A 137,879-nucleotide genomic window follows, 5' to 3' on the forward strand; every position below is an offset into this window, starting at 1 on the left:
CGAGAAATGTAAGTGGTGTGCCATACTATTTATGGATTTTCTCTTTTATTTATTGGTGTATTATGTTAAAATATTTTGTGCCTGTATATTACTGTTAAAATTAATGTAGTGTGTTTTGTCTTCGTAGTTGTCTCACATACTAACGTTTCCTATACTCTCGACTGACACCTGTCACAGGTCATTGATCTTTGTGAATCGATTTTGACATACTTTGTTGTCACAGATGAGGGGGCGCGGTGGCTCAGTGGTAGAGCGTTCACCTCTGGTGCTTGGGGTCCCGGGTTCGATGCCAGCTCCCGCCAAGTGAACTTTGTGGTGGACAAACACCGTGCTCGTGGGTTTTCTCGGGGTACTCCCGTTTCCTCCCACTTTCTTCATTCCACCATTTCACTCATCTCTCATCATCACCGTCTCCTTTAGCCTAACCGGCATAACCGTGGGACGTAAAAACTCAAAGATTTTGTCACAGATGCGTTACCTTTCGTGCTAGAGCTTTTCTGAACTATTGTTAGGCGCTACGCCGTCATCTCTGTAGTTTAACAGGCATGCAGGATTTTATGCAGTTTTGCCATCCCAAGAGAGTTAGTTTTATAGCTATCAGGAATGGTTCAAGATATCGATTCCACACAAACGCCATTGATTACTGAGCTATAGGAAGACTGCTGTTCACATATTCGCCTTGTCACATGGGACTTCTTTTTACTGCTACTCTAACATGTACCCATATTTGGGTGAATCATGTATCAAGCCCGTTAGTCATTGGATGCTGTGCTAGTGCTCTCAAACGGGTCGGGTCAGGTCAGCTCGGGTCGGGTTGTCGGGTCGGGTCAGTCGGGTCAGCTCGGGTCTGGTTATCGTTTCGGGTCACTCGGGTCGGGTTGTCGGGTCGGGTCAGTCGGGTCAGCTCGGGTCGGGTTATCGGGTCGGGTCACTCGGGTCGGGTCAGTCGGGTCAGCTCGGGTCGGGTTGTCGGGTCGGGTTATTCGGGTCGGGTCAATCGGGTCGGGTCAATCGGGTCAGGTCGGGTCGGGTTGTCGGGTCGGGTTATTCGGGTCAGTTCACTTTGGTCAACTAAGTTTAGGTTGAGCTTAAACTCGGCTGGAGTCGAAAACTGCTGTTTTACACTACCTGCGTAATTAAAAATAGCAATTTTCAATTGATTTTATAGAAGCCATAAATGTATTTTGAACACTTGCAGCTAGTGTTTTTATGGTAAATGCTTATTTTTGTAGTTGTATGTAATTTAATTTTTAAATGTGGAAGATTGATTTTACCAATCGACTGTAATATTAATATCTACGCCAATATGGAGTCTGGATTTAGAACAAAACTAGAAGTTGTTTAAGCAAGGTCAAAAGAAAGATTGGATATGGACGACCAAGCCCAAGCAGGGCCGCGGTAGCTCAGTGGTAGAGAATTCATCTCTGGTGCATGGTGTCCATGGTTCGATCCCAGCTTGTGTTAAGTAGGCTTTGTAGTGGAGAAACGCCGTGTAGTGGGTTTTCTCGGGGTTCTCCTGTTTCCTCCCACTTTCTTCATTCCACCATTTCATTCATTTCTCATGGTCACCATATCCCTTAGCCTCGAAGCAGAATCGAGGGACCTTAAACTCAGGGGTGTAGCTAAGGGGGGGGCATCGGGTCCAGGCCCCCCAAATGGTTTCCTGCCCCCCCCCAAATGACCAGCTTTCAAAACATCATAGTAAAATTATCTCGCTTCCTTCATTTAAAAGTAACAAAGTTATTGACAATTAATAATATACGGTAAAATAGTATGGAGAAATATTGTTTTTCCATACCGATCGAAAAATAGGATACATTTTTGTGGCAGCAGATTACACAATTTACTGCGATTTATATTTGACAGTTTAAAGACAAACATTTTAACAAGATATTATAAATACAGCCATAAAACAAAGGTACTATACTGATTTGTAAGTACATTATATTTTTATATGTTTTAACAAGTATTTTAAAAGACAGAGAATGGAAAATTTGGTGAGAAACAATGTTTTTATTCAGTTTGGATTTCATTCGCTCTCTTTTATTTCTACTCAGTGTAATAAAATAATTGTTTTTTTTTTTTAGTCACGAATAATAAATAAATATTTTTGTCAGGAAACTATAAAGAAATTAAGTGAAATTTAAAGAAAATCAATCTTGTGTACATAGGTTCTGTATACAAGGTCTTAAATTTAAATAAAAAGGTAACCAAGAAAAGTTTTGTTGCTTTTTCACCCACCACCTTCGAACATCGATACGTCACCTAACCTGGAAGATCAAAAATAGTCCCCATCAACATCGACGACCTTCTGAAAACGTTCCTGAAGGCCATGGAATTCATCGCGGTAGAAGTTGGTGGGCCGTGAAACGAAGAAGGTATCAGGTGCATTTTGGACTTTTACTAGGGATTTGAATTGGCGGCCTCTAAGGTGATTGTCCAAAGAATGGAACAGGTAATAATCGGACGGTGCAATACCCGGGGAATATAGTGGTTGCAATATTGTTTCCCATCCAAGGCGGAGAATGGTGTCCTGAGTCATCCTAGCCACGTGGGACTTAGCGTTGTCCCGTAAACGAGGACCCATTTGCAATTCAGAAGTGATGGCTCCAGAGTTTTGAGTTTTTGTTGAGCACAGCTCAACTGGTGACACTACACAGTTGCATTGATACTCTGACCAGCTGGTAGCAGTTCCCGATGCACGATGCAACAAACACACAGAAGGACCTTCTTCTGGTACAGTGCTGGTTTCGGCTGTTTTGAAATCGGTTCATGGGATGCTAACCAATGATGACGGCGCCGTGGAGCTTCGTATAGGACCCACTTTTTATCACATGTCAACGCCCTGTCCAGAAATGGCTCCGAAACAGTAAATAAACGTTTCGGACTGCCGCGTTGCCTTCTGCCCCGGAGTCAAAACATGTGAGACCCAACTTGTAGTGCTTCCCAACTTGATGGATGTGCTGCCGAATGGTTTCTCCACACACTTAATTGTAGTCCCAGTTCCTCTTTGTACGTACATGTGGTCTTCTGGCATGTGGTGTTTTCGGGTGTTTGGTCATCGTTCTTAAACTGGTTAAACCATCGCTGCACTGTCCGCGTCGTCACGACACCCTCAACAAAGGCCTGGCATATTTTCTGTCCCGCTACAGCGGCGTTTGACCTCCATTTGAACTCGTTCAGCATACATGCTCTTATGACGCTCTGTGGATGTCCCATGTTCCCTCTGTCTTTACGCAAGTTCACTGTGTATCTGAATTGCCACAACCAGGTAGTATGTTGGATATACCCACACCAACAACTGACGTTCGCCTTATCTCCACTCGCATTCAACTCACGGTGTGAGGTCCAATTGAACACAGACCTCCACGAAAAGGGACAGAACTTTCTGGTTATTTTTATAGTTATGCACAAAAGTATAGCGTTTGGTCCCGGGCAGTAGTTCTTGATTAAGCATAATAAAAACTATCTTGAATATAATTTATGGATAATAATAATAATAATAATAATAATAATAATAATAATAATAATAATAATAATAATAATAATAATAATAATAATAATAATAATAATAATAAATAAGATAAAATAGTGTTTTTAGTTTTCCAGAAGGAAACCAAAATTTTCCTTTCTTTTAGGCCTGAAAAACACTAGCAGCAACACATTTTTTGCTTTGTACATTGTAGCCGCCCCCCCCCCTCAAAAACGACGGGCCCTTCCTACACGAACCTGCTGGCTACACCCCTGCTTAAAGTGAATATTTCATTTTATTTCACCAAGCCCAAGGACATCGATACAAGAACAAGATAAAGATTGGATATGCAAGACGAATTGCATAGTAATCTTGCTCTTGGCCTTGTTTTGGTGATCACCAAGTAGCGATGAGCGTATTTTCTAGCTTTCCGTATAGTATGAAATACCATAATCAAAATCACACTTGGTCTTCATTTGTACCGATGAGGTGAGCATTCTTGGCTCTTGTATAGCATGAAAGATCACCAAGACTACGAAATGCAGGACCAAGACTTGACTGCAAGACAAAGAATAAGACGCAGTATTGATGACCAAGACCTAGGGAGCGAATTGTATGAATTTCATTTGTTGGGCTGAAAGTGATGAAATAAAATTACTGCTTTATAATTAAATATCAACCTGTATTTTTAAATTCATATTATGTATCTTCTTACGTGCAACTATATATACTGTAAAATACGTTTTAATTACCGAGAAAGAAAAATCAAAGTGGTACGGGTCCCTTAATCATAAGAACCTATTTTGGAATGAAAGTTGAAGGGTTGGAGAAAACCACAGGTGTTCTCCTGTTTCCTCAACCCTTATCATTGTAGTTAAATGATTTCCTTTTGTCTCCGCCAAGAGACTCTTGCTACTGCCTTCCGAGAAGACGCCCTGCCGTCCCAGCAGGTGAGAACACTGACCTTGAAGAAAAATTTCGTCACATAGAACTAAAGAAAAAAAATAAAATAAAAATAAATAAATAAAATAAAAATAAAAATAAATTTCTCCCACGTCGGACATTGGTATCAGTTATAAAAAGAAATAACCAAACCTCAAAAGTGCCAAATATTCATTAAGATGCATATACAAATCCCCGCTTGATCTAGCTAGTGGTTAACGTGTAAGACTTCGGTACACGTGGTCCGGGTTCAATTCCCAATGGGAGTGCATTTTGGTGTTCACCCAGTGTTGTGACCATAGTGCTCTCAAATGGATCGGGTTGACCCGACCCGACCCGTGACCCGACCCGACCCGACTCGGATCGGGTCAGCTCGGGTCGGGTTACGGGTCGGGTCGGGTCAGGTCAACTCGGGTCGGGTTGTCGGATCGGGTCAGTCGGGTCAGCTCGGGTCGGGTTATCGGGTCGGGTCAGTCGGGTCAGGTCGGGTCGCGTTGTCGGGTCGGGTTATTCGGGTCGGGTCAATCGGGTCAGCTCGGGTCGGGTTGTCGGGTCGGGTTATTCGGGTCGGGTTATCGGGTCGGGTCAATCGGGTCAACTCGGGTCGGGTTATCGGGTCGGGTCACTCGGGTCGGGTTATCGGGTCGGGTCAGTCGGGTCAGATCGGGTCGGGTTGTCGGGTCGGGTCAATCAGGTCGGATCACGGTTCGGGTCAGTCGGGTCGGGTCGGGTCATCGGGTCGGGTCAGTCAATTCGGGTCACGGGTCGGGTCGGGTCGGTCTTCAACCCGACCCGACCCGACCCGTTGAGAGCACTATGCTGTGCATGCTGTAGTTTATTCCCTACTGTACATTTCTTCCTTCAGTAGTCTTATTGTTTTGTAGTTTGTTCGTTACTTTGTACGGATCCCATAACTTCTCAAATTTAGAGCCTCATATCTCCCTTATTTGGCAATACTGATAACCCATCTTTTGCTTATTTTCTGTCACATTTTATGCCGGTTGTTTTAATGCCATAAAATAGTACACTTTCTGCTTGGAAAACTATGAGTTTGTGTTGGGATGGCAACGCTGCTTGTGTGATATTACTGCCGTGTTCTTGATCACGTGCCCTTCCCGTAGGTATCAGGTTCTCTGCACACGTTTTTCATTTTCTTCCTTTTTCCGCCGTTTTTGGGGTATAACTCGGCACTCGGGTCATTGTTTGGAACATGTATTATTCATAGCGGGTAAACAAGGCATATCCGCACCGAATGACTATCACCAAGATGACTAGCGATCCACAACTAGACTGGTACAAATTTTCATAAATGTATAGCTGTCACGGTTCGCATACGTCCCTTGTAAGATACTTGATGCAAGACATCTGTCTAAGTTCATTTAAGGTGCCTGTGTTAACGAATCGTTAAAGCTCTCGTTTTCGGTGCGAGCGGTCCCGGGTTCGATTCCAGGTGGAGTCACCTGGTCGAAAAAGTGTTAAAAGCTTTTTCAGTCCAGCCATCCTGAATGAGATTTTCCTGGGTTTTCCTCATTCATACCAGGCAAATGCCGGGGTGGTGCCTAAGTTATAGGTCCCAGACTGCTTCCTTCCTTCCCCAATCCTTTCTTCCTTTCCTTTCATGGAATGGTGTGCTCGCCGAGGGACGGTATCCCTCACACGTGACAGGCTAACTGGACATGGATGCCGAAATCCTAGAAATCTAAAATCCTAATAATCTAAAATCTAAAAGTCTATATTTCGGTTTCTAAACATAATTGTTCTAAAGACCAGGAGATTTTGTTTCCTTTGCTGAATAATATTACATTGATGTGTTCTTAAGTATAAACGCCATATGTTTAGTGCTTTCTTCTCTAATGTGTAATAAAGAAAAGATTATGAATGTTTAAATGCTGAAACAAATTTTGGAATCACGGTTTCTTCGTAGAGCTATTTAGTACCATTTAGGGTTATTGATTAGAATTGGAGTACTGATGCACAAGGTTCTATGTCTCATATTTGGAAGAATGTATGGGAACCAAAGTTCTATGTCCGGGACATACAATCGTTGTGCTCGAAGAAAATTATTTCGGAGGACATGGGACAGTATGTCATTCTTTATTTCATGTAAACAATAACGATTTCGTATGCTTTCTTATCTCCATGTGAAAGACCACATCTATGCGTTTAAAAAGCTCAATTTCGAAAAAAATTGGACTTAGAACCTTAGGCTCTAAAGACTCGATATAAATATGCGTATAAAAATAATGCACTTAAAATAATAAATCCATGCCAATCCTTATTTTGAAATTTTGATTTTTTAGGATGTTCCGGTATCTTGTTTGTGTAACTTGAATGTTAGTTATATTTAAAAGTTTTTCAAATCATGATTTGATTTTTCTGTTCTGTCGTTTCCATCTTTATCGTTCTGCTAAGATCTAATCTTTCGTCTGAAGGATCTGGATAGCAGCATTTTAATTAAACAAGAAATGAACTTCTGTGGCTACCTAATATTAATTTTTGCCTTGCCTGTCAGTGGTCTTTAATAGCCATATGTCAGGTATGATGCAAACAATAGAATGCACATATTAAATTATCTTCCAACCATCATAGCATGTGGACTAATCACTGAGATGTGATGCAGACCTCGTGCAAATGTGAATCGCCGTTATGGTGTAGAAAGAAGGAAGCAGAGCAAGGATACTGTTTCATTTGCGTCAATACGTGACGAGCATGATATACCGTTTAACTGTCAGAGTTCTCAAAATCACTACCAAAGGTGACCTAAAATCATACACTATGGTTCCCCACCCTATGATGCCAGGAGTAAACAATGTATAATCTTCCTTTGGCGCACGATACTTGCAGACGATGGTCATCCGAAGTGGTACAGAACCAACATTAATGGTTGAAAATGTGATGTCACTGATTAGCAATTCATCCTTCCCGGGTATGACGCCACTCCAAACGCAACTCTATACGTTATGATGTTAATGGTTGCCTATGAATGAGATGGTGATTCAGTATTCCGGCTGCTGGTAGTTTCTAACCAATGTTGCGGGATACTACGGATTACTTGTGCCCAGGGGGTCTCTGGAATCTTGACGACACGTTTTCCCTCACCTTCCCATTCTGTCCAACACCGAGTCACTGTCACATCTGAATGCCCCACATGTCTGAATATTGCACAGTTCGACCAGCTGGAACCATCCATAATAAGTAGAGCAACCCAAATGCATGGAAAACATAATAGCTATTTACACATATGGTTGGTACCTTGAACATGGTTGTAGTTGCCTAAAGGTCCAGAAGAAACTAATTTTAAAAGCATAATAAAGTATAATTTTACAAAATAAAGCATAAAGCATAATTTAAAAGATATAGCACAATTCTTTAAAAAAATCTCTTTAACTACAAGTTTAACATACTGTATTAATATTTTTTTTTAAAACCAATATTTACAATGCAAAAATGAAAAGCTTATTTTTATTTCTGTAAACATTTGGGTCTAATCTTTTGACGTGGAGAAAAGAAAAAAGGAGAAGAAGAAGAAAACTTTCGCCAACAATGAATAGTACATAAGAACTTCACACTATATTGTTATGTATACCTCTTGAACTTGAGCACTTTCTGTACTTTTTGGTGGCATCTTTTACTCTCCCTTTCTGTACATATGCACATCTAAGGCGCACACAAGTGATTAAAAAAACTGACTCGAGTAAAGCATCTCTTTACAGTACATTAGGTAGAAAGTTCATTAAATATGAAAGAAACTGGTTGCATAAAATATTAATAAATAGATCAAGATATTTAGATATTTAATGTATAGTAAATATTATACATTATACACGATTAATGTAAAACAATGATTGAAATTAATAATAATGCATAATAAAGCATAACTTGGAAAAAATAAAGCATAATTAAACAAAAAATATAGTATAATGTGAGTTGCTCTATGAATACAGTGTCTGATTCAAAGCATTAGAGATTTGTCAAGATTTTCAGTTCAGAACGTGATGATATAGCGTGATAGATACTATTTCGTACGTCTATATTTCCTGTACTAGACATCATATGTGAATGGTCTTCATTAATTTTGAAAGATGAGGCACTGCCACTTGAGAACTGTCATGGCATACTGCCGTACAGCAGTACTACTATGAAGCAAAATTACTACTGAACCAACAAGATTTGTTTTCATTCATGATTCCAATGTAAATGCTCTTCCTCTTTGGAAGTTGAATGTTAAAACTCAGCTATATAGCACTCATCGACACAGTTCCAATGAACTCACTAGTAAATGAAGAAATCTTTTACTAGTAGTCATTTTGTTTTGAAGTGACACTGACGTACAGCCACACTACGTGAGTGCTCTAGTGTTTGTGGTATTTGAAACTTTAAACTTCTTTCAAATGCTATGTAGACTAGTCACATATAAAGTGTGGTTCAGGAAATATAAACATTGAGTACAAAGTTGAGTCATTTTTCTGAATAAAACTATATTGCCAGACAAGTGGGAAAACTTCCTGGAGAAAGCTACTACAATGTAAAGAATACAATGATAATTTAAAAAAAAATAGAACTGTTGTGAGTTTATTCAATTTTTATAAGAATTATGGTGTTTGTGTGTTTCTTAATTAACTAACGAATTCATTCAACACTGATCGCCATCGTGCATAGATATTACACACGTAGACCATTACAATGTTTAAATTACTAACTGAAAATCAGTTGATATCCCATAATTTATTCTCTTTATATTGACAGGAAATAACGTAACACCTTTGTGCACACCAAAGGATGTATCGTGTGTATACAGAGTTAAAGGTATGTATAGTACTGAATAAATTTTATTAAAATTATTTTTCTTAAATTTCTTTAGTATCCCTAACATTATACACCTATTTATTTTAAACCTGAGTTTCAATTATCTGAAATCGGTGCACCTTAATCCTGAGAAGTGGTTAGTGACATAGTGATTTTTGTCTTAGATGGATGGATGATTGAGATTTCTATTTTAGTGCCATTAATCTTAAGCTTCCATTAATTATACAAACTAGAGAACAACTCCCTTACATTCAAAGTAAAGGGTTATGTTCAGATGAAGGGATCAGAAGTACGTAAATAATAGAATATGTACGGGAGAAATGAGTTGAAGTAAAGAAAACGTACTTGATTTGCGTGTCATTTAAGAATGTTGTAGAAGTGAAATGAAAAAAATTAAACCTTTAAGTTTTACGTCCCAAGATTATTCCGCCGAGGCTAAATGAGACGGTGATGATGAGAAATGAATGAAATGATTGAATGAAGAAAGTAGAAGGAACCGGGAGAACCCCGAGAAAACACATTCACACAGTGTTTGTCTACCATAATATCCATTAGACACGAAATAGGATCGAACCAAGGACCCCATGCACCAGAGCTGAACGCTCTATCACTTCTTTTTTATTTTCCAGGGAACAAGTTACATGACAAACTATTTAGCACAGTACACTGAATCTTGGTGGACCTGATGTTGTAACTGAACAATGCTAATTAACGAAGAAACAGAATGGTGCAAACACAAGTACAAAGAAAATTGTCAAGTGTCAAATAATGCCTGTAAAAAGAGAGCGAAGGGTTGTTGTTCTTGAGGTTGAGTAAAAGCCTTGTTTCTTACCCTGTTGTAATATTCTACATATAGACGGGGATCACAATAAGGTCTGCATTGGTCTATAAAAAGAACTACTGTCGTAGTATCAATTAACCAAACTACTGCCTGGAGATACCATTGAAAGTAAAGGAAGAATAGAATAATAGATGTAAAAGCGGACGCTGGACATGAGCAAATTAGTTCGAGAAAGCCGCATAGCCGCTGCCACACATGCTGAGTGTAAATACAAGAAGCATACCGATGCTAGAGAGTATCTATGTGCGAACACAAGTCAAAGTTAAGATGTAATGCGGCCTATTTTAGCAAGTCGTGCGTTGGTAACTACTAGATTATTCACAATGCCATACCAAACGTCCGTGGCTCTCCCTATGAGGCCGGGTGCATGATTTTTTTTTTTTCAAATAATCGTCCACTTACGATTTGGTGTTCATCGCTGACATAAGGGTATGACACTTCGAAGAGTCGAAGTAAGTAACACAGCATATAGTAGTTTTAGGGTCCAATGTTCCTGCATATCCTCAAAAGGGACTGTGTACCATGCGAGCGTTAACTGTAGTGTACGAAGGCATACATTTATGAAGAGCACATTTGCGGGGTTATAGTTAGGCAAGGGGGAGGCACCCAACATTAAAGCCACTGCGCTGTCTGTGGTGTCAATAATTCATTGTCTATATGCATCTTGGCTGTGGCCATATATAATGCGACGTATTTCTGACGGACACTAAAAAGACGGAAACCTCCTTGATTACGTTGAAGATAGAGTACCTGCCTTTCACACAAAACATGTAAGTTTTCCAAATGAACCATCCATAGAGCGAATCAATTTGGTGAGCATATATTTCTTTCAGTGGAAAAAATATGGCAGTGAACTGTAAGTTAGAGCTGACATACACATTAAATATTGAATTTTGTGAGCACGTGTAAGAGAGCGCAGGCGAGTAGGCCTACCTGCCAGTTGCATACGCAAAGTTCGAAGTAATGGGCTAAAAACGTGATCGTAGGAATGGGTCGGCTCAGCAGTGAAGGACACCTAAAATAGTCTTATTGGTCGTATGAACAAATGCTTGTGACAGGTGGTCTGGTAATAAAGTATGAAAATTATTTACCGAAATGATCGTTGTTTTCCACATATCGAGGTGAAGGCCGCTTGCACGAGAGAACAAGTCTGATGAGGGCTCGAGCAAGAAATACTCAGAAGATCCATAAAGACAGTGGTCGTTAACTGTCGAAAGAGATGAGTGTGCCCTCATTAGTTGTTAGCAACCGATGGAGTAAAGGCTAGAAGGCAAGACAAAATAGAAGACCTGAAAGCGAACATTCTTGATGAACTCCTTGGTGGTTTCAAAGGTGGAAGAAGATGAGCATTTATTTATAATTGCGAAGTCGCTCCTGCGTTTAGGTGACGTATTACCGATATAATTTGGACAGGAAAATTGTACCCTTGCATAAATAGTTGTGTGACACAGTGTCAAAAGCTTTATGAAAATCGCAAGCTAACAAACCTACAGAGAGTCTTTTAAATTTGAAATGGGCAAGAATATTTCGAATGATTGCAAGAGCTGTATGTATGTTCCGTTCAATATGAAACGTCGTTTGAGCTGAACTGATGTACGGTTGGACGATCTTGATACGTTGAGTCATAGTAGCAATGAAGATTTCATAGTCTGTATTGAGCAGACTGATAGGTCGATAATCTGCAACACCAGTATTGTTTCCCCCTTTGGGTAGTAAAATAATAATCCCTTCATGCTGATAAATTGGACCACCTTACAATAAAAAGTTTTATATATGTTGCATAGAATCAGACCCAGTAAAGGAAAAAAAAGTCACATAAAGCTGTTAGATCAGACCATCTTTCCCAGGGACCGTGCGATGCTTGATCGAGCAGAAAATGTCCTGTGTTTCTTGAAGCGTTACAGGCATGATTAGTTGTTGTTCTTCATTTCAAATGCTGTGTGGAATGCTGGCAACAAAGAGAGGTGATAACGAAGCATCGCATAGCTGAAGTGAGTAAAGCTGAGTATAAAATTCCTGAAAATGAGTGTAGAGACCATCAGCTGTTGTAAAGGTTGTTCCGGTCGTAGAAGTCACCTCTGTGATACATTGTGAGTTTTGGCGTCGTAACCCCTGTATGTAGTGGTATAAGGAGACAGGTTTCCAAACCATTCTACTTGCTGTCCCTTCATTAACGCGTACACTAAACGAATATTTTCATTGAGCTGTTTCAAGTTATGTTTCACTCGCAAGATGACGACCATATTTGAAGTATTACTTGGTTGTTTCCAGAAATCACATAAGGTAGCATATAGAAATTCAGAAGTTTCTCTATATCTCTGACGTTTTTGTTTGCCCATTCCTTGAAAGGACAAACAAATTTGGGATTTAACAAAATAACACTACCACATATTTATGTTCGGATAAATTGTCTGTGCACGTGTCCAATGTTCCCATCTATCGCTGGTGGAATTATCAAAATGGGTAAAGGACAGTTTGTCCGGTGCGTGTTCAAGAAATTATTTATATAATGCACCAGTTTTAATTGCATTTAGATTCTATTGTCCTCATTGTGCAATTGAAAGGCTTGAATATCCTGAAATATATTCTCAAAATGTGTACATAACCAGGAAATGTGTACATATACATCGGCTGGCGAAGGTCGTTTACTGCGCGTGGTTTTGTCAAATACAAATTTGACTGATTTTTTTCCTATGTTCGTGCTTTGCCCGTCGGAACTTGATCAAAGTACTTCTCAAACTAAAGCACTGAACTAGAGCACACACTAAGTGTAGAAAAGCAAATACACTTTCTTAAACAAACTTTGTAACACAGGTAGTCAGAGCTGAATTTCCACACGTCCACTCCATTCAACCGCCTACCATCACTGAGCCACGGCAGCTCAGTTGTTTCTCCGATAGATATTAGAAATGAGAAATGCTGTAGAGATTATATGTACTTATGAATGCAATGTTGCAAGTAATTAGCCCTATCATAACATAACCTAAACTAAACTAATATTAACAGAAATTAGCGAAATTTTAACTTTTTGATTAAAAAATAAGGCTGGTCTCCTACAACTAAACATAGACCAAAGTAAATGTTGATTGTTTTTACTTTGCTCACGCTGGAACAGTATCACACGCTAAAGTAAAACATCATTTGCCTTTTGGCATAGATATTCTTATGCGACTTTCATATACACGGAGATGTGAAAGTACTCTTAAAATTCATAAGTACAAAACTGTATTGATCTCACATATATTCGTCCTAAAGTTCAGAATTCCTTAAAATTAACTAATTGCACAAGTTCTAAACTGTACGAGTCCCCAAATGTAGAAGTCTAAAATCATCTATTTACCCAAGTTCTAAGGTTAAAAAGGTTACATTCTTTCACGACACAAGTTATATGCAGGGTGAATATTTTTCCTTCAAAACAGTTTCCGGCTTTTATATTAAGAAAACAATTTCAGGCATTCCTAGTTAAAATTGATGACTTCTATGCCGAGACAAAGACGTTATCTGCGGATATTAACGCATAGAGGATTCGTAATTTACGCCAAGTAACTTATCAATGACAGCTGAATATAATAATTGTGCTAGTGAAAGCTGTGAATTTTCTACATGTCTAAATGTAAGAATTTATATGAATTTATGTCTTATTATAATTTGCAATCATTAAATAATGTGACGAACGAAAATGTCGTACATTAGATCTGGTTCTGTCTAATACAACGAATATAGAAGTCAGTAGGGAATATTGTCCACTAATTCCAAAAGATGTACACCATCCATCCTTAGTAATAAACGTGATGCAGCAGAGGACCGCGAAGATTAAAAAGAAAACTAATATATCAGGATATAATTTTAGGAAAGCTAATTTCTTAGAGTTGTATCTTGAATTCTCATCTATTGACTGGAACTGCCTAAAGAAATATGAAAACGCCAATGACCTAGTTGATAATCTCTATTATATTATTTATAGTGTATTTGACAAGTGCGTGCCACTTAAAAACAACTCAAGAACAGCTTATCCGTGCTGGTTTACAAATGAAATTATCAAAAAAATGAAAACTAAAGCAAGGTATCATAAAAAATACAAATGTAATAAAGAAGTAAATTATCTCAATAAATTCAATGAATTGCGTAGGGAAATAAAGAAAGAAATTAAGCTAGCATACAGAGCGTTCATACAAGATTCTGAAAATAACATTAATAACAATGCTAATGAATTGTGGAATTTTATAAAAAATAAGACTAAGCATCTTCTTGGGGGGAAATTAAATTATGAGGGACGCAAACTTTATCATAATGATGAAATAGCCAATGCTTTTGCACAGTATTTCTCGTCAGTGCCAGATACAGGTTTCACTGACATCCCTACGAACAATTTATTAACTTATGTAAGTAACAAACTAGAGTCACTTATCATTGAGGAAATCACTCAATCTGAAGTAGAAATGGCAATCAAAAAATTAAAGCCCAGAACTGCTGTTGGCCCTGATGCAATACCTCCATATATCGTAAAGGGTTGTATAGATGCGTTTACATATCCGCTAAGGATTGCATTCAATCTCGCTTTAAAAACATGCGTTTTTCCGGATAAATGGAATCATCTATAGTTTGCCCAATACCAAAAACCAATGATAAACATGAAATAAATAACTACCGGCCTATATCAATTTTACCTACTTTTGCAAAGATATTTGAACAAATTCTATACCGACGGATAATTGACCACATCCAACCCGAAATCTCACCATATCAACATGGCTTTATCCCACACAAATCAACAACAACAAACCTTGCACTTATCACAGACTTTATAGCAAATTCGTTAGATGTAGGATGTCAGGTTGATGTAATATATATAGATTTTGAAAAGGCATTTGACAGAGTCAATCACAAGGTACTATTACATAAGCTAGGCGAATATAATTTCTCTTCTCCCTTGATCAAGTTCTTTTCATCATATTTAAATAATCGAAAACAAACTTTATCTACACGGAATATAAATCATCTGATTATATTGCATATTCTGGAATTCCCCAGGGCTCTAATCTAGGTCCATTATTGTTCCTTTTATTCATTAAATATCTCCATGATCATATATTATTAAGTAACAAATTGCTTTTTGCTGATGACCTCAAAATATACGGTAGGATAAAGACCATCCATGACTGTCTCGATTTATAACGTGAGATGGAAAAAATTTTGCTAATTGGTGTTTTCTTAACAAACTTAATGTAAACATAAACAAATGTAACATTTTATCGTTTACCAGAAACAAAAGTCAAATAGAGTTTGATTACTCAATGAATCAGATCTTACTAAATAGATTAAATTCAGTCAAAGATCTTGGAGTTATATTTGATACGAAACTGACATTTAATAAGCATATAGAGAACATAGTTAACGAATCTTTCAAGATGTTAGGGTTCATAATTAAAATTAGAAAGGAATTTAACAATAGTACTACACTAACAAAAATGTATTATGCCTATGTGCGATCAAAACTGGAGTATGCTGCTGTGATTTGGAACCCATCACAACAGCAAAACAGACACCAACTGGAAAAGGTCAAATCTAAATTTATCAAATACTTGACGTACAAGACAACTGGAATCTATCCATATTATGAAAATTATCTAACATTAATAGACAACTTCTGTATCCCTACACTTGAACAAAGGCGAAATGTGACGGATTTGATTTTTCTCCATAAAATAGTACAAAACGAATTTAATTGTACAGATCTCATATCAACATTAAATTTTCATCTCCCGACACTTAAAACTCGTGCTGATAACTCTGGTCTGTTTTATTGCAAAAAAGCAAGGACCAACGTATTATTGAAATCACCAATTTGGAGAATGTGTTCTACTTATAACAAAATATGTATCAAACACAGAGAAATTGACATCTGCAATATGAACTCTAAGAAAACTATTGTAAATGTATTATGTAATACACCAACACTATAATTGGGCTTATGCCTGTTGTGTTGATGGCAAATAAATAAATAAATAAATAAATATTTGTGCGGACAGATAGATTGTAAAGTAGTTTTGTTGTTTGCACGTGACGTCAGACATATAGCAGTGTTGCCAGAAGTACTGTTTTTTTTACATGAAATTTCTTCTATTTGCATTAGTCTTTTTTTCAGAAGTATAAAATAGAACAAGTTGAACTTTATCAAATGTATGTAAGAGCAAATGTGTCATTAAATCGTCTTGAGTTGAAAATATGGAGTTATTTAGCATTAAACCTTCAATTAGTGACTGTTAACGTAATTGTCCTATATGAAAATATTTTTAAACATTAAATATTTTTTAAAAAAAGATTAATGTTAATAGTTTACACCAGGGGTATTCAAACTCTTTGCGGTTGAGGCTTCCCTCAACCACGAAGATCTCAACGCGCTTCCCCTGTCAGAAATTAAATGTATCTACAACACAAATACATGTGTCCCTAAAAGAAAGACTATCACTATAATAAATTATGTTTCATTTATTAATCACTATTAGAAATATCTCATTAACACAGATGATGTACACTGTACATACTGACTACACCTTTTAATGTTGTTAATATTGTGGTAAGTCAGATACTTATGTTCAAATTGAAAAATACGAGCGGAAAGAGAATTTAAATAATAAAACCAGCTAATTTAAATGTTGAGCAAAGTCATTGGGATATATGATCTTGTTTTGAGTCATATATTTATTAAATCTTGGCACATATTTTGAAATGACAAGACGCATCTCTTTCTGGAGATTTATTATTTATTTATTTATTTATTTACTTATATTTGGATTTGATCACGCCATGGCTGAAAATCCGTTTTCGCAGAAATAGGAAGTTTCAAAAGGAAGGAGTACTCGTAAGGTCTTCTTGCTTAATTCCGGATACTCATTCTTCACTGAGTTTCAAAATTCAAGCAACGATGCAGAGAGAAGCTTGGTCTTCAATGTGCTCTCTGAAGAAAATCCCATACATATTCCCATACAGTTTCTCCAGTTCAGTTTGTTTTCTTCCATGAACTTTATCCACAATTTCGAACAACTCTTTTACTGTTGTTCCAAATGCGATATTCTCACAAAACAAAAGATCTAAGAATTTATGATTTTCGACTATGAATCTCATTTGCCAGATCAAGTTCGCATCGCTGTTACTATCAGTTGCCTCTTTGATTTGAATCGCGAATTCCTCCCCCCTCCCCCTCCCCTCCCCCTCCCCTCCCCTCCCCATCCCCCTTAGTTCCTGGATTAATTGTTAATTTAATCATCGGCAAAGTCACTTATTAGACGACGTAATTGTGCTGTCAGACAAAGGTACACTTTTCAGTTGCTTAGCAGCAAATTTGCCAACATAATCGAGACCATATCAATTGCTGCCGGCAAAATCAGTTCCTAAGTGTGGGATTTCTTGTATCGTACCACGTACGATAGGCTACTTTGTACGATGCTCGAAGAGCTTTCCCGGGCACAAATATTTGTTAAGAAAATACACGTTTATATTTTTTTTTTCACTTCAGTTGCTTTACGGGGGAAATATTCCCGGTCCTTACCTTGTAAATTGGTGTGCACGGTTTCTAAATGTCGGTTCAACTTATTGGGTACCATCCTATCTGCAGCCAACACTTTCAAACAAATTACGCACTGAGGCCTTTCTTCATTACTAACAGTATTACTGATAAAACTGAAGTCCAAATAACGTTCAGCATGTTTTCAATACCGGTACTTCATTTTTGGTTTCTATGAGACACTGAGTTCTACAGTACCCAATTCACGTTTCTTACTCGTCTTCATTATAAACTTATCCATTGCGAATCAATCCATGATCAATCAATCCACAATCAATCAATCCTATTACGCTTAATGTAATTAAAACAAAAAACTGTAGCACTGTAGTTACTTTTTTTTGTTCACTGTCAAAACAACATAAATCTTGATGTATCTTTCTTCTCAGAGTACAAAATACAAATAGCAAAGATAAGGTATGGCAACGAAAGAAGGAAGAGCCAAGTCGAACTGAAACATCTGTAAAATGTCTTCGATCAATGAAAATAAAACAGATAAGACTATTTGTGAATGGCGGTAGTGCTTTAGAAAAGATTAAAACTGAAGAATCGTTCCAAAAATAATAACAGAAATTTAAGAGAAAGAAAATTCCTGCTAACATGGCGTCAAGCGGAATTTCAAAGGCATTTAAGAAGAAATACATACTATTCTACAGAGATAAAGTAGATCATCGTTAGTGGCCATCTAATAAGCATTATACACGTTTAAGCCAAAGGTAAAAGGTTCATCCCTGAGCGTATGTGGAACAGATGTGATGCAAAGGCTTAGTCCACTATGTATTAGTAAAGAAGAAAGGTGCAGACTTAAGTATGCGTGTTGCATTATAAATATGTTCTCTTGTAGGATCTCTTTTTGAAAGTCCTCACGCCTCCGCTCTCAACCTTCGGCGCCTTCTCAGGGAGACACGCCACACAGTTTGAAAACCCCGGGTTTACACTATGGCTTCTCAAACTGACGTATGCGAGCCTGGTAGTACGGTAGTACGCGACTGGTAGTACGTGAACCGCTGCTGTGTGGTACGTACGATTTTTGGTGGTATTGTCAGTGGATAAAGTTGAGAATACCTGGTCTACAGTATGGGGTTTTCCTTCTCTACAGAATTTTAATATATATTTTTCCATTAATGGACGGAATTTCTTTGTGTGGTAATTTTCTGGTCTTTTTCTTTTGAAACCACAATATTACGTCCCAAATCGTACACAATAACAAACACAATGATAAATTCACTGACTTTTATGACTCTTATATTCCTTCAACCCTGTAAAGATAATTCAGAAAACCACTCATGTATCTCCTCCCAACAAGCTCTTCACCCAATAGCATGATGTAAACATAACAGCAGTGACTGTATAAAACAAAAGTAGTAATTCATCAGGTACGATTTATTTATATCGGTGCAATACTTCTTTATTTGTATTCACCAGCTCACAAAACATGTTTTTCTCCCATTAATATCACAAATGTATGTAATAGTAATAATAATAACAATATAATAAGAATAAGAATATTAATAATAAGAAGAATAGATTTTTCTAAGGACAATAAAGGGAATAATGCAAAACTTACATTATGGGATAAGACAGTACCTAATAAAGTACCCATTAAGATATTAACAGATTGACTCCATTGACGCATTCGGTCAAGATGATCACTTTAGCTATCTTCAGAATCTGCAAAAAAACAGAATTTAAAAATATTCACTTACACGTATGAGATACGGAATATACATAAACACCGTTAGAATCGCCGTTACGTATTAAAATGCTAATAGATTGGCTTCATTAATGTATTTGGCCGAGATAATCGCTCTAGCTAGCTCTGAAGAAAGAAAATTCAAAAATACGTTTTCACTCAAGAGTTATGCGGAGTAACGCGGACGTACTAAGAGTATGATAATTCGCATTGCGTGTTCCTAATAATAATAATAATAAAATTATATGTTTTCAGAGGCTCTTCAAGAAACTTCATCTCCTGTTGGTCTGGATACAGAAATGAATTACGATTCTGAAGAATCGAGTGCTTACAGTTCCTGCAACTGTTTTCCTGCCTGTGTGGAGATTAGCTATGATTTAGAGCTATCTCTATCGACATACAACTGGATGAAATACAAAGGACAACCAAAGCGAAGATACACACCGTAAGTGTTACATATCAAGCCATGATTATCTTGTTTTGGGATCAAAATACTGTATTAACCAGAGGCAAACACGTACGTAGTAATTTGTTTGGCGAAGGGTCGAAATTCAATATGAGGATAAAGTATGTTAAAATTTGTAAAATTATCTGTAAAATTAGACTAAACTTGCAGAAAAGTCGGGATTTGGGACGGGGTTTGGATCCCAGGACTCACCTCCTGCGTGGTCCTTGACCAGAACCAGTTTTCTATGACTCGCAATTTGAAAAAAAAAATCTAAAATAAAATTCAGCAAATCAGACTTCAAACTGTGACTTTTCATTAAGAAAATAAAACAAAATTCAGTTAGTTTTTACTCTTAATGCATTCTTATATTTATAAAAATGGATGTGTTCATTTGTTTCCAACGAAATATATTAAATTTGAGTTCTTACAAAATCAACACAAATTAGGAGAAAGGCAGACTTTACTCCACGATGTTTAGAAATTCTTCCAAATTGGCAAACTCAAACTTATCAAATTCTCACACTAGTTTACCTGAAGATGATTCATTAAAAAAAAAAAAAAAAAAAAAAGTTGAGTATGTTCCAAGAGCATTGCCAGAACGAACTTAAAAAGAATGGGGAGAGGGAGTGGGAAGGATAACTGTGATTGTTCTTACATGTAAAAGTAAATGTTTTTATTCGCACCTTCTGCTTTTCACAAAAAATCGCAAAATATCATTTCTCTACGACTTGGCCCCTTAAATCTCCCGAAATTCGAATTTTTTGGCCAATATCTGGGAAACGTTGGCCAGTTGGCCAGTAACCAGTTGATCAGTGGCCATCGGTTACTCTTTGGTATCAAAATGTTCACCATCCTCTTAAGTATTGATCAACACAAATATCATCTGTCTATAGCTTATGGTTCCGGAGATATGGCTCCTTAAATATCTGGAAATCGGCCATTTTTGGCCAAGATCCAAGCACGGTAAGTCATAGAGTGATGATATTGGTGTTAATCAATACCTAAGAGGATGGTAAACATTTTGATACCGATATTAATTGGTGGCCACTTGCAAACTGGCCACTAGCAAACCAGTGGCCAGTTGGACAGTGGCCACTGGTTAATATTTGCTACCAAAGTATTTACCATCCTCTTAGTTATTGATCCCTCCCCGATAAACACCACCTTTACGAAGACACTTATGTGTCGGGTGGGGAGGATTGCGTGCTACAGTGAAATTTAGAGCTGTGTCGGTGGTAGTTCACTACCAGAAGGGCCACCCCTACCGAATTGGTCTAAATGGAGTAGCCAGACGAAGAGTGTTGTGGGAGAAGGCAGCAGTTCTCCAGTAGCCAAGTTGGTGGAAATCATAGTGATTGGAACGGCAACTTGGACATTAGTCCCAGGCGTGGTCAGAGTGACTTTAACGGCTGGGATACTGCGGGGTGGAAGGCAACGGGAAACCACCACTCTATTTTCCCTAGTTTGCTGGCAGCAAAAAGAGAACATATGAACAATGGTAATTCGCAGGTCAAAATGTAGTTCCGGAGGTAAAATATCCCCCCATTCGGATCTCCGGGAGGGGGATGGCTTGGGAAGGACTATTGGACGAGAAAGTAATAATGGGGGGAAGACAAACAGAGAAAGAAAGACAGGAAGAGCAAAAGATTTAGGATAGGGACATGGAACGTACGTACTATGTTACAGGGAGGAAAATTAGAAAATCTTAAAGAAGAAATGAAACAAAATAATTTAGATTTGGTAGGAGTTTGTGAAGTTAGATGGGAAGGTAATGAGGTATTGAACAGCGAAGGATATAGAATGTTTTACTCAGGTAATGAAAAGGGCGGTCATAATGGCGTAGGAATAATTCTTGGAAAGCGCTTAAATGAGAAGGTAGTGAAAGTAGAATTTATTGATGATAGAGTTATGATGTTAAGACTTAAAGGGAAAACGAGGGATCTAGTGGTGATACAGACATATGCACCGACGACTTCGCATGCAAATGAAGAAGTAGAGGAAAATTATGAGAAAATAGAAGAAATTATAGATAGGGAGAAGAAGGGTGCATGCATAATTCTAATGGGAGATTTCAATGCAGTTGTGGGAGAAAAACAGGAAGGTAGTATCGTAGGCAAATATGGTTTAGGCGAAAGAAATGAAAGGGGAGAGGGACTGGTGAATTTCTGTAGACAGAATTCACTAGTGATTGGGAACACTTGGTTCAATTAGCACAAGAGAAGAAGATATACATGGAAATCACCAATAGACGGCGGAAGATATCAGATAGACTATGTTATTATTCAGGACAGGTATCGGAATAGCTTAAAGAACGCGAAGACCCTTCCCGGGGCTGATATTTTCTCTGATCATAATCTTGTGCTGGCCGAAGTAGATATTCAACTGAAAAATGTAGGCAGAAGAAAAGTAGGTAACAAAGTGTTGAATGCTGAAAAGTTGAAAAACGAGGAAATAAGAAATCTTTTCGCTGAAAAATTCGAAGAAAAATGTTCAAACGAGGAAAGAATAGGCGCAGGTAGTAACGCACGGTGGGAACATATTAAACGTTGCTTACAGCAGGCTGCAGAAGAAGCAGTAGGTTAGAGCGAACACAAAACTGCTAAGAAACCATGGGTTACACAGCAGATGTTGCAGAAAATGAGGGAGAGGAAGATGTGGAAACAGGTTGATACAGAAGAGGGCAGAAAGATGTACAGAAAGCTAAATAATGAATTACGAAGAGAAACAGACAGAACGAGGGAAGAGTTTTACAAAAGAAAATGCGAGGACATAGAAGAATTAGAAAGAGTTGGAAAATATGAGGAAATGTACAAGGAGGTGAAATCTATGGAATTTCGGAGGAAACAAGAGAGTATTATGATGGCAGTAGAAAATAAGAATGGGAAGGTAGTCAGCGAGAGAAATGAGGTCATAGGAAGGTGGAAAGAATACCTTTAAGACTTATATGAGAGTAGGGATAGACCGTGTAGCCTAAATGTTGAAGTGGAAAATGAAGTAGGCGAGGATGATAAAGGATTTAGTATTCTTCGGGATGAGTTTGAAAAGGCTATATCCGAGATTACGAATGGAAAGGCAACAGGAATAGATAACATTCCAATTGAATTCATTAAAAATATAGGAGACAAGGGAAAGAAAGAATTGTGGCGACTATGCAGTGAAATATATGAAACAGGAGAATGGCCAAGAGATTTTCTGAAAACGATCATGATACCGATGGCTAAGAAATCGAACCCAAAGAGATGTGAAGATTATAGAACTATTAGTCTCATATCTCATGCAGCTAAAATTCTGCTCCGAATACTGAACAGAAGGTTATATGGAAGAACAAATAAAGATGTTGAGGAAGAGCAGTTCGGGTTCAGAAGAGGCAAGGGCACAAGAGATGCTATTGGATTATTAAGGGTGATCGGTGAAAAGTTTATAGAAAAAGGGAAAGAGGTGTATGTTGTATTTATTGATCTAGAAAAGGTTTTTGACCGCGTGAATTGGGAATTGTTGTTGGGAGTTCTAACAAAGATAGGGTTGGAATGGAAAGATAGAAGACTCATAAGAAACTTATACATGAACCAACAAGTAAGTGTTAGGATAGGGGAAGAACTGACGGAAGAGAGTGCAATTGGAAGGGGAGTTCGACAAGGATGCTGCCTCTCGCCAACACTATTTAATGTCTATCTAGAAGAAATAGTGAAAAAGAGCCTACATGATGATGATGGCATTTCGGTAGGAGGTAGAATGATTAGATGTATAAGATTTGCAGACGATATGGCGCTTGTTGCAGAATCTGAAAAGAAAATCAATAAAATGCTAGAAAAAATGAGAAAGGGCTTTGAGGAATATGGGATGAAAATAAATGTTAGAAAGACAAAAGCCATGGTGATTGGAACGAAGGGGTCTGTGTCAAATATAAAAGTAGGAGGGAAGAAAATAGAACAAGTGAATAGTTTTCGATACCTGGGTAGTGTTCTTAGTAATGACATGAAATGCGAACGTGAAATAAAAGCAAGGATAGGAATGGCGAAAGAAGCCTTTAAAAGAAAGAAAAGTCTGTTTTGTGGGACCTTGGACAAAGAGTTGAGAAAAAGATTCACAAAATGCTTCGTATGGAGTGTTGTACTGTATGGGGCGGAAACGTGGGCATTACGTAAAGGTGATGAAAATCGACTGGAAGCCTTCGAAATGTGGGTGTGGAGAAGAATCGAAAGAATTAGTTGGGTCGAGCGGAAAACGAATGAGAGAGTGGTAGAAATGGTGGGTGAGAAAAGAACACTTTTAGATATTATTAGGAAGAGGAAGAGAAACTGGTTGGGACATTGCCTAAGAAGAGATTGTATCATGAGGGACGTCCTAGAGGGTATGGTGGCGGGCCGAAAGAGACTACAATTAATGGATGATATTAAAACAGAAAGATCATACGCGAAGACGAAAAGGTTAGCGGAGGACCGTGGAGCATGGAAGCTTCTCAGCTGCAGCAAGTGACCTGCCAATAAAGGCAGAATACCTATGATGATGATGATGATGATGATAGGTATTGATCAACACCAATATAATCTCTCTGTGATTTACGGTTCCCAAGATATGGCTCCTTAAATCTCTGAAAATCGGCCATTTTTAGGCAAATGTCTTGGGAACGGTAGGAGTGATACGAAAAAATTAATCACTTTCTTAGATAGTTTTTGAAGCTCTATCGAATGCAGGGTTCAAAATTGAAAAAAAAATCTCAAATAGCAGACAGACGGACAGACATACAGACATAGAGAATTCAGTAACGAATTTTTTAAATTTGTTGATTAAAAAAAAAGCTAATATCGCATTATTAAAGTTTTATTACAAGCCTGCATTTATTACATAGATCTGTGAGACTTTACTGACAACTCTGTATCGTCATTTCTACGTCTTAACGCTTTTCTGCTATGCATATCGCAAAGGTAATTGTCAACTATTTCTGTAGGAGTATTGTATACTCTTACGCTGTAAAAGTTCAGAAGATAAGTAAGCTGAGTTTGAGGCATTCGAACCAAAGAAGGCAACTGAACTGAAGTTAGTAGATTCGGTAGATGTGCTCTTTAGGGATGATCTATATCCATTGCTTTTTCGTATGTCTTGAAGATACTAGACAATGGAATTATTACAATGTCTTTAGGCATTATAAATAAAGGTGACCCTTCGCACCTCTCTTGAACATGAACGAGGAAGTTATTCTCCCAAGTAGGCCTATATGGCTTTAACATCTAGTCAGCATACTACTGAATCTTCTTAAGACTCTGGTCATGCCATCAAAAAGCAGATTTTTGCTGTTCATGCCTCCAAACTTCATTAATCCATGAAACCAATTTGCATTACACTTGTTTAACTACTCTTTCCAGATGACTTGGCTAGATTATGTATATTAATTTAATTTGTAAAATTGAAATACTTATATTTTTCTCAATGCATACATAGTCTGCCTTGATTGAAATTCACTCTCAGCAAGCACTTTAGCACTTACATCATTTTTTTGTGTATCACACAATGCCATTATAATTTCTGTTTAAACTAGCATCTTAAATTATAGTTGCCTATCTACCAGTGACAGGTTGCAAGAAAAATCAATAGTGTAAAAGATCACTTTGATATTCAGTGTTTCTTTTAGCAAATCGCCCTTGGAATTAGACTGTAAGTTTAAGAACGGCTTTGATTTATTTTTAAAACTATTATCTATAATAATTAATTTATGTTATTTCACTATTTGAGTTTCTTTTGTTTTCTAGAAATGATATCAACTTGTACATTTCGTTAATCGTAAACATATTAGGAAAATCGTTTTTGAAATTAGAGTCTTAAATGATCGTTTGTTCATCCCTATTCACAATTAGAGTATGTCCCGGATACTTATATAATTGTTATGATTTATAAAGTTGAAGTACCAGCATCTTTCCTCGTATTCTGATCAACCTAATAGCGATACACTTTGAATTCATATCATTATAAAACCATGAAGCAATCTTTGTGTAGCTTATCGCAAACCGTACTCGAATCATTCTGTTCTTATCGAAGCTATTGTCAATTCAATGATACACTGTGTTCAACCTTTAACTGAAGCAGACGTTTATAGAGCAATGTTTTATTTGGTAGAATCTTAAATAACAGACTCGGGATCTAAAGGTAACATAGAATGCTTTACTTAAATTTTGTTTTACATGACACAACCATCCACTGAATTTAAGATTCCTTTCCCACTCCTCTGTGTATTTTTCATCATAAGGTTCCCACCTTTGATTTGAATCTCCACGCATTTTCTCCTCTTATCTGAGTACCGTCATACGTCTTCTGTTTCTGTGCGTCACTTATTGTTTGATATTATTGATTGACTTATTATATGATTAAATATCAAAGGCACGAATTACGAAATTAAGAATAAGCATAAGTACTCTCGACAACAAAACGAAAACTAGATATTAAAATCATAAACACAATATCGCGCACACAAATCTCTTTTTAGCACTAAACAAACACAAAGTTTGAGATTAAAGATAAACTTAAATTTAGTTGACCAGCCCAAGCCCATTCTGGAGTTGGAAGAGCGTCCAGCAACTTTGTTATTTTGTTCAGTGTGATGGCCTTTTCTTTGTTTCTTTCGTTTTTGTTTATTTGTTAATTGACGAAATGATGATACAGTCTTGTTCTGCAATGACTGATGAAAGGAGTTCTAGTTATGCATACGATGATTGGTTGTATGAGAGGTCTAGGCGATGGGTCTTCTACAAAGAGATGTTTCTCCTCGCCTTCTGCATTTCTGGATGTAGTGATTGCGCTGTGGTCTTGTCGATGTGAGTGGTGATTTTTTTTTTTTTTTTGGGTTTGTGTGTGTGTGTGTGTGTGTGTGTGTGTGTGTGTGTGTGTGTGTGTGCTATGGATAGTGTTTGTGTAAGTTCATTTGCTTTGATGAACTAATTTTGCTATTGTATGTACCTGATGTTGATCTTTGTCTATGTTTTTATTTCTGTGTGGGATGATGTTTGCTTGTCTTTCTTTATCTCTAGTTGCGTAGTGGACCATGTTCTTTTTTATTGGGTTTTATAACTTTCGAATGGGATATGTAGATGTTTCTGCGAGTGGAGGTAAGATGTACTTGAGTCGCGCATTTTTTTGAATGAGTGTCTTTTATTTTGCGGGATCGGTGGCCATAGTGAGAATTGTTACCACTCATTTCATAGTGAAGTGAGTGATCTCTTCTACTGCTTTACTAATTTTGTTATCTATGAGTGTTGCTGGATCTTATGTAGCTTCTGGTTAGGCAAGAGTTTGCGAGGTCGTCAAAAACGCGGAGTCTTGGATTATGGTTCCTCTTGTTTGGGTTATGATATATAGTAATTTGATGTAGGTATTGGGCTTCTTGGATTGGAGAGAGTAGCTGATGTTTCGTGTTCTAGGTAGTGCAGAAGTTTCTATCAAACTATTCAGTCTTTTTTTTTTTTTTTACATGGGATTTAGTGGATGTTCCCAGAACTGCAAAACACACACACTTGGTCACAGAGATACGTCAAGTAGTCGTTGCAGGAAATCGGCCTCGAGGTTAGTTTTTTTTTAAAAATACTTCCTTGAAGTTTGTAAAGTTTGTAAAATAGCTGCAATCCCTTTACGATGATTTCGTTAATTTATTCTGGATCCCGTAGAAACAAGTCTAATCAGTGAGAGGAGTCCGTTGCGAAGTATGTTACATTAGTTTATTTCGTGCTTTTGTATTTCATCACTGATGGCCATAAGTTTGGAGTGTGGGTCGACTGCCTTTACCCCACATGTGAAGGTTAGCAGATAGTTGAAAGGACTATTCTTTGTCATACTACATATTGCAACACTGTGTATTACAGATCCTGGCGACTAATTAGTAAACTCCTTCAACGCGACGTATCTGAGTTCGTTTCTCACTTAGAGCTCATACGATTTCTTAACCTTCTAATAGAGCAGGGAAGGGGCGGATCCAGGGGGGGCGATCGCCCGCACAAGGGGAAACTTTCTTATATATATATATATATATAAACCTATAAACCTATGCCAGAGTTTGGAGCTCTTAAAAGTAGCTCTAAGTAGCAGTATTACAAACCACCGTCCCCCCCCCAGAAGTCCGTCCTGGATCCACCCGTGGAGGAGGGTGCAAAATTTCAAAGTCAGACGCACTCGCCAGTCAGAAACTGATGGTAGCAAGTATCTCTCATGTACAAATTTGAGAGGTCCCCCACGGGGTTTGGTTTGACAAAAAAAAAAAAAAAAAAGATTACATCAGTGCATAAAATTTCAAAACCAGACGCTCCGGGATGCAAACTATTTCGATTGAGGGTGGGAAAAGAGGGGTAAATTACAACGTTGTGAAGACTTCACTTTCCATGTCCATTGTGAAGACTTCACATTCCATGTTTTCTCTTACTCAGTGACGATTATTTTCGTGCGAAACAGAAATTGCGCAGCCCTGTGAGTTTAGGCAGAATCCATTCCTACTGAGCATTGGTCCTCAGCTCTAAATTTCTAGTCGCCAATGGCGACCTGGCGACTGGAAGTTTTGCGACCTGTAATACAGAATAAGTTGTTATAAATCAAAAATTGCAGTGAGCCCATATCTGTGTTTGGTTTCATGTAAATCAAAGAGCATAATCTGACTTCTTTCAAACATGAAACAGTGGCAGATCTAGCCCAGGCCGGGAAGCTTCTTGAGTTACAAAAATAATGTAATGTATTATTTCTATATGTTTTCAAAGTTTATAGTAAAATCATGATATACCTATCATAGTCTGGGGTCTACGTGCCTCCCCCCCCCCTTCCAGTTTTTACCTTCTAATCCGCCTCTGACATGAAATTAAAAGCAGCTAAACACTCAGTATTTAACACTCATCTAAAATTTCAGAATAATCAGTAACTTAATGACATAAAAAATCGCTAATCTAACTGTAAGATGTTTACTCTGACATGAGAATTTAGACCAACTAAACTCTATCATAAATGAATTCAACATTAATTGCAACGGTGTGTGTATTAAAGCTCTCTCGTACTTATTTGGTTTACAACATGAGAAATCCAGGTTTGATTTTCAAACTTATGTAGTTCGAATCTTACATTAAGCTGTAGTCTTCAAGTACTGAAAGTCATTATTTGACGTCATAATACAATAATGGATACTATCATCGAACCAAACATATGCCTTACTCTAAGAATATCTAACCCGAAACATAAGAGATTTACAATCAGTCATTAACTCTAATAACTCAAAACTTAATTTAAAAGTGGGGATGTCATAGCATTATTCATTATTTAAATAAAACCAAACGCTTCGACAGAAATGTTACAAAATCAAAATTACCTACGTAAATATGAACTAGATAAAGGATGAGGCTACAGAGTAAGTGGGTTAAGGAATGCTTTGACACCTGACATTGAGGTTTGTACGACTCAGTATTCTCCCGTGATTGATACGTATTGGAGTTCTGGCTATCTGACTTCAATCAAAGTCCATGGGCTCCAAGCTTTTGAACTCAAAGCAAGGGTCTTCTTCTGGTCCCTTTCAAAGATTTTGCGAATGAGAAGCCAGCACTAACTCTGGCCACTGGCGCAAATCCCGGGGGGACTGTCCCCCCCAATAATCTGACTTAGAAAGTGCTTTTTATGATAAGTGTGACGATTTGTGTCCGACTGCCACAAAGAAATGTAAGATGAAATTGATTTTTTTTTTAAAGAATCGTATTCTGCAGTATTTCAAACTGAACTTCGTGCTATAGTGCGTTTAGTAGTCTCTCTAATATGTATTAGTGCCACTTCCGCTACTTGGGCACAAATTTGCAATAAATGCCAGAGGAGGATATGACCCTCTCCTCGTGCTGGAAAGTTGTCTCAGCTGTAGGTACGGGCACAAATTCCAGGGAAATGGGGAGACATGTTCCCCCCAACATTGGAACTGGAAGCTCTCCCAATAATCCTATTTGAAAAGTGGTTTTTGCAGATAAGTGTGATGATTTGAGTCCGACTGCCACAAAGCAAAGTGAGATGAAATTGGTCTCTCTTGGCTTTTCCATTTTTAATGAAAATGAAGGCGTGCGACTGTGCGTGACGTAACCTGATGTGAAATCTTATCTCCTCCTCTCCCCTAGGCCCTAGCACACGAAGAGTATATAAACTATCCAATGTCAGTAGAACCCATCTTTTCAGTAAATGCGCATTTCATCTATTTGTAGTATCAGCCTAGGCATCTACTCATGATCGTAAGCTAACTAACTCTATAGCATATGGAACCCTGAGGTTCAATGCCGCGTCCTTAGCCAACTGGATCCATACAGACAAACCGGTATGATTATCGTTTTATATATTTTAAGCTTCAAATTCCTCGACAGAATTCGCGACGACAAGAGATTTTGAACTGCATAATAACACGAATTCCCTGTTTTTAGTCGACATTTAATTTCTTCGTGAATATGATTTTCGTCTGTTAATATTGATCTTAAATATTTGAAAGTATCCACTTTATCAAAAGTATTATATAATATTTTAACGCATTCATAATTTGCCGTATTACGGTTCCGACACACTTCCATGTATTTAGTTTTCTCTGCATTTACTTCTAAACCCATGTCCCTGCAAGCGTTTAATAAGACCTCTGCATTTCTTTCTGCTGTTCTCCTATTATCCCCTATTAAATTTACATCATCAGCGTATGCATAACCTGGTGAACACTGTTCAAATCTAGGCCCTGGTTGCTATCTTTTATTTTCCTTATAGCGTATTCCAGGACAAAGTTGAATAATAATGGCGACAACGCATCTCCTTGTTTCAGGCCATTCTCAACGTGAAAGCTCGTGGCCAAAAATTTTCCTACCGGGACTTTACTTTGGGATTCATTTAAACATGCCTTAATTAATCTAATTAGCTTTTTCGGTATTCCAAATTCTGTAAGAATGTTGTACAATGCTTCTCTCCTGAGTCATAAGCCTTTCCAAAATCAATAAATAGTTGATGTACCGGGCTACTGTATTCCTACTTCTTTTCGAGTAGTTGGCGAATGTTAAATATTTGGTCGGTAGTTGATCGATTTCGTTTAAATCCGCACTGATAATCGGCAATAATTTCATCTCCGTATGGGGTCAATCTTGCTAATATAATATTTGAAAGGATTTTATAGAATGTTGACAGAAGAGAGATACCTCAATAATTATTACAGTCAGTTTTGTCGCCTCTCTTGTGGATTGGAACAATAATTGATTCTTTCCGCTCTTGTGGCAATTCTTCCTTGTTGTAGATTAGGAGAATGAGTTTGTGTATCTTGTTCCACAATTTTTCACCTACAGCTAAAATTAACTCAGCCGGAATTTCGTTTACACCCGGAGATTTGTGTTTCTTTAATTTCTTTATAGCGATTTCTACTTCTATTCGGTTGTTCTGGAATATACGGTTCTGTGGTGTGTATCTCCCTTTCTCCACGCACATTAGTTTTTGGTTGCATGTTAAGGAAATCGTTAAAAAAAATCTTCCCATCTATTTAAAATGCTATCTGTATCAGTGAGAACTGTTCCATCAGTTTTCTTTAATATAAGCACGAGATTGATAGCCTTTCTTAACTTCGTTGATCCCTTTGTACATGTCCCGAATATTTACATTTTTACTATTATTTTCAAGTTCCTTAATTTTAGCTTTCAAACAATCGCGTTTCTTTGTTCTAAAAGTTTTGGAAGTTTCCCGCCTGCTGTCTATGAAATTTTTTGCAGTTATTTCATTCGGATTTTGTAGCCAACGTAATTTTGCCTGTTTTCTCTTCTCTGCTGGTTCGAAACATGGTTTGTTCCTACGTATTTCCGTGTGTCCCACTTTTTCTTTTGAGAGAGAATGCTTCGTAAGCAAAGAAAAGAATTCAATTGCTGGAATATTTTTCTCCATAATCTTAAGGTTACATCTGTTAACTGAAGAGTATATGACATGCACCAGATTTCTGTAACGATTCCTGTAATGTTATTGAGATTATCATCATTTTGCTCAAAGAGTATTGTTGCGTCATACATAATTGATATTCTTTCTTCATAGTTTTGGGGAAGTCATTATTTATGTTATTATATTACTGTATTATAAAACAATTTTAACGTTGATCTTTGTGGATGCCTAATTAGAAACATACCAATTATAAATATGCATGTATTCAGATTTCAAAATGTGTTCACGACAGTGATTTGTAATACTGATATGCACTATTACTTCATCTACATCGCCTAATATATAATATACTCTACAACAGGTTCACCTTAGAAATCAGATTCATCTATCGTAAGATGAGTTTCATCTCTCTTCTCTAGAATAAGCCTCAAATCTGCCCACCTCAAAATGTTGAAGACAACCAATGGCGTATTTAGGATTTTGTTTAGAGGGGCTATGCTCAACACAAGGAAGGAAGTGGGCAGTTGTCCACCTGAGATTGAGAATTAAATATATTTTAATTTATGCATAAACTAGCAGCGTTCACCCCGCTTCGCTGCGGTCACCCCGGAACGCAATAAACTTTGTTACTTAGATAATTTTTACTTTTTCGCTTTCAAGTGATATGATAAAAACCATAGAAGATTGCAGTAAATCTTAACATTATATCGCCTGTCATTTATGTTAACCCGCCCCGCTTCGCTGCGGTCATCCCGGTGCTGGCATATTGTAAAAGTGTCTGTAAAAATAAGCAAATCAATTAAAAAATTTTAAACAGAAGATTCAAGCTATTTTCCGCTGTATATCGCCTGTCATTTATGTTAACCCGCCGAGTTAACGGTCATGCGGGTTGCATATAAATACGTTTATTTTTACCTATGATGAACTAATAACAAAGGATTTGTGGACACCTGAATGGTCAATTATCTCAAGACACTGGTAATTAAAAATTAAAGTGATATGATAAAAACCATCTAGGGTCCAAATCCTAACAACCCCCCAAAAATGAAAGAAATTGGTTCAGCCGTATTAGCGTGATGAGCGGACAAAAAATTGTACGTTCTCTTTTATATATATAGATTGAAGTTATAATGGCAAGAATTGCAAACCGATAAATCCTGTATGATATACAAAAATTTAGGGGTGAATCTAACCCTTTATTCTATTCATACAAGAAAAAGGAAGCATCTTCTTGGCCTTCCTAATTTCCCGGTCTAATTATCCCCCGTTTTGATTTTCTTTAATTCAAACATTTCCTTCTTTTAAAAATAACTAAACGATATAAATTTTCCTTTGTTATAATAACTAAAGTCCTGTCATGTTGATATCCGCGCAAGTTGGTGAGGAACACAGTTTCGCTTATCAACTCCTCTTAGTTTTGGTGTTACTGACAACCCACTTGAATCACAACTGACAACGGTCGATAAAGTATAAAAGGCGAAATGAAAGAACGTAACATCAAGAAAAGAAACAGAAAAGTAGAAAGGACGAAAGAAAGAACAAAAGGACGCAGTTCTTACATGGAATGAAATTTGACAAATACAGTATTAGTCCAGGCAATTTACAGTTGGACCTGGGCAAAATTGCAATAGAAGCTTTTTAAACAGTTTTTGATTCAGGAATCATTACTGAATAACATATTCAAAATCCGACAAAATCGGATCACGGGAACACCCCCAAAAACAGTTTTCAAAATGGCGGACCATGGTTAAAGAATCTTGCGTCTATCTTGCAATTTTCTTCTGTATCTCGGGTTCATCTCATCCGATTTTCACGGTTTTGTTGATGATGACGTTTAAAGATGGTTCCTACAGTTCAACGTGGGACCTGAACCACATGACCCCACCGGGAATCGAAGCCGGGACCTCTTCACCACAAGGTGACGAGCGTAACCACTCATCCATCGGAGACATTATATAACTACATAAGGTTTCCTAAATCATAACGGGGAAAAAATTATAACCCTCCCAAAAATAGTATAAATTTATTCCAAATGTTCTAATATACACGGTGGCCCAAAAGTAGGTATACAGTTCCGAACTTATCTCCTCCTGTATTTCACGCCATTTCTTATTGTTATCACCTAGCTTCTTTATTATTTGCTCTTAATGTATTTTTACTTATACCTTAAGCCCGGAACAGCCGAAGCAAATTAACCCATAAGCTAGAATGTTATACTTGATCAATGGAGGGGTGTATACCTCCGTTTGGGCCACCCTGTATTTCTAAATAATGTTAAATTTGTGTGTTAGTTGCCTGTTTTCTTAATTTGTTTTTATTATTAATTTTTGTTTTTACGGCTTTAATATTTTAAAAAGCAACTATTTATAATTTGTTTTTTTTTCTGTTTTGTTTTCAGATTAAATTACACATTTAATAATGGAGATGGCAATATTGTGTGATATGTAAGGAAAAATTGGACAGTAAGCAAGAGATAGTTAAAATTAAACAGAAAGGAGCAGATGGCATAAATGAAGCAAGTCACAGGCGCAGAAGTGAAGTTGCTGTTCCTGGTATTAGTGTCCATGTTTCTTGTCGGAAACGATTTACAGATTAAAAGGATATTGGTGTCAAGAAACGGCAGACTAGTGATGAAACAAAACCAAGAAAAAGTGCACGTTTAAATGAAGACCCAATTCGTAGTGCCATTCGTTGCTTGTTTTGCGATACATTTGTGGATTTTTCTTCGGAGCATAAACCGTCATCAGAGAATGTAAAAGTACGTAGGTCAGAATTTGTTGAAAGTGTTAAAAATGCTGTGAAAATCGTTGTGATGAATGGTCATTTAAGGTACGAGGACGTTTAGAGTACTATCTTGGTGACCTTCATGCAGCGGACTGCGTCTATCATAACACTTGTAGTGTCAATTTTCGAACTGGTAGGAACATTCCCCGTGAATACTCTTCCTCCAATAAGTACATAAAGAAAGGTCGGCCAAGTAATGAAGAACAGTACCTTGCATTTCTTCAGACTTGTTCGTACTTGGAAAATAATGATGAAGAACAACTGCTGATGGAAGATCTATTTTCTAAAAATGGAAGAATATCTTGAAGGGAGTCGAAGCTGTGCTTATGATCGGAGACATATGAAGAGGAAACTTTTGGAGTATTATGGAGAGAAAATTATTATTTCTGGTGGAAGTGGAAAGGCAGATGTAGTCACTTTACTTGATACAGCCACTGAAATTCTTCAAAATTATCACCAAAAGTCAAAAGAATGTGATATTGAATTACAGAAGTTATACTTAATAGAAGCAGCAACCAAAATAATCAGAAGTGAGGTAAAATTCCTCAACATTTCTAATGTGGATGTATGCCCATCTCCAAGTGACCTTACTGAAGAAAGTTCTTTGCAATACGTACCTAAGAGTTTGAAATTACTGTTGTCAAAACTATTTGTGGGAAAGAATCCGTCTATAAAAATTGGTTCAATTGGTCAGAGTATTATGCAAGGTATACGTCCTAGAATATTACTATGTCCATTGCAGATTGGTTTAGCTATCCAGCTGCATCACAACTTTAGATCAAGGTACCTTGTTGATTTGCTTCACAGTCTTGGTTATTGTTCATCATATTCCGAAGTAATTAGATTTGAAAGAAATGCTGCAGTATCAGGTAGCCATATCTCGTTAAATACTGCCAACAACACTGCAGTTCTTCTAGCAGCTGATAATGTTGACCACAATGTTTGTACTTTGGATGGAAAGAACACCTTTCATGGGATGGGTATGATTGCAGCTACAACCCCAAAGAACAAGATCCATCCAATTATTCAACGCTGTAAGATTGCTGAAAGTGACATTAAGAATGTTGCAGCAGTTGATATTGTGGAATACAGACATTCAAGAAGCATGCTCAGGGAGATTTCATTCAGCAAACTTCCAATATTGTCCATTGCCTCTATAAGTAGGTTAAATCTTCTGTGGCAAATATGTGCAGCCGAAAGATCAGGTCCAAGTTGGTCAGGAGCTATGCAAACAATTCATTCTGGAACAAATGTTTCACATCCTGGTGTGGCATCCATCACATTTCTTCCTATCATTGATATGGCAGCTAGTGACATGACATGTATACTCTCAACATTGCAATACCTGAACAAGTTAGCACATGATTAACATATCCCTTGTATCATTACTTTTGATCAGCCTTTGTTTTGGAAAGCTTCCCAAATTATCCATGAGCAACAAGATCTCCAAGATATTGTTTTAATGATGGGAACATTTCATACTCTGATCAACCTTTTGGGTTCAATTAGCACTTTGATGAATGGTTCAGGATTATGTGAAGTACTTGAAGAAATCTATGGATCAAATGCTGTGCTACATATGATGTCTGGAAAAGCTGTTTCTCGAGCAATGCGAGGGCATATGATAGTAGATGTAGCTCTTTGTACCTTATTGGTTTCAGATGTTTTCCCTCGCAATGAAGATGGATCCCCTCATCATCTAGTTAAAGAAGCTTGTATCTTACTTGATAACGTCATAAATGGCAAACAACATGTTGAGGACGTGGAGCTGTCTAGGGCATTATCTCAAATCAGTACTGCTTTGGAGGAGAAGAAAACTCACCTTCAATCTTTCTCAAGAACAAGTAAACTTTGGCTAAAGTATACGCAAATGATCAACGTTGCACGTAACTTCATAACAGCAGATAGGACTGGCTCATGGGATTTACATTTGCAATCAATGATGGAGATTCTCTCAATAGTTGCAGCAACTGGACATCACAATTACCCCAAGTCATTATATTTATATTTGCAGAAAATGTTCAGTTTGGAATCTGAAAATCGAGTTGTTTACAAAATGTTCCAGGAAGGCAAGTTTGTGATAAGAAGAAGTGATAGGGTATGGGCCGCATTAGGTTCAGATCTGGTGATAGAGCAAGTATTAATGCGTTTTCTGAAAAGTAGAGGAGGTCTGACACGAGGAAGTGGATTTACAGAGATTCAAAGAGCAACATGGCTACTTTCTATGCCCGTGTCTTCAACTTATAACTTAGTAATGCAAGAATACACTAAAAGTTTGTTAGAAAGCAGTGAACAACACAAAGAAATGAGGGAAAGTAGACAAACTAGGGACAGTAATGATATTAAAAAAGTTGTTGATCGACTAGAATTAATATCACCATTCAATTCTGGTCCAGATCTTTCTAACATTGTCACAGGTATAATAGCTGATCCTGGAGTAAATTTTGATGAACTGAATTCCATTGGTACAGACATCGTTCAAAAAATGATGGGGAATGATGTATTCAAATATTCTGGGAAAAGATCCGACCAAGCGAACACTCTAGGATCTGATGCTGCTGTTGTGAGTCGAATTAATGATGATATACAAATAGATGCAGCACTTCTCTTTCAGAGAATGATGACTGTTGCTGCTGGTAGGGATATGAATCTTGAAGATGTGATGTGTTATGAACTTTGTTCTTATCCTCCTGCGTTATTTGAATCTCAGAGTGTGATGAGGAAAGCTGACAAGTCCCAGTTAGCTCATGCGATACTAAAATACACACAAAAAAGTACACATGGAAGAACCCATAATAATATTTTAATTTATTGAGCTTTATCAAATGATTAAATAAATAAATAAAAAATACGTTGATTGTAAATTAATAGTTTTTTTACACGAAACGGTGTAAGATAGGAGAAAAGTGTCGTTATTAAAAACTTTAGCATTTATACGTAGCTCTTATTTAAAAAATGTTTCATGTAAATCCGATTGCAGATACCCGAGGTACAGACAATTATTTAAGGTGTAAATGTAAGAAATTATGATTTTTAAAATTAAATGTCGTTTTTCACAAGAAACTGTACGAGATAGGACATCAGTGCTCCTAATAAAAAATATAGTACGTAAAATGACCTTTGATTTAAAAAAACAATCGTCAAAATCGGATTACAGGAAACCGAGATACAGAAAAAAAATTGCAAGATAGACGCAAGGTTTTTAAATCATGGTCCGCCATTTTGGAAACCGTTTTTGGGAGTGTTCCCGTGGTCCGATTTTGTCGGATTTTGAATATGTTATTCAGTAATGATTCCTGAATAAAAAACTGTTTTAAAAGCTTCTATTGCAATTTTGCCCAGGTTAAGGGTATAATTGCTCTAGATTTCCTGGACTATATTATTTCTGAACAAAGAGCATAAGAAAATGGAAAGTCAATGACATTCTTAGAAATGGTAAGAAGGATTAAAACTAACAAATATATTTCGGGGGGGTTGAGCCCGATAGCCCCCTAAATAAACCACTGAAGACAATTCTGTTCCCCTGATCCTTCACAGCATTGTTTTTCAACTTGATAAATATTTTGAACATCGCTTATATCTATATCTATCTATCTATCTATCTATCTATCTATCTATCTATCTATCTATCTATCTATCTATCTATCTATCTATCTATCTATCTATCTATATATATATATATATATATATATATATATATATATAGTGGCGGATCCAAGGGAGGGGATATAGGAGCTATACCTCTCCCCCTTGACGCTCAGGTATACACTGGATAAAATGGGCTTCAATCCTGCTTTACACTGGATAAAACGGCAAAATATGGTTTAGCCCCTCCCTTGATCATATCCTGGATCCGCCCTGTATATATATATATATATATATATATATATATATATATATATATATATATATATGGGAACGGTCTTACCCCCCCCCCCCCCAATGTTGAAGACAAATTTGCGCCGATGACTCTGGCCCCAAAGTAAGTAATCTATTCCTTCATCTCGTTGTCCTAAGTCTTTATAAGGCGACCAAACGCTTCGTATACATGGTTCTTCCTGGTGCCTGGTTGTAGCATACTCCAAAAGCCGACATGATATCCACGAAGATTACCACGTCACACAGACACGATCTACACAACACGACGACTAGAGAGTGAGTTCGCTAGCCCGAAAAAGACCAGCGATTACGCTCTCTTCGAGCAACAACATGAACGCCTCCTAGCAACTCACAAAAGTAAAGCAGGCCTACATATTTCCAGCAGTGAATTTAAACCTATTTACAGGCAATAATTCCATCTATCAATTATACCTATAAAAAAACAACTAATATAAAATATATTACAAATATATATCAAGTCATCTACATGGTTGCCAACTTTACTCCTCCAAATTTTTCTTTTTTTTGTGACAATTCAATTTTTTTCCTTCTTTCTTCTGAAATAAATTCTTAAAAAAAAAATGGAATGTTACAATATCAAGTGCAGAGCTAAGAGAGTTTAGGTCTGTTCTATACGAAAAGCAAGCGAAGTGGTAGTAGAAGTTAAGGGAAGTGTTTCTGCCGTATTGCAGTCTGTTTACACACAAGAAAAACATGAATTTGTGTCTTCCAATGATGCCATGTTATCCGTAAACAGACGGCTATTGTCCTCTTCTGGTCTTCCTGGTGTAATGACATAGGTCCTGTCGATGATGGTCTGAGTATCGAATCAGAGCAGGTCGCAATACCAATACAGTAGATCCACATCTTATATAGCTTTGATATTCAAAAGGGGTGTTATATCCGAACTTTTAAAAAAAAGTAATGCGTTTTTATGTATATATAGGTTTAAAATTAATAAAATATTTAATAAGCACTTTTCTATTCTTAATTTCAGAAGATCATATGCTATTGTAAACATATTCTTTAAGGAAGATCAGTTTATTGCCAGCAACAGAAGAGAAATTTATGGCCAAACTGAATTTCTAGGTAAGAAGTTAAGATTATTGTTAAGACATTACGAGTAATATTATTGTTTTAGATAGTTGAGGCTTCCAGACAGAGAATGGGACAAACTCTAACCACAAAATTTTAAAGGAAAGGCATTTCTAAAGCCTTCAGCTCATTTTACACACCTAGAGTAACAGAAGAGGCAATTTAAAAGATTAAAGCTTATTTAGCAGTCATCTAGGATGACAATAGAGGCAGTTTATAAAGCTTCAGGTCGATTTGTATCAATCTAGGACGACAAGAGAGACAATTTAAGCAACTCACCTAGAACAAAAGAGGTAGTTTAAAAGACCTCACCTCATTTTGCACCCATTTAATATGAAAAGAGAGGCAATTAAAAAAAATAGTTCATTTTACACCGACCTAGGATGACAAGAGGCAACTTTAAGGGTTTTAGCTCATTTTGCACTCATCTAAGACGATAAGAGAGGCAACTTAAAAGATTTCGCGTGTATTGGCATACAAATTTCTCCCTCATATCTAATCCCTCGCCTATGTTTAGCAGAAGGGGTCCAGCTCTTTTCTCTAAAAAATGTTACAATTTTGGTAATTTCAGTTCACATTCGGTTAGTTAGGGTAGGATTGGTTAGTTTAAGTTAGGTTAGGCTAGTTTAGTTACGTTAGGTTAGTTTAGTTTATGTTATATTAGTATAGGAGTTCCGCATAATTTTCCAAAAAAAATGATAGAATTTCGCTTATTCCTACTAATATTACGTTAGTTTAGGTTAGTTCAGGTTAGCTTACGTTAGTTTATGTTAGGTTAGGTTAGATTTGGTTACGATATGTTACGTCTAAGTACTTGCGTCACTCATTTCTCCTTTAAATTTTGTGTTTTTACGTGTTTCTGGACCCCTTGTACTAAACATACCCCAATCCTTCTACCAATACAAAACCTGGTACAATCATTTCTTATCCCCTATACTATTTTTTTTTAGATTCATTTGGATTGTATGCTTTTACCCGGGGCCACTCCATAGGGGTTCAAAGTTAATGGGAGGGGTTTCTGGAAGGAATTTTCCCGACATCCTCCCAATTTTCCATGTTCAAGTACGTTATGGAACTTAATATATAGCACCTTTGAAAAGCTTGTTTCATGCTAAAGAGAATGAACTATAAACCATGACCTTCCAATGAACAGTGTTGATACAATAGTTATTTTACTGTGAGTCTACGATTTCCTTTATACTAACAGGATTAATGGGCCGGAAGAACTTACTCCATTGTCCATAGCACCTAATTTTTTGTGCATGAGCATACGGTATCTTTGTTATGTTTATCGAATGGACTAGGTTTGATTGGGATGTCCGGAATATTTTTTTGTATTTATTTTGTAATAACTTACATAAGTTATTACAAAATAAATAAGTTATAACAAAATAAATACAAACATTATTTAAAAAGTAGTTAACAAGAAACAAAGACAGCATGATAAGTCATCAATTACCACTGAATTTATTTTTCTAGTCGCTGGCCTAATCTAGATTTTTGGGTAATTCAAATTCTGGCCACACTGTAATTTCTATGGATGGCGACACTGAAAATTCTTCCGATTCGTATTTTTGGGTGTAGAATAACATTATCTATTATTGTGATAAGTTATATTCCATTATATGTTTTCACTTACTGAAAACGAGCAAAAGAAAAATTGTTAGCTTTAGAAAAATATTTAGTAGTCTGACCCCTTATGAAATATAGTAATTTCCATAAATTCCAGTTTTTCTTATTCATTGTATGCTCACAAAACATTTCGTTTTGAATAATTCATTTTTTAAAAAATATACAAATTAAATGCATGCGCAGTTTCGTAGAATTATGTCAAAACTTAACAGTAGGATATGTATGAGGTGTGTTCGAAAAGTATCGAACCTTTTATTGGCAAAAATACATTTATAGATTTGTTCATGCGAAACACTAATCCCCTTAAAAGTAGTTTCCTTGATAATGCACACACTTCTACCAGCGCTCCCACTATTGTTGGAAACACTTCTGGAACGCAGTTTTTGGAATGATAAGCCACTGTCCCGTCTCATTCCACATGACGTCCTTTCTTGACTCAAATCGGGTTCCTTCTAGTGGAATTTTCAGCTTGGGAAATAACCAAAAGTTACACGGAGCCATGTCGGGTGAGTAGGGAGCGTAACGACACACAGGAATTTTGTGTTTGGTGATGAAAGCCTGAAACAAAATTGCGCGGACACTCTCATAATGCCCAAATTCTCTTTCGAAATTGAATGTCCGATTGAATGGCTTTCCCTTGGGCGTCGCCAAGCTTTTGGCAAAATTTGGATGCAATATAACTGCTCAAGTGTTTCTGTCATTTTACAGAAAACTGAAATCCGACGACTACTCACTACACGTCTTCACTCGTTGGCCGGCTGCCAGCTATTAGACGCTTTCTGCGGACAAAAAATTCACGGCTGCGCATAAGTGTCCCCTTTACATCTACACTGAAGAAAGTCTCCCGTGCTACGTTGGTTTACGTGAGAAGAAATAAGGTTCGGTACTTTTTGAACTCCCCATATGTTTTATCCTTACATCGTAAATTATGAAGATATTTCAAGTACAATTGATGGTATTTTTTACTATTTTTACAGGTAACTGTGGAGGCCTTCTGAGCTTATTTCTCGGATTCAGTTTACTCAGCCTTATGGAGTTGATTTACTTTTTGTTTTTGAGAATCCCATACAAACTTTTTAAACCCAGGCCTTCTAATGTGCCTAAAGTGAAAACATTTCTCCATTAGAACGAATGAAAAAAAGCATATTTGTCATATCTAAACGGGCACGAGCACCAAGGGCGCCGATTTCTCTGTAAATTTGGGTGGCCCATTCAGATGCAGAAGGTATATATATGATGATTTTAAGACAAATTGAATTCAAAATATGCCAAATATTGTAAATTCATAAATACAATAGGGGGTCCACATGAGCTTTGGGGTGTCCGGGTTCCCTGGTCCCCCCAGGATCGGCGCCCTTGACGAGCACTACGACTTAAAATTGAATGTGTGCAAGTAAATGATATGTTCGATTTATGTAAAGCAAACAGCCTGTACCGTATGTACCAAATTTTGTACCCATATGTTCAATGGTTCAAATAAAACACGAAAGAATATTAAAATTCCTTGGTTACTCCAGCTCTCCATATGTCATTTCTAAAGTTTGTTCAGGTGAAAAGGGACATTCGTATTCGGTGTATTAGAAAGCTCTTATACATGTAATTTCCAATTACAACGCCAATTAAACGCTATTCCTACAGCATTATATTTATATTTTTACACATTTTTGTGTCAATTTAAAAAAAAATATAGAAGGAGAAAAATAGACAACTATTAAATAATAAGCTATCCTTTTTATTTGACTGATATAAGAATAATAACTCTTTGACTATTATTGAAAACTGCAAAGGATTAATTGATACAAGGACGATTGACGTACCTTTTCAGTATCAGAGATGTAACAGACGGCGCCAAGTTCCTACAGTAAAACTCAAACCACTACTCGGGCCTATATCCGGAGTTGCATATTACTCAGAGATATACTCTGGTAAATTCAATAAAGGAGAATAAACTCTGCAAATTCAATAAAGGAAGATAACCTCTAGTAAATTCAGTAAAGGAGGATAACTTCTGGTAAATTCAATAAAGGAGGATAAACTCTAGTAAATTCAGTTAAGGCATATAAACTCTAGTAAATTCAGTAAAAGAGAAACACGTAAAAATTTACATTTATGAACGAATACTAACCACTCGAACAATCTTGATGGCTCCGTGCAGCGTAGCGCTAACAATCTCGCCTTTGGTGCGCGTGGTCTCTAGTTCGATTCTCAGTGGTTATACTCGGTCGAAAAGGTATAAAAGCTTTACAGGCCAGCCATCTTCAGTGAGTTTTTCCTGAGTTTTCCTTATTTATGCCAGACAAATGGCTGGATTTTACTTAATATAGCAGAGCTGTATTAAAAAAATCCTCCTCTTAGACATCTAATCTTAAAACACCTACTTAACCTAATCATTGAAAAACTATTATACTTATTTAATAAAATTGTATCATTCTGTGTTATATCTAAAAGTTTTGAAATAAAGTTGGTATTAAAAAATTTCAATGTGCAATTACTTTACTTTTCACCTATACCTACTTCAGCGCAACTTTATAATATACATAATTTGAAGTGTCATTACAAAGCAATTTATTTGTTGGAATTCTAAAACTTTCACCTTTCTCCAAAATGAGGAGGAAGCAACTTTCTGAAATTAGGTCTGAATTTATCGGCTATAACTTCTAGTAAGATTATAAAGTACAGAAAATATCTACATGATGAATCACTCTCACTATTCCAGCAAACTACATTTTCTGCGGGTAGAGAGGTGGTTTAGGAAATTATCCTGTCTGGATATTGATCACAGCAGATTCATTTTTTTCTTCTGAAGTGCTAATTTGATGCAAGGAACTTCCCCGATTATTTCATACACTCAGAGAACTGTACACCTCCAGACGGCGTATACCTGTTAACCGATGTCGACTCTGTAGCTCTCATGAGTTCATTTTTACTAGTATTATTTTAGTAATTGCACGGAGACGTTGAGCGACACCTAACGCTATTGTGTACACCTAACTTATCTGCAATGGCACGGACTCTTTCCTGTGTTCCTGAGGAGTCCATCTGAACATGATTTTGGTTGGTGGCTACGGGGCTTATTTTCCAATTTTGTGTCACCGGCACGAACTTGACTAACTAACTGCAAAGAGTGCGTTCATTCGCCATTTGTGGTCTAAATACACTGTTAATTCTTTTTCTGCGACTTACTCTGCAGAATATACTAGTTTGAATCCACAAAGAAAAATCAGTCACTTGGTTGGTTTGGAGTTCATTGCCCCTTTCAGTAGTAAGGATTTATGGAACATGAACAGTATGGTCCAGGCACATGAGCTCCATCGGGAACTGAATCCTGGTACTCTGCACCAAAGACACATGCTCTAACCCTATAGCCACGAGGGAGCTCAGAAATATTACTTACATTTATGTGTTATCCATGGTGTGTTTTCATATTATCCTGATCAACAATGCATTGCCTCCTGACTGTTTTGGTATGCTAGCCTAATTGCTGCATGAATATAGAGTTTGTGATATTAGACACGTGACTGTAGTCTATTTCTGTGTTGTGTTGCTGAGGTGAGTTTACCACCAGACGTCAAAGCGGGCATTTCATTCGCTTAAAGTTAACACAATAACAACTAATTGTGCATCATAGTCTTAAAGAAATTAGGTGCGGCTCTGCAATATAGTCGCAAAGCCACGTGACTTCCTAATTAATATGAAGGAAAATACTAAAACAAAACTAGTGTAATTCAGATTCTGTGTTAAACTGTAGGTCAACACATTGATGCTGAAAATGAATGGTCGAATGAATTACTCATTTGCTTTAGAAACGATCGAAATCAAATACATACTTGAATTTAATTACAGAATCAATATATATTCGTGTTCCAATTTAATAGGTTAATTTATCTAGAAGTTGTTAATAACAATCTCGACAAGTAACAACTCAAGGGGATAACAAAGTGTGAAACAGTTAACATTATTCTTCTTAAAGACAGAAAACAGATATAAATAAAACAAATAATATATTGAATTACATAAAGATAAATTAAATAATTTCATTCGAAAAATGTTCTTAGCAAAACTATAACATAAAATAAAATTTTAAAAACTTTCACTTCGGTAGAAAAAAATTGTAACAGGCTGTAAAAATCTTCTAGTTAATACTTATTGACAGTAGAGCATTTTTCTTATTACATTTCCTCACATGTCAGTAGAAAAATTTTCATTCTTAGCATTTGTAAATCATGGAAAAATTCGTAATTACAGAAAGTTGAACCGCCTATATGTGTCCGGTCTTAAGTATTCACCCCTGCTCACAGAATCGACCGATCCGAATGATTCAAATAGCAGGAGAAAGCCAATAGCTTTTAGTATTCCACCAAGTTCGCATGTGTGTGTTGTGTGCATCATGGCTCCCAAGGTGGACCAGTTTTCTGAAGGCTTCGCAGTAGCACTTCTCCACGTCAAATTTTCCGTGACACAGATTCAAAAACTGCAGGGAAAGTGGATGTACATTGGGGTTAACGAATATCAAGAACATAATTAACCGACCGTGATGTTTCAGCATTTCATTCACTCTGTAAGGGGAGTAGAAATCGACCGTGTCCTGTGGTGACTCCATCTGTGGCCCTGAAGTTGCGCAGAATAGCTCTGTAGGAAAACTTTCCTTCATGACGTGTGATGGTTAAGACGATTTCACGTAACATAGTCAACTGTAAAACGCAACCAATATGGATGGTGTGTAAAACTTCTGGACAAGTCCTTACTGTGGTTCATCCAAGGGAGAGAAAACCCCACTGCAGGATCTCTCGAATTATAACGTACACCGCACGAGACGCAAAAACTCTTCTGACTTCATCCATCAGTGCAAAGCAATTTCTCGAAGGGATCTCTGTCGCGGAGTACTGCTATGAAGGAAAGTTAACGATTCGGCCGGTGCCTAAAGAGCGTAAAATCAACTCCACATTTTATCCATAACATATCCTCACACTAATTTGTGAAGAAGATCTACCCCGTTTGTATGAAAATGCAATAAATCAAGCCCGTGTGCATATGGATAACGTCTTATTACAAATATCTCTATCTACACAAAGATTTCAACAACAGATGACGGCAGACGTCGGCTATTCCTTACCAGGACATACCAGTTAAGTCACCTCATGGAAGTCTCGTGGATTTTTGTGGATTTGGCCTATTGAAAAGAGCACTTGCATCTCGTCGTGTCAGCACTATCCGTTGCCTCTGGAAAGCCTGCCAGGGTAAGTGGCTCAAGATTCCCTATCCTGCATTTCAACGGAGCCTCCTACAATGGAAGTTACAGTGCAGGGCTATTGCCAAGATACATGGTGCTCACATCGAGGGCAACTGATGGTGGTCCCGTTGTTGTCAAAATCAGACACATAGAGACGGAACAAGTTTCTGTAATTTTTTTTTAACTTCCAAATCCAGTTTTAGAAGTAAATTGCGAAGTGTTGCAACAGGCAGGCAGACAGAAAACCTTCGCAAATATTTCCATATGACATCACTGACAAGGGGTCAATCAGAACGCTAAATGCAAACTGTGGCTACCTGTTATTTTATACCTTGATTACAAATAGTACGTCTTTATTTTTCTTGTTGTGTTATTTAACCTCAAATGTGTTATCCAACTTCTTCAAACACACCGTTTCTTTAATTTTTTTTTGTTATGAATTAAGATAATGAATCTCAATACCAAAGAGTGTAAAGCTGCTGAAAAAATTAAAAGTCAGTCATATTTCTTTCTGATTTAAAGAATTATCGATTCATCCTTGCATGACATTGAGTATGCTTTAAGTGTAATATTGATGTGAAGGGTTATTAAAATAATTTGAAAAATAGATAACATGATGATAGTTTTTGAATTGTTCTAAGATTCTACAATTCCTCACCTGCTGTTTATACACATCTTGATGATTGAATGACAAATATTGCAAAACGCTTATCCATAATCATATTTCAGTTTAGGTTATACGGTTCAAATGGATATTCAGAACACATATGCTATTTTATGTGCATTAAGGCTGATGCAAGTCATGTTTTTCAGAGACAATTATTTATTTAAACATTTTAATTGAGAATTAATACCATTTATACAATTCAGATAATTATTAATCTTGAGAAATATCAGTAATGGCTAAATACTATTTAAACATCAATAACTAGCTACTCCACTGAAACATAAAACTACTAACGTTAAAAATATTCTAATATTTGTTTGTGCTGATCATTCCCTGAATGTTGTTCTAAGAACGTCTTTAGAATGGAAAATGGATTTACAGGACGAATATTAGGTGGTATTAAAGAATTCTTCCGCCATTCTAGCCTTCACGGATTCCAATATTTGGGAGATGAAGGACGACATCCAATAGAAAGGTAATATAAAACATATTTTATGTTCTTCCTGAGGTAGAGTTTTAATCCAAGCAGTTTGAGTTTTCCAAGGTCTAAATTAATAACAATAAAATCAAGAAATAGTTTTATTACATAGCTGAAATGCCTTCTCTTCGCACGTGAGGAACAGTTTTATGAAAAAAATTCATAGCCTATATATAACAACACTTTTATCTTCTTTTATTTTACCTACAGTTAGCTAGAAGTAATAAGAGTGTCTACCTGCACTCTTAATTTTCACGATCAAGAGTAATTTATTAGACCAGTCTTACACCTATGACCAGTACGTTCATTGCACAATATGTCTGTATACAAAGAGTTTACAAAAGATTTGAGAAGTGACCTGCAGTGTCATCGCTCATCTCTTTCGGTCAATTAGTACCCGCAATGAGTGAAAGCTACCACCATATGTAGTGATGGCACCCGAGCGTCACCTCCCCCTTGGAGATCATAGCCCCATGTTACCGAATTCTATGGTATGATTATAGGCCAGCAGAGCCCAACCCATACGAGGATCTCGAAGCTAATCTGGGAGAGGGTACTCGGATCCTGGCCCTGCCTATCCCCGTGTCATTCAGCCGGTTCCAGGAGACAGGGTGCTGAACGAACTACCTCCCGAACCTAAGAGCACGCCCTAATCGTCCATTTGGGAAGTATCCCGAAGGCTTCTCTTCCCAAGTAGGGATGGCTGGGTCCCAACCCTCGCCTATCTCTTTTATGGAAGAATTAACCCATACATTACCGGTACCAATGCGTGATGTAGTCCCTCTACACCAGGCAGAGGGACTACTGCCATTTAGCGACACCAATCGGTCCCTTCTGGTAGTTGTGACTACAATGGCCTGACTCAACAATTTTCATGGTGAGGTACACGCTCACTTCTTGACCCAATGATTTGTGTCATTGGCGCGTTTGGGGGGTTCACAGCCTCTTCTGACCTCTCGCCTCCTCTTGTAGGGAATCTCACAACCACCTCTATGTTCATTGACATGTTACATGACCGTACAAGAAAGGGCGATCTTGAAAGAGCACAAAGCAATGTTTTAATTCTCTCAAACCAGTTCCTTTTGTAGAATTCAATCCGTTCACGTTCTCCCCAGGTCAGGAGCAATACTGGATTGAACATCTTCCCCTTTCTCAACACGGTTTTTGGCAGTAGGTGTGGCGGGGATATTTACCTAGAAGTATACAAAACCAATTGTATGATTTAATTAAGGATTAAACATACAAACAGATGAACATCCAGTTTTATCTATAAGACTTGGCCAACTAGGGATATTTAGATCCCCCAGGTCTCTTTTAGAATTACCTTCTCACATTTATGTAATCATTTCTTAATAAACAGTAAAACAAGTTTAAATCCTTTTCTGAAGACTAACGCTTACGTTTTAAGTTAATGTTTTGTTAATTTTAAAAGCGAATGTATGTATAATGTACATTATTTTATGTTTCTTGCAATTAAGATAGTCATTATGAAATTTACCTTAAAATGTGTACAATATTTATGTTCTTAGAATTCTTTTCTCTGTAATATTAAGAATTATATATAATGCCTTACATAAAAAACACTTATAAAGTACTGTTCTGTACTAAAAAGTCAGAAAATATTAATAGCAGTGGGTTTTCGTGTAAAAAATGTGTTTTTAATCGTATAGGTGAGACACGAAGTGAGTAATTATTTATAGAACCTAAGTCTATCCGGCTTTCTAGTTATTCGGTTTGGCACACTAGGCCGGATAGTTCGGAGTCTACTGAATTTGTCTATCACATTCTTGATTAAAGTCAAGGTAACGTAACGTCTCAATACTTGATCTTACACGGCTTCGTAATCGCTGGAAAAATAACCTATTCCTCGTAAAATAACCTATGACTCTACAATATAACCCTCCTAATAGTGGATCAGTTTGGCGGCATTTTAGGAATCGCGAGAAAACACAATCGTTTAGGAAAGTTATATCAGATGTGCCATTCCATGTCAAATCACCTAGAGCAATGTGCTTCAATGTCTCAGACTCTCTTCAAATTTTTCTCATATTTAATTACCAATAAAATTATGCTTAATTATTTTTTTCCGACTTTTTGGATGAGAAATGGGCCGGGGAGAATTTTTTTTAAAAAGTAAATGTGAATTTGACGCCAGTTTCACTTACCGGCACTCACAAGTAAACCTTACGTTTGGGTGAATCGAGTTGCTGACTGAGACACATATGAGAAAGTAGTACTAAATGTGGTCAGTATTTCAGTGAAGTTGTAGGTGCGAAGCTCCAGGGGTTTAGGAGATACAGCTACCAGAACATCACATGGAAGTAAGAATAGTCTTCATACAGTTGGAGGTAAAAGCCCTGTAAGACCTCTTGTAACGACAAAAGGTGAATAATAAATATATGAGTACATATTAGTACTAGGGGGAAGTCATATAGTAAGGGTATACCTGACGGCGGCCATCTTGAAATCCGCCATTTTGAATTAAGGTTAAGTTTTAAAAATAGGAATAGGGTCATGTGATACATGACTTAAGGCGCAAATTTTATCAGAAAAACAATGGTGACGTTAATTTGGATTTACGCGCAATTGGTAAAAAAGTTACAGGGAAATTAAATATTGTTGCAGCATATGTATTAGTCCTTTACCCCACCTTGTCAATTTTGTGTTAATGATAATAATTAAATAAAAAGCAGATGGATAAATATTAGGTCTATGGTAAGAGTTACCTTGATGGCGGCCATGTTCAAATCCGCCATTTTGAATCAGACAAAAGTTTTAAACACAACGCATAACATTGACACCTTATTAATAGCAAATTTTACCATAAATCCAACGGTATAACCATTTTTGCTTTATCATTAACCAGCATTTGTTATCGCCACCATTGTATTTCTGATTAACTTCTAGCCCGAAGTCATCTATTGCATTACTCTATTCCCATTTAATTTTGTGCTGGTTAATGATAAAGCAAAAACAGTTATACCGTTGGATTTATGGTAACATTTGCTATTAATAAGGTGTTACTGTTATGCGTTTTGTTTAAAACTTTTGTCTGATTCAAAATAGCGGATTTGAACATGGCCGTCATCAAGTTAACTCTTATCATAGACCTAATATTTATCCACCTGCTTTTTATTTAATTATTATCATTAACACAAAATTGACAAGGTGGGGTAAAGGACTAATACATATGCTGTAACAATATTTAATTTCCCTGTAACTTTTTACCAATTGCGCGTAAATCAAAATTAACACCTTATTAATAGCAAGGTTCTAATTAAATTGTCACCACCTTATTAATAGCAAGGTCACCATTGTTCTGATTAAATTTGCGCCTTAAATCATGTATCACATAACCCTATTCCTATTTTAAAAACTTAACCTTAATTCAAAATGGCGGATTTCAAGATGGCTGCCGTCAGGTATACCCTTACTATATGACTTCCCCCTAGTACTAATATGTACTCATATATTTGTTATTCACCTTTTGTCGTTACAAGAGGTCTTACAGGGCTTTTACCTCCAACTGTATGAAGACTATTCTGTACTTCCATGTGATGTTCTGGTAGCTGTGTCTCCTAAACCCCTGGAGCTTCGCACCTACAACTTCACTGAAATACTGACCACATTTAGTACTACTTTCTCATATGTGTCTCAGTCAGCAACTCGATTCACCCAAACGTAAGGTTTACTTGTCAGCAGCATGGAACTAAAATTACCATTAACTTCCTTATTTTTGAAGTTATTGGGTCAAGTGAAAGCTTAAGTTTTGCTCTTTCAGTAGATCTTAGGAAATCTTGCAAAAGGTTACACTGTCAAACATTAATGGGCATACAAAGTATTTTTTTTAAACTTTGTCATTGCCCAAAAGTTACAGCTACGAAACTTTTGAAACTTTTTTTGTAGATTCATCTTGACACATATATGGTATGGCTAAAAAACAACATTTTTTTTGTATTTTTGTAATTATTAATTTTTTGGTATTTTACATGTACGGAAATATACAGTTTTAAGTTTTGTTACAAATTGTGTCTCTACTCGTAAATTACAACTGTGAAATTCTTGAAACCTATTTAATAGAATAATTTTAGCACAAATGATATGGTTAAAATGTAAAAAGGGTGCTTTCGGTATTTTTGTAATAATTATTTTTGTACGTCGGACTGCAATTCATGAATTGCTCTGGGCCTTCTATATTCTACTGGCCAGAAAATGAAGACCTTTCGAAAATATCATCTCCGAAGTTCCTGTTCGATCTCTTACAAGCCAATCAGCCCAGACTTATGCAACTGAAAGCAAAGTTAAAAGAAGACATCATATCATCAGTGAAAACAATGAGCTGTGAAATATAGGACACAACATTTTGTATGTGAATATATGTAATTCTAAGAAGTATTACTGGTATTTAATGTTTATTATTTTCACCTATGTACATTAGTCTATTATTTCTTATTTTTGTTGATAGGTTTTGAAATAATCACTCAACCCTAGATCTATAGTTTTCATTCACAAAACCGCAAAATTATTACAAAAAGGCATCCCTTTTTGTTATTTAATCATACCTAATAAATGCAAGCTAATCGTATAAAAAATTACAAAAGTTTGATAGTGGTAAGCAATGGTACAATTAAAAAAAAATAAAGTCATAGTTAAAGTACAAAAATATAATATTATGGTAATACCAAAACTACACATTACATCAGTTTTATTTTTAAGCATACCTAATATTTACTAAGATGATTAGTTGAAAAAAAATTAAAGTTTGACAGTTGCCACTTTAGAATAGGTATGGCCAAAATTTTCCGGTATCGGAAATTTCACTTTCCGAATTCAAGATTATTTCCGATATCGGAATTTTTCCGAATTCCGAAATTTTTCCGATTTTACTTTCCGGAATCCGGAATTAAAATGCAAATAATAATAATAATAATAATAATAATAATAATAATAATAATAATAATAATAATAATAATAATAATAATAATAATAATAATAGTAATAATAATAACAATAATTGCAAAAATACCAAAAGCACCCTTTTTATTTTTCAACTATATCATGTATGTGATAAAATGTTTCTATGAAAAGATTGATTGATTGATTGATTTTGAGTTTATCGTCCCGTTCAGCAGCGAGGCTATATGAGACGTGGACCTACTGATTAACGTGGAATCCGAACCACATGAGCTCCCGCCGGGAATCGAACCCGGGTCTCTCTATGAAAAGAATCTTCACAAGTTTCATAGTTGTAACTTATGAACAATGACACAATTTGTAACAAAACTTAAAACTATACTTCCGTACATGTAAAATACTACAAAAATAATAATTAAAAAACTAGAAAAAATACCCTTTTTATTTTTTAACCATATCATGTACGTGTTAAGATGAATCTACCAAAAACTTCAAAAGTTTCATAGTTGTAACCTATGAGCAATGACACAATTTGTAACGAAACTTAAAACTATATTTCTGTACATGTAAAATACCACAAAAATAATAATTAAAAAACTAGAAAAAATACCCTTTTGTTTTTTAACCATACCATGTACGTGTTAAGATGAATCTACAAAAAATTTCAAAAGTTTCATAGTTGTAACTTTTGAACAATGGCATAATTTGTAAAAAAAAAAAAAAATAAAAACTGTATGGCCATTAATGTTTGACAGTGTAACCTTTTGCCTTTTTAGATTCTTGTGAAAGAGCAGAAATTAAGCTTTCATTTGACACCTGGATGAGCCCAATAGCTTCAAAAATAAGGAAGTTATGATAATTTTAGTTCCATGATGTGAGTGCTGGAAAGTGAAATTTGCGCCAAAGTCACATTTTTCCAAAAATTCTCTCCGGCCCATTTCTCATCCAAAAAATCGAAAAAGAAAATTAATTTAGCATAATTTCATTGGTATTTAAATATGAAAAAATTTAAGAGAATCTGAGACATTGAAGCACGGTCATGTTTTAAAATTAGGTGATTTGACATGGAATGACCCACATACTTCTTTTAAAAGCAGCTCACTTTGAGTGAGATTTTGGGCTTAGAAAGAAAACAAATCCTCTTTCACTCCTAACACTACACTGACAGACGTGCCTGACTAAACACCGGGGATCTTATTTTGCGCGCGAGTGTGTTTGCTCAAACATACTAGTCTGTATTCGCAATATACTTATTTAACCTAATTTCTGAAGGTAGGCACATTGGCTCAATGGGCACTCTCCGCTTGTCTTAACCCTCTCCCCTGGTCTTGTGACCAGCAGAGCCCTGCACGGACCGGGCGCGCCCGGTTCGGTCCGGTGCCCGGCCCGGCCCGACCCGTTTCAAGTAATATCAAATTGGACTGGGCCCGGATACTCTGGAAGACGGTTCGGAAACTAATGTTGTCAGCCTATTTGTTTTTTTAATGTCCTCCACTACCTCTATTTTTGCCGTGTTTGTACGGTCTTATTGTCAGCCTATGTTAATCGTAATGTGTTTAGGAAACTGACTCTTTATTCAAGACTGCGATGTACTGGTAATACTATTACTATTATTACTTCTACTACTACTATTACTACTTCTACTATTACTACTACGACCACTGCTAATACTACTACAAGTGCTACGACTTCGCGTCAGAGTTGACATGTCTGGTGATACCGAATTTACCTTCTAAGTACAGAATAAAATTGAGAAATGCTAGTTATTATGGCCGGTCTGAGTAGAATGTGAACCGGTGCTTGATCTACGAGGGAGAATATTAGCTCAATAGAAAAAACACTCACATCTGGTGCTAGAGGTCGTCGGATCAATCCCTGCTCATGCTATGTGAGCTTTGTTGTGGACAAACATCGTGTGCATGGGAGTTTCTGGGGTGGTCCCGCTTCCTCCCACTGTTTTCTTTCCACCAATTCATCCCATCATCATCCATTCAGCCTGAGCCGTAGTTACCTAAAGAACGTATGATTAAGTCAAGTACTTGACCTTGTAAGTAGAATTTGGTACGCTACCATTGGACCACGGAGGGCAAAACCATAAGCTGGCGTGCTCATAAGATCAGTGCAGTTTGTAGTAATGTTCAATTAGCAAGGCAAATATCGAATGGTGTTACATGTTCATGTATTGTTTATAGTATGATGCTACAAATATAACAAAATATAATGATCAAATAAATCACCAAATCGCCAGGGTCGATTAGGTGTTTCTGGAACGGTGGCTCAGTGGTTGAGCGTTCACCTCTGGTGTATGGGGTCCCTGGTTTGATCCGAGCTCTCGCCAAGTGAACTTTGTGGTGGAGAAACACCGTGTGGGGGGTTCGCGGCGTTCTCCTGTTTCCTTCCACTTTATTTACTCCACTATTTCATTTATTTCTCACCATCGTCTCCTTTAGGCTAGTTGGCATAACTTGGAACCACCTACCAAGAAGAATAAACTAATGGATTGGGAAGATAGACATTCAGTCTCTGGTGAATTTGATGATGAAGTAGACATCTACCTCAACATGTCATCATGTGTAAGAGAACTAGATATACTGCAGTGGTGGAAGCAACAAGAACAAACATTACCAAAATTGTGTAAATTAGCGCGTCAATATCTCGTCATCCCTGCTTCTAGTGCGTCTACTGAAAGAGTTTTTAGTACGCAGGAACGGAGAAATGCTCTAAAGCCTGAGACTGTTGACTCTGTTTCCGTGTTATTCGATGCGTACAAGGACATACAGTAAAGCGATGTTCATTTTGCACTATTGGTTTCTTAGGAAACCTTATATTTTCATTTTCTTAATATCAACTATCCTTCTTAACGTTTTTCATTCAGGGGACTTTTGAGGTATTTTTTGATCACCAATGATATGTGTGGATTTTGTTTTGATTTACTGCCTCGCATTCCGTCATATAGCTCTGTTATTTACTTGTTACGCACCGTTCCAGGAACACTTCATCGATCCTGGGGTCTGGGTGATTTATTTGATCATTGTTTTTTGTTATTATTATTGTAGCATTGAATTATAAAGAATACAGGAACTTGTAATATGATTTAGAATCTGCCGTGCTAATTGAACATTACTACAAATTGCGCTAATCTTATGAACACGCCAGTTCATGGTTTCGGTCTCCGTGGTCTAATGGTAGCGGAACAAATTCTAATTAGTAGGTCAAGGACTTGACTTTCTCATATGTTCTTTAGGCAATTACGGCTCAAGACGTATGGATGATGATGGATGAATTGGTGGAATGAAGACAGTGGACGAAAACGGGCTAATCCAAAAACTCCCACGCTCACGATGTTTGTTCACCACAAAGCTCACATAACACGAGGAGGAATCGATCCGACGATCTCTAGCACCAGATGTGAATGCATTCTACTGGCCAGACTACGCAGACTGGCCATAATAACTAGTATTTCTTCGATTTTTTCTGTACTTAGATTGTAAAGTATGTACCACCAGACATGTCAAGTCTGACGCTCGTAGCAGTTGTAGTAGTAGAAGTAATAATAATAATAATAATAATAATAATAATAATAATAATAATAATAATAATAATAATAATAATAATAATAATAATAATAATAATAATAATAATAATAATAATAGCAGTAGCAGTAGTAGTGTAGTAGTAATAAGAGTAGTAGAAGTACAGTACTTTACAGTCTTGAATAAAGAGTTAATTTCCCAAACACCAGTGGCGGCGGTTGGACGTTAAAAGTTAGGGGGCAAGACATGATCTGAATATTTGTATATAAATGTTAGTTTTCCTGGTTGTTTTTAATAACATTTTGTTTGACGAAAGGTTGTATAACTAATAGGATACTATATTTTCAGTTAAAATACCGTATATCGTATATAATAGTTTATTAAGTAAATTGAGAAGAACAAAGGAAGTAGATACTAGCCCTTTGTACTCTTAAACAACGAAAGTGTAAGAAGAGATCTGATTCCTTGCTCATGAACATCTTAAAATTCTGTCTGGAAAATTGTGTGATCAGATTATTTAATAAATTTGCAAAACAAATGAATAGAAAGGATAATATTAATCATAGTAATGAATAATGATGCTTGTTTTGCTAAAGTTATATTGGAACTGAGGATTAATGAAAAACTTAATATTTAATTCCACACATGCTATTAAATGTATGTTATTACTCTTAGAAAATGAAAGGCAGTAAATACTACAAGCATATGCTACGACATTTAAAGAAATATTTGCTTTTGCAACTTCTTGAAATATGTTCGTTGCCATTAGGTGCAGATTTCACTTTCTTGGAACACATCAAAACACAACAATACTTAGAATCAATCCACACTTCAGTTATACAAAATAAACTTAAAACCTAGAATTATGTTCAATTTACTAAATTTTATTGTATATACACTCGTACATCCTTAAACACAACACTTCACTCGTATATTACACTACAAAACAATGGAAAAGGTAGAAGTTGTTTCTTATCACGCTCTTTTTAATCGATATTCCTTACTTTAGAAAGAAGAAAAGACATTTTAGGAACTGTCAAGTTTTGTGCAATTAAAGAATAACTTGTGAAATACTACTTTTTTGCATAATGTTCTTTCGATTAGCTTCAAAGCGGCTCACTAACATATCGAGCCCTTGTAAGAAGGAATGAAAGTATGCTGAAATTGTGCTCCAATAGGTTATTTTTTGGGGTTATTTTCTGTGGCGATTAAAACGCAATTACTGTAGCTTTCTTTACTCCACGGGAAGACAACCAATACGTATTCACGCAACAGCAAATATTATATGGCAGCATTTTTTCCTATTAATCAGTAACACATACAAAATCGTTACATTCCCAAATGAAATTATATACATTAATTGGTTACTTCAAAAAAAGTGCGGGGGCAACTGCCCCCCTTTGCCCCCCCTAATCGCCGCCCATGCCAAACACATTACGATTAACACAGGCTGCCAACATTAGTTTCCGATTCGTCTTTCACAGTGTTCGGGCCGAGTAGGGCCGGCCTGGCTCGGCCCGAAATGTGCCCGGCCCGGTTAGAGCCCGGCTCGAGATTCGGGCCGGGCCAGGCCGGGCCGGGTCGAGCCGGGCACAGAATTCAGATCCATTCGGGTCGGGCCGGGCCGTCTTCGGGCCTGGGTTTGCAGGGCTCTGGTGACCAGCATGTTTGCCTTTCGTGTACGGGGTCCCGGGTTCGATTTCCGGTGGGAGAGCCTTTGGAATTTTAACTTGTCCGTGTCGAATTTAGTAAAGGTCAAAGAGGCCTTGTATACGAGGAAACTCTGGTTGCTCAGAAAACTGAGGTATGAACGGTTAATCTTTTTTAAAAAAAAAGTCTAGTGATTAGGACGTCCGCCTTTGGTGTACGGAGATCAAGGTTCGATTCCTGGTGGGAGAGGCTTTGGAATTTTAACTGTCCTGAATATGTATGTGTTCGTGTTTCTGTCGAATTTAGTAAAAGTTAAAAAAAAAAAAAGAACATTGCATACGAGAAAGGTCGAGTGATCGGGAAACTGAGATATTTGTTGACTTTTTTTTAAAAAAAAAAGTGGTAAAGCGCTTACCTCTGGTATTTGGGGTCCCTGGTTCGATTCCCGGCAAAGTAAGTTTGTGATGGACAGCAGCGTCTCTGTGGTTCTTCCCGGCATACTATCGTTTCCTCCCATATTAGTATTAATCCATTCTTCCATTATCATTGGCTTGCCTCAATCATTCGTCTCCCTTAGCCTAAAGCAACCATGGCGTTCTCCACTTCCTAAAAAAAAATTACAATGGGAAAAGATAGGCATGGGAGATGGCGTGACGTCATGCGTCCGCCTACCTTTTCAGATCCACTTTTACGCCTGACTGCAATCATTCATTTTCTTGACACCTTTGAGAAAATATAGGTGCAGCTCTGTTGTATGTCGTACTTTCTCTCTCACACACACTTACTCAGGGAGTGTGCGTGGTAGCGTTAGATGACGCATTACTTTCTTTTTCCTTCCAAAGAGACATTGTTTTCGGTGTGGGTACTACCAAGTGTTCACAACATCTTAACGTCGTTCAAAGAGTCAAAAAAGATAGTTCAAAGAGTCAAAAAGATAGTTCAAATCAAACCATTCCAATAGCATAAACAAAAACAATCCTCAGAACGTCTCTGTTTATATATTTTGAAACTGTGTTCTGCATAAGTGCAGAGAGTCTTACAGAACGGCTACAGGTATCCGGCTGTGTGTTTGTTAACATCTATCGGAGCGAAAACAATATTGGCGATATCGTCTTCTGACACAGATTCTGCATCCAAAAGAATGCGTTTAATCTTTTCTCGTACGAGGGAACTTATTCAAGTGTAACTCTGACTTCGAGTCGAGACTATGGCCGTTGGATACCTTGTCCCAAAAGAACATAACACGAAAAGGGATACATCCTCGATCTCAACCGTTGCGGAGATATAAGCGTGAAAAGTTAGAAATTGAGCTCCATACTATACATTATAAAGTCAGATTCCGGGTCAGATTTTTCGGAAACGGTCGGGTAAGAAAACTCGGCGAATACATATCAAATTAATGTTGGGAGCACAGCACCTTTTGAATGAAAAATTTGTGTCCCCGGGGCACTCGCAGGGTCCAAGGGGGGTCCAACTCAAAATTTACAAATAGAACAGGGGGTCAAGTAGCATTTTGTATGAAAGCTATTGTTAAATAAAAGAAGATAGAACAAATCTCAACTCTCTACGATAACCCTGTGATAATGGGCAGCTGGTCAAAATGTCAATACAACCTACATCAGAAATCTACGGCCACGCTTCTAAATCCGTTGAGTTGCGACAATAACAAAACAGAAAACATTTAAAAGTGCAAGGTATTGAAGTAAAGCTAATTGGTGCAGAGTCTCTCTCTCAAAAGCACCCTCCGATATATTTTATTTCTGCACCATTATTCCAGTTTTCTCCAACCCCACTGTTCTCCAAGTTGCTTCATAGTTTCAAGGTCACTCCTTTTCGTATTTACCATCATGTTTCTTGTTCAGCAAATCACCCGATAGAAATTTCACAGTGCAATCTGTGAATTTTTGGTCTCGATGCGCGAAGCATATACCGTTGCTTTTTCACCTTCTCACCCTCCACGACGATTGCGATTGACAATGTATCCTCTCTCTTCTAGGACAATAATCTAATAGTCATGGTCATCCTATGGTCCATTGGTCATTCGAGGTCACACTTATACTCGGGTAATGTCCGTTGTGTGACTCTGTGAGAGATTCTGCAGCAATTTGTTTTACTTCAATACCTTGCACTTTTAAACGTGTTTTTCTGTTTTATTATTGTCGCAACTTAACGGATTTAGAAGCGTGGCCATAGATTTTCTGATGTAGGTTGTATTCACATTTTGACCAGTTGCCCGTTTGCACAGGGTTATCGTAGAGAGTTGAGATCTGTTCTATCTTCTTTTATTTAACAATAGCTTTCATACAAAATGCTACTTGGCCCCCGGTTACATTTGCAAATTTTGAGTCGGACCCTTCCTGGGACCCTGCGAGTGCCCCGGGGACACAAATTTTTCATTCAAAAGGTATTAGGCTCCTCACACTAACTTGATATGTATTCGCTGAGTTTCCTTACCCGACCGTTTCCGAAAAATCTGACCCGGAATCTGACTTTATAATGTATAGTATGGAGCTCAATTTCTAAATTTTCCCGCTTATATCTCCGCAACAGTTGCGATTGAGGATGTATCACTTTTCGTGTTATGTTCTTTTGGGACAAGGTATCCAACGGCCATAGTCTCGACTCGAAGTCAGAGTTACACTTGGATAGGTTCCCTTGTTAGTCTTAATCCAAACCGGAATTGATAGAAATCACTCAGTTTTTGTTTCAATATTGAACACCGTAGAAAATAAAGAGTAATAGACAACGAAAAGTGGTTTTTCGGAACCGATTTGGACCAAGAGTATATCCCATCTTCACCTTAATTTTTATACTGAAACCAGAAGTAGTAAAAATCCATTACCACTTCTGGATTTAATATCGATCTCAAGAATAACTTTAATTTTCATCATTATATTGTATAGAAATAGACTGTTTTCGGTTAAAAGACTGGTCGCCATATTGGAAAACAGTAATGATTAGCGAGAAGCATTTTGTTTCTTTTTTTGCATATGGAATATGTTTAATGCCTCAAGAATATATTCCATACCCAAATTTATTCACCTTTTGCAACTAGAAATGATAGAATTCTACCAATCTTCCGGTTCCAAGATTGGTTCTCGCAGATAGAAAATAGTAATAGCAGACGAAAAACTATTATTATTATTATTATTATTATTATTATTATTATTATTATTATTATTATTATTATTATTATTATTATTATTATTATTATTATTATTATTACGTTGGGTGATCAGAAAGTAAGGTTACAAAGCCTGTAGTGTATATATTATTTCATGCAATTAATACAGCCGCCAGATAGTACATAACTAACTAACTAACTAACTCTATGGCCTATGGAACCCGGACGTTCAATACCGCGTTCACAAAAGCTCTCCACTGACTTCTATCCTTAGCTAACTGCATCCAGTTTCTACTCTGTATTCCAATCTCTGCGAGATCCATCTTAATATTGTCCTCCCATTTGCGCCTAGGTCTTCCTAATGGTCGTTTTCCGATTGGTCTTCCTGTCAAGACTTTGAAAGCGTTTCTACTTTCTTCCATTCTAGCTACATGACCCGCCCATCTAAGCCTCCTAGACTTCACGACCCTAACAATGTTGGGTAAACCATATAAATTATGTAGTTCTTCGTTATGAAGTTTCCACCATTCCCCATTCCCGTTCCTCTTGGGTCCGAATATTCGTCTCAGGATCTTGCTCTCCATTCGGTTGAGGAAATTGTCACATTGTAGAATAAGTGTGAAGATTCCTACTGGTAAAAAGTCTTTCCTTGCGTGTTAAGCCACGTTGTCACCAAGTGTTTCACCTCCTCGTCTGAAACGAAGCGACGGCCTCCTAGGTGTTCCTTTAAGTGCGGGAACAGGTGAAAGTATCTTGGAGAAGGGTCCGGGCTGTAGGGAGAATTGTCGATAATGCCCCAGCAAAACTGCTTCAACAGTGTGGTGGTCTTCTGGACTCCTCGTCGCTGACATTTTCTCTACCAGCTGCAAACCTTCGACACCATACTGTGACATGCTGATGAGACACTACAGTCTATACATAAACGTCTACCAGCTGCTGGTGAACTTCAGCCGTGGTTGTATGTTTCGCTCACAGAAATCGTATAACTGAGCAATTTCTTCGCGAAACCAGTTTTTCAAATGAGCCGCCACTGGTGTTTACTTACAACTAGCGCCATAGTTCATGTGTGGCTGAAACTCTGCACAGTTGCCAACTTCATGTATTAAAATTACCTCACACTCTTTATGCGTCTATAGCAAACGAAACTCCAGAAATATCGGTCTGTTAACCTTAGTTTCTGATCCTACCTCGTATTATTATTTGGATGGTTCGCTGCATGGATGAATTAGAGTTTAATGCCTCTTTCAGCAACGAGACTAAATGAGACCTTAAATTACAGCTTAATGCGGCATCCGAAACACGTAAACTAAGCTCTGAAAATACGTACGATAACCGTATAGCCATGAAGGAAGTTTCTGAATCAAAATATCCAACATGTTTCAATCGAAAATTTTCTTGCAAGTCTTATATTTAGAGAATTACATATTGTTTGTATCATACTTGGAGAGAACGATCCATTGAAGTTCTACTGTATTTCTCTATGAGTCCATTACTCTGTCCTGATCATGCCACACTCCCTGGATTCCGCATTCTTCAGTGTACTGCCGGGTTCAATGATAGAAAACTGCTGAATTGAACCTAGGAAGTCACTTCTAAATAAAATCCAGACTACAGTAGGAGGGAAGATTATTCTTATCAGAACCTCACCCGACGTTTTTTGTAATCCTTAAGTGAAAGACGTACTGTAACATCTATAAGAAGGAGACGTGGTGGGCCCGGTATAGACAGGAGAAAAGATGTGTACCAATAATCTCTCTAAGTAAGATAAGACTTTCACCTTAGGTCATTAAGAGTTATTTGTCATTAAAAAGCCAATAAATCCATATGTGAAGAGTATAAATTTGAATTTGTTCATTTGATTCAATTAAATGTTAGTTCATTAGAGCATCCCCAATTTCATGTCACTCTCGCGTAAGTCTTATTAGGATCCCAAATAAGTAATATAGTGTAGACTCAATTCTGTACGATGTGTTTATTCCGTAGAAAATACGAAAACTCGATTTAGGGGCCGTTCAAAAATTTTGTGGTCCCTGATCCAAAGATCCAATATATTTCAATTTAAAAAAATGTTGTAGGCTTTATACGAGGGGGAGTCAAATGAAAACCATAATTATTTTTTTTAAATATTATTTATTGGTCACACAGGGTACAGAAGTAAATCACTTTTCAACATAGTCCTCTCCTCGTTCAATGCAAGTCCGCCAGCGCTTCGGAAGAGCCTGAATACCTGCAGAAAAAAAGTCTTTTGGGCGACGGCACAACCACTCGTGCACCGCGTTGCGTACCTCTTCATCCATGACTCATGTGTACACATGCTGCAATTTCGTCTATTGTCACACGGCGGTTTTCCAAAACGATGGCTTCAACGGCTGCAATGGTCTCTGGAGTCACTACGCGCCGAGCCTGGCCGGGGCGTGGAGCATCGGCCACAGACGTAACACCATTTGCAAATTTCCGGCACCATTCATAGATTTGTGGCTGTGACAAACACGCATCTCCATACTGAACCTTCATTCGCCTAAAAATGTCAATCGGTTTCACACCTTCACTTCGCAAAAACCGAATCACAGAACGCTGCTCCTCGCTGGTGCATGTGGCTAGTGGGGCTGCCATTTTGGAACTGTTGTTGCGCCGGTGTTTGTGCATCTGCCGGCTGCTGCCACCTAGGAGACATCCGGCGTACTATCGTAAACACGCATGCCAACTTACAGCTCACTGGCGCCAAATGCGGATTTTTATTTCTACTTTTATTGTTTTCAGTTGACTTACCCTCGTATCTGAAGAACTACATACAGTGTAGCCAAATCTATAAATTAACTCAGTGTGATGTGCTTATTTCGTAGAAAATACATAGACTCGATTATACGTTAAGTCTAAAAACTACCGGTATATGATTTAAGCATGTAACCTACGTTTCTACTACGCCACATACGTTTTTTTTCTCAGTATATATATCTAATAGTACCTATAGCTGTGTTTTTGTATTAAATTTGCATGGTTTGGAGTTTTTTCGATGCTCCACTGGTTACTTTATGAATAATAACTAATTTCCTATTTGCTTGAATTTTAATATATAGTATTTTGGTGATTCTTTTCTAATACTTTCATCACAGCTGACTTATGTGTTGGACTATATATATATATATATTTCATTTTTCACTGTAGAATCAGTTGGTTACTTGCGATAGTAGCCAACTTCTGTGGTTGTGGATATATGATCCATGCAATTTGGTTGAGATGGACTACTTCTCCCATTATTGTGGCCTTCTCTGAGGAAATGACGCCTGTATGGCAAATTCCCTTCCCAGCTATCACAGTGTGCTCAGAAAACAAAATTTTACAATTTGAATATAATTTCACGAGAGCTATTGAAGAATGTGATAAATCGATAAACTGGACTGAAAAAGAGTAAGTAATACAGAGTGATTAAAAAAAGTATTCGATTTCATAAGTTAGTATTTCAAAATTTGAAAGAACTCATGAGAAATAAGATGTAAATTATTGTGCATTTGATTATACTCACAATGAAGTTTGTAAATGTTGAATATGATCCATTCTGTCCAAATGAGTAATATATAGACCAGTGGTTCTCAACCTAATTCCTATCACGACACCCATTTTATTCCATCTTCTTGCCAGCGCCCCCCTTATAATTTCTGGTTTATAATAAGCTTGTGTGAGATTTTTTAATATACCTATTGCGGAGATCTTACGATATCCATCTATTTTTATAATAGTAGAATCTAGTTCTTGTATATAGTGGATACAATAACTTTTCTAAAAGCGAATGGATTAAAACCAAATTTGGTCAGTTCATTCATATTACAAATATCGAATCCGATTCGTCACACTGTTTCAAAATGGAGGCCATTTGAAAAGTTTAAAACTTCATAACTCACTTAATTTGTGGTCATATGATTAAAAAAATAAGTGATTAGCTAATACGTGCGATAAGTAATTGCAACTAGTTTTCTGTAACGAAGACTTGGACAAGTTCTGGATGGAGAGAAGAGCTGGTCTGGTATCTGCAGCTTTAAAAGTAATAATTCCATTTGCTACATCGTACCTGTGCCAAAGGGGTTTTTCTTCCATGGTAAGCAGTAAAACCAAGACAAGAAATTGTTTATTAGTTGAAAATGGCTTGATAATGTGCGTCATGAAGATTGAACCGGACATTGCCGCACTAGTGAAATCACATCATGCTCAGGTATCTCATTAGCGACCCTCATTTTGAGAAACCCAGATATAGACGAAAGTTGAATTCGTTTCGCAACCGAAGAAAGTTTTGTGTCATTAACACGTTGGCCGCCATGTGCATAATTCTGATGCACAAATAGTGGGGTACAAAATACCCCGAAATATGGTTTGGCGGGATTTCTCCTCCGATTCATGTGGTCAAGAAACCTATATTTATTTAGTTTTGGCTGTATATGGTATTTTCAGTGAACAAGAGAATCAAGTTCCATAATCTAAGTTGTAACAAAAAGAGACAATTTTTTTTACAGTAAGCTTTTAAAAATGGAAACATTAATGCTGTTTTTTTTACATAATAAATACAAGTTATTTACAATACCTGAACACGAATATTTTAATCTTTAAAAAGAGCTTTAGATAGAAACCTTTAAAAATTAAATATGTCCAAAATTACCAAAAAAATGAACTTAATTCCTTCGCATCTCTTTGTTACAGATTTAAAAAATTTGCTATGGCATCAATGATATGTGGACATACCGGTACGGTTTATAGATTACGCCATGAAAATATTTCTTTCACAGATAACGAATTTGTTGATTTTATGCACAAGGTAAGTATTCATATGCATTAAAATATAGAAGTTTTTCATCATCATAAGCCCATAATATTTGTCGACATTTAAGATGCACTTTTTTAAAATTCAAAAGCATGGTGTCTCAAAATAATTGAGTTTTATAGCCAACAAATCAAGGATGTTATAAAATAGAGGATCTGCCCATACAACAAAATCGTGAAGCCATACGTCACAGCTTCGCCACACCTACTCTGCCACTCCGAGCCACTAAGATCGCAATCCAACAATCATAGCGGAAACGAGAATAGCCAATCAGATGTGATGGCTCAGACGATGCTCGGTTGTTTTTTTGGCTTCATTGAGTTCATATGATGAAGATACGTATGGGCAGATCATCTATTTTATAACATCCTTGCAACAAGTACAATTTTATTATCATTGTAAGAGAAGTGCCCCGTGCTACTTTTGGAGTAAGAAGAGAGAAGTTTACTCGCGTTCATAAACATTTAGCATGGCTGTTCTAACAACTCTCACACTCAGATCAAGCCTTTGAAGCATTTTTGAACCTGTTTGGGCAATGCTAATGGAGTATTTCAATCTGTAATATTACAACTATGCTATTAATGTTTTTTTTTTTTTCTATTTTGTCTGACATAACATGGTGCTTCTATACTGTGTGGACGGTGAGAAAATTTAATACGGGGCCATTTCAAAAGTTCTGCACACTAAAAGACATTATGGAAGAAAATAATTTATTGTACAAAATACCTTTACAGACCTTCAATATAATCTCCATTCTTGCTTATGACAGTTTTCCAACGTTTTGGTAAGTTCTGAATTGCGGATAGGGCACCTTCATTCTTGAGCTGTCTGATCACTCGGGTCACCTCAACGGAAGTTTTGTCAATTGTGCCTAAACTTTCAAGAACTCGTTTCCAGGTTTAATCGATTGTAACTATCCTTCGTAGAAACCGATCTCCTTCTGTTCAGTAACGCTGAAGCAATTCTTCTGCGATTCTTTTGCGACATGCTGTCTGCTCTTCACTCAGGTCATGCGGAACCCATCTGGTAGCGATTTTTCTCATCTTTAGTTTTTCAGTAATGATTCTGTAAACTGAAGTGACAGACATTCTGGCCTCATATGCAACTTTCTCATATGTTTTTCGTAGATTCTCTCTCAAAATTGCATTCACAATAATCCAGAGGTCTAGTCTGTTGCAGTTGACGGTCTTCCACTCTTGGGTTGTCCGCGGCGCTTACACAACCTTCACGAAAATTAGATGACCACCGTGATACAATGCTAAGATCCATTACACTACACACAAACCAATCGCAAAGCATTGTAAGTTTCAGTTGGATTCTTACCACCTAGAGTTTCGATTTTGATATAGGAACGCTGGTCACTAGTGTAATCCGACCTGAATCGGGTTAACCTTCCATTTTAAAACTGAATTTCTCATAACATACTCACGATAACCAGCAAACACAGACCAACTGTCAAGCCCAAAACTCTGACTCACAACTGACATAAAATTAAACTTGATCACATCACTCAAACGATCACGCATGCGTTGTGTGCAAGACTTTTGAAATGGCTCGTGTATAACAGTCGAGAGGAGTAAGTTAATCGAGATTCGTACAGCATGTAATGTGACATGCCTTTCAAACACTCAGCTAAGAAAAAAACTGCACCACGCTTAAGAGTATCCCAGTAGATTGTCAGAAACCTAGAGTTACAATTTAGAAGTAGATGAAAGGGTATAGCCAGCTGAAGAAATTAAGAGCAAAGCAACACATTTTAGATAACAAATTTAACTGTGAAAAGTGTTAGTATGAATGGAATGAGTGCTTTTCTCAGTGAAATACCAAACAATGTGTAGTTAAATCTATCAGCTCAGTGAACGCAGTCCTATGACCAATTCAAAGTAAGCTGTTTTTACTAAAGTGCTATTGACATGTATTGGGTTTGTTTGATTGAAGTGTTCAACTGACGTGTGCCACTTTTGAAGATAAAAAATGAAACCTGGGCAGTCAAGGTAATCTCGGGTATAGCTACACCATTGCCACCATTCAGCTACAATTGGATTCCATAAGGAAATAGGCCTTGAGTCTGAGGTGCGAAGAAATCCTCAGCCACATGTTGTACTGCCCGACCATCAGGGAAAGTCTTCCTTGTTAAGAGGTGATTGAGATGCCGGAAGTTGTTGGGAGTCAATGGGAGATACATCACAAGAACATTTTGGAAAAGAAAGGGTTTTATATGTGAGCTCAAAGAGTCTTCACAGTAATTTGAATGATAGATCTACATAATTTAAATGCAACATGGCGATATCATATTTGTTAACAATTGCTGGATGCTTGAGAACAAGTTTGAGGTGTATTTTATGAAAATCAGCACTGCACTGTAACGATTCGCAATGATAATTTCGCCTCGACGGGATAAGGCATGATGGAACACTCCCACAATAAACCACTATATTAACAAAACAGTTTTCGTGGTGAAGGATGATTCTGTAAAACGTTTCGAATGTTAATCATGGTATAACTATTGCTCTGGCCGATTAGAAAATATTCTCCATTATTCCGTACACTAACAGAACTGGGCACCTCCAAACTGCGATTCTTGTTGACTGATGTTCATTTAGTCCATGTGTCTCTCGCGAGCATACTTTTTTACATTATCAATTGCACGAAGCCGCTAAATGAAGGTGATACGCTGTACGAACGTCTGCGACTTGGTGTTCCTGAAAAATAAATTAGAATAAGCTGTTGATCAGTGGCCGCATAAGGCCCATTTTTGAATGTCACTGACAAGAAATTTTCAAACTAAATGACACATGGTTTGTTCATTCCCCACTGCTGGCCCAAACAGATTGTTAGTGTTCCACACGGCTAGATGTACAGAAGTCCCAATTTGATTTCATAAACGAAAATAACTCGCAACTCAGTGTTCTTCATGAGGCACAACTCTGTTTAGCAATATATTGGCTCCTAACTGGTTCTTTTTTGAGCAGACAAGGTTCTTTTTTGGCCATATATTTCAACTCAATTGCATTAATATTATTGCTTTATATTTAAGTGGAATAGGATAACTTAGAAGTATAGCAACATTTTTCTTTGAAAATGTGTGAAACTGCAGTATGCAGTAAATCGTGTAGCTTATTTTAGCAGTAAAACCTGATCTGCCAAAGAATAGCCTTATCATAAAACATTGTTTTAAATTACGTAACAACATTGGGAAAGAATGCTGTTTTCGCCATCCTGCTGTCAATGTTTGTGTATCAGGAGATCAGGGTGCTTTTGCTGTGAAAGCCTTCGACAAACAATATGCTGGTTTTCTAAACACTCAAAATTAATTTCCTTTGTGATGTATGTCGCGCACATCAAAATAACTAACTTTTCAAAATCTATGACAAACTTATATTGCTTTGCCCATTTACAGAGCCACTAGGTTGCAACCATTTTTCGTTAATAAAGAAAACCAGATCAAGATCTGCAATTCCATAATATCAAATAACAGGAGGCATGTGCTGCTTGTTAGGCGTATTCTTTATGCCCTCTTTTAGTTCCTGCACACAACAAACATAATATGCACGAAAACATGTCATCTTTTACGCACGTGGTTGCGATAGCGGTTACTCCACTACCGTGATTTTTCTAACATTAAGTCAAATAACTTTTTTGATCGATAGTGGCGCGGATCTCGAACAGCCGCAGTTCAAAATTCGGACCTCTCGTAGTTAAGATCTATGGCATTCGCACTGTTTGTACTTAGATTGTATCATATGAGACCTTTTATTCACAGCGTTTGGGTTCATCAATCTCCGAAAGTACTGCCAACCCCCATTGTTGCAGCCACACTTTCACTCGATTATGTTGTTTGAAATGGACGAATCTAAACATATGTAACTTTAATACAGAATGTTTCATTGATGAAATTAAAGCGAGAGGGGAGTGCTAATTTGGAAAATGTCATCGGAAGACTACAAGAGTAACCTTAAAAAACAACAGTGAGTAGAAGTGTGTAATATTTAAATTCCATCCATATTTTGATGGTTTATCACGTAAGCAAAGGTCACAAATAAGAAAATACTTTTAAAATTTTCTTGATCTTTACCATATCCCACAGAAAAATCTAAAGGGTCGACTCGAGGGAACGGGCTGGCCAATTCGTAAGCCCATCTTACAATCCAATGATGAGAAAACATTTTGTTAAGACAGAGCATGGTGAGTCCTGTGCTGTGACAGAGCAGCCGTCATACTAGAACTACATCAGGGCTCCAGTTTGATGTCTTTTAACTTCGATGAAAGGTAATTCCTTAGTAAATCTATATACTTTCGGGAATCTAGTACGCCTTCAATGAAAAATGGACATATGATCGTTGGACCACTATATCAACACTACCTTTCCACTTGGCGCTTAAAATGGAGATTGTCGAAAGGTCAATAATCCATGTTTCGGAAGTTGACCTGCTCATGATGAGTAGATGTTGCTTCATCAGAAAATGTGCAAGACAAATCATGTGCATTCTGACATAGGGCCTGTTCACATCGTTTATTTGTAGCTCTTGGTGCAGTGGCACATCATACTGGCACAAATTGTGACGATGGGGAATACTAATGACAATTTTATGATTCAGGTTATGGCGACCAATTGCGATGAAACGAGTGCTATGTACAGACTTACCGTGACAACAGCTATGATACTAACCTCATCCACCGTATCAGTCACTGATTTGTTTCTCATACTATTACGAGATGTTACATTCCCTGTTTCGCGTAATTGGTTAAGGAGCTTCACGAATAAATCAACTTGCTTTATGTCTGTTGGAATATCTCTTGGTATACATTTTACATGACAGCAGCACGGCATTCTTCCTGCATACACCATAGAGCAACAGAAAGAAGGCTTTTCCAGCATTCATAAATACCATCTTCTTGTCCAAATCCAGCACGTCCTGCCTTGCTAAACTCTAACGACTGGTGAAAAGAACGTACTCGTGTACTACAAAACACACAGACTCGACCCTGAACTACAGCAATGGTCAGCATCATATAGTTCATGGTTCCTTTCTCGTATTTGTCCTGTTGAATCATTCTTGATTTCTTTCGCCGATATCTGTTGATATATTTTAACTAGACTTGTTCAATACCATTGACATTCTCATAGCTTGTACTTTCCTTTACATGGCATTTTCATTTTTTGAAAAAGTTACATTATTTTTACAAAGCCTATTTGACTGGTTTACAAAGCCTAATGACCAATTAGACTCGTCATTTGGTTTCGTAATAGGCTTCAATTATAGGTTGTTTTACACACTTGACCTCTATGGATACAGAGCAACGATTGTGTCTACAATTTCTGAAATATTCACAGTGCAAAATTGAGGTAAATCACTGTGTATACTAACCTTTGTGACTTGAAAAAGCCAAATCAAATGATGCATGAGAAGTCGAACAGTTCAAAGAGCTATTGATGACGTTTGCTAGAAACTAGCGGATATAAAACAGTGATCACTACATGAGTAGTGTTGTTTCCGGACAGTAAGTTCTGTTTAATTTTTCATTTCAAAAACACGCTGGACCCCAATCCATGCAAACGAAAGGCTTTTGAATTGACAGCAAGATTGCAGAAAAACTATGGCCACAGAGCTGGCAATCTCTTAGGTTAGAAATGTATTTTGTGCACACTCTATTTATATATTTAAAATGAGTTATTGTACTATGACAAAACGTCTATAATACAATTGCTTTCCTCTTTTCCTTTAGGTTACTTTTCGATTCGTATTTTCAACGCAATGGGGAAAACAATATGTTCGTTTTGAATATTTTTATACCGAGCATGGTTTATGCTTAACCATGAATATGGTCTCGCCTTCAGAATTGTTCAAAAACGACGTGTAAGTATTTCTTCTAATAACACTAGTTAACAAAGGTTTTGTTACATAAAAGGAAATACCTGTTCTTAAAGGAACTTTTTGCGCTGAATTCGAATATGCACTCGGTTTTTCTCCATCACGTACGATTTTCCCGTAACAGAGGGATTTTCGGGAAAATACCTCAAAAATTTCCCTTTTCGTATATTTTACACCCCAAGATCTTGTCCCCTCGCATATACTAACATAAAAATTATACCTAAGTATACTTTGATTCATATTTAACAAACCCTCCAAGTTTCGTAAAAATCGCTTTATTCTTTCTAGAGAAATAAATATGTTTGTATGTATACTGTGTGTACTGTTTACTGCACCTTATAGTAATGCTTTCAGATCTCTTAAGTTGAGGTAAAACGTTTTGCTTTATTACCACAAACACATATATAAAATATAATACAATATAATTTACAAGTGTGACAATTTACAATAAACAATAATACAAATGTACCAAAAGGTCATGAAAAGACAATCAAAACTATCACAATATATGAAACTTCCATTGGGTTACAAAAACGTACACTACTTCCTTCTTTTGTAAGAAATGTTGCATTCTCTAACAAGACCCCAACAATAGTCCCCCATCATTGAAGGATCCCATCGTCCCTGGTACCTTTTCTCCATTGCCATTATGTGGAATCTTTCCCCCTGTTCGTCGCTGAGAGCACCTAGGTTAGCAGGAAAGAAGCTGAGGTGGGAGTGCAAAAAGTGGATTTTTAAAGACATCCTACAACCCAACTCTTTGTATTTCTGTATCATGTTCTGTACGATTTCTGTGTAACTCTCAGCTTTGTTATTGCCCAGAAAGTTGCGCACAACACACTTAAATGCTGTCCAGGCAGCTTGCTCAGCACTGTTTAACTTGCTGTCAAAGCTATCATCAAGCATTAATTTCCTAATTTGGGGACCAATAAACACTCCCGCTGAAATCTTAGCATCACTCAGGTTAGGGAACTTATCTCGCAAATACTTGAAACCTTCACCAGATGTGTCCATGGCTTTGACAAAGTTTTTCATAAGTCCTAACTTGATATGAAGTGGCGGTAGTAATATCTTATTAGGATCTACCAAAGGAGCGTATTTGACGTTGCATTCTCCAGGTACGTAATTCACTCTAGGTTCCCATTCCTTCACTTCATAATGTTTGTCATCAGCTCGGCTATCCCATAAACATAAAAAAACATTGGTACTTCGTGTAACCGCACTGCAGTCCTAATAAAATACCAACTACCTTGAGATCACAACATATTTGCCAACAATGGTCCTTGTAATTTATAGGATTTAGCAAAGTTGACATGGTGTCATAGGATTCCTTAATCTTCACTGAGTGCGCAAGTGGTATAGAAGGTTTTTTATTTCCATTAGGTAAAAGGACAGCTTTAAGGCTGACCTTTGACGCGTCGATAAATAACCTCCATTCTTCTGGAACGTAAGGAATTCCTAGCTCCGCCATCAACCCATTTATATCCGTACATACGCACACATTATCTTGCATTGAGAAATAGCTTGAAAATTGAACATGCCTTTTCCTGTATACTGATATGTTCGTTTTTGCATCCAATAAGTTCCACTGCTGGAGCCTTGATCCTAGAAGTTCCGCCTCTTGTTTTGTCAGGTGCAAATCACGGACTAGGTCATTAAGTTCACATTGCCGGATGAAATGTGGCTCGCGAACACAGTCAGGGATGAACGTTGGATCCTTGGATGTACATGTTGATGTCGATGGTTCATCAAAGTCATGATCATCATCAGAGTCTGTATTCCATTCTTTCTTTCTTTTGCATTCCGTTACATTTGATAATAAATATTGATAACCATTTCATGAACAAAACGAAAAAAACTTGGAGAATTGTATATATATGTATTAAGATATACATATACTGTACGTTTAAAAAAAATATACGTTGAAAGTACATTCTATTTTTATAAACGTTTCTAATTTACAGAGAGCAATACAAGTGTGTTGTTGACTATTGTAAATATTCATTTTTATGTCTGTGTTTGTGGTAATAAAGCAAATCGTTTTTACCCCAACTCAGATCTGAAAGCATTACTATCAGGTGCAATAAACAGTGCACATAGTATACATACAAATATATTTATTTCTCTAGAAAGAACAAAGCGATTTTTACGAAACTTTTAGGGTTTATTAAATATAAATCAAGGTATACTTAGGTATAATTTCTATGTTACTATATGTAAGGGGTCAGGAGCTAGGGGAATAACATATCTGAAAAAGGGAAATTTTTGAGGGAATTTCCCGAAAATCCCTCTGTTACGGGAAAACTGTACGTGATGGAGAGAAACCGAGTGCATATTCGAATTCAGCGCAAAAAGTTCCTTTAAGATCAGGTGATTTTTCTCATGTAACAAACAAAAAGTTTAAATTTGTTAACTAGTGTAATATTTAATGATTTCTTCTATAATAAAATTGGCTAATTTTATGAGCGACCTTTCTTTCGTTAAATTTCTCGCCCAAGCATGTAACCAGAACAGTAAGATAATTAGGGAGCCGAGAGACAATTAGAGCATTGGCTTCGCATTCGGAAGGTCGCGGGTTCGATCCCCGCTGCCGACCATTCCGACTGAGGTTTTCCAGGATCTTCCTCAGTTCTACCAAGCAAATGCCGGGATGGTACCTACTAAACAGGCTCTGGCCGATACCTTCCCAAATCCTTTCCATTGTTATTGTTGTTGTTAAAGATCCAGTATAAAATGGCCTCTATGCTGTATCTGGCGATTGTTAAATAAATAAATAAATAAATATGGAGGAGTTAACTTGATATCACCTTATAATCTTCACTGTTTATCTTTTCAACATCTATTTATCTCAGCAAACAACGGAAAGTTTCAGTGGGTAGATCAGAGTGGTCACAGGTGACACGGATCTCCCCTGGCAACCCCTAGTTACGGGCCTGCCACATATGCGGGTCTAGTGGTTAGCGCTTACGTCTTGGATTCCGAATGTGATTCCCCATATATACACTTTTCATAAAACTTATGAGAGATTTGTGTAAGAATTTTAAGAGAAAGTGATGTAATTGTGTGTAAAAGTACAAGAGAAACTAATGTAATTGTGCGTAATAATTGAATGTGTTCTATATGAAACAATTTAAGACAAACTAACGTAATTCGGTGTAAAAGCTGGTTGTAAATCTTATTGAGATGTCGGAATGTGTTTGGCTAAGGGGTAAAAGTTCCACGAAAATGATATAAGAAACTAAAATTGGAGAGGAATTAAAGTTTAGAAATAGTTAAAGTTTAAAGTTAGGATATTTTTAGTTTTACAACTAATGCTTCAAAATTAAAAGTTGTTTACAAAACAACGAAATGTATTGAAGTGCATATTTTATAAATCCAATTGTTTTGTTTTATTATCGATTTCCTATAGGACATTCAATAACAGTTAAATGCACTTCATCTTACCAATACAAACATAATTCATTCATATATAGATATAGATATATATCGGATATTCTAAAAATGGCGCCCACGGACCTACTTCACCCACTATGGGTAATTAAAATTTCACTAATCAAACTTTCACTATGTGGCAACGTCGCAGATTAACTTTTAAAAATTAGCATTGCTCTATAAATACATCAAACAGTTACATCGATTGCTACACTAATAAGTGATGCTGGTGTCGACATCTATCGACTTTAACTGTCATCTGGAAACAATCGATACAACTTTTTAAAAATCTTCTGTATGTCTTTTTATCTCTGACGTTGCCACATAGTGCAATTCGGGTCTCCAGAGGAGGATCCGAAAGGTATGTAAATGTATATATTTTTTTGCTTTATTTTGACTTGTTAAATAGTACTCTGTGGTCCGTGGGCGCAATTTTAGAACACCCCATATATATATATATATATATATATATATATATATATATATATATATATATATATATATATATATATATATATATATATATATATATATATATATATATATCGACATGACGTCCAGCCGTCTCCCTCCCTACCTTTGCCCATTGCAATCTTTTAGAAACTAGGGGACGCCGTACATAATTTTTGGAGGTGGGCGGACGGCGTCCCCCCGCTTTCCCCCGCCTTGTAAAGATGTCCACCAAAATGTTTATATCATCCTGTGGTACCAGTTAAAAATAATAGTATTAAGAAACTAATGTTTCCATTTTCTAATCAATGTATAATAGATCAAACTAAAAATTTTGTACATATTATGAGCAAAAAATAAAAACAGGAACTTGGACAACAATAGAATTAAACAAAGCTTTAGGAAAAGGATATCAACTAATTCAAATTTCCGCGCTTCGACATTTTCCTGAGACAAGTAATGAACTTTTCTAGAATTTATATTAAAGAATTTTATGAAGATAAAGTTAGAAACATCACAATGGCAAGATGATTTTAAGAAAGATGATTGTATTAAAAATAAAAAAATATTAGATAAACCTTGATCAAGTAGTACCACAGTCAGGTAAAAGAGCATGGTCAAAGATGGGGTAAATTCTCTAAGGGGTAAATTTGTACAACGACAAAGTAGGAAACAAACCGAATATGTTACAAATGTTAATATAGAAGATGGTATGAGTTGCTTTTAGATGAAAAATTAGAAATATCTGAATATTCGTTTATTAATGAAGAAATAGTTCAAAATATATAGATCAGTATGTTTCAACATTTACAACAGCGCATTCAATATTAATACTATGACATATTGGATAAATTGGGTACAGATATAGGCTATTATGATGCTGATTCTATTGTAACCAGTGTTTCTTCCAGACATGTTTTTTTGGGGGGCACTTCTCCCCGGAGTTCCGTGAGTGCCCCCCGAAGGAGACCAAAATAATACGTATATAATATAATAATATATAGAATAGTACCAGCAGTACCCCCGAGGAATACTAAGTGGGCCCCCGGAACACTATTTCTGAAAGAACGACTGATTGTAACGCACATACTTCTCTCACCGCTTCGGACACAGTTGGAAACACTTCTGGAACGCAGTTTTTGGAATGGTGAACAACCGTGTCATCGCATTCCGCATGATGTCTTCTCTTGACTCAAATCGGGTCGCTTTTAGTAGCATTTTCAGCTTGGGAAATAACCACAAGTCACACGGAGCCATGTCGGGTGAGTAGGGAGCATGACGACACACAGGAATGTTGTGTTTGGTGATGAAAATCTAAATTAAATTTCGCGGACACTCTCATGCCCAAATTATTGTTCAAAATTGAATGTACCGATTCAATTGGGTGGTTACCGCTCGGGTTTCGCCAAGCTTTTGGTAAAACTTGATGCAATATTGCTTCTCAAGTTTGTCTGTCATTTTACAAAAAAAAAAAAAAGAAAGAAAAAAAAGAAAAGAAAAAGAAAAAATTGAAATCCTACGACCGTTTACTACACCTCTTTACTCGTTCACCCACTGTTAGCCACTCATGCTTTCTGCGGGTGGGGAAAAATCACAACTGAGAATGAGTGTCCCTGTACATCTGCACTGAAGAAAGTTCCCCGCTTTATTGGTTTACGGGAGCAAAATAAGCTTCAATACTTTTTGAACATACCTAGTATACTTTAAAATTGGGTATAGTCAGGGCCGGTCTTAAGCTGATTGGACCGATTGCTCCTAATCGGACCCCGCGCCTAAGGGGCCCTGCGCCAGTACCGTCTACTCTACTGTCCAGTCTCCAGTCTAATCTACTCTACAGTGCCGTTTTAACTGAATATTAGGCCCCAGAGCAAACAAGTGTGTTGTGATCAATACGACTAAATTTTGCTTCTAATACATCGCGGGGCCCCTAACCAAGTGGCTATGGAACCGCTAATGTGGCTCTAGTACTCTCGGTTGTCAAGTAGACACAACAACATATTGTAATACAGGCACATCTATTGATTCCACAAGGGAGAATATGGCCTCTTCCTAACAAGTAAATGAATAGTTTGTTTTAAGTTTCTGGGTATAAGTAAATATTTTCTGAATTTAATGCTGCAGTAGTTTCTTTATTTTTTACGTTTACAACTTCCATTGTAAAATTAGGTATTATGTCCAGGGAGTATTCTGCACACCCCTAAAACTCCCCCAAATTTCCTAACACATATCCCTGTTCGTAAAAAGTATTATTTTCTTTCTGTAAAGATGTGTATCTGGGTGCATATCCTCTTTTATTTTGAATACCCTACTAAGTAAAAGTTTCTGACGTTCTTTCTGATTATGTCATGTGATACTACCGTGAATACTGAGATGGTATCAAATAAATCAGTCTCAGTGCAACTTCTTTGCATATCCTTTCTCTTATTATAGCTATATTAAAAATACAAAACCAGAGGACGAACTTTACCTTCTCCTGCGAAAAATACCGTGGATGTTTTTTCTTCTTTTTTTGAAAAAAAAATAGCAAGTTAGGAAAACGGAATGTATACTAGTGCGTACTGAATAGCTGGCTGCTTATGAAGGTTTTTCTTCTAACTCAAACAATCAAATGGAAAATATGTTATCCATCTTCCATCAGTTCCTTAAGGTTTGTGATCGTCTCATCACCATTTCATTTTGTCTGCAGTCGATAACGATTTCAAGCTGATTATAACTTTCGTAGGTAGCTACCTACGATGTTCTCACTAGCGTACATTAGACTTTCTTGACTTGAATTCTCTTCAAAAAGATACAGCTGTTTAAAAAATATTTGAACTGGCGAATCACCAGAACATTTTGCAAATGGAATGAGGTATATATATGTTGGTTCTACAAACCTTGATGCAAGTTAGTTGTAAATCTTGGGTCCCGCACAACCTAAGGCCGGCCCTGAGTATAGTTAAAACATTACAACCTTCCTGCAGATTAATAGCTAGCGCGTACACCCTTAGTTGTCCCAGTTTGATTCCTAGTGAAAGAGCATTGAAATTTCAACGATTGCGGTCGCTTGAATTTCACGAAAATCCTCGACTCATATAGCCTAGGTGCTAAAATTCAATAAACAAACATGGAGTTATTTATAAGCGAACTCAGTCATATAGATGACTTAGAAATAAGCTTACACGTGAAAACTTATCTCAATTGGTGTTAACAAACAAAAAAGAACGTTTATCGTTGTAGTCGTTTCTTTATGTATAAGTCCATATACACTCTCAGTGTTTTACAGCGTAGTTCGAAAGCTAAATTTAGTTAAAATGTAATAAAAACTAAGTTTCAAACATACTTATAATACTTTAAAATGATTGTCTTAAGACAGGTCTGCTTTCAACAATCATTATGTTTTTATTAAGAAAAGTTAAATGTAACATCAGGGCCGTCGCGTGGGCGGGCGATCGGGACGATTGCCCCGGGCGCCGTGACCAAGGGGGGCGTCGGGACGACAAATCAACAATATTTAAGGAATTCATATTATGTTTGTAAATGATTTTTTTTTAAAAATTAATGTTAATTCAGATATTTTAACAATGATCAGGCCACTCTAAGTAAAATTTCCGGTAATGTAAAACATCGTCTAGGATTATTCAACGGGAACTCTCTCCAGCTCTCTGTGAGAAGAGATTTTATCTCGAAAAACTGACCAAGACCTGCTATTACTTACTTCTTATCCGTATGACAGTTTGGTAGAAACTGAAGAAACTTCAATAACATTTATTTATTGTTATTTAGTCCAAGAAACGCTGCAATAGCAGAATAAATATATTTTCAAAATTCTGTACTAACCTCATACAACAACTTTGTTTATTAACTATCAGGGATGTAGCCATGAAGGGAGTCCCCTCACTAAAATGGAAAAAAGAAATCTTAATAAAATTCAAATATAGGATATCCTATATTGGTTTAAATTGAAAACAGTTTTTAAAAAGACACAAGTTTAAAAGGCAATTTTAAGGCTTAAGTTTTACAAAAAGTTTCGAAGGCTACTGCCGAACCTCGTGTGCTCGGAGGGGTGTATTCCCAGACAACCTTTCCCGGTGTCCCCGAATCGAAATCCTAGCTGGTTCCTTGTCAATTATTACAATGCCAACAACACAAATCGTTGTCGTGTTCAACAAACATCTATTTTTTAAAAATAATTTTCTATTTTTTATATTTATATAAGAATGCCTGTCCCATTGACATTTTAGTAACCTAAAGCTGGTAAAGATGTATTTACGCTCAATAATGGCCCAGGAAGTATTTAATTCATTGCCCATAGTAGCTGTTGAAAATGAAGAAGCCAGAAAGTTAGATTTCAAAGAGATATTGTCCATATTTGATCACGGAAAAGTCAGGAGAATGCCATTTAGTATTTTGAATAAAGTATGTATATGTCATTATGCTCACTGTCATTGTGTTATTATTATATGTCAATAAACTTTACACTACATGTTTTGGAACAAACGTATCATTAACATCGTCTTGCAGAATACACATTTACAAATCGTACGTATTGATTTTGAACATAAATTATAATTGTAGGATTGAATTAAAGCAAATGCAAATAATTACAAACGTCACCTGAAAAAAGTTACTTTAGTATTCCAATGTCATGACAAATTTACTGAAAATTTTGTGTTAAACGCAAGGAAAGAAAAGTTTTTTTAAATCAAAAGTCAGAAAATCACAAAGTTTTTCTTATCACTTACATGCTGGGCTTTGATATTTGTATTGTTATTTGTCTATTTTATGCTATTACTATGATGACATGTATCAAGTTTAAAATAAACAAGAATAGCACTCGATTTCAATAATTCAAAATTAAGTTTTTATTAACTTTTATGTTTTAACTACAAAAGTCATTCACTTTAATAAATTGACATAACAACAAGTTATTTTATCGTACATTCCATATTTAAATCTAGGAGTGCAGAATAAACTCTGACTGTTTTTCGTAACACATTGGGCGGGGGGGGGGAAGCACCTGGGAATTCTCGCCCCGGGCGCTTACAACCCACGCGACGACCCTGTGTAACATTATCTTCAAAAACGTCGGGTTCAAAAATTACGTTGCCACGAGGTTCGTAAAAATTTATTTCGTGTCGAATTTAAAATGTACCTCTTGTCTCGTATTCGCGGAAAGAATCAAGACGAGAAAGTAATTTCTCGTCTCGTGTACAAGACTAACTCATCCAAATTTTAGATCTCAAACACTGTTTTAGTTATACATGATTGATAGTATAAAACTATAAATTGATACAGTGGTTGTAACAACACTCTGAAGAACGTTTATCAACGTTTAAAGATACGCATGTCATTACACAATTTACACCAATAATATAAAAGGGTTTAAAATTTTTATATCAAACCCTTCGTAAACCCCTTGTAACACGACAGGGTTCTAATAGGTTCTAAATGAAATAGGCAGAGTTCAAAAAGTATCGAATCTTATTTTTTCCCGCGTAAATCAATGAGGCGCGGGACACTTTCTTAAGTGTAGATGTAGAGGGAACACTCATGCGCAGTAGTGAATTTTCCCGCCCTCAGAAAGCATCAGTAACTGACAGTCGGCCAACGAGTGAAGACGTGTAGTGAAGATCGTCACATTTCAGTTCTTTTTTTTTTTTAATGACAGAAAAACTTGAGCAGAAATGTTGCATCAAATTTTTGCCAAAAACTTGGCGATACTCAAGCGTAAACCATTCAAACGGATCAGTACATTCAATTTTAAACGAGAATTTGGGCATAAGAAGAGTGTCCGCGAAATTTGATGCAGGCTTTCATCGTCAAATACAACATTCCCGTGTGTCGTCTGGCTTCCTACTCCCTTCGACATGGCTCCGTGTGACTTCTGGTTATTTCCCAAGCTGAAAATGCCACAAAGGGACCTGGGAGAAGTTTTCGCATTACCAAGAAGACTACTTTGAAGGAGATAGTATTTCGGATTTCCAAATCAATAAATGAAATATACCTCACATATCTGCAAAATGAGACGAAAACTCTTGTGAATTTGAAGAGAAAATCTTTTAAAAACTCGAAACGAGATGAGACGAAACTTTTATGGAATTTAGGAGTCGACAAAACATCATTTCTCGTACTGTCTTGTGAGCAACATTAGAGAGATAATTTCCTCTATTTGCCCCTACTACGAATGTCTATGTTAATCAGTAGAGATCTAATTTTATTTTTTTACCTTTATAGTCAGTTTCAAAGTCTATCATGGCACCATTTAAAAGGCTGGGATCCTGAAGAAGGCTATGACCCATCTTCTGCTTTAAATGATGTTTATCCTAAAAGAGTCTGGGAATCTGGTTATTCGGCTGGATTAGAATTTCTTCTAGACTTTTGGCCAAAAACTTTGGATACAATGTGCTCTGAACTAAAGTATGGTTTTAAGGTAAAGTATGTACAATGACTCAATTATTTGATCAAAATAAGTTTAATTCTTATGTGGAGTCTTGTCTTTTCTCTTGTCCCATGACATAACGAATGAATTTTTGACAAAATTGAGTTTGAGTGATCAGTGACGATGGCAGCTTTAGTTCCTTTTGGGACGAAGAAGTAAATGAGTATAGATGTTTTGGAAGCAGTTATTTTTGAGTTATTATTATTATTATTATTATTATTATTATTATTATTATTATTATTATTATAGGATGAATTTTATTAAAAAATTCGAGCCTGGTAATGTTTCTTGCACGTTTCTCAATCTCCAGGTTCCTCTTTTAACCAACCCCCAATACTTTCTTCTATCGATCAGTTGTGTTCTTCTCCATATTCTTCGATTTTCTCCATCTTTCCCTCTATAGCGCTATAATGAAGATAATTTATTCGCAAGATGTGTCTAATCCAATTAGCCTTCCTACGAAGGATGCTTACTCAAAGTGTCATGTTTTATCTTACCCGTTTAAAAACATCTTTGATTGTTAATCTCTCTGTCCATCTTTATCTTCCACATCTTTCTGCAACACCACAGTTCGAAGCTCTCTTAATATTTTTTCTCTAACTTCCATAATCTTTAAGTTTCCGAACCATTCAGTCCAATACTTCATATATTGCAGTTGACCAGGTTCTTCCTTAGTCTAATATTATACCTGCTAGTAGGCAAGTATGATTCGCTAACAGTATGATTCTTACTTCTCTCTATGATCGATTTTATTTATTTCGTGATGACTTTTACGCAGTAAGATATAATGTAGTTAAGAACCTCCCTTACTAAAAATATACAAAATTTACTATATTTCTTTCGCTTGTTTTTCATAAGTGAAAGGAGATAATGAAATGCAACTTACCACAATCATAGATAATATCATTCTACAACAGAAAATATGAACCTGAAGAGTTTTCAGTGCTGATATCCATAGAAACTACAGTGTTACCAAAATAACAATGCCCCTGAAATCTAAGTTAAGGCAGTGACTATAGAAACGATCTCAACTACATTTGGTTAAATATAATGTTGCCTTGGTTTCCTGTGAAGTACTTTTTAAATAATAATTGTATTTAGTTTGTAATAAACAAATTAGGTTGTGGCGGTATTTTGATTATTACACACTGATGCATTCTGCTACTTTACTATTAAAATGTAGGCGGGTGGGTGAGTGATAATGCAGTGTATTTGTTTCGGTACATATTTTGACTTCAGTGGTTAGGAACATTACCGTCATAATAGGCTTGCACTATTGTTTACTTTACGGGTTTCCCAGCTACATCCAGCCCGGATCCATCATGCAATAGTACCGTCTTTATTGCATACCGGACCCGCGCACAGATACACCTAGTGGCACCCACAAAGTTAACCTGTCACAACTATCACTTCCAACCTACTTAACCCAGAATTCGGAGACCAGGTTGTGCTTGTGTATTCCAGTGTAAGGGCACAATATTAAGCTGTATTTACAAAGTTAACACTACGTATTTAATTACAGTTATGAACGGAACTTGGAGTGATTAGTTTACTTAAAACGCTTAATTTTCATGAATACAGGAAATCAAAGAAAACACAAAGATATCATGCATATCTAGAAATTTATATATATAATTTAATTAGACATCGTTAAACACTTGTAGTAATTATTTGTATTCTAATCGTACGATTTTATCTTTAACTAAGGCCCTATATGATTCACGATTTACGTTCACGTAAGCATCTTCTTAGAGGGAAAACCCCTTAAGTTCTGACTTATCTGTATAAGAAAGTGTGTTCCGTCCTCTTCTCACCAGGTCGCATCGTTCCAAATATTTTCTCTTCTTTAAAGCGTTTCTCTTAAAATATAATTTTCTTATTTAAACTTATTAGTAGTTTTCTTATTCACAAATTTCGTGATTCAAGGTACTAAATAATTTCCGAAGTTGTCCATTCTACATCCTCTTGTCTAATGAATGCACTGTTGCCAGTCCCCTCTCACAAAGGTGTTCCAACCACCAACACAACACAATGGATAACGTAATCGTTAAAAATAACCATGAAGCACTGTGGTTAAGAATGCAGAGGGAGTAAAATTTATAACCATATTTGTAGAAGCGAAAGGATTTTCAGCGTCGCGAAGACGCACACATACATATACGCTTTTGTCTGTTTGCGAAGAGAAATTTCTCAGAGCTGCCTTTGTACGAGGTTTACTTAGAAAGTTAAAATACTTTTAACTAATAATAAATGAGTTATCCTTTAATGTTATATAGGCACTCGACAAGACGTTTGTTTTGAAGGAACTGAAAAATAAACAGAACCCAGCACCACTGTTCACTTCACTGCACTAGTGTATGAGATAATTCTTCAAAATCATTTATTCATTGGTTTTCAAAGGGTTAATCCCTAGTCTTCTACTTTGGGTAACGTATACAAGGTTTTTAAAGTTCACTCGGAAAAACGATTAAAAACGTAAGGGCCATTTTAGAACGATTTTCGGAACTTAAGAGGACCATAAACTCTCAATGTTTCTTTTTTCTAATAATGGTACACATATTAATATTCACTAATAGTTTCATTCACATTATTTCCTACACTGCATGATATCATAAATTTAATTTACTGTTACTTTTGTTTAATTCTATTCAATAATATTTAGTATTATTTAACATTATGTATTATTATTTAGTATGCACTAGCTCAAACACTTAAAATAATTATTAATGCATTACAAGATACTTAACACTATTACATAACACAATTACTTATATAACATCTAACTCGATTGTAATTATTATTTTTTTCATTACACAATGAATAATGCTTTTCTATGATATTCATGAAACGAGGTTATTTCAATAAACCATTTGAAACAATAAAATTTGCATAACTACATGTATATATTTCACTATTTCGTAACTGAACGAAACTTTTATCAATGAAACAGTATCATATTTCAAAATATTCACAATTAAAATTTAATGAACATAAAAATCAATAGCATGGTACTAATACAACACGAAAATATAACATACAAATCAAATTGCAATAAAAAGACAAGTAAATATTTTAAAAATATTAAATGCATCATCACACTTACAACTATAACAACACTAATTAATTGTAATACTCTACATTTATTACATTCCGGTTAGACATTAATCAGGAATGGACCGAGCAGTGGATGGTTTGTCGGACGATTACACTTTTATAGTGCCTGCCCTCCTAAATTTGGAAGATACCACCCACATTATTGTTATAGTTATCTGTTTCCCGTCCCCGAGATGAGGTATAGAGATAGAATAAAAGGTTAATATTAAAAAGAATATAGAAGGGTATAATATGAAAATAGCCTACTCCGGGCTTTAAACAAATATAAAATTTCCCAAGATGGGAGGGAACCTCATCTCATGCCTTGGCAAACCACTTGGCATATTATTCCTTATTCAATAAGAGGCTTCGGCCGTCCGGAGGTTACATAGTAGGTCACGGACGCCTACTAACGCCAAAACGATATATAAATATATCGAAGTGTATATACTTTTTTATATATATATCCCAACTTACTAAGTTTAGGATTTACAAGATAGTTTAGTGTAAATGACAAAGCATAACTGGAACAATTAAGTTCATCTGTTAAATATTGCAAATATTTATCACATTCTATCAATCTTTTCACTAACTTTTCGATGTTTTCGTTTAGACTCTTGCTACGATTAAATATAGATAAATCTACTTTCACATCACTAAAATTCACATGAATTGTTGTTTCAGGTTCACACGAATCTACATTTAGACAATTTGGAGTTATTGACTCTAATTCTTTTTCATGTACGTGTTTTTTTGGCAAGTTCTAACCAAAGTTGTGTAGTTTTTGGAGTTGGTTTCCAAACTTTCATACGATCTATTGAATGAGTTCCTAATGATTACCCAGTAAGTGGGTTCAGCAGTTGAAACACCTTATCTGTAACCTTTTGTTTACAAAGTAAAGGCCCCTTGTACAGATGAAAAATTTTTCTAATTTTCCTATCTACGGCTGAACTAAGATGACTTTGAAGCAAAGAAACAAATCATTTTCTTTTATTACACATTTACCTTCTTGTGTTTTATTATATTTTTCATTTCTTTTTCTAATGTTTTCTTTTCTACGAAAATCGGCCATTATAAATCGATTTTCCCAATTTTGAGGTTCATTTTCATCATTCATCATTTATAACTATTCCGAAATGCCGAAATACAGAATATTGCGGTTTTACATTGAGATGAAGACTTGCTGGACTTACTCCTAAACTGCTACATACAGAATAGTTTAGTAAAAATAACAATTTGGGGAATATACTTCTCCCATGTTACATGGTTATCATTGCACAACAATTTAAACAAACAATTAGTTTCTCCATTAATTCTCTCCACAACAGAACTCTTTGGATGATACGAACTAACATAATGGATTTTAATCCCATATTCTTTTATTTTTGCTTGAACTTACTAGAAACAAAACAACTACCATTATCCACTAAGACAGACAACGGAACACCCAAAAGTGGAAAATAATATTGTTCTAGACATTTTAAAACGCATCTCGCGGTTGCATTTCTCAAAGGAAACATTACATAATATCTACTAAAAACATCTAATACTGACAAAGCAAACTTGTTTCCATTCTGAGAAGCTGGATACGGCCCTAAAATATCAATAGAAAGCATATCTTGTATGTTCTTTACGGCTACACTCTGCAAAGGTTTGGCCGGAGGAGATGTTTCAGCTTTTATCAATTTACAATCCCTACAGTCGCTTATGAAATCAACAACATCTCTTCTTAATGACTTCCAGCAACACACTTCTTTAATAGATGCAATTGTTTTTTCAGCACCAAAATGACCTTGTTCATGAAAGCACTTAACAATTTCGGGAACCATGGAAGGAGGTATACAAATTTTCCAAGAGTCTGGAAAATGATAATTTCTATTCAACAAAACATCAGTACCTGTAAAAACTTCCAATGGTTCTAATTTTCACTTTTACATACGGGTCATTGGGATTACACAAAAACTAAATTGTTTTTATACTCTGAACATTCTTGTTGTTTGATTTTCAATTCTTCGACAGTAAGATTTCCGAAACATGACGGCAAATCCTCAAATTTATTAATTTCATGTTGTTCAACTTTTGTTTGTAATATTACCCGTGAGAGAGCACCACTCGCCTGATTATCTTTAACCTTGATATAAATTATTTCTACCTCGAATCCTTGAATTTCAATACTCCATCTCGCTAAACGTGAATTCCAATTTCTTATGCTATGGAAGTATACTAAAGAATGGTGATCGGTGTAGATTTTTATATGTCTACCATACAACAATTGACCCCATTTCTTTAAAGCGACAACAATTGATAAAGCCTCTTTTTCGGTCTTTGTGTAATTCTTTTCGGCTTGTTTTAAAGTTCTACTATGAAACCCAAGAATATGGCGTTCGCCATTAATTTCCTGAAACAAAATATTCCCTAAAGCCACTGAACTACAATCTGTGATGATACAAAAATCATGATCTAAATAAGGATGAGTTAACAATACTTCTTGATCTAAATCATGTTTCAACTGTTGAAAACTAATTTCACACTCATCATCCCATATCCATTTTTTTCTTTCTCAAAAGAGCAAACAAAGGTTCAACTTTATGTGCAAAGTTACTAACAAATTTTGAACACCATTGAACCAAATCAAGTACTCGTAGTAATTCTTTCAAATTTCTAGGTCGTGGAAGATCTTTTATACATTGTACGTACGATGAATCTTTTCTTATGTCTTGAGAATTTACATTAAAACCCAAAAAATTAAATTTTGTGTTACAAAATTGACATTTTTCAAGATTCAACGTTATTCCTGCTTCATGTCCTTTATTAAATATTTCATCTAACAAAAAAATTGTTCTTCGAAACACATTGTTGGTACTGAGACGTCACCAACATAACAGACCAGTTGATCATACAATCCGGAACCTAACACTGTTTGTAAACAACTCATAAAAGCTACAGACCCATTTAAGTATCCAAAAGGAACACGTGTAAATTGATACATTTTGCCGTTCCAGTAAAAGGCTGTGTAAGGTCTACATTTATCACACAAACTGACTTGCAAGTAGGATTCAACAAAACCAAGCCAACTAACAAATTGAACACCTTGAAATTTTAACAATAAGTCATCAATTTTGTTTACTTTTAACTGTATAAGTTTTACATGCTTATTCAAAGAGGACAAATCGACTACGGTACGTAGTTTTGATGTATTCTTTTTTGCTACACATAACAACGGATGAGCGTGAATAGACACGCACTCTTCCACAACTCCGTTTTCAAGCCATTCTTTTATTTGTTTTTCTATATTATCTTTAAATTTAAATGGTAAGGGATATTGTCTCTTAACAATAGGTTTGTCAGTGTCAACTTTAATAGTGTATTTCGCAACGATTACATTTACCTGGCACATCACGGAACACACATCTATGTTTAATTAACAAATTACAAAGTTGTTGTTTCTGTTGGTCATCGAGATCAACAATTTCATTTACTTTTTCTTTACTGTCACATACAGAAGAAAAATGTTCAGTTTCTGGACTATTATTTTCTACTACAATTCCTGGACAGGTTTGATTTAGAAAATTGATTTTGTACATACCATGAGTTTCTTTTATTTTATTTTCAATACCGCTAATCTGTTTTACATACAACTCATACAAAAATTTTGATTCCTGTACTAAATCGAAATTTAACTGTTTCAAAGATTCATTATTTACAACTGGATTTTGGTATATTTCACGTAAATGCTCATATATTTTCTTTCATTAATTTCGTTTAACCATTCAGTCATACATTTTAGTTTTTCCTTAAGCAAATTCTTTATTACGGGACATTTACTTTCTAAAGGGTGGCTATCATCTTCAGATTCACTTTCACAAGAAATTTCTGAATCATCAAAATTAGTGACTTTTACATTGTTTACTAACTCAAACTCCTGACCTTCTTTTGCCTTGTCAAAATTTTAACTTGGTTACTATTCCCGGAAGAGAGCGAATTACAATCGACTCTGACAATTCCCTTTTTCATAGGTATCGTAACGACATTCTAGCCGTGGCCTAACAAAACGATTTTCTCAGCAAAATCTATCTTTGCATTTGCTTAGGTAAGAAAATCTCGGCCTAACAAACAAGAACAATTTAAATCATTTACAACCAGAAATCTCACGTCATACATCAAAGGCCCTATTTCTAAAAAGAGGATAACTTCAACTTTTACTGATTTCATTCTTTTACGAGAATAATCAACAAGAACAATACGGGAAGAGGTTTTTAATTGAGCATTAGAAACAATGGCAGAAATAGATTTCCGCAATTTAAAGCTAAGCAGGCTAGCAGATGCTTCAGAGTCGCACAAAGCGTAAAATTCTTCATAAAATATTTTTACCTTTATTTCTGCAGTAGCCTGTGATGAAACGATTTGTTTACAATTTCTATTACTTTCCCCTTCATCTTCGGTTCATTACTGTCCCATTGTACAACATTTAAAAGTTTCCTTTCAATAGTAACATACACAGTATGACAGCCATTAGTGAGTGCATTTACGTTATTACCAGAACTTTCACTGACTTCCCTGTGATGAGCACCCTCCACACAGGGAGAATTTAGTTTGGGTGCGGAAAACGAACTTGTCCGTTTCAATTAAAAGGAATAGAATTTACAAATGGAAGTCTTGGAGACCTAAAATTTCCTTGATTTACAAAATTCGGAAAACCAGGTGAATTTCCAGGCATTTGTCCATTAGGAGAATGCATTCTAACATTACCATTCGTATTTACAGATTGATTATTTCCATTTGAGGACTAATAAAACTGATTACCAACTGGGAAATTCACTCTAGGTGGGATTTCCTGACTACTACTGCAAGAATGCGCATCAGAATGCATTTCATCGTTATTGTTATTATAGTTGTTGCGTTTGTTTTTCTTAAATCCACGTCTACGCTTGTTATTTTTATTTTGCTGAGTATTTTCGTATGAAAATTTATTACCGTTTCCATTATTCTTACGTTTCTTTTGATTATCATTCAAATTACTATTAGTGGATGTCACATGGTTAATTTTCGCGAACTTATAGTTAGATCCCCCTATAGTATCAGATCTAGGAATGGCTTCCAGTTCCTGATTAACTTGTAACACGGTCGACAAAGTTAAAGTGGTAAGAGTACTGAGTTGACGTCTGAAATAAGGTGGAATTAAATTCAGCACCATACTGATGGCAAGTGGTTCTCTAATATCAGGATTGATTTCCTGTATTTTATTGCATCTATAGGAGACAAAATTGTACACACTTCCATCTGTTTTCGGATCATACGGTATATTTTGAAGCACCATTAACTTACTTGCTTACTTGTTCATTCTCATATTCAGCCTTAAATTTCTTCTTGAACTTTTTGAACGTATCGAAATAGGAACAATTGTTAATATATCAATTGTACGCGGATCCCATAAGTAAAACCTTTATAATGTCTAAGTATTGACTACTTGGAATATTCATAATTGAAGCCTGATCCTTGAACTTTTTCAAAAATGCAGTCGCGGTAAGTTCGTTCTCATGACCTGAAAACTTTTCAAATCCTTCTAAATCTCTAAGATTCACAGAAACGTTCCTATCTAATTCTATTTTTTTCGACGGTTTTCGAAAGAACGTGATTTACCTTCCTCATTAGAACTACTAGATTCAAGAGTACTACTACCAGAATCTGAATGCGCTGAAGTACCTCTCCACGTATATTTGTCAATGTGATCGTCTATTCTTTCTTTTTTAACTCGAACATTCGGAAAAACGTAATTAGAATGTGGGAAGTTTTTATCTGACTGTCTACAAGAGATTATTTTATTTGTTCTACATCATTAACAATAGCCTCAACTCTGCTACTAATATCAGCCTGTGTTTCTTCCACCTTTTTTTGCGATATTACAGTAGTTTCATGCAGTAATACTAGATTCAACTACCTCCTGAAGTTTTGACATCCAATTTTCACATTTGTCCGTCTTTCCTACTAATTCACTATGTACACGATCTACCTGATTTTCTAAAGATTCTAGTTGACCATTCAATGTACTTATTTTGATCTCACACTTATTTTGTCATTGATTAAGCGCAATTAAAGTCATCGAAAGCATTCATACAGTTTGAAAACTCTTCGTTTTGCTTTTTCGTGACTTTCTTATTAACAGAAATGAAACCGACTTCATTTTCTTCTGTAATTCTATCTAACCTATCGTGTAATTCCGCGTTTGATTTTTCAAAATTTTGATCTACATTCACTGACAATTCTCTAATTGCCTGAAGCAATGTTTGTAAATTGAGATTTTCACTATCAGACATGTTGACAATTTAAATACAGACAATTATGGAAAAATAATACTAATAATTAAAATACCATTAGTGCATACTAAATCAACTCAATATTTACCCCACACGAAGCTACACATAAACACAATATATGTAACAAAAGGTTACATCAGTTCCCTGTTTGGCCGCAATTTTGTGGCGGTATTTTGATTATTACACATTGATGCATTCCGCTACTTTACTATTAAAATGTAGGCGGGTGGGTGAGTGATAATGCAGTGTATTTGTTTCGGTACATATTTTGACTTCAGTGGTTAGGAACATTACCGTCATAATAGGCTTGCACTATTGTTTACTTTACGGGTTTCCCAGCTACATCCAGCCCGGATCCATCATGCAATAGTACCGTCTTTATTGCATACCGGACCCGCGCACAGATACACCTAGTGGCACCCACAAAGTTAACCTGTCACAACTATCACTTCCAACCTACTTAACCCAGAATTCGGAGACTAGGTTGTGCTTGTGTATTCCAGTGTAAGGGCACAATATTAAGCTGTATTTACAAAGTTAACACTACGTATTTAATTACAGTTATGAACGGAACTTGGAGTGATTAGTTTACTTAAAACGCTTAATTTTCATGAATACAGGAAATCAAAGAAAACACAAAGATATCATGCATATCTAGAAATTTATATATATAATTTAATTAGACATCGTTAAACACTTGTAGTAATTATTTGTATTCTAATCGTACGATTTTATCTTTAACTAAGGCCCTATATGATTCACGATTTACGTTCACGTAAGCATCTTCTTAGAGGGAAAACCCCTTAAGTTCTGACTTATCTGTATAAGAAAGTGTGTTCCGTCCTCTTCTCACCAGGTCGCATCGTTCCAAATATTTTCTCTTCTTTAAAGCGTTTCTCTTAAAATATAATTTTCTTATTTAAACTTATTAGTAGTTTTCTTATTCACAAATTTCGTGATTCAAGGTACTAAATAATTTCCGAAGTTGTCCATTCTACATCCTCTTGTCTAATGAATGCACTGTTGCCAGTCCCCTCTCACAAAGGTGTTCCAACCACCAACACAACACAATGGATAACGTAATCGTTAAAAATAACCATGAAGCACTGTGGTTAAGAATGCAGAGGGAGTAAAATTTATAACCATATTTGTAGAAGCGAAAGGATTTTCAGCGTCGCGAAGACGCACACATACATATACGCTTTTGTCTGTTTGCGAAGAGAAATTTCTCAGAGCTGCCTTTGTACGAGGTTAACTTAGAAAGTTAAAATACTTTTAACTAATAATAAATGAGTTATCCTTTAATGTTATAAGATTTAACACTCAGTTATTAAAACTAAACAATAATGTTATTTAAATGTAGCTCACAGGAAAGCAAAAGAACATTATACGTAACCAAATGCAGTTGAGAGCGTTCCTCTAGTTGCTGCCTTAACTTAGATTTTAGAGGCGTTGTTATTCTGGCAACACTGAAAATTCTTCAGGTTCATATTTTATGTTGTAGAATGACATTATCTATGATTATGGTGAGTTGTATTTCATTATCTCCTTTCGCTTACGAATAAAGAAGTAAAAGGGAAATGGTAACTTTTGTATTATTTTTAGTAAGGCAGGCTCTTAAGACTGATCTTTCTTGTTGAATACCTCTTTGGTTACGGCAATTCTTGCTCAGTTATCTTTAATGTAGTAAACGTCTCTCGTCAAAATTCTACTTTCCAGATATTTAAAGTGCGCGACCTGTTTAAGTACTCTTCGTTCTACTCTGATTCATAAGGGTGTGTATCCACTGGATATTCTCATATGTTTTCGATTTTTCGGCGTTGATTTCCATCCCATATTGTTTCCTAGTGTCAACTGTATCGTTCATCATCTCTTGTAGTTCTTCCTCGGTTCTAGCTATAACAATTGTATTATCCACATACTTGATATTCTTAACGATTTGCCCCTTAATCTTGAAATCTCCGATTTTCATTGCATACTATTGGTTTCTGCTTGATTCAAATTCAATTTCATTCGTTGTTCTCTGTACAGACTGCGAATAAGTCATCAATCTCTCTAGTTGACCTCTATTTCTTATCGTATTTGCAGAAGTTTGGTCCAATTGACCCGGTCGAAAGCTTTTTACCAGTTGATGAATCAGAAGCATAACTTTTCCCTTACGTCAAAAACTTGTTGAGATATAATTCTCACCAACCCAATAACATCTCTGGTGCCTTTTCCTTTTCGGAACCCAAATTGATCTTTCTCCATCTCTTCTATCTTACTTTCCAGCCGCCTATTCAGTATTTGTGCAATTATCTTTCCAATGTGAGAAATAAGGTTATACTGCATTTCTTTGCCTGCTTTTTTCTTAAGTAAGGCTTTTTTTGTATGCCGAAAATAGGTAATGCTGCACTTCCGTGTCGTGAATTACAATCTAGTGATTTCAGGGTTGCTACATACTGATAATGAAAGTTGTGGCCGCAGCCACGAAAACAATGTTGCCAATGCTCAAAACTAAATATTCAATCTACGTTTCCGCAAGGGTTATTTTATTTGTGAACCAAAGATCGTTCTGTTCTCAAACGGGAATTTATTAAAAACCGGAGAAATTGGAATCATTAGATTATAATTTGCATCTGCACAATTAGGATTGCCTTGAATTCAGACATCAGTTGGCGTCACATAAACAGCTATTGTCACTCAACTGGTGCACTTTGTTGAAGCAAATACCATATTTCTTATTTAACTACTTAAGGAAAAGGCCGGACTCAACTTCTTAGGTAATATGTCCATGCCGATTACCGCAAATTAAAGTCAAGTTTGGATTTGCGTTGACGCATATAGCTACGAAATGTGGTACAAAGTTTGCATTGAATGATGTACTGACATTTGTTTACGTTAAGTCTAGGGCTGGCCAATACGGGCTAGGAGTAGAGGACGGCCTCGAATGCTCATTGAATTGTGTGCATGCTGAAGTTATTCGTTAAGTTTCGGATAACAATAGGGACGTCAGAAACTAAGTATTTAGAAGATAATAGTTGTAGTGGGAAAACAGACTAAGAAGGAGATTCATGAAGAAAGTTACACGATGAAGAATTTCATAATAGCTACAAGGTTCCGAATATTACACGGTAATAAGAGTAAGATGGCTAAGTACACTCAGAAGAAAAGAATATCAGTTGAAAAGCCATTAGGAAAGCAAAATGCAGGGGGCTTGTTTCTCAAAACTATGTCTTGTAATACTAGTGTGAAAGTTTTCATAATCAAACATTTTACAATTGAATATGCATAGTTTGGATAAAAAGTAGTGGCATACTATTCTCTCGTCAGAGAGCCATGTCTCAGCACTACAAGAACTACGTGGCTGATAGGGTGCTGAAGTGTGGCGACTAATACGACAAAAGCAGAGGAGGAATGTGGACGCACGATAACAATATGTTTGGGAAAGACAAGCAACGTGTGTGTGTATCAACATTGAAATAGCATATGCGAGCAGTGCACAACAACGATTTCACAAGCTTCGTGACGATCTTTTTGCCAAAATGAAGGAACCACTTTGCTTGAAGCACTACGTCACAAGAGAAATCATCATCCATGCCATGTGGTGGTCCCTGCCAGATCGACAAAGGTTAACGTGATGACTGTTTGCAACGCCTTCCATACGTCTTGCGGAAGGTAATAAGGGATTGCGTTGAAGTAATTTAACCTCTATTCTTCTGTGTATAAAACCAAGTATGAATTATAACAATGTTGCCATTACTTTTATCGTCATTTATTCCGAAGTTGGTCGTCCGCCTGGTTTTCGATAAAAAGCGTAACAACAGTTTCGAAAATTTAAAAATCATCAATTTTTATTACCGCTTTAAAAAGGTATAATAGAGTAGGGTAGAGTAGAGTCGAGTAAGGTAGGGATAAGTAGGGTGGGATAGGGTCGGGTTAGCTTAAAATTAGGGAAGTTTTGTCCCATTTTGTTAATATTAATAGTGTAACTTCTCGTCTCTCAGTAAGAACACCAAATGGAGCATTTCTGTACAGCTGGAGCCATGTTCAGAATATAAATGCTCGTTACCTTCCCACAATCCAACCATGCGGTAACCTTGCGTGAAGTAGTTCCTTCCACTTACCAAACAGTTCCATGTTTATAACCGCTTATATAAAATATAAACAGAACTTCCGCGTTCCTATCATATGATCAAACACACAAACTAGCAAATTATCTATTTCTTCCCGGTAATTTTTTTAAAAAATTGAAAGAAACGGACTACCAACTTTGGAACGTAACCCCTTTTATCCAGCAGATTTTTCATACAATCGTGACAAATATAGCGGAAAGGTTTCACTATTAGTATTTAGAAATGACTTTTGCTTCATGATATTTGATGACTTGTTAAAAATATACTACAAGATTAATATCTTTGAAAAATAGGTCGCCGGTGGTTGAAGAACAATGTGGGAGGGTTAATTTATATAGGATCTTAATCTGTAGGAAGATACTCATATGCTTAGTTGTGTCGATTTCAGCTATTCGTAAAGTAGAGAGATGATGTGTTATATGAAAAACCAATACGATTGTACAGTAAATAAGTTGGATTACGGAGTATAATGCAATATGTGCATTCTAGACCTGCATATACTTTCTCCTTCAGTGTTTACGGATGATTACATACTCTCTTCGGCAGTTATTGTTCTTATTATGTAACTAGTATGAGGAGCTATCAGATGAAAATAGGTCACGATTCATACGAGGAGAATTCAAAAAGTAAAGGTACATTTGAGAAAAGCTGTACTTATTCTCATTATAGAAAACTGAAACATACCTTATCTTTCTACGTAACCTCCCTGAACTTCATTGCACTTTTCCCAACGTTTCACAAGTTGTTTAATTCCGTGAGAGAAAAAAATAGTATCATTTGTAACCAATTTTGCACCTCTTCAATGACTAGTTGATAGTTGACGTTTAAACTTCTTAGCTTCTTGTGATGATGGGTGTTTCCAAACCATGCTCGCAGCCTTATTTTCCGGTTCGGGATGATGTATCCAAGTTCCTCAGTCGTTGAGATCGATGACCTGCCGGATCTTTCATCCTCACATAAAGAAGTTCCTACTTGTTTGAAACGCTCTATCCATACGTAGATCTTTCTTCGCGAGAAACAGCTGCCACCATACTGCGCTTGCATTTGACAAATAATGTCCGCAGGTTTCACACCTTCCGCATACAAAAAGCGAATCACTGCTCTCATTTCCTCCTTGGTGCAGATTGCCAATGGAGCTGCCAGGTTTAACGATCCGCTACACTCCAACGACTAATGCAGGAATACGTGCGACACGTTGTCTCGAAGTGTTGCCAACTACACTCACTCAGCGCTGGTTACTAGCAGTATTGCCAATCCCTGTAAAGTGAAATTGCAAATGTGAAATTTACTTTTTGAATTCTCCTCGTAAATCCGACATGCAAGTTGGCAACACTGGCGTTTGTAAGGATAATACCAATAGCAAATGAGGAATCTTCCAATGTTTTTTATAAATATGTAAGTATATAATCAGTTCAAAAATAAGCTTCCAACTATATTGACAATTGGAAGTTTCTCAAGAACTTTAGCGAACAAAATAGTTACAAGAATGTTCTCACTTGTATTAGAAGGTGCCGTACTGTTCCATGTTTGTTTCTAAGTAACAACTTGAATGTCTTACTAGTTAGCATTATATCCCACACGTTGTCCTGAATTGAAATGATAACTTTCATTAATGTCACTCTTTAACGTTCTGCAGACTGAAGAAGGGAATGATTTTCTCCACCATACGCTTCTATGCATGGAATCGAATTAATGATCACTCGCACTAAAGATGATACTACGTATTCTTTGACTAGGTCAGAAATTCTCAATGAGGAGCGGTTTTCGAGTCCAAAGAAAGCGCTGGAACAAAAAGAGTGATTGATGGGTGATAATTTTAGGGTATGAGATTTCACCACCTGTTAAATATGTTAGACTTTTCTCAGTATTATTTGAAATTATTTGTTAGAATTTTATATTATGCATTTTACAAATTATTAGAAGTTCAGGCATTTCTTTTACAAATAGTAATGTAGATCCTTCAAGCTGATTTTAAAAATGGAGCCTTTTTTCGTCCTTGGACTAGTTTTTCCAATGAATTGCCCAAGATACTAGACGGTTGTAGAGAATGGTTGGAAATACCAGTGGATGTAGAGTGGTTGTTGTTGATGATGATGATAATGATGATTATATATATTAAATGACAGTTTTTGGCGTCTGAGTTTTTTTTTTTCATTTTACTTCTCATATTATTGCACATTTTGGATACTATATAGGATTTTTACAATTTACTTTCATGCTCTCCGGCCTCTCCCCCACACACAATAACCAATAACGTAAAATTACAGAAAAAATATTTTAGGCAGGGTGTTCCTTAACAACATATAATAGATATAATATAGAACCAAAGTATTTTATTGCAATGTCCAAGGAAAAAGCTTAATACTTAGTTGTGAATAGAAGGGATTCCTTTTTATGATAGTTTTCAAGTAACTAACATCCTCTGTACTTTCTTGCAGATGCTTCTTCATAATCCTGTAAGTTTCCCGCGCATTGGCCAGAAGTATTTCCGTGTGCCTTTGGACTACAATTTGGTACTGGCTGTTAAACCCAGAGTGATGACAACAAGTAAAAATCTTCGGAGTTATCCACCAGAGCGGCGCCTTTGTTTCTTCAATTCAGAGCGACAACTCAGATACTTTACTTACTACACACAGGACAATTGCAAAATGGAATGCATCACCAATTACACTCTACAAATGTGTAACTGTGCCATGTGGTATATGCCAAGTAAGTTTCAACATATAGTCATAGACGAAATAATACATATTCAGGGAGTGAGCTATTTCCAACGATTACAAACTTTCAGTACACGATATCTAATTTCCTTTTCGGGGCTGGAGTAATTCTATCCTTTGCACACATGCAATTTTTATACATACCAATAAACTCTCCGTGATGAAAGAAAGTGATTTATCGCGGAATTGGTCAATTCCGGTTGACCAGTTCTGGTACAAGGTACCTAATTTACTTTCGGTTGTAGTGTTTTTCATGAAATTGCACACATGCAATCTATATATTAATAACCTCATGTTGACAACATAAAGCGATCGGTACCAGAATTGGCCACAATTGGTCACACACTTGTGGTACACGATACCTAATATTTCCGGGAGTTTAGTATTACCAGTGGTTATATGTCAATCAAATTGTCCTGACGAAAGGAAGCCATCGTTACCTGAGTTGGTCACTTTCGGCACAGGGTTTCTAACACAGTTTCCAGGGATAGGGTATTTTCAGCAATTACACATATGCACCCTATGTATAAAATAATTCGTCTTGAAGAAAGAAAGCGATCGATACCAGAATTAGTCACTTCTAGTCACGCATTTCCGGTGCACAGTACCTAACACTTGTTTAATGTATACCTATAAAGGTAACCAAGAAAGTTCAGTCGCCTTTCGTAGAGGTCTGTGTTTAATTGGCCCTCACACCATGAGTTGAATTGGAATGGAGATAAGGCCAAGTCAGTTGTTGATGTGGGTATATTATACATACTACCTGGTTGTGCCAGTTCAGTTACTCCGTAAACTTGCGTAAGGAGAGAGTCAACATGGGACCTTCACAGAGCGTTACAAGGGTCTGTACGCTGCACGAGTTCAAATTGGGGTCAAACGTCGCTGCAGCGGGGTGGAAGATGTGCTTTTAATTAGAGTGTCGTGAATACGCGGACAGTGCAGCGGTGGTTTAAAAAGTTGAAGGACAGTGACGAAACATTCAGAGACGCACCAAAACATGTATAAAATTAAGATCTCCAGGCAGCAGTTGAGGCGAACAGTGGCCAGACATGTGAGGACCTGGGACTACAATTCAGTGTGAGTGGACAAACCATTCGGCAGTACCTCCATCAACTTGGAAACCACGACAAGTTGGGTCGATGGGTCCCACATGATTTGACTCCGGAACAGAAGGCAGTGCCAGCAGACACCTGCGTTTCTTTGCTGTCTCCTCTGAGAAAAGAGCCATTTCTGGACAAGGTGTTGACATGTGATGAGAAGTGGGTTCTGTACGAAGCTCCACGACCCCGTCATCATTGGTTAGCATCCAATGAACAAGTTCCAAAGAGCAGAAACCAGCACTGCACCAGAAGAAGGTTATCTGTGTGTTTGGTGGACTCTCGCGGCATTGTGCATCGGGAACTGCTACCAGCTGATCAAAGCATCAAAGCAACTGTGTTCTTTCAGCAGTTAAGCCGTGTTCAAGAAAAACTCAAAGCTCTGCAGCCAGCACTTCTGAGTCGCAAAGGGGTCTTCCTGTTACATGCAACGCTAAGCCTTACGTGGCTAGAATGACCTGGGACACCATTCTAAGCCTTGGATGGGAAACACTACTGCATCCGCCATATTGGACAATCACCTTAGAGGGCACCAGTTCAAATCCCTAGTAGAGATTCAAAATTCACTTGATACATTCTCCACTTCACATCTCAGCATGTTCTACTGTGATGGAATCCATTGACCTACAGAACGTTGGCAGAAGGTCTTCGATGCTGATGGGGACTATTTTTGATCTTGCAGGTACGTCTTAGGTGACACATCGATGTTCCAATGCGGTTTGTGAAAAAGCGACAGAACTTTCTTGATTTCCTTTATAATACAAAAGAGATATGCCTCGATAATTAACAATCAGTTTTAACGCCTTTCTTTGTGAATTGGAGCAATGATTCTTTCCACTCTTGTAGCAACTCCTCCTTGTTCCAAAATAGATAAATGTGTTTATGTACCTCGTCTTACACTTCTTCTCAAGCTAAAATTAACTCAGTAGGAATTTTATCTACACCCAAAGTTTTGTCTTTCTTTCACCCCTTCATAGCAATTTCTATTCCTGTTCAGTTAGGATCTGATAACATGTATTCTGCTGTAGTGTTACACTTCTTGTATGAGCACTGTTTTTTGGCCGCAAATTGTCAAAGAAATCTTTCCACCTATTCAAAATATTATTCGTATCCGTAAAAATGGTTTCATCCGCTTTCTTTAATGTACAGGGTATAAGCGTCTTTCTTAAATTCGTTGATCCCTTTATACATGTCCCGTTGTTGTTTTTACTTTTCTTTCTTTCTTTTTTCTTTTCTTTTCTTGCCTTAGTATTATCTTCATGTTCAAAGATTTTAGCTTTAAAAAAATTACGTTTCTTTCTTGTAGAAGTTATTGAAGCTTCGCTCCTGATGTCAATGAAATTTTGTGCAGTTCTTTCGTTAGGGTTTTGTAGCCAACGTAGTTTCCCCTGTTTACTCTTCTCTGCTGTTTCGTGCATTCCTGGTCAAACCATTGTTTGTTTCTATACATTTCCATGTGTTTCAATTTTTCTTTTGCTGAAATTTTAATGTTATCCCAAATTTTGATCCAAGTATCCTCAACACTAGTGCCTTCTGAACCACACTATCTGAAATACTTCATGAAGAAAATTAAAGATCACATCCATAGCCTAGAATTAAATGATATTCACCAAGTTATAGCTTATAACGTTATCGTTATATATCTCTTAACCAACCCTCGTATACGGAGGAGGATTTCTTGGAATTAGTGCGACCAAGACAAAAATCTTAGAATTGGAAATGCTACGAACTCTCTTCCTCACAAGTTTCTATGTGTTTGTGTGCGTCTGCCCACCTACTCTTCTCTTCGTACGACAAAATACGGACAAAAAATTCAACTCAGCTTAACTCTTTTCTCCTTCCTATCCAAAGCTAAATTCCTAAGCTAAAAGGCAGAGTTGGACTATACGTCATAATGTATTTTTATAATAATCATTTATTATTTACATTATTATGTGTTTAAATGTGGTTATGTGTTCGCAATAAGACAATGACCAGTTAATCAATTCTTCTTAGTGAAGCAACTTCATAAAAACTAAGTGCTTTGGGGGAACTATTTTTCCTCCTATCAATGTATTCTTACACTTCCATTGTGTAAGGTAAGCGTGACGCTCGGAGAGCGCAGTCAGTCAGATTTCATTACTTAAAATGTTCACCTGCTCTTTTATAAAATTCTGAGTCAATAAGTCTTTTATTGTTTCATACAAATATACTAAGTAAGCAGTGTGCTTTAAAAATGAAAAGTTGAATTTTCAAAATATAATATTTTTCTCTCAGTGGCATCAAAACTATGGGAACAAGAGAAGAACATCTAAGGATCCTCCTAAAAGAAGTAATTTGCCAAGTGGTAGTCGGAGACTAATATATTTTTACTTTGAAGGATGTTTGTGTCTTCCGAGGATTGAACTATCGGAATCGTTAATGTTCGTGTATCAAATCGGTATCGGCAACGGTCGCGTTCGTCTATATATATTATTCTTGGGCCAATGTTTTACTAATCAAAGATAAATCAATAGTGTGTAAAACGTATGTGATTGTGATTTCTTAAAGCCTAAAATATATGTGTTAAAAGATATGTAACGAGTGTTAATTATGTGCTGCCTAGTGATATGATGCAAGTAGCGTACTCGTGCGTATATTATGATGATATTTTCTTCAACAGGATAAGTAATGCCATATATTGCATGCATGTTTTAATATTTTATTCTTGCCATAGTGATATTGAGTCTTTTAAAAAATTCTTAGGTCACGAAAGCGAAATTACTGCATCTAACTTTCTGGAACTATTTGAGAAAAATGTCAAATTAATACAAATCCCAGAAAAACAGTATTTAGATATTTTAGATTTTTTGATGCAAGGATCTTCCAAATGTTGGTTTATTACTCGTAAACCCGATTTCAAGTCGTACAATGACTTTGTACTTGCTTTTAAACAACAGTTTGAATCTTCTCAAGTCATAGCAGGGAAAATGTCTGTGTTGCAATCAAAAAGATATGATCCTAAAGTTGATGGTACAGTTATCAATTTGTAGCTGATCGTTATCACAGAATTAGGGAATTGAATAAAAACGTTAGTGCGGCATTCATATTGAACACAAGTAAACTGTTGCCTAATTATTTCCAAAAACAGTTAGGTTTGTTGCCGTCTCTTGATTTACAAACTATGTTAAATGTTGTTCAAAACCTTGAAACGTTGTCAAAGAATAATGAAAATTCTAAAACAAATAATGTATTTCACAAGAAATGAATACGCGTAAATTAGGTTAATGAGTGTGAGAATCAACACAATGAAAAACAAACAAATAAACTGCAGGACCAAACTAAAAATAAAAATAAAATGCATTTTCAAGGTAAATGTAAAAATCAAAATTCGAAGCATAAAGGTAAATCCAGAAACACCTTTTCTCAGCAATATTCTGAAAATGTAGGTACTCACACAATTCGTATAAAACTCAGGAGGATATAAACTATAGTAACGAAGGGTGCGTAGATGATGGCGGGCATACGCCTCAACAGTTTTCAATTCCTCATTTTGGTAACCAACCACCCTTTGCTCCAAATTTTAATCAACCTCGTACCATTTTACTTCTTCACCACCAGGTAATCACAGAAGACAAATACCGTTAAACTAAAAACGCTCTGCCGAGAGTGCTTCTGGTAGAGCTAATGAAAGTGTTGGCAATGTTCAAAATCTTAGTGATGGAAACGCACTCCCCAACTTTTCCTGTAGAATACGTAGTGTTAGTAAAACTATCAATTGGGACGTAGAAATTTCCGAAGATGAGACTGAAATATCTGAGGACGTGAAAAACAATAATAGTAATCGAACTGCAGAAATTTATTGTAATATATTAAACACACTATTAAAAGCATTGTGCGAGACAGATGCTCCGGTGTCTCTTCTTAGTTTTGAGTCGTGGAAACGTATTTCTTCCGTAATTTCCCATCCGCAATTAAAATCTGCATTCTCTTGGTAGATTATCCAGGTAAACGAAAAAGCGGGTGAAGGGCGAAATAAATGTTTGTGTGGAAATACAACATTTGGTGTTCGACACAAGAGTTTTGGTTGTATCTGAACTAAATGCTCAATGCCTGTTAGGACGTAATTTCCTCACATCTGCCCGAGCTATGATAGATTTTTCGAAAAACGTAATTAGTTTTTCTAAGGGAAAGGAGTTGTTCCAATGCTTGCTGAAAAATTATTGAGTAGAAAAATTAGGGGGTATCAACCTAAGATTTTGACACATGCTGACCGAATAAATAAACCTGTTAATATTAATTTTGGTTTTTCTGTAGGAAATGGTAATATTTCAGATGAAAGCTCTGAGTTCGAATCTGACTACAATCAATCATCTTCAGTATGTCCCGTAATTAATAATCTAGTTTCTGAGAGAAATAAATTAGACCAAGAGTGGATTCATGCCTTAAACGAACGAGACCAAGCATACTCTCAATTTAAATTAGATTCTAAAGATTTTAGGGTAAAGGATTTGAATATTAATCAAGCTGTAGAGGAATCCTTTCTATTTGAATATTATGGTTTACAAATATCTTCAATTGATGGCGAAATTAGAAGTGCACATTGCAATAGGCAGGAAAAACTTGAAATTAGTGGGGATAATGTGTCAGAAAAAATTAATGTTTTCGAAAATGTGCATGGTGTAGCAACCATTAATGAAATTAGAGAAAAGGTACATGAATGTGACCACCTGAATTGTGAGCAGAAACAGTAATTATTTGATTTGTTAGTGAAACATCAAAATGTTTTTACTGATTACCCAGGTAGATTTAATCAATATGAATATTGAATGGATGTTGATACCACTGATCCCATTGTCAAACGACAATACACACTTCCTTATCACTTTAAAGAAAGTATTGATAACAAATTGAAGAATGGTTAAAATTAGGAGTTATTAAAAATACTGTTTCTGTACATAGCCTTACCATTTTTTGTGTTTCTAAGAAAAATACAAATAAACCTAGTGTAGTAGTTGACTTGACTGAGTTGAATCGGCATTTCAAATTGAAACAATTAAAAGTAAATAAAATTGATGGTTTATTAGTAAAGTTCCAAGGTGCTAAATACGTAAGCTCAATTGATCTTGTGTCGCCGTATTCACAAATTGTTGTCTCTGAAAGACCTCGTGATTTTATTGCCTTTTCGTGAATTGGCATATGTATAGATTTACAGTAATCCCATTTGAATACATCAATGGTTCTGTTGCTTTAATTGATGCGCCACAAAAAGTGTTAGGTTATGCTTTATACGATAAACTTGTACCGTATATTGATGACCTTAGCACTCCAACGTTCTCTTTTGAAGACCAATTGCATTTACTAGACCAGTTGTTTACTAAAATACATTATGCTAACATGACTTTCAACCTTTCAAAATCTTTATTTTGTAAAACTACATTTAATTGTTTGAGTTTTGTTGTAACACCTGAACGTTACAACGGTATATAATGGTGTTGACAATCTGTACCTATTTTATTAATATACGATCAGAGACGTAATAATCAAACATATATATACAGTTTTAAAAAAGAGAAAATAAGTAATTAAATTAATCGGTTGTCATGGTAAACATTATTATTGACAGGATATACTCAAAAGGAATGGCTGTTGATGTAATATGTATGTATAGATAGAAGAATAAATCGACGCTATCTGGACACGATTCGTATGATTTAAAAGGACTAAAAGGGATAAGTTTATGGTCAGTAATCATTAGCTGATATGTTTAATGTTATAACTCATTGAGATAGATTTGGTCTTTCAGCGGATTAGGGCTAGAACGAAAAACTAAATAAATTCAAGTATTTTCGTTTTAAGGTATTCGCAAGGATCCTTCTTATGTAGATGTCATTAGTCAGTTACCTCGTCCTACGAATATGAAACAATTACAGAAAGTATTAGGTCTTTTTGAATGGTGTTAGAAATTTGTGCATAAGTTTGCTAAATTAGCTTCTTCTTTGTGTGAGCTTACCAAGAAAAGGAAAAATGGATTTGAATGTGAAAGTAGCTTTCAGTCTCTTAAAGATAGTTTAGTCCAAGATGTCCTTCTCACACATTCGAAGCTTCATTCTGATTTTTCGTGAACCACAGACAGTTCAAAAGTTGAGGTAGCTGGTATACTTTTTCAAGAAGTTGATGGTAAACGTAACATTATTGGATTCCATAGTAGAATTTTAAATAAAGGCTAACGCTCCTAGACTACAACGGAACAGAAGACTTTAGCTATAGTGATTTCTATTCGTAAATGGGGACATTTATTGTATGGTAAACATGTTAAAGTGTACCAGGTATACAGATCATAACTCTTTGCTATATTTGCACAAAATCCGGAATTGGAACTATCGTTTGGCTTGTTGGAGCCTTGACTTGCAAAGTTTTGACTTGGAAATCATACATATCCGAGGAGTTGATAATAAAGTCAGTGATGCTTTGTCAAGTATTTTTTGGCCCCCAAAAATGAAATTCAAACGGTGAATAACCTACAAGTGTTACCATCCTTTTTTGGAAATATGACCATACCGGAATTAATTAAAAAGCAGCGTGAATATTCAGAATATAATTCAATTATTGAATTTCTTCAAAATCCCAATAACCCATATTGTAGGGTAAGAAACCGAAATTTAGAAAAATACTACAAATTCGAAAATGGTATACTTTTAAACAAGAATTTTCCTTTTCCAGATTCCTGGAGAATTTGTATTCCACCTTCATTAGTTCCTATTGTTGTAGAACATATGCATTGTAAACGAGGGCATTTTGGAATTGAAAAAAATGTTTTGTGAATGAAATTTGTTATTGGACAAGAATGAGAAAAGATATTAGTAATTTCATTAACGATTGCATTGCATGTAAGGAAACGAAAGTTGAAACTTCACCTCCAGCAAGACCAATGGAAAGTATTACTGTTAACAGTCCGCGTGCACTTGTTTCAATTGATATTTTAGGACCATATCTTTCTTCTTCATCAGGTTATAAATATGCATTGTCAATCATGGATGTTTCTACAAGGTATTACACATTGTATCCAAAGCGAAATGCTACCACTACCGGTAAATGTATCTTACGTTGTTTAAAATCATTGTATTTTTTACATTTAGGTATTCCTAGTGCTATTTTGGTTGATAATGGTAGCTGTTTCATTTCTCAAAAATTCAAAGAAAAAATGTCAGAATATGGAATTAAAATACATTATGTGACACCTTACCACGCTTCCTTTAATCCAGTTGAAAGGATCCATCGTGAATTAATCATTTATTCAAATTGTTTTGTAGCGAAGACCCCACAGCTTGGGAAAAATTTATTCCTCAAATTGTAGTTTTACTAAATTATTCAATTTTTAGTAGTTTAGGGGGTAAGTCCTGCTAGTCTGCATTTAAACCATCTGAATCCATATTCAAACATTTTGGTATTGTTGTAAACGAAAAACGTGAAGATGAACATGTATTGTGGGATAATAAATTAGTTATAACAGGCTTGAAAGGAAATTAGATTATTCGTAAACGAAATATTAAACATAACTTGACACAAGAAACTAACAATACGATCAAAGAAAATGACTTAATATTTTCAAAACAAACAAATTTGAATTCAGCAATACAATAATTTCAAAATTTCTTCATTTGTATAAAGGCCCCCTGTTTTGTTCTAAAAAGGTCTCTGAAAAGGTATTTGAACTAACGGATCCACTCACAGGTAAATGTTCAGGATTACATTCTGTAGACAGGTTAAAAGTTTGGAAACCTACTAAGAAAACTAAAAATATTTGCTCAATTTGGCTACTAAACATTCTGGAAATAAAAGCGATGAAATTTTAAAAGAACAAACCAAAAGCTCAGAGTTAAATAGTTGTATTGAGGAGGTTACACACGATACTATTAATGCTGTAATTGTAAATCTTTCAAACCAATGTGATTCTATAATTAACCAAAACAGAATTTACAAAATTCTCGACGACATTTTAGAATTAGACTTGTACTTAAAATATCTTACCGAATCTCTATGGTGCGATGTCAATAATTTAGAATTCGCATTAGTGAATTTTATAAATCCTCTCGTTTTGTTTAATTAGCACTCTGGTAAGATGACAGTGATCAACTTAGGGTGATTCACTCCTACTTGTGTGGTGGGCTACCACAGCCTTGTTTTCCACCTAAACATGCCTACGTGGCGAACCATTGGGTCACAGACGAGGGAATAAAAAAAGGTACTAAAATATTTTTTATGTAACTCGATTGAAGACAAAACACATGTGCTTATTTCAAGCCATTGTTACTACACTTATTTTGTGTTAATTTTTTCTTTTAATACCAAAAACACGATAAGATGAGTACTAAGCGTGGAAGCAAAGTTTCCTCCTAGTTTTGGGTTTAATGATATTTTGTAACGCGTCAAAGACGCAATTTTCGCATTTGTCCCCTCTATATTATTTTTATTAACTAATCTGTTTTTCTGTCCTTTCCACTTTGCTTCGGGGATGGGAAATATTGATTGATTGTTGGGGTAAGATCTTCCATGTTTCACGCAGACAGTTACAGGAGGTCTCAACTCTTTAACTGTCCAGGAATCCCAAGGTCTCCAACTCTGGCCTGCTTGGAGATGTTATCTGTGGATTGGTTCAAATCTCTTCCATTTTGGAATTAATAATGATAATATTATCAAATGACTGTCAAGATTTTTTCCAGGATAGAGAAGAAACCAGCGTGGACACCCTTCCATCCTCAGCAATTTTCCAAAATCAGAGATTTATAAAGAGACATTATGCTTCAAATTATGGGTTTTCTGTCCCTATGACGTCATGGCGTTTTGATTAATTATTTTTGAGTAGTTACAAAGATTTATGATTTACGAATAGGATTTTAAGGTGTATGCTAATATGTGAATTTAGATTCAGGAAGGTAGAAAACAATATATCATTATTTTAAATATTCTACATTTATTAAAACCTGTACTCCGTATTTTAAGTATTTTTAACCAATCCTCAGGTTCTGGTTACAGTGTTGTGCTTCCTCGAGGCTAAGCGGTTAACACACCCACCTTTGGCGTGGGAGATCCGGATTCGATTTCGACGGGAGCTCATATGGTTCGTATCGTAGGTTAAGCTGTAAGTTTATGTCTTACTTTGCTTCACTGCTAAAAGGGTCGCTGAACCGAAAATCAATCAAATAATATGATTATTACGTGTTTCTCAAGCTATTTAACAATTTCTACTATAATATTGAAATGGGTGATTATCGATTGTAAATATTAAATAATACTTTAAGGTATTCAAATACAATTGAAATGAAATACCTTGTCATAATAGTTTTTTTTTTTTTTTACATTCATAGGAAATAATGAAACATCTTTGTGCACACCAAAGGATCTACCTTGTGTATACAAAGTTAAAGGTATGTTATTAGTATTATTTATTTAATTCAGTTTTTTGTATAGTTTTTCACTTACTTATACACTTCAGTTACAAAATATTTCATAAAATTAACAATGCATAACAAAATGACAAGAGTGTACTAAAAAAAAAGTTCGCAACAAATTCTCCGCATTCATGTTTAATATTACTTTGAATTCATGTTTAGAAGGTTCTAGACGCTTCGATCTAGAATTCGTCTTTGTCAGTAGGTACACTTATATCTTGATTTATACTTTCACAGTTTTTATCAGTAAGTAGTTGATAAAACTGTGTATTCAATGTGACATTTTAGTGTATACAATGTTAATACCTTAAAACATTACGTATTAATTACAAACTTATTTAATACAAATATTCACATTATGACAATTTATATTATCACCTAATTACTTATGTATGTCAGTGGAATAAATTATGTTTCTTATTCAAGTTGAAACAGTGTACAATTTCATTACATATAATTAGAACTTAAAGAAACAGTACTTACAATTATGGCAATTATGGCAATATTGACACTTATGGCAATTTGAATTTCAACTCACCGTCGTTATGAACAATTATTATTACTAAATAAGTCACTAATAGGCGTCCCAAAATTCATGCAAAATTTGAATTTTGCGCCGTTTGTGCAGTAAGGTGTAGCCAATGAGAAAAAGAACAGCGTGACAGCTAACAGTTCAGAGTTATTAAAAATGGTGAGCTACTCGAAAGAACAACGCGTTTACATTGTTGAGCAATAGTTTAAAAATAATGTAGGTTTGGCAGTTACAGTTCGTAATTGTCGTACAAACGTATGGTCGGAATAGTGATTTAACTTCAACTGTGAAGAGATTAGTTTAAAAATTTAGGGAGAGTGGATCAATTGGGTTTCAGAAAATCCACTAGTGATTTTTGAGAAACAAATGCATCCAAACGTGGTATTGTTGGAGGCATCATCGGACCACTCATTCTTCTTCGAAAATGCGGCTGGGCTAGTCAGACAATAAAAGTTAATGATGCTCGCTATCGCGACATGATAAACTAGTTTTTGTGCCTAAATTGCAAGATATGGATGTGGATTACATGTGATTTCAACAAGACGGCGTTTCATGTCATACAGCTTGAAAAACAATTAAATTAGTATATGAGTCATTTTCTGATCGTGTAATTTCTCGTTTTGGTAATCAGAATTGGTCGCCCAGATTTAACACCTTTTAAGTTTTTGCTTTGAAGTTTTCGGAAGTTAGGGATCATACCAACAAACCCACGAACACTAACGCCTTGAAAGAGGAAATTGCGCACTGTATCAATGAAATTCAGTCACATTTATGCAAAAGAGCCATGGAAAATTTCAGCAAAAGAATGCGTATGTGCCAGGAAAGTCGTGGAGGCCATTTACCCAATCATTTACCCAATATGTTATTCCATACATAACCCTATACTGTATACTTTCTGAATCAATAAAAAATGAAATTTGTAATTATAAACCTATGTTTTCTATCAAAAGTACTTCTTGTGTGAAGTTTGGGGCACCCAGTACAATTGTAAATGATAAAGATGACACGAATTTATAGTCCGCACTTGTATATACCTCGCAAGAGAATAAAATCTCTGGTCATTATTTTACAGTGACTGCTTTTCACTCTCCAAATTAAGAAAAGAAGAGCACACAGAATATTATGCTCAAACTGTTGTTATTATGGTGAGTATCATGTGTAAGATCATATGAAGACAAGATGTTATAAATGAACATTATGATAAAAAAAATAGTCCTGTGGGTGTCAGAGACCATGTGCCTTGAGGATATGGGCTCAATATGTTTTAAAACTGTATAATAGATGGAAATTTCGATGTGTGTATACAGTAAAGAAGTAGCGCTAGGAAATTTAGTGCCATTTTTGAGAATGTTTGCAGCCTACAGCGCGTATAAGCGTCGTCGTCGTCACCTGGCCTAAGCTGTATGTTCGAGTACCAGCCATGGACGAAACAATTGTTAACGTGGTACTCAATCCTAAAATAGTTCCAGTTTCACTCCAGATAGTTCAATGCATCGCATGTAATGTTCGTCCCCTCTGACTTTCGACAATGCACGCTGGCAAATTGCACTCATCTACACAGCTTCTAACGTACATGCTTTCATCAGAATGCAACAGGATAAGTGAAACAGGAATAGTCCGAAATCACAGTGATCTCCCAATCGCAAGTAATGGGTATTTACTCGTCCATTGAATTTTAAGGCATTCGTGGTTCTGGGTTACTCAATGCTGATGGAAAGGCTTTCTACTAATCAAAAGAACACGCTTCGTCAATCAGCACTCAAGACACGCCGTGAAACCAACAACGCACATATTAGTGTTACATTACTCCAGCTTTGACCTAATACTATGGACGAAACTGTACGTTCTGCCCACGCAGATAAAATACCTGTCGTGAGCCTGCATAGTGTAGTCACTAACATTCTTGGCGAGTAACGTCGTCCCTCATACTTGACGGAATAACATGGTCATAGTTGTCGAAAGCTCAGAAATTCATTCCTAATCTTACATATGACGTTTGTTATCGAGTGGCCCGATCATCGTTGTACATGATTATTCTCTGTCTATTTCTTCTATCGAAGTGATATGTCCGGCAAATGCATCAATTTTGCGGTACGAGGAGCACTCTTCCTGTAGGTTGACCATGAAACCCTCATCAAGTGCACTAATCTGTTAATATTGAGCACTTTAAAATCCTTGATTATACGTTGAATACTTCCATTCTGCAAGCTTCACTAGCTGAGCCCGATAAACTTCCTTTTAGGAGTATTCCTCGTGTTCGTTGACTCTGTGCCCAAGCATGAGCCATGGCATTGAAATTGCAAGCGTAACCTGTCATTCCCTCGCGTGTAAATCATGTGAGTTAGACTCGTTCCAATAATCCCTTTCTAGTGTCTCAAATCTCACAAATTGCAGTGGGTGTATACAAGGAGAAATTGCTTAACTAGAAAAGGGATGTTTTGGTAATAAATAACAGCATTAATTGTATTCGATTTGCAAACAATGTGGCATTCACTGCGGAATCCAAATAGAAAGTGGACATCGTGTTAGAAAATTTTAGAAAAATCTGTAGTAATAACATTATTGTTGTTATCTAATTATAATGAAGGATCTGATTTCAGAGAATCTTCAGGAAACTTCATCTGTTAACCTCGAAGCAGATATGAACGATAATTCTCAAGAATCGTCTGTCTACAGTTTCTGCAACTGTTTCCCTGCCTGTGTGGAGATTAACTACGACTTAGAGCTATCTCTATCTACGTATAACTGGATGGAAATCAAAGAAGAACCAAAGCGAGAATACACACCGTAAGTGTAACATACCATAAATCTCTTGTTTTGGTCCAATATACTGTATTATTCGAGACTCTCAAATTTTCGTAACTCCAGATTCCGAAAATAACTAAATAAAAATCCACTAGACTGGACTTTAAAATCGGACTATTTTTTGTTAAGAGCAAAGCAAAATTCTGTTACCTTTAACCCTCGATGCTTATGAATTCACAAATCTTTTTCGTGCAAACTTACAATAAAATTATTGTGACAAATTTGGCTTCTTTGGTCATTTTAACATATGGAGAAAGGTGGAGTCTTGCACACCAAAGTTTTAGAATTTTTCACAAATTGGCAATTTCGGAACTTCTACTTAGTAGTATTGTAGTTTTATTAAGGGTGATGTGTCAGAGAAAAACTAATCTTGCAAGAGCGTTTAGGATTTTAATACAAGCCTATGTTTGTATATGGTTTACTACACACCTTCTTGACATTTAATGATGACATGCATCGACTCAAACGCTCAAAACCGTTTCTAGATATTGAAAATGCATTTGTTGGCTCTTTCTGGCCAAACACTTTTCAGGTCTTTCGATTATAAAATCCATGGTTAAATAAGGCATCCGATTCGAATGATATCTAATTGAAGTTTTGAGATGTGATAGATGTCCTGTTGAGTTATATCGTTCTTCCGAATATCTTGAAGGTATTGGATACTAAAATTAATAGCATGGCTTTAAGATTTATCGATTGTTAAAATTTCGCCAAGAAAGTTAACCTTTCGAATCTCTCCTGAACAGCGCCGTAACTTAGATTTTTTCTGAGGGAGAAGCATTAATACACGTATTTGGGCCCCCTTTTTTTCTATTTTTCTCTTACTCTTTATGGACCCCTCGGAGTCTGCTATCCCTCCCGCACGGCAAGGTCTGCGGGGCCACTAGTTACTTCCCTGGGCCCCTTCCATACATGACAAATTAATTAATGGGACAATATTGACAAATTTCAATGCCATACGAATAAATATTATTTCTAGGGCTCCAAAATGTTGACTTCTTTTTCGAAATCGGCTCACGACTCATTTTTTGTTTTATTTAAGTTTTGTGTGCTGTTTTGTTTTTTGTAATGTAGTGAACCTGTTTGAGGCTTCATTTATGATTTCGTGTTCGTATCGTATAGAGAATAAGAAAATTTTGTCTCAAAATGGGCCTCCCTCGACCGGCGGGGAGCTTCAGTGGTGGTGCATTGCCCCCTTCCCCTCCACAAGTTACGGCGCTGCTCCTAAACAGAAACGAAGAATTCCAACAGGTTGTCCGAAAAGTCCCATACTCCTAAGTTTAAGTATCATAGCAACTAATTTTCTTTAGTCTAGTCGCACATTGTTGAACTGAATATTCAGTTTAGCTTCTCTAGCGATTTAGTTGGAGAATGCAATTAACCGAGTGACGGAAGTACATGTTTGTTCATGTCCCTTTTTACACTCACTACAAGACATGTCTTTGACACGTCCTGAACGAAACACACATTTCTTCTAATAAAGTAGGATTCCTTTAGGAGGTGGATACGAAAAACAATCTGTAAACGCAGTCATTCCTTCGTCATTGTTTGCCTGGGTGTGATCGTTCGTGCACCCACATACACATCACTAATCTTTTCTCAACTGTGTAACTGCAACCACACAAATAAGTCATGACTTCACAACTGAGATACTCCATGTGACTCTAAACACAGGGATACCTGACCGTGCCTTCTGTGACCATGTAGGCAGTGTTTCCAATACCACACCTGAAATTACACTGACACTCTTCTCTGTATGCTCAAACGTAGGCGTAAAGGGACTTTTCGGACATTCTGTACTTTAAGAATGTCTTTATCACCCTGTCATCTTAATATTGTCCTCCCATTTGCGCCTAGGTCTTCCTAATGGTCATTTTCCGATTTGATTTCCAGTTAAAACTTTGAAAGCGTTCTTGTATTCTGGCTACATGACCTGCCCACCTAAGTCTCCAAGATTTTATGATCCTAACAATGTTTGGTAAACGATATAAATTACGTAGTTCCTCGTTATGAAGTTTCCGCCATTCACCATTCCTGTTCTTCTTGGGTCCGAATATTCGTCTTAATATTTTGTTCCCAAACACTTTCAGTCTACGTTCTTCTCTCAGAGTAAGCGACCGTGTTTCGCAACCATACAGCACAACAGGCATGATTATAGTTTAATATACAGGCATTTTAAGCTTCAAATTCCTCAACAGAATTCGCGACGACAAAAGGTTTTGAACTGAATAATAACACGAATTCCCTGCTTTTAGTCGACATTTAATTTCTTCGTGAATATTGTTAAATGACTGTTATTGCAGAACGTAGAGCTTTTTTTTATCGTACCGATATGCTATGCACTAAACATTAACACAAATCAATTCATCATTAATTGCAAAATTGAGTATTAGAGAGCAAATGCCTTTAATGCGACATATACGGTTTTCGGATGACATGAATAAAAATTAATTTAAGTTGTGAATCAGAAGTTGCGTTTAGACTACTTTCGTATTTGATTTCCCTTAAATCAAACAATATAATCTTATTTCTATCAGACAAGAAAAGAAAAGTGACATGTGTGATATATAACTTTCAACTGACATTTCAGAGTAATCGTATCTTAATGATGAAAAACCTCAAGTTTAATTATAATGGATTATTCTCACATGAAAATTTGAAAATCTACCACAAATGAATTTGATATTAATTGAAACACTATCTGTTAGAGCAGCTATGTGCAACGTCCCACTGAACCCTTTCATCCGATCAAACTCATTCGTTCTTGTAAATGTATTTCTTACGTACTCTCTTAACCTGAATTAATTTTCTTCCCTGGGTAACTGATTTCATCTGAAAAATATTCTTCGAATTGGAACATCCAACGTACCACCGAACATTGAGAGACTTGTTCACTGAGAGAAAAATGTAGGTGGCGTACTTAAAAAGATAGGTAACATGCGTAATTCCTTTAATTTTTGGACTTAACGTACAGCAGACGTATAACTGAAAACGCGTGTTTTATAATACTTTCTGTATAAGTGTTCAATCTATACGTATGAAACAATGTAGGCGGTCAGGATCTCACATACAAAAGGAAGTATATCGCATATAGCTGACGAAGATAACAAAAGTATATGCATGTGATATAAGGAAAACTATTAGATGTCAGACATCCTGCAACAGCATGATGCAACATGTAAGGGCAGTGCCTATGTAACATACGGATAACGTATGATTTCTATAGTAAGCAAGAGGATACCGTATATTTGTACAGTAGGGGACACTTCTGGATGGTACACTTTTGCTGTAAATTTCCATATGGTTGTACTATCCAGAAGTGTCCCTTACTGTACAATATACCGCTGTCCGGAGAATGGATTTTTCTCTGTTCAAAACATGAAGGATCAAGTTTCCTTTTAAAGTAGTAAATAAATAGATTTTTCTGCATTCCTTTGGTAAGTAAATATTTTGGTTACCGTTATATCAGTTTCTGTGTTCCTCTGGTGTTACTGTACGATGGACAAATTTCTAAATTAAATATGGCTTTTCAATTCTTGTGAAAATGTTATATGTTGTCTCGTACAGCCCTTAACACCAATAAATCCTTAATGATTGGCCCGTCCTCTGTTCTAACTTGCACATGTCTATGTTAGAGCTTCATCATAAATATCTGGTTAACAATCTCCTTAAGTGGGTCTTCATGTAGCTCAGACTCTAGGCTAATCTGTAAATCCAGGTCTTATATAGCCTCCATGATCAAAAGGAAGTTTTTAGTCCAAATCAATTAATAATGTGTTTCTTATATAGGTTGATTGGTAAAATATTTCATAAGAACTTTGTTATTGTTGATTTCAGAAGATCATATGCTCTTGTTGGCATATTCTTTAAGGAGGATCAGTTCATTACTAGCAACAGAAGAGAAATCTATGGCCAAATTGAATTTCTAGGTAAGACATAATATTACATTATAGGTATAAAAAAAAGTATTGTGTTAGACACTTGCCTTTTTTTACACTTCAAACAAGTAGTAGAGTCATTTGTACACCACGTGAAGGAGTTTGGTTTCTATAGAATGAAATTTTCTATATTAATATTGAAACTGGACCTATACCACTTCCAGATTTAGTAGAGAGCTTAGAGTGGAGATGAAATGTATTCTTGGGACGCTTAGTTGATTGCACGAAAGCCCTTCTCGCTTTCTATTATCATTTTTATTCTATAACAATCAACGTTAAACCAAAATTTGTTGATTTCTATCATTTCTAGTTTGAATAGAGGGTCAAGTGAGAAGATGGTATCTGTTCTTAGAATTCCAAATCGATTGAAAAAAAGCAACTTATCGCTATCTGTTATTGGGAAAGCTCCATCTTTACTCGACTTTCGTTTATCCGAATACTACTCCGAACCGTTCTTCATCAAATTTGACATGGTGATTCGAGAGCGCGTGCTAAATGTCGTAAGGGGTAACATGTCCAGATCGGACATACCATTGAGGAATAATCACCAAAAAATGGAATGCCCATAGACTTCACCTTGGAAAGGCATTTCGCGCGTGAATTCTCATTGTAAATTCAAAGTGTCTACAGGTGAAAAAAGTCAAGAAAAAGTCAAGAAATCGAACACTAGGTCAAGAATGTCAAGAAAAGTCAAGAAAATGGCACGATAGGTCAAGAATTTCAGGGAAGTGTACAGTATTGCAACCAAATTCATTCGCAAAAAATGTCATGAATGGAATAAACAACGCCAGAAACCTCAATGTCATTGACTTAACAGATTCGTCCAATATCAAGATGGCTCAGGATGTAGATGGTTTTCTTGCTTCTGCTGCTTGCAAAGGTTTAAAGGATATGGAGATACTGTCATTTAAGAAAACTTTTGACAAAAAACTTTTGATCACCCTGTTCAAGAAACTGGCTGAAAAGTGCTAATTGGGCTGCAAATTTGTTGAAGGGGCCTCTTGTCTTTCACCAGATGTAATGGCGAATAGTTCATTACGAATGTCTCGTGTAACCCTTGCCCTTGAAGGGTTTGTGTCTAAGAAGCATTTATCTTTACGGGTGCCGATTGTGTGAAACGGAACTCCTTCAATTTTGCGATTTCCCGTGTTTTAAGGAAGAAGTTAAATCATTTGATTGGAAGACAGACAAACTGGATGTCTTTCTTTCTAACGTTCTTCGTGACATACGTGTAAATATTGTTTCGACAACTAAGTTCTTTCACCAGCTTCTGACCTTTCTTCATGGCAATAATGCTGTGGAAAGAGGCGTCTTAGTTAATAAATAGTGTTTGGTAGAAAATTTGACAGAAGAGTCACTTGTTGCTCAACGAGCAGTGTACGGGGCAATTACAGCTGCAGGAATGATTTCTAACGTTAAGATAACTAAAGCAATGATTTTGTAGGTAAGAAATTCATCTAGAAGACAGGAAGCTATAAAAGATAAGAAGAGCAAAGAGAAAAAGTGGCTAACAGTAAGAGAAGGTTGCACAAGAATTAAGTTTGTTGGAAATGAAGAAGGAGAGACTTATGCAGCAAACACATAAAGTTGATTCTTTGGACAAAGAAATTACAAATCTAAAAACGGAAATTAGTATGTAGGTGTGCTTAGTTTAATGTAGATATTCAATTAAAAAGTATTTGTTAATGCTTACATTTTTGCTTAGTAAGTGTATTCTTAATTACTTAAAAAGCTATTTAAGAGCTGAATGAAGATAAATGTTTTATGCAATTACAAATGTGCAAGTTCACATCTGTTGTGGTAACTGACACTTTTTGTGAACTGGTAGTGAGTATTTGTACTTATTAGAACGTCATGAATCACTGTAATTACATGTAATCTCTGTCATTTAGTAGTAGTGTACTCACAGAGAAAGTGTTAACCATAACACAACAATAACTAAAGCCAAAGCCATACCCCATCCAGGATGAAAGTTAAAGTGTATTATAAAAGGTAACACTGAGACGATAAGATTAGGTAAATGTGGTGTGAAATCTTTATTAATTACAACTTGCTAAGACAAAACTGTAAAATACCTTTCGCTTTCATCTTAACCGGCCATTAGTAGGAGATTTAAAAAACTAAAATACTGTACTACTTGGTCAAGAAAATTTGTAAAATCGTCAAGAAAAGGCCAAGAAAGTTGGATTCTCAAAACTTGTAGACACCCTGAAAATGGAAAATAGCATTTTCAGCATTAGAAATACGGAGAAGCCCTTTTCGTTTTGTTCCGCGAACACGATTTTTCAAAGCCATTACGCTTTTCAAAGCCATTCGTTCACGAAAAGTGACCTGGAAGTTCACAGGTGTGCACAATATTGCAACACATTATTATCTCTGTGTCAGGGCGCAAAATTTCAAAGTCAGACACACTCGCCAACCAAAAAATGATGGTCGCCAGTACCTCTAACGTACAAATTCAGCCCCCCCCCCCTTCGTGCATGGCCTTTGGTTTGACAAGAAAAAAGATTACACAGGGCATAAAATTTCAAAACCAAACAATTAGATTTAGGATAATCAATTTTAAATTGAACAACTCATATACATGTTAAAAAATATCTTACCTTAAGTCTTCATGTTTGTGTAACGCTCTCTCTGCACTGAAATACCATTTGCCGATTGCAGTTTTCGGATCAAAGTCCTTAAGTGAAGGGCCATTGATGGAAATTGTCAACAAATCATCCAGTGTGTCAGTCTACAGTAAATTCCGGTAGGCAGTCTTAACTCTGTTGAGACTGCTAAAGCCTCTCTCACATGAATTAGTGCTCACAAGCAAAAATGCACAGAATTTGACAATTGGCAGCAAATTTAGGAATCTCGTAATAAAGTTTTCACTGTAAATGTTTTTCAGTGTCTGATTCAACGTCAATGAAGAGAAAAGTTTATATTCTGTCCCCTCTGCTAAGACAAGGTCCACTTTTTTACTGTATAAATCTGGTTGCAAGTACTTAAAAGGCAGTTTATTTCTAATTATTTTAATTAAAAACAGAAACTGCGCAGTCCTGTGAGTTTAGGCAGAAAACATTCCTACTGAACACTGGTCGCCAGCTCTAAATTTCTAGTCGCCAATGGCGACCTGGCGACCGAAAATTTTGCACCCTGCTCTATGCGAAGGTAAACAAGTGGGTTTCGCCAATCCGGGAGTAACAACGGTGGAAGCATAAATGCGTTAATAAACTTAACAGTGAGTCTGCTAACCACAGCCTTACCACCTAGTAAGCTTATATAGAAACATTTCCAAGGCTATGTCTATGCAAAATCTGTAATATTCTGTAGAGTAACGGTACACGGATTTTTTCTCGCCTCTTGTTATGAAAAGATATGTATATAAGTTCGTATAAAAGATTTTCGAAAAGGTAATGTTTTATTTCTTTGTAAAAGTTCTTTAAAATAGCACATCCTGTATGTTGCAGTTCGTAAGATGGGTAAAGATTTCTCTTGTCCGTTGCAGCTCAAATATAGGGTTAGAGCACTATCTCCCACCCGTTGCAGTTTGAAGAGAAGGGAGTATCTCTTGCCCGTGGCAGCTCAGAGACAGATAGGAATGACCAGTTAACAACTAATGTCTTCTGCCGCAAGGTGTCCATTTATATAGCCAGTCTTCAAGGCGGAGCTTGTGGAGGAATCGAAGGGATCTTCGTGTCCCTTCGTATCCTATTCGTGTTCCATCGGTAGTAACGGCATCCGTCGGCTGCTTGCTTGTGCTTATTCCACAGCAAGTGGTTTTGTTTACTAATATGACGGTATATTGCAGGTGACTGAATAACCCCAGTTTTGCACTTGAATGTAAGAGATAGAGAAATTTAAAAAAAATCAGTCTTAGTTCTATTGATGATATTTCAAGATATTTCGATTTATGTTGATGGATATTTTTACTATTCTTTCCTTACAGGTAACTGTGGAGGCCTTCTGAGCTTATTCCTCGGATTCAGTTTACTCAGTCTTTTGGAGTTAATTTACTTCTTGGTAGTGAGAATCCCGTACAAGTTACTCAAAACAAAATCTTCTAATGTGCCGAAAGTGAAGACATTTCTTCATTAAACTGAAAAAATCGTATATTTGATATAGTATTTAAAAATAAGTGGAATATGAAAGTTATTCAATATGTTACTATTTCTGCAACTCCGTATTATGTAATGTGGAGCTATCGAGAATAACAAATTCAACTTCCGCAAAAAATTCCCTCGATCTACTACTTTGGAAAACTATCACCCTGACAACCAGCACAAAAACACTTTTCCCATGCTTGTTTCCTCTGTAGCTAAAGAGTATGACTGTTACCATTAGGAAAACATAAACAGCAATTAGTTTGTTAACAGTGTATTTTTCTATATATGTAGTACATAAATAAATCACCAGTTCGTTCAGCAAAATAAACACTGTCAATTAAGTATTGAAATAAACGAAATAATTTTTAGCGCAATAAAGTTCGTTTCATTTTAACGCAATTTTAATAGACTTTCCAGAAATGTTTAACCGTTTCGATTTTCTGGAATATTGTCTATCTTGGTTGGATGGATGAATTATAGTTTCTTGTGTCTCTTTCAGCAACGAGAGGATACGAGACCTGGACCTACAGTTTAACATGGAATCCGGACCACATGAACTCCCGCTGGGGATTGAGCCCGGGTCTCTCGTGCTGAAGACGAGTACGCTAACCGCAAATAGATAAAGAAGCTCCTCAAACTTGGTACGTATAAGGCATCACGGACGTAGTAAAACAAAAGTATAAAAATTGCAATGTACAGTTCTGTAGGATAACCAGTAATAAATATTGTGAAGAGCAATTATAGGTGATTAGGTTTTAGGTTTATTGCTCTTATCTGTATACTTCGCGTAGTAGTTAACCTTAATTATGCTAGGCTAACGACCTGAGGGAACTACAATTCTATGAGATAAACCTGGAATCAAACTCGAGACCTCATACAGGGAAATCACGCATGATAGCCACATGGCCACAAAGAATGAAAACTGAGAAAAAGATTTAAAGTAAAAATATTTTAATTCAAAACGTTTTCTTTAAATTCTTGAATTGGGAATAATTTGCAATAACCAATTTTCATTTCTCAATCCTTCTATAAGTCCTATCAAAAATTGAATCAGGGCTTCTTCCGAGATAAGCACGTAGCATTAAAACATAAATTGTTAACATTTCATATTGATAATGTAAGACTTCTTAGAACTAAAGTGTAGCAAAACCAATAAATTTGAAAATTTGAAGAAATTAGAATGTGTTTGCATTTCATTGAACACTTTTCAAAGCAAAATACAGCTATAGTTTGAAATCCAGACTTAATTCGTGTCAGAATCTCATTTCTTCTTTAAAATAATAGAGACTAGACTAATTCGTTACTAGTCCTGTCCCTCGAAATCGAATTTTCAAAATGATCTTAACAGTAAATACACTGGTTTTAAAAGTAAAATTCGTATTCGTAATGGGGAATATTCGGACACAACAGGAACGAGAATTAAGGAAACTTTATAACGAAGAACTGCTTAATTTATACCATTTACCAAACATTTTTCGGGTCATCAAGTCAAGGAGGCTCAGGTGGGCAGATTATGTAGCCAAAATGGAAGAAAGTTGGAACTTGATGACCCTGGAACAAGTTGGAACAAGTTGGAACAAGTTTTCATTGCCAATCCAATCGGAAAACGACCATTAGGAAGACCTAGGCACAAATGAAAGGACAATATTAAGATGGATCTCGCAGAAATAGGAATATAAAGTAGAAATTGGATCCAGTTGACTAAGAACAGGCGTTCATGGAGAGCTTTTGTGAACGCGACATTCAACCTCCGGGGTCTGTAGGTCATATTTCAGATGACAAGCTGCATGGCCTTGGGTTGGCTTCATACATCGTCCAATTGGCTTTGGGCGGTGTTGACAATTCGCGACAAGCAGTTCTGCACTCTGACTTCTCGCGCTACTGCGAATCTTGACAATACCAGAGGCGCTACTTAGAAATATTGTATTAGCACATTAACTGCTCACTTTACAAAGTAGAGGAAAGAATAACGATCACATACATCTTTTTATGTCAACTGGTTGTCATGATACACACTTTTAAAGGTTTCTATATAAAACAATTAGTAAAACGAGCGTTGAGTCCCGTGTATAATTTCCAGTGGATGTTTCCTTGATTTGGAAATAGAACTCAACTTTTATTAAAGGATAATTAGGGATGTAACCAGCAGATTGTTCTAGGGGAACATTACTTTCAGGGGAGGCAAGCTTTTCACACATTAAAAACAGAACAAATTACCTCTTTCAGGATATGAAAACATTTTAACATACCATACATACATACATACATACATACTATACGCATATTATATTTTCACGATGCTATCTTATCAAAAGACGGATATTGACAGTACTGAAATTGGAAACCGCATTGTAAGAGATGAATCAATAAGCTATTCATAAGAAAACAAATGTTGTTTATACCAGTCTGTTTATCTGACTTTGTGTTTATGTGGGTTAAAATAGTACAGGGGAAAAAACTCGAAAAAATATCAACTCAAATATTATTATGAAATAATATAGTAATGAGTTCACAGTGCACCCAGTTAGGGAAATGAGAATATAAAGCATATGATTAATTTTAGTTGTTTTAATTAGGTACAGAAACTGTATTGATGATGTTTGATTTTTTAATAAAATTCATATTTTATTATAAACGTCCCTCATTTGCATTAAGTAAGTTTATTAAACATATACCAGACGAACCTCATTTCAGGGCTGGAAATAATTTGGAAAGACAGGACAACCTTTGCAATCTGATTTTTAATATATGCGTAACATCGTAAAAACATATCATGGGAAGTTTGTAATATTGGTTTGAAATTCACTTCAAGAAAGATTCTTCCTTATTCGACAGAGGAAAATCAGTATGTTATCTTTTTCTTTCTTTTCTGTCACGTTTCACTACCTTATTATGTGCGGCACTTATTCACTCTTTTCTTCTCTAGAAGGGATTCAAAATCACTAAGTGTATGAATAGTGTCGTAAATTATCGTACCCAAAACAAACTCTACTAGGCCTGCAACCAGAGGGGAGGCCTGCCCCGTAAACTTTACGTGTCCCCTCCTGACCTCAATACGAACTGGTATTATTAATACAAAAAAAAATACTCAATTTAGATATTTGTAAGAAAATTTTTAATAGCTTGGCCCCCCAAACATTTCTGGCTGATTTCGGGCCTGAACTCGACCATATTGTGCTGCTTACGAATCAGATGGATTGTTGTTGTGAGACCTACACCAAGTATAAGAGTATGTTAATGTAAGAACAGATATGGAAACAAAGGAGCTAGTTCTGTAGGAACGCAACTTCTCTTCTTGCATAAACAGAATTCATCAGTGTCTGGGTTGCTTTGTTTCGTGGTAGTTCGTTTGTTCTCCTAAATTATAGTTGACAAACCGAGTACAAGTGCGGATTTTTTTTTTACAAAAAATATGCTACGGAGTCATGCTCGAAGAATTATTTTTTTGTGTCTACAATTTTTGGAACTCGTAATAATAACTTACAAGACTCAGATTCAAACAATGACGAAATATTAATTGACATTGACGATAGTGAAAGTATTGTTTAACACAAACGTATAGCATTTCCACTGGAAAAGTTAATAGGTAAGTAATTTAATTGCCTTATATACTTCTAGGATGCACAGTCAAAATTCTTGAGTTTGCTGGAATAGTATATATACATTGTGAATAATGTTGAAAATGTATGCGTCATAATCTTAACTGGAGGAAGAGCGAGAAGGGAAAGGGGAGTCGGCAATTCGGCAACACCTCGCGGAATATCGCGCACCATTGGCTAATACACGTGATGTTTAATCTGAAACACACAGTAGTTAATTAGTTATGTGAAAGTTGAAGAGAATGAGAAAAAGAGAGACTATTGCTTGGAAGACGGACCACCTTCCGTGAAACTCGTAGATAACTATCCTTTTAGGGAATTTACGCACAAACTTACATGAAAAATGTGCTAAAGGTTAGGATTCCATAGCAATTTTCGGAAATGAAAAAGAATTGTGTAGTTTAGCATCCCACAAATATGCACCGCGGATAAGAGAGACGGTGATAATGATGATGAATGAAATGATCAAATAAAGAAAATAGGGTAACCAGTGTTATAAGATTGGGAACAACTTGCGAATTGGACGTTTTTTTAAAAATGCCCTCTATACCAACATTTCAAATTGGGCGCCACGTTACTTTTTTGGGCCACTATTAATTATCTACAGGTCATAACTCTTAAGAATTCGCAACGTTCTTATTTTCATACATGGAATCACAAATTATTAATTGTATATAATACAATAAAAGTTTCGTTTGCTACATATTCTATTCACAAAGAACAATAGTTTTAGTAAAACTAACAAGTTTCCATATCAGTTTAATTCTTGTATTAGTCCTTTTTAATCTCCATCCTCAGATAAAGAATTTAGTAAATAAATTAAAGAACTGAGGAATTTCCGTGAAAAAGCATACTGTAAAAGTTGCAAAGCATATTAAGAAACCTACAAAACTGACTTAAGCAAACATATCTCCTTGAAAATCAGAAACTTCCCATTACTATCACCATCTACCCAGTTCATTCCACTCTGCAGTTCTACTGCTTTGATGTACTATGGAGTTTTGTTTAACATACAACCTCCAACAGTTTGAAACAGCGGTCGCCACCTGACCATTGCCAAACCAGACATCTGACGTATTTTCAGTTCCAGGTATTTCTATTAAATCGATAAGTATATATATATATATATATATATATATATATATATATATATATATATATAAGGTGTTTCAAACTAACACCGACAATGCTTGGAAGCTGATTCCTGACATCAAGATAAGACAAAAAGTATAGACTGACCCTGGAGCACAAATATATCCTTTCGGTGTTATAGGCTTCCGAAAATATGAAAAAATGAACTTTAAAGGTCCATAGCTCGAAAACGATGGACCTGCCATAGTCAGATCAAGGCTTCACTTAGGAACTAATATGTGCGCTACCAAGGATGCAAGTTTCAGATTCCTAAGGTACAGTCACTCACATAAGAACCTGGACCCCTGACTGTTGTAATTCCATTATTTGGAGTTCAGGTCATTGGCAGTTGTGAGAACGCCTAGACAGATGCAACCCAACTTACACGTAACTTTTCTCGGCAGTAACAGCAGTTGGTAGCCCTGATCCAGGTGTTTATGCAGGTGAAATTGTAAAGTAGGTAACTAACGAAACAATTCTCAATTCTATGATGAATCTCTATGGTCGGATCGTGTTTTCCAAAGAACACCATATATTAATCTCAATATTGCTGTGTATGTAATGTATTATTTTGTATATAGTGTATGTTAAGAGAAATAAAAATACTGACCACGCATGAATCAGTAAATGCTTGAAAGTAGCTGAAAATATCAAATCTAGATCAACTGCAGGAAATAAGTTTGTAAATGATTACCTCCATTGAGAGACCTTCTCTAATTCTCATCCCCGCATCTTTTTCTTTCTGGAGGAGAGAAGATCTTGGTTGTCACACTGAAAATATATTGAAATTGAAACATTTGAAAAAGTTTAAACCTAGCCGGGATTCGAACACGGGTCCGCCGAATAGAAGTTGAACGCTAATCACTTACCTACCGCGTCACTTCGTCTTTTATCTAAACTATTAGCTAGTTAAAATCGTTGTATGTAAGACTATACAAAATACTAATGCTCGTATAATGAGACGTTTCTTGTGAGTGTCACAATGACTTACTCGAGATTTCCTTCTTTAACCCAAAAATAAGTTATATAGACGTTCCTCAATAAGGAACATATCACGAAACGTTCTTCAAGGTAAGGCAACGTCATCATTTTCAGCGAGGGTTCCGATTTACAGTACAATTCTACTTCACCATCTAGTTTCCAAAGAAGAAAAGAGGATACTAATTAATTTCACGTCCTTTGAATTAGATCAATACGTGTAGAAATGGTGTGTGCTATGTTTATTTAGCATAACTACTAGTTCATTTTCTTATCTTTGAATGAGAAATTGGTGGTACACGTTCGTGAGACTTCGTGTTATTCACATCGTCTCTCGCTCGCTGACTGTTAGTGTTGTAACACACGACGAGTCGATTTAAGTTTGTGTACTGTACAATTATCTTAGTGGGATATTGAATTTATTAGTGTCTTCTAGCTCTTCATATATTTCTTTCTTTGATTTTGTGGTCGTTCTACGACGAAAATTCGACATGAGTTGTTTGCGTGAAAATACCTTACGTATAAATTTTGGTCAAGTAAGTCAAAAGCCTACTACAATTTTTGTCCATGAATGGATTCGAAACACGTTCAAATTAACAATAGATCAAATACATGGCATTGAAATGGACTATATCAAGAAACAACTGTATATTAAGTTAGTCAACAAGGTTCTGTGTGAACGAATTCTCTCTTCTACTCATGGTGAAGTCAAATTCACCGATAGTGACAAGGAACATTTACTTCCTATTGATCTCACTGACAACAGTATTACCGTCGTTAAGGTGTCTTTGTGCCCCATGGAACTTAGTAATCAACAGTTAACACGAGTGTTTTCTCAGTATGGTGAAATACAGTCAATCCTAGACGAACAGTATTCTGCGAATCATGTATATTTCACCCGTACAGGACGTAAATTAATTAAAATGAAGGTTAAACAAAATATTCCTTCATTTATTACAGTGTGTGGTTTGCGCCTCTTTTGTAGTTATTCCGGTCAAATCCAAACTTGCGCGTTGTGCAATTCACAGGACCATTTTGTTCAAGAATACCCCCGAAAAGAGATCCGCCCTTCAAAGTTCACCCGCCAGTTCGAAGTTCTCAACTGCCACCGCTTCGTACCCCTTATAATCTCCCACATGAAAAGGGGTCTCTGCATACTGATAACTATACGGAATTTCCTCTGCTCACTTCTGCTCACTTCTGCTCACTCTGGTATTTCTTCAAGTCATGACGTTCCAGCACCTGAAACATCCCACGATCCCGTCATTCGCCCCGACCTACCACTGGAAGATCGTACTACTGACCCGGATGTTATTGCCCCTCTGGAATCTACTGCAGTACCCCAGTCTACTCCTGAATGCAAGGCCCAAGAAATTCTCAAGGAAGGACAACTAGTTCAGGTAGGTGACCAACAGCCAGTAAAGGATTTACAAATGGATTCTAGTGCTCCCATGGACCACGATAATCAGTCTGTTGTGCAATTGGTAGCCGACTCGAATACCACCCGTGACCGGAATGTGCAATCACTCACAAGTGATTCCGCCAGTGAATCCGATCTCAGTGACCCTGTATATGAAAAACGTAAACTTTCCAAGTTAAAGGCAACTGTTACTGGAGTTTCAAAAACTTCTAAAGGAGGTCGTTCTTCAGATGTTCCACCTGTTTCATGTGCACGAACACGGGCCACCTTGAAAAAGTTGAAAGCTGGTACCCCTGTTGGATACGACTTATAATTATCTTCCTTGTATTATTTTGGTATCATTTTCAGTCTTTCATGTAGTGTTTACCACTTCATTTTACTTTCTTTTTGTTTATGTATAGTTTTAGTTTTGCCACCCTTAACCTAAATGGATTTACTTCTCTTGTTAAACAAGAAGCGTTAAGAGATTTTATTTACAAAGCAGATATTGATGTGTTGTTCGCTCAAGAAGTGGCCCTTCCAGAATATGGTTCTCTTTCCAATCATACATGTTATTCTCGTTTTACAGAGAATGGGCTATCGTAGTGATCTAGCTTTTAAGACAATTAATGATTACCCAAATGAACGAATCTCCCTTGGTATGCTTGAACGCATCAAATTATGTAATATTTATGTCCCCTCTAGTTCTCATAACAAGAGAGACCGCCAAGATTTCTTCAACAATGACCTTGCTCAGGCTCTATTTAATGGCACTCACCCTTTATATTAGGTGGAGATTTTAATTCAGTTTTACAACCCATTGACCAGACTTCGAACTTTAACTTTTCTCCTGAACTCCAGCGCATAGTAAATACATATGATTTAGTGGATGTGTGGCGTCATTTTCGACCCGCTGAACCGGGTCACTCATTTCATACTTCACAATCATCTAGTCGCTTGGACCGTTTTTACATAAGCCGCTCACTTGTTGCACAAGTACGCAATATTAACCTCGAACCTGTTTGTTTCAGTGATCACTATGCTCTAATTATGAGAATAACCCTACCAGTATCCAAATTTTTGAGTAGTACCCTTTGGTATTTTAACACCTCTATACTTATGGACCCTGAGTATCAGCATTTAATTCGAGAGGAATGGCGGATCTTGTTTCCGTTAATATCACGCTATCAGGGCAAACTTATGTATTTTTGGGACAGGCGAGTTAAACCGAGATTTCGCTCCATAAGTAAACAATATTGTATTCGACGGACCAAGGCATACAATACTCAGTACAACTATTACTCGAGTCTTCTCAAAGAATACATGCAAGAACAATTGCGAGGCCGTCCGGTCAGGCCTCAAATTCAAGAAATCAAAGCACATTTATTGTCGTTGCATAAACAACGCATGCGCGGTTTTTTCGTTAGAAGCAAACTTGTCCAGGCCGATGACACGGAACAAGCTACCATCGTACAAATTCAAAAAGAACGGCTCAGAGGCAAACAAAAGTTAATTTCTTCTATTAAGGGCAAGGATGGCCAAATTTATGAAGGTTTGCAAGTACTTCCCCAATTTGTTCAGTATTATAAACAATTGTATGCAAAACCTAATGTACATAATGAAAATGAATCTCTTTTGGACTTTATTCCTCTAAACCTAGATGTAAATGCTCAAGAGTATCTCAACAGTCCCTTCACCCTTGATGAAGTCAAGAGATCAATTCAATTAGGGAAACGTGGTAAATCTACTGGTATTGACTCTTTACCATTAGAATTTTATATTACTTTCATTGATATTCTTGCCCCGTTTCTTACGGATCTCTTCAATGAATATCGAGATACCTGTACCTTAGGGTAATCTCTATCCACGGGTATTACTGTATTAATCCCTAAACTGACTAACTCTAACTTCATAGACAATTATCGTCCTATCAGCCTTTTAAGAGCGGAAATAAAAATTTTAACACGATGTCTAGCGCTTCCTATGAAACTCTATGTGGGAGAGATATTAAGTTCCTGTCAATATGGACATGGGCAACAAGCTTTAATTCATGAAGCCTTAGCTAACACAAGAGATTTTATAGCCTATCATGAGACTGCCTCTCCTACGCCCGTTGCTATTTTATCTACAGATTTCTCGAAAGCTTTCGATAGGGTATCACACGAGTATCTTTTTAAAGTTCTACAAAAATTTGGTTTCAATGGTGCTTCTCTGTCCATGCTCCAAGGAGTATATCATAACAGGACAACTAAATTAAAACTCATGGTAGTCTCACTTGTGTCATTCCTTTCTGTAATTATATTCTTCAAGGTGATAGCATGTCCAGCCTTTTATTCAGTTTCTCGGTTGCACCTCTCATATACGCGGCACAAACCAGACTCACTGGCATACAAGTTTATCAAGCTTCCATTTCTGTCGCGAGTTATCTTGATGACGTTCATTTCTATGTTAACAGCATTTCTACCTTAGAAGATATTCAGAGCCTTTTACACAGGTATCAACAAATTTCTGGAGTGATTTTAAATAAAGACAAAACAAAACTACTATGTATACACCCCGAATACCGGACTACATACATTCGCACTATACGATTGCTGACTCAGTTAAAATCCTAGGTATTGAATGGTTCAATAACACCAAACAAACCATTCACTACAATTCTGACATAATTGCAAACAAAATACGTGGTCTTCTAATACAGCATAAGCCTCGCAATATGAACCTGATCAGTAGGAATTCATTTCTCAAACAAAAAGCATTGAGTCTTTTGTGGTATTTCTGTCAGATTTTCCCTCTTCCCACTAAAACATATAAATTCCTCAACAGCCAGGCTTTGTTCTTTCTGTGGCAACACAAGCTGTTGAGAATTGCACGTGATCAACCTGTGCTTTTACCAGCTCAGGGTGGCGTAGCTTATGCAAACATATCCCTCCAGGCAAAATCACTACTGCTGAAAAGAAGCATTGAATTGTTTACGAACGATAGGCTCAGTGTGTCGTCATCTGTTCTCTCCGCATGTTTAGGTTGCATTGACCTTGAAGCTCCGATTCATATTTTTCCTTGGGGACTTAAATTCCCACACTTGTGTGAACCTGTCTTAGATATCGCTTATGCATTAATTGAACGAGCACAAATTGAGTTAATGCCTGTCAAAGCACTCTACCGACATTATCTCAGAACGCAACATATCGTCACGCCCCACATTCAATTGAAAGAACCACAACTTCATTGGAATTATATTTGGCAAAATATTAATGCTCCCTTTTTAACTACCCAGCAACGATCTCTTTGGTATTTTATCGTTAATAATAAATACGAAACGCGAGACAGACTATATCAGCTCGGTATAGTATCTCGTAATCTGTGTGACTACTGTCATAATATAGATACTCTTGAGCATCGCTTACAATATTGTACAGAGATTCAACATATATGGAACAAATTTAGTACACTCATAAGTAAGATTTGTCATTCTTCACCACCTCATATTGCTGCTACAGATGTTCTGATATATCCAGATTTTAACTATTTTCCTAAAGCAAAAAAATAACAGCGTAGTCTGGCTCGCTGCATATACGCTTCTTTATGTGCTCACCACACATCGACCATATCATGTCGATGTGTATTTGTCTTATTTAAGGTACCATTTGTAGCAAATGAATGTGCAGTATAAACAACACTTCGCAAATTATTTTGTTGTCTTAGCTCCATAACAATTCTGTAACCTTTTCAGATTTGTAACCAGTTTTTTTAATCAACTGGCTCTTGTATTGCTTTTATAACTGTCCAATGTACATGTGATAGAACTGTTAATAAAGATTAAAAAAAGATGGCAAAGTGTAAAAGTAGATAACTGCCATTACAGTGACCCGGGTTCGAATCCCGTCATGGCATTTATTTTTTGTCTTCATTGGAACGTATTATTTACGTAATTGATATTGCAATTCTATTATTCCTTTTTATTATTATTATTAATAATAATAATGCAAAGTTGAGATTTGGCTACATATTTTATATTTTATAAATTTTCTGATTGGATTTCAAGTCTTTTTGTTGAATAATCAACACACTTCATTGTAGGGGGTTTGGAGCAGGGAAATATCATACTGTTGCTTTTTATTAGTTTACTTGCAAGCTTGGATACTACATTTCAACTTTCTACATCTACGGGAAGTACCCTAAAGGTTTTGATGACCATAAGACAGTAAGTGAATAAGTGATGAGATCAATGAACTTTACTTATTAACATTTAAGGTATCAGGTTGTCAGAAAAGTCATGACGTATTTCGGTAAAATATGACAAATGATGGTTTGTGGATACACTAGAGTTATTCGGATCATGCAAAAGTTATGTCATGAATACCTAAGATGTTAAGCGTTTTGTGTGTTAATATTACTCTTTGTTTGTCAGTGGTTTGGGTTTACAGATTTGACCAGAGATGGCGTTGGTCAATGAAAACTTGACACACGACCCACTGACCCAACACCCACCATGAACCACTGACTCACCAAGTTACAACGTCATCAACTCTGACACATGATCCATGGCCTCTTCTCTACCGACTAAAGAGTAATAAAGCCAGGTTGTGAAATTCTAACTAATCTGAGTTTGAATTTCTATGGTCAATCGCTCGAGCACCGCTCTGTTACAATGACAATGGATCTGACCTTTACGATATAAAATGATAAGGTCAAGATTACGGTGAATTTCAATTAAATTATCATGGTCTAATTATTTCCTTGTTAATTATCAATACTTTTCAGTGGCAAGATGGATGAAATTTGAAAGTCCCAAATCAAGGTAAGTAGACCAACGTACAGAAGCTTACATTACGAATATTATTTCTATTTTTCTCACATTATGGGTTGATTGCCCTCTGCTCTAAGCGCTCCATATAATAGACAAAATTCAGCAATTATTATAGTAGAAAACGCATGGTAAATAATATATGGATTTGTGATGCGAAGCTCTGTATTTTTTGTTTCTCAACTTGTTTCTTAACTAATATTTATTTATTTATTTATTTAACACACACACCTATTACAGAGCCAATTGCTCTAATTACAACAGGTGAATACAAATTCAATATACAATTGTGAAATTGCTAAATAATCTATTAGATTAAAATAAATATTAGAAAAAGAACAGAAAAAAGAAAAAGTCTAAAATAGCAACATTCATGCAGGTTACTTTTTTCTTTTTTGAATGCAATAACATAATCATTGCATTACATAAGCAGGGTTCAAAAACAATTGAATCAATTTTATGTACTTTTCCAAAGACATCGTAAAATCCACGATTATTCCAGATTTTATAATGTCATTATGTTTCTTACAAAGTCTCACAAGTGGTGAATTTTTATCGGAGGTTGTTTTAGATTTAGGTATAACAAATGGTAATCGTACTCTTAAAGATCTACTAGTGCTAAATTTTAACATTTCCAGAAAATCTTGATTAACTATAGTACCATTAATAATTTTAAACAGAAAAACATGATGCATTATTTCCCTCCTTTTCACCAGAGGCGTACAATTAAATTCCCTTAGGATAACACTATAGTTAACCTTCATATCATACGCAGAGATTTTGAATCTCTTGTACCATAAATACCTTAAAAATCGTTTTTGTATTGATTCAATTTTTCTTATTTGATTATCATAACAGGGGGACCATACTAATGAAGCGTACTCTAATTTACTTCTAACTAATGAATTAAATAATTTAACTAACACTTCTGCATTGTTTAATTCCTTTGAATTTCTAATTATGAATCCTAAAGTTTTATAGGATTCATTAACAATTCTATCAATATGTAGATTAAATTTTAATTTTGTATCTAAAGTAACACCCAAATCCTTAATTTGTGTTGATCTTTGTAATATTTCACTGTAAATTTTATAATTATATTGAGCTGGTTTACCCTGTCGTGAAAAAGTAATAACAGAATATTTTTTAACGTTAAATTGTAATTTATTATCAAAACTCCATTTGTAACAACTGTCAAGATCCTTTTGTAATTTCTTTGCGTCTTCCATATTATTTATTGCCCGAAATATTTTTAAGTCATCCGCGTACAACAGACATTTGGAATATTTTATAACGCCAAGCAAATCATTAATAAACAAAAGGAAAAAGAGTGGACCCAGTTTAGACCCTTGAGGTATTCCTGAATGAATCACGTATCTATCTGAACATAGCCAATTATAAGTAACAAACTGTACACGTTCTCTTAAATAGGATTTAATTAAAGTTAATAACGCTTCTGATAAGCTCAAATTTGCTAATTTGTTCAGCAATATATTATGATTTAATTTGTCAAATGCCTTCGCAAAGTCGGTATATATTACATCAAAAGAACAACTGTTTCCGTTCAAGGAGTCCAAAATAAACTGCGTAAGGTTAGTTAGATTCGTAGTAGTGGATCTCCCCGGTAAGAAAACATGTTGACACTCTACTATGTATGATTTTACATGATTAAATACCTTACTGTACAATATGTGTTCAAATATTTTAGACGGCATCGATATTAATTAAATAGGCCTATAGTTTGTAATATCTTTTGGATTCCCAGATTTATAAATCGGAATCACTTTACTAATTTTCCAACATTCAGGAAAACACCCAGTAACCAAAATGAGATTATAAATATAGCAAAGAGGAGTTACCAAAACATCTACACAACCCTTAAAAATATATGATGGTAAATTATCTGGACCACTAGATCTTGTTGATCGAGTTTTCTTTATTGCTTCCTTACATTCTTCCTCACTCAGTTTTTTTTATAACCAGGCAGTGAAGTATTAAAGGTATATTCGAGGTGCTCCATTCGTAGAATGAAGACCTTCCATCATACTCACTATGAAAATATTGAGCGAAACCCTCAAGATTGCTTTTAATAACTCACCCTTATATAACATAGTAGATGGATTTTGTAAACATCTTTTCTTATTTTTATGAAACTCCAGAAGTGTTTTGTGTCTCTACTAATATTATTCCCTATATTTTGAATGTATAAAGAATAAGCTTTTTTAATCATCGTCTTAGATTTCCTGCGCAGGTCTAAAAACCTTTCCAAGTTATATTGTGAATGTTGTTTGCGTTTCCTATAATATTCTTTATGTTTCAAAAGACTTATAATCTCAGAAGTAAACCAAACCGGGTACAAATTCTTTTTATGGCTTTTCACTTTCGGTACATGTCTATCGATATAATTAAACATTATTTCATAAAAATATTTTATTGCACCATTTGGTTCTTTATAAGTGTATAATTCACCCCAACTTTCTTTTTGCGAATCTTTATAAAAATTATAAAAATCTGCTTTTCTATAATTGTATTTTAACATTATCATTCAATTTAACCCGCCTCATATTTTTAATTTGTAAATCAAGCTCTAATGGTGGATGAAATATATCAGCAAATACCATAGAATTATCGCTTGTATATACATTACATGATTCACTCATATTTGTTAAAACCAGATAAAAAGTTTTATCATCTTTGTTTTTTACATCATTTATAGAGCGAAGATCGTGTAATGCCAAGAAATTTGAGAGGGTTTTACATATTGCATCCCCGAGTAATAAGTTATAACTTGAATCTATTATAGTTGGAATATTAAAATCACCAACAATTAATATTCCACAGGATGTTAAAGTATCTACTATTTCATTAACCCTGGCAAAGAACGAGCTATATATCTCTATTTTGGATTTCGGCGGGAAATACACACAAATTATTAAAAGCCGAATTGTACAAATATTTGCCTTAATACATACAGTTTGAACATCTTTAATATTTACATGAAACTCTGTAACAGAAAAAGACTTTTTTATCGCTATCATTGACCCACCACCCTTCCTGCAGCTCCGATCGTTCCTAAACACCAAATATCTGTTGTCAATAATTTCTGCGTCATATACATTTTCAGATAACCAGGTTTCCGTTAGCATGATTATACTGTAATTTGAGAAAAGAATACTCGTATATATTTCGTCTATTTTGGTATTCAGACCTCTTACATTCTGATAATAAACTGAAATTATGTTATTACACATTGATTATATACCATTTTAAGTTAAGTTTCTAACTTCATGAATAGATTTTAACGTATACACATATGTATCATTTTCTTTCTTCCTCAGTTTTACATTTTCTGCCCAATCAACCCAAACAAATGCAAAGTTTTTTTCTTTCCTAATTTTCCTAGCTTCGGAAAATACAATTCTTCTATTTAATGAAAGACTCGGATTAATATACACGGGTCCACCAACATATAACCTAAATCCTTACAGTTTAAGTTACGCTTAACTTTACGTTTTTGTATAACCATGTCTATCCACTCTCCTTATAAATTTCACAACAATTCCGGGAATAGGTTGATTTGTTTTCAGTCTATGACATGTATCTATCATACTATTATTAATTTCCATCCCAAGCACACGCCCCACTGATTCAACAATCGTAAATGTGTTTTCATTCGGCTGTTCTGGAATACCATGAATTTCCGGAGAGTTTCTTCTACTGTACTGGTCCAGATCATCCAATTGTGTATTTAATTTATCAATTTGCTTTTGCAAACGCAAGTTCTCATTACGAAGATCGTCAATTGTTTCCATACATTTTTTTAGAGATTCATTCTGATATTTTAAGAGAGTGGAATTTTCATCAAGTTTTTCATGGGCTAAATCCAACGATTTACCTAACTGACTTTCTACATTTTTATTTGATATTTTAAGTGTGTTTACTTCTTCCCTAATAGATAGGAGTAACTCATAAATTTCTTTTGAAGATGAACAGTTATTGATATCTTGGGTTGAATCACCACTCATACTTTTACGCCTTACTTTACTACAGCCCTCACACCTCTACCCTTTATCGGAAGTTCGTAAAAACTTAATATCCTCTTCATTAAGATCCACACAAGCACCATGAAAGATTTTCCTACAGTCAGTACACTGGATTTTTTGATTGATATCCAACCTAGCAATAACCTTTGAACACCTTTCACAAAGAGTCATGATTTCTTATGTAAACTTAAACGGAGTGAATATGCCCCCACACGAAACTTTACAGGTGACTTTGATGTTAAGGTTATTCTTGCTTATCGTTCACATACAATTCTAGAAGAATTAGTGTCCACTCCTGCTACTAGAATTTCCTTTCGGCCAGTATCTGGCAGCACTGATACATATTCGTATAATTCACAAGGAGGTGGGTTTGCAATCCTGACGATTGAATGATTTGTTTACCTTCTTACAACATAGATACGAGTATCAGAAATTACGATCTTTCGTATATTTTAAAAATGCGTATACGTAAAAAAAATGTATTGTTAAGAAGTCTACAGTACTTACAAATCCATAAATCAATATTTTTATCCATCAACTGTCACATTAACACACGAAATTTACTAAAATTGTGGGAGCACACAATCACCTCCACCTACACTAGCCCATCGTTGCCAACCCAGCCAACCCAGCCCAGAATATCGATCGTTTTCGATTATTTTTACAAATTAACCCACCATCAATTTACCATATATAGGAAGTGCCTCCCCTCTCCATAAAGGAGAATTTTAAAAAATGCTAGGAGACATTCTTTTCATTTTCAGTAATGAGTTAATATACTGAATTCCAGCTCCGTAAATTTAACGGCTTGTGAGATATTCATTTTTTTCGCAAAAATTCGGAACCCCATTTTTCCTTAGGATATTATTATAATGAATGCAATATGATCCCAGTTTGGATTAAGGCCTAACTATAAACCAAAAGTTATTTGATTTTACTGCAATTTGGCTGTGATCATTAGGCACACATAGTTACATTCAATTTTTCCATATAATAATTTATATATTACAGTGATTCAAAAATGTATTTTTTCCAGTAGTTAGCTCCTCTAAAACTCACAGGCTGTGTACCTCGAAAGCCAAATAGTAGTACGTCCTCTTGTTATTATTACAATTACTAATCTCAATATCCAAAAGTACTGCAAGTTCTTTTTTCACTTAAAGATACTCATCTCAGGTAAATAAACAGAAACAATTGAAAAAGGGAAATGGAGGCCTTGAAAGTAAAACGTAGACAAATTCACCAGTGTTCAGAAGCATATTTTAAATCACGTTCGACCCTAGTCATAGGAGCTAAATACGAGGTTCTGGTTGGTTGGAGTTATCCGTTTCTCTCCACCTAGCATAAATATAGCAAAAATCAAGTGCCTGTTACTGGCGGTCTTCGTGGCCGTGCGTACTTGCGCAGTGGGCCAGTAATTATAATTGCTTTTGGTGTGGGTTCAAACCCGGGCAAAGAAAACTTCCTTTGTATATATTTTATTTTTTTAATTTTCAAAACAGTTTTTCATTAAAATCAGATAAAAACAATACTCAAAAAAGTGATGACATTACGTGTGCAGATTTTCTATACAAATCCACAGTATAAGTAGTAATATTAGTAGTAGTAGTAGTAGTAAGAGTAGTAGGAGCGGGTTACAAGCCCCGCAGGGCTCGTTTTGTTCCACCTTGACTGGCATGATATAAATTTAACCTCAACTCCTTCTTCATCAATTTTCTTCTTCAATTCCAACAGTGACAATTTTTTTCTATTACTACAATACACAATACATACACTGGAAGGTTTGGACAATTGCAAGCTGCAACCATTCGGAAACGTGTTTTTAGTTTTTATGGCTAGGGTCAAGGATGAAAAATATGCTGTTCAAAAAATGCTGTCTACAATGCAGTGAGCAAAGTGGGTCGGTGGGTCAGAGTGGGTCATAGTGGGTGTGAGTCATGGTGGGTGATGAGTCGCAGTGTGTCATACGCTGTTGACTACGTCCAACTGACTCACTCAGAAAACTCGATCCATTTGACCCACTGACTCACTTCAACTCTGGATTTGACAACAAATTGAAGATGGGAGACCAAAAATTGCAGGTTCACCATATTTTATTGTTTTACTTCAGGCAAGGGAAGAACGCGCGAATAGTTTTTGTGACTTTTACTGTCCTCAATGTTTCTGTGTTCTTGTCCCTGTTCTTAAAGAGTTAGTGG

At 36.1% G+C, this 137,879-nt stretch overlaps 1 protein-coding gene across 1 annotated transcript; it reads left to right on the forward strand.

The window, feature by feature from the left end:
- Nucleotides 1–47,292: 47,292 nt before the first annotated feature.
- Nucleotides 47,293–120,080, forward strand: LOC145665481 (uncharacterized). Its single transcript, XM_081732791.1, has 10 exons — nt 47,293–47,405; nt 63,795–64,037; nt 81,411–81,606; nt 97,576–97,846; nt 103,227–103,621; nt 105,805–106,000; nt 108,278–108,337; nt 111,494–111,680; nt 115,536–115,627; nt 119,568–120,080. The coding sequence occupies exons 1-10, from the start codon at nt 47,293–47,295 to the stop codon at nt 119,714–119,716; spliced, it is 1,902 nt and encodes a 633-aa protein (XP_081588917.1). The 3' UTR covers nt 119,717–120,080.
- Nucleotides 120,081–137,879: the final 17,799 nt, after the last annotated feature.

Source organism: Thermobia domestica, chromosome 11 (genome assembly GCF_964235325.1).
Source record: "Thermobia domestica chromosome 11, izTheDome1.hap1.1, whole genome shotgun sequence".
Lineage (NCBI taxonomy): Eukaryota > Metazoa > Arthropoda > Insecta > Zygentoma > Lepismatidae > Thermobia > Thermobia domestica.

Excerpts from the sequence above, each read along its gene's own strand:
- LOC145665481 (XM_081732791.1), top strand. The coding sequence starts at position 47,293 with ATGGAAAATGGATTTACAGGACGAATATTAGGTGGTATTAAAGAATTC. Across the intron at positions 47,406-63,794 it reads GGACGACATCCAATAGAAAG|AATCAGTTGGTTACTTGCGA; the intron begins GTAATATAAAAC and ends TTTTCACTGTAG. Across the intron at positions 115,628-119,567 it reads TGGCCAAATTGAATTTCTAG|GTAACTGTGGAGGCCTTCTG; the intron begins GTAAGACATAAT and ends CTTTCCTTACAG.